The sequence below is a fragment of the Dama dama genome, chromosome 33 (assembly GCF_033118175.1).
Source record: "Dama dama isolate Ldn47 chromosome 33, ASM3311817v1, whole genome shotgun sequence".
In the NCBI taxonomy this organism is placed as follows: Eukaryota; Metazoa; Chordata; class Mammalia; order Artiodactyla; family Cervidae; genus Dama; species Dama dama.
In genome coordinates, this window is record NC_083713.1 from 27,651,216 (window position 1) to 27,782,699 (window position 131,484).

General features: G+C 37.9%; 1 protein-coding gene across 1 annotated transcript; it reads left to right on the forward strand.

Annotated features, from left to right (window-relative positions):
* The first annotated feature begins 23,463 nt into the window (after positions 1-23,463).
* Positions 23,464-120,064, forward strand: SLC25A12 (solute carrier family 25 member 12). The gene is made up of 18 exons (XM_061135726.1): positions 23,464-23,565; positions 24,512-24,559; positions 42,405-42,547; positions 57,978-58,093; positions 66,037-66,176; positions 76,450-76,596; positions 78,745-78,883; positions 79,554-79,647; positions 81,236-81,320; positions 93,014-93,095; positions 94,411-94,569; positions 97,583-97,635; positions 98,027-98,107; positions 112,606-112,746; positions 114,708-114,846; positions 117,239-117,397; positions 117,523-117,613; positions 118,948-120,064. Exons 1-18 carry the CDS (start codon positions 23,554-23,556, stop codon positions 119,144-119,146), a joined length of 2,028 nt encoding a protein of 675 aa, XP_060991709.1. The 5' UTR covers positions 23,464-23,553; the 3' UTR covers positions 119,147-120,064.
* The last annotated feature ends 11,420 nt before the right edge of the window (positions 120,065-131,484 follow it).

The window sequence follows — 131,484 nt, forward strand, 5'->3', positions numbered from 1 at the left end:
CCCTGTCCTTCACCATCTCCTGGAGCTTGCTCAAACTCATGTCTATTGAGTTAGTGATACCATCCAACCATCTCATCTTCTGTCATCCCCTTCTCCTCTTGCCTTCAATCTTGCCCAGCATCAGGGTCTTTTCTAAGGAGTTGGCTCTTTGCATCAGGTGGCCAAAGTATTGGAGCTTCAGCATCAGTCCTTCCAATGGATATTCAGGATTGATTTTCTTTAGGATCGAATGATTTGATCTCCTTGTTGTCCAAGGAACTCTCAAGAGTCTTCTCCAACACCATGGTTCAAAAGCATCAACTCTTCGGGTTCAGCCTTCTTTATGGCTGAAACATTCATCAAAACGACCTAGCTAATATGCACTGACTTAAGGAAATGCCTACCATATAATAGGTTAAAAAGTAAGTTATATAACATTATAATGCTATTTTACTTGTATAGTGCATAATGTTAGTTGTTCAGTCATGTCCAACTCTTTGCGACCCCAGAAAGTGTAGTCCAGGCTCCTCTGTTTATGGAATTCTCCAGGCAAGGATACTGGAGTGGGTTGCCATTTCCTTCTCCAGGGGCACTTCCCAACCCAGGGATCAAACCCAGGTCTCCTGCATTGCAGGCAGATTCTTTACCATCTGAGCCACCAGGGAAGCCCAATTTTACTTGTATAAAGAAGTGTATTTTGATATAAACAAAGAAAACATCTGGAAGCATAACCAACTAGTTTAACTGTGGCTACTTGTAAGAGACAGAATTTGGAGATGGGGATTAATCAGGGATTTAAAAAAAAGATTTATTCTTTTAATGAGGACATATTGGTTTCTTTTATAATTAAAAACATCAATCTTTTGGAAGTTTTTAGACATGGTGGCTAACTCTACACTCTTCTTTACATCTGGTAAATTATGATACACAGAATAAAGAGAAGCAACTTAGTTGGCACAAAGAACATTAGTTGAAAATTAATATTTCTGGTTTTGCATTCTGTCATTATTTATAAGCAAAGACTAGTCAGAAAGAGAAAAGAGGACTATAATTGCTTATTCTTGTTTACAAAGTGACCAGTCAGGGATGCCCAGTCTACTTTTTGAAACTGTAGTTTGTAAAAATTGCTTTAATTATGTACATCTACTTAGGGTGAGTAATATAACAATGCTTATGATAGTTCACATTTTATAATTAAGTTATTACTTCAAATGTTAATTCTTTTTTCAGGTTTAGCCAATAGAAAAATGACCATTATTCCTCTGTTTTAAACTTTTTTGCTGTTGTTTGTGTTGTACCTTAAGGTGGAAGAGTTTCGGGATAGGAGGAGGGTGAAGAAACTATCAAAGCCACTTTGTTATTAAACATGCTGTGCTTAGTTGCCCAGTCATCTCTGACTCTTTGCATCCCCATGGACTGTAGCCCGTCAGGCTCCTCTGTCCATGGGGATTCTTCAGGCAAGAATACTGGAGTGGGTTGCCATGCCCTCTCCAGGGGACCTTCCCAACCCAGGGATCAAACCCAGGTCTCCCACATTGCAGGCGGATTCTTTACTGTGTGAGCCACCAAAGGATATTACATAATTAAGAATAAACAGTGGTGAAAATTATGACTAGTAATATTCATTCTAAACTGATATATTGTTTCAATCATTGTCTTTTTTTTTTATTGTGGTGAGAAATACACAACATAAAATTGACAATCTTAATCATTGGTAAGCATACAGTTCAGTAGCACTAAGTATATTCACATTGTTGTGAAAGTGTCATTCTAGTGAACTGGTTTTCAGCCACCTCTTTTGTAACCTGTTTACCCATAACACTATGCAAAACAAGACTCTTTAACTTTCTATGATCTGGATATACAAAGTGAAGAGTTTTTATACCAGCTATATAATACTGTTAAGTGTTTAGTTCATAAAACTGTTCCTTAAAAGGATGATAAAATAAGACAGCTTCATAGTAATGTTTCTTCAAATCAGAATTTTGAGAAAATATATCAACATATAGTTGTTAACAAGCTAGAGCTACCAATCACTGTGCAAATTAGTAAAATTAATTACTTCTGAAAATGTTGCTAGAGGGAATCCAGAATTTAATGAGCAAAGAGGAAGAAACTCATGCTAACTGGCACCATATAATACAAAGAGAAACTGCTTCATCAGATAAAAAGGGTGTGTTGGTAGGGTTAGGACACATTTAACCAATAAATGGCTTTCTCTCACATATCTTTATAAAGTTAAATTTTGTTATATATGAGGCATTTTATGTTACTATAGATATGGTATTATTTTTTAATGTAGTTTAACAGCAATTAAGGTACTTTAAATAATATAGAATCAAGAATTTTAGAACAAAGTGATTTTAGAAATCAGGTAATCTAGTCGTTGTCATGGTTTTTTTTAATTTGGTATGCATGTGCATAAGAACTTTTGCTCATATCTCCTTTTAATTCCTGTATTAAATATTGCTATTATTAAGTTTTAATTTTTTAGACAAAAGAGAATATGAATGCTCATATTTTCTATCTTAGCTGTTCACCTGTGCCCCCCTGAAGATCCCTGACTTAAAACACCCTTTGCTTGAGGTTCTTCAGCAATTAACTAGCAAAGCTGATACTGTGACCTAAGTCTCTCAGTTTGGTCCTATGTTTTCCCTTTTTTTTTCTTTCCTTTCTTTCTATACAAAGGGGTATTTCCTTCATGAAATACTTTACTTTGCAAAGAAACTTACTGGGTCTAGCATGTGATTGATATCTAGTAAATATTTGTTAAATGACTTTGCAGTAACACCATCAAGAACACAATTAATCCCCAAAACATTTAAGCTTCCACTTTTGTTCAAGCATTCCATGGTTCCTGATATTGGAAACTGCTGTTTTCTTGTCATCCATGAGCATGTGATTAGAATCAAAGAGACTAAAAATTAACTTATCCATGTTTGGGTTTTTCTTTTAATATGTATTTTTATTTATTTATTTGGCTGTGCAGCATGTTGAATTTTTGATCTTCGATTCAACATGCATGATCTTTTGGTGGGTCATGTGAACTCTTTAGCTGTGGTGCTTGGGATCTAATTCCCCGACCAGAGATGGAAAATCCCATGGACGGAGGAGCCTGGTAGGCTGCAGTCCATGGGGTCGCTAGGAGCAACCTAGGAGCAACTTCACTTTCACTTTTCACTTTCGTGCATTGGAGAAGGAAATGGCAAGTCACTCATGTATTCTTGCCTGGAGACTCCCAGGGACGGGGGAGCCTGGTGGGCTGCCGTCTATGAGGTCGCACAGAGTTGGACATGACTGAAAGGACTTAGCAGCAGCAGCAGAGATGGAACCCAAAACCCTTACAGTGGGAATGCAGAGTCTTAGCCACTGGACCACCAGGGAAGTCCCTACTTTATCCATGTTAACCCATTACTACCAACATGTGTGTAACACAGGTGTTTTTCTTCTATTAAATTGTTCTCTGGATGTCATCAGGGAGTAGGGAGTGATCAATACATCAGGAGATGATCTTTTTTTTCTTGCTGTCTCTGTCTAAACCTGGCTGGTGAAATGAGACCCAGAATCAGCAAAGGAGTAATCCAGGCTGGCCTATCCCACGGTGGCCATGATAAAAACCCAATGGGTAGAAAGAACCAAATGTTGGGTAGGAAAGAAGCAAACAGATCTTTTCCCAGTGAGACAGCATTTTCCTCTGCTGCTGCTACTGCTAAGTCACTTCAGTTGTGTCCGACTCTGTGTGATCCCATAGAAGGCAGCCCACCAGGCTCCCCGGTCCCTGGGATTCTCCAGGCAAGAACACTGGAGTGGGTTGCCATTTCCTTCTCCAGTGCATGAAAGTGAAAAGTGAAAGTGAAGTCGCTCAGTCGGGTCCAACTCTTAGTGACCCCATGGACCGCAGCCTACCAGGCTCCTCCATCCATGGGATTTTCCAGGCAAGAGTACTGGACTGGGGTGCCATTGCCTTCTCCGAGGAGATGATCTTTTGCCAGAGTAAATTAATCCCCAGTACAATGGCTGAAAAGACAAGATTCCATGGGACACAGGTATTCTTATCAGTTCAGTTCAGTTCAGTCGCTCAGTCGTGTCCGACTCTTTGCGACCCCACGAATCACAGCATGCCAGGCCTCCCTGTTCATCACCAACTCCTGGAGTTTACTCAAACTCATGTCCATCGAGTCAGTGATGCCATTCAGCCATCTCATCCTCTGTCGTCCCCTTCTCATCCTGCCCCCAATCCCTCCCAGCATCAGGGTCTTTTCCAATGAGTCAACTCTTCGCATGAGGTGGCCAAAGTATTGGAGTTTCAGCTTCAGCATCAGCGCTTCCAATGAACACCCAGGACTGATCTCCTTTAGGATGGACTGGTTGGATCTCCTTGCAGTCCAAGGGACTCTCAAGAGTCTTCTCCAACACCACAGTTCAAAAGCATCAATTTTTCGGCGCTCAGCTTTCTTCACAGTCCAACTCTCACATCCATACATGACCATTGGAAAAACCATAGCCTTGACTAGACTGACCTTTGTTGGCAAAGTAATGTCTATGATATTTAATATTTATTCTTATAGACAAACCCAAATCATCAGCATCCTTGGCTTTCTCCAGAAAATTTTAACTCAGATTCAGTTCTGGCTTTCTTACACAGCTCTAAGCCTAGCTAGCCAGCTTCCTAATTGGGAGCTTACCCTCCTTCTCTGTACCTCTTACTCTCTCTCAATCAGCTCAGCACCCAAACATTTAGGCACTAAATGTAAACTGCCATCTCCCCAAACCCAGGCCCTGTTTGGAATCTACTTATAGAGTCCAAGAGAAGTGAGTGTTGAATAAGTGGTATAATGGATATAACAGTCTCTTCTTTCTTTTCTCCCTGGATTTCCCACAACAAACAGGGATGTGGTCATGCTGTAACCGGCGGCAGCCCCACACTTCACCCCAAGTGAGGCTTTTTATTCTCTCCCCTCACTTCTCTCTACTTGTCTTCACTGAGGCCTGTCATATCTGGGGTCTGCTGTGTTCACTCACCAAACTGAGCCTGCTTATCACAGAAGAATTGCCTCACTTTCCGATCTGTCCTCCTAGGGAATAATTGTGAATGATCACCTACTCCACTCTTAAACTTATTTACTTCTTATTGATATCTCCTCCAGAGGTGAAACTGTTTTGCCTTCATCCTCGAGTTCTTCCTTGAAGTGAGAACTATTTTTTTTTTTGAGAACAATTTTTTTTAAGTAACATTTACTAAAGATTTTTATTCAAATTAACTGTTGTATTGAATACATTAACATTTAAATGTGCCTATATCCTTTCTTCTTAGGCCCACTTTCATGTTTGTCTTCTTCCCCTTCTCTGTCTGGTCCTTAAGGTCTAGTCTTATATAAGTGAAATTATCTATTTACTGTAATACTGTCTTATATTCTCCATTTATGAAATCTTATCTAAAAGTCTGAATATTAACTTTGAAAAATATGTACTTTTCTCAATTAAGATTGAATACTTGGAGAAGTGAAAACTTCCCTTTTAAAAAAGTCATAGGAATAATGTCAAGGGATTCCTAAAATATTTAAAAATATTAACAAATAATTATAACATCTTATGTTATATAAGTTTTGTTAGACCAAGATCACAGGAAAAAGCAGGACAAAAATTTTCTCTTTCAGAAGTGTGACTGCACATCTACATGTGTAGAAGCCCTGTTAAGCTAAATTGTCTGTTTCTTTCATTTGGTAAAGATTCTTGCTTTTTTTTCCTTGTCAAGCAGACTTTCAAGTTATTTTATTCTCAGACCTTGAACTAAATGTTGTTCTTTTGAGTAAAATGCACAGAAGGACTGCATCAGGGAGATGACAAATGTCCAATTCATTTAAATAGTATTAGTATGATTTAATTATCTTAGGTTTTGCTTTGCTTTCTGTTAAATAAAATAGATTAGATAACATGTTTAAATGCTAAATGACAATTTTATTGATTATCAGGAGACTTAATTGTATATGAGCCCTTATCTAAGCACAAATGAAAGTTGCACAGTTAGGAATTTCTCAGGTGGTTCAGTGGCTAAGACTCCATGCTCCCAATGCAGAGGGCCTGGGTTTGATCCTGCTCAGGGGACTAGAACCTGCATGCCTCAGCTAAGACCTGGAGCAGCCAAATAAATTAAAATAAATATTAAAAACTCAAAACATGGATAACATATTATCCATTTATTAAAGGTAGATAAATACTTACCTAAATTGTCATTGTAACAGAATAATAGCTGTAATTTGAAAGGTCATTCTTCGGTGAGCCTTACTTTATTTTTATGCTATCTAGTTCACATATATTTCTCATTGGGGTCACAAGGGTTGAAATTTAAAAAAAGATAGCCATAAGCTTTTTATCTCTTACTAGGCTTGGGTTAAGAAGGGGTTAAAAGGCTTTACTACACATGGTATCAATATGCCACAGGAAATTCTTACCCTGCTCCAGTGTCCTAAAATATTCCAATGTGGGAGAAAGACTTCATATATTAGAGTACTTGTATAAATGTTACCAATGATGCCCTAGAAATTGGAATGAGAGATAGAATAAGTTATGGTAGATGATTTAACATCAGGTGGGCCTAAAGGAATCTTCACTAGAGGGCTCAAAGACATGTTTTGTGCAATATCTGCACTATTAACAATTATATATATGGACCCCCTGCAAACTGGAATGATTGCAGATAATGGAAAAAGTCAAGCATAATACTCAATTTTTAATGGAAAAGGGAGGAACTGGAAGATCACACTCTGTTTAGTCTTCTTTGAAATACCATGGTGTTAATCTTTGAAAAACAACAACCAAAGCAAAAAAAAAAAAAAAAAACCTGTAATTTATAAGTCCACAGAGGGTGGCCAAGTATCCATTGTCTAGTATGAGTTTGCGAAAAGCAATCTTACTTATTTTACTTCTTAAATAAATGGCAAAAAGAAGTGTGTATAATAGTATGGCAAAGTGGTAAAGAATCCGCCTGCAATACAGGAGAGACAGGTTCAATCCCTGGGTTGGGAAGATCCCTTGGAGTAGGAAAGAGCAACCCACTCCACTCTTCTTGCCTGGGAAATCCCATGGACAGAGGGGCCTGGTGAGCAACAGTCCATGGGATTGCAAAGAGTTGGACATGACTGAGAGACCGAACATAGATGCATGCATGTTTAATTAGATATATGATCATTGCTGATCCTACAAAATATTGTGCTTTAGAGAAAATTCAGTTATCTGCTCCTAGCCTTGTTTAATATATTCAGATTACTCATAGAATTGTATATGCTATATATGCATAGTTTCAAGTTCTGATTAATTCATTTAACATTATATCATAAACTGCATACTACTCTTATGTGACCAAGTTACTAAGAAATCTGAACTTGGTGGGGATATAAACACAAAATATTGTATTTTTCCTCTAGCCACTGCTCCCACTGTACTATGTTGAATAAACACCCTTTCTCCACAGGAAGATTCCATAGTTTTCTGCTCTTTTAAGATACTCAAAGTCCAGCCTGGCCTAGTTTCTAAAATTTTGGTGTCCTAAAACCCCCTCCAATGGGGCCAGACTTGTAGCCAAGGGGACGTGAAATGAGGAAGGGAGTATAACTAATTTTTCAGTCCTTCTCCCTCACTGGTCCCCTAAAGACTGGGCTGGGTGTCTGGTTCCAGGATTTTTTTCCCTCTTTCTTTTGCAAGGCTCATTCCTCTGGTATCGAGGGCTAGAAGTAGGAATAGAGGAGGAATGAATCTTGCTCTTTGTCTTGGTCATCTATGCTTCTCCAACTGGCACTGACTACCCTCAGTGTTCTAAACTGCCTCACCCATAGCACACATCAATTCCTTCAGGGAGCAGAAGGGACGTCAGTATCGTACCAACACCCTCACAAGGAAACTCTGGCACCTTTCTGTGTTATTTATTGGATTTATTTACTTGTGTTTTCCATGACATCGTATGGAAAAACCTGAACGAACTTTTTGGCCACTCCAACTCAATACTTTGTTAGTAGTCTTCCCTTTTGGTGGAAGACTGCAAAAACAATTCAAGCCCCAATATCTTCCTGGTGTCTCCTGACCTACAGGAAATCCACACGTTATTTCTTGTATACAGTCAATGTCCCCAATGCATTGGACACACACAGTCCTATCGGCTATCATATCTTCACAAGATAATTAAATTTAAAATGTTAGCCAATGCCAATGCTCTTCATATAAGGTGGGGATAGGGTGGGGAGTGAGAATAATGTAAAGTATAGCTACTACTTAACCCTGCCTTCTGTAGGTGGCCATAAGGCCTAAGTTGATACTCATAACTTCATTTTTCAACCCTTCATTTCACATCCCTTTATCCCTCTAAGCATCTTGACCTTTCATTCTTTATCTACTTCAGGCCTAAATCTTGATCTTAGCCAAAAGGCCGAGAAGCGATCAGGCCTAAATCTTAATTCCCAAATGATCTTGGTCCACTATGGACTTATTTTTGGACTTATATTGGCTATCTTCACTGAGTTGCCTCAGTTGGATTTCAAACATCATCTATGTCCCATGTATAGCAGCAACTGAATTTCCCTTTGATGACTGGGATTAATCACCACATGACTATGGTGTCCCTTTTCTGCCTTTAATTCTATAGCTCCAGGAGCTAAAGAGAGCCAGGGGAACTTTCAGCTTCCAACTCCTCTGAACCCTGATGGAAGCATTCCTCCCTTAGATATAAGATTTTAAAAAGCATGAGCCCAACGTTGTTGGGAAGAAAAGCAAAAATTTCTTCAGTGGCTTACTTGGTGTGATAGTGAGAGGTCCATTTTTACTTCCTCTTTTATTTAGTATATGGGTTAGTACTACAGGAGATCCTTTTTTAATCTCCAATGTTCTGGTATTTTATAATCTGCCTTGGTATTGAACCTTTTTCTTTCATTGTTCTGGGTACACAGAGGACACTTTGAAACTCAAAACTCATCTTTTGAATTTGAGAAATTCTCATTTTTTTCTTTGCTAATTTCTTCCCCATAATTTAAAATCTCTATTTTCTCTGGAGATCCTACTAGCCAAAAATTAGTTCCCCTGGTTTAACCCTTTGTATTTAAATATTTTTTTTCTTCGATTCTTTGTGTATTGTCCTCCTTTCTGAGATTTTTACAACAGTTTAATTACAATCCTTTTACTAACATTTTTACCACTCACTAGCTGTATAACATTGGGAAAGCTGTTTAATATCTCAGTTGCTTCCTCATCTTTGAAATGGAGATATTAGCAGGAGATAACCATACTTCACAGTGTTGGTTTTTTTGTTTTTTTTGTTTTAGGATAGAGTCATAAAAAGTGCTTAGAATATTTTGACACACACGAAGTACTCAATAATAAATATTAGTTAACATTAGCTATTCATCAGTATCTTGTGAACTTGGTTAGTGTAAGTGATCTTTGCGCCGTTTAGAAGATAATTTCTAATCAGATCCTGACCTTGGCCTCTTTTGAGAAGACCAAACAGTTGGCCTTTGGCAGTCATGCCTCTCTATCTCATTATGTTCTTCAAGTGCAGCAATTTTCAAAGTCCTTCTCCAGTTTTGCCTAAATCTGTACCTGTAGTTTATTGTTGTTGTTCAGTTGCTAAGTCATGTCCGACTCTTTTGCGGCCCCATGGACTGTAACCCCCCACTCTCCTCTGTCCATGGGGTTTCCCAGGAGTGGGTTGCCATTTCCTTCTCTAGGGGATCTTCCCAACCCAGGGACTGAACCCAGGTCTCCTGCATTGCAGGTGGATTCTTTACTGCTGCACCACCAGGGAAGCCCTGTATCTGTGCTTACATGTGTATATTTTGTAATGTAAAATTACATGTAATGTGTTGTAGGAAACTCTTATTCTTAAAAAGGGAAATGATAGAGGGAAAATGATGATTCATGAGAATGGTCTGCTCCAGGAGTGTGCATTTATCCTTTTATCAAGCATCTTTATTTAATACTGCTATGTGTTTAACCTCTGCTAATTGCTAAGGACAGAGATTTTGTTTATATCATCTTCTTAATTACTTTGAGCATCTACTATGCTTGAGAATCTATATAAGTTCACAATCTATGACTATTTTTAAAGTATGGGTCATGAAATCAATTCAGTATGTTGAAACTTGAGTTAAAAAAAAAGAAATAGAATAGTATAGAATAGTAAATACCAGGGTACATTGCATGTAATAAAGTTCAATGTTGCTTCATGGAATTTTTATTTCAGTGTATCCTGGGGTTGTGATTTAAAAAACATATTTTTTTACTACTTAAGTCTGGGTCAATGAAGTTTGAAAGTCACCAATGGAAAAGCCGATAAACAAGGAGGTATTTGCAACACCATGTGATAAATATTATGGTGAAAAGGCAAGTTAAGGATTATATTCTGGAGGAGGGATTCTTGATCTGTATTTTAAAGGCTAGACAAATTGTAATAAATGTGGAGTAATATATTTCCAATAAATGAAATAGCATAAAAGCTCAAAAATCCTTCTGACTAAAGGAACAAGTATAATAGTAATATATAAGTAAGAGGAAGGGGCCAGGTCAGGGAGCTTCTACTCTTCATCTGAGGAGCTTGGATTTTATATTGACATCTCTAGAGAGCTACTAGAGGATGGGGAAATGACAAAATTTAGTATCTGTTTTGTATTGAACACTCGATAGCACTGTGAAGAATGGATTGGAGGATAGTGACAGGAGGCAGAAAGTGGAGAACTGGAGGCATGGAGAGCAATTAGGAGACATAATAAAGGCCATTTGAATCAACAGAAGAGATTTTAAAAAGACTGATGGAGATGGAAAACACAGGACTGGGCATCTATTTGGATGTGTGGAGTAAGGAAGAGTCTGATACCCAGCTTTCTGGCTTGAGCCACTAAGGCAGTGGTAATGGTCTTTTTCTAGAAGGTTGCCTGTCTCCACTTCATTTCATTGTTTTTCTGGGGTTTTATCTTGCCCCTTCATCTGGGACATAACCTTCTGCTTTTTCATCCTGATTAACTTTCTGTAATGTGGCTTTTGTTTAGGTTGCTGTGGGACTGTGGTTCTTGCTTCTTCTGTGTGCCCTCTGATGGAGGAGGCTAAGAGGCTTGTGGGCAGTGGGAAAAACTGGGTCTTCCTCTGGTGGGCAGGGCCTTGTTCAGTAAAGCTTTAATTCAATTATCTGCTGATGTTATGGTGTTTTAGTCACTAAGTTGTGTCTGACTCTTGCGACCCCATGGACTGTAGCATGCCGGGCTTCTCTGTCCATGGGATTTTCCAGGCAAGAATACTGGAGTGGGTTGCCATTTCCTTCTCCAGGGGATCTTCCCAACCCAGAGATTGAACACAGGTCTCCTGCATTGCAGGCAGATTCTTTACCAACTGAGCTAAGAAGGAAGCTATCTGCTGATGGGTGGGGTTATACTCCCTCCCTGGTAGTTGTTTTGGCCTGAGGCCACCTAGGGTCTGCAGGCTCTATGATGGCGTTAATGGAGACCTCCAAGAGGGTTGCCATCAAGAGGGACCTTTCCAGACTGCTGCTGCCAGTGCCACCATCCCTGTGGTGAGCGCCTGTCTATCCACCACCCCCTACCTCCCACAGGAGACCCTCCAACACTAGCAGGTAGTTTTGGTTCAGTCTCCTGTGGGGTCACTGCTCCTTTCCTCTGGGTCTTGGTGCATGCAAACTTTTGTTTGTTGCTTCCAAGACTGGAGTCTCTGTTTCCCCCAGTCCTATGGAAGTCCTGTAATCAAATCCCACTGACCTTCAAGATCAGATTCCCTGGGGATTCCCAGTCCTTTTGTCAGATCGCCAAACTGGGAAGCCCGACATGGGGTTCAGAATCTTCATAACAGTAGGAGAACTTCTTTGGTATTATTGTTCTCCAGTTTTTGGGTCACCTGCACAGCGGGTATGGGGTTTTAATTTATTGTGATTGCACCCCTCCTACTGTCTTGCTGTGGCTTTTTTTTTGTCTTTGAATGTGAGGTATGTTTTTTTGGTGGGTTCCAGTGTTCTCTTGTCGATGGTTGTTCAACCACTAGTTGCAATTTTGGTGCTCTCGCAGGAGGAGATGGACATACATCCTTCTACTCTGACATCTTGAACCAGAAGCAGTGATAATGGTCTATACTTAGGAAATATTGATAACAGGACTAATAGCTTGTGGTCTTGACCAGTTAAGAATAATCAATAAACACTTAAGTGGTACCTATATAGTTAATGTCAAGCATTGAGAAAAGTGTTAAGGCCAAGAAGGAAGGATAGGATAATAAGATACGTCCTGGAAGAAATAGGAATCATGAATTCAAAAAGTTGCAAATCATAATTTCCATGAAACCTTCAGAATATTACTCAGCTTGAACTGATTTTTTCTTTTTCTGAAATATATTGCATATTTACCACAGTTAAGTATATGCATTATTTTTTAATATTTATTTTATTATTTGGCTGCATATCTTCTCTGGTGGTTGAGTCAGTAAAGAGTCTGCCTACAATGAGGGAGACCTGGGTTCAGTCTCTGGGCTGGGAAGATCCCTTGGAGAAGGAAATGGCAACCCACTCCAGTATTCTTGCATGGAGAACTCTATTGTCAGAGGAGCCTGGTGAGCTACAGTCTGTGGGGTCACAAAGAGTAGGACACGACTGAGTGACCAACACTTTCACACTCTGACACTACCAGGTCTTGGTTGTGGCATGTGGAATCTTTAGTTGCAACATTCAAACTCTTAGTTGCAGCATGTTCCCTGACCAGGGGTTGAACCCAGGCCCCCTACATTGGGAGCACAGAGTCTTAGCCACTGGACCACCAGGTGAGTCCCTTGCATTGTTAGTTAATGATATTACCTGTGTTTTTTCTTCTTAATACATTATGAGATTTTTATCAGTTCAGTTCAGTTGTTCAGTCATGTCCGACTCTTTGCGACCCAATGGACTGCAGCATGCCAGGCCTCCCTGTCCATCACCAACTCCTGGAGTTTACTCAAACTCATGTCCATTGTGTCGGTGATGCCATCCAGCCATCTCATCCTCTGTTGTCCCCTTCTCCTCCTGCCCCCAATCCCTCCCAGCATCAGGGTCTTTTCCAATGAGTCAACTCTTTGCATGAGGTGGCCAAACTATTGGAGTTTCAGCTTCAGCATCAGTGCTTCCAATGAACACCCAGGACTGATCTCCTTTAGGATGGACTGGTTGGATCTCCTTGCAGTCCAAGGGACTCTCAAGAGTCTTCTCCAACACCATGGTTCAAAAGCATCAATTCTTTGGTGCTCAGCTTTCTTTATAGTCCAACTCTCACATCCATACACGATGACTGGAAAAACCGTAGTCTTGACTAGACGGTCCTTTGTTGGCAAAGTAATGTCTCTGCTTTTTTTAATATGCTGTCTAGGTTGGTCATCACTTTCCTCCCAAGGAGTACGTGTCTTAATTTCATGACTGCAATCACCATCTGCAGTGATTTTGCAGCCCAAAAAAGTAAAGTTTGCCACTCTTTCCACTGTTTCTTCATCTATTTGCCTTGAAGTGATGGGACCAGATGCCATGATCTTTGTTTTCTGAATGTTGAGCTTTAAGCCAACTTTTTTCACTCTCCTCCTTCACTTTCCTCAAGAGGCTCTTTAGTTCTTCTTCAGTTTCTGCCATGATGGTGAGATCTTTGTAGAGAGGAATAATTATGTTCCCTTTATATTTCCTGGCTTATTATGGATACTGTGTCTAGGAGATGGAGTAGAACTTCATGGCCATTTAGAATTCCATATGATGAAATGCTCTATCATCTTTTTATGGTTCTCTAGTATGTTTGAACAAAGTGGGATTTATCTCAGCTACTACTGAGCAGTTTCTCTGTGATCCGTGTCCCCTCTTTACCACCCAGTTATGCCTTGGGTTTCACTCACTTGGCTGCTCTTCCCTACCTAGAACTCTGAACCTACTGTCTTTGATGATACGATGTTACTGCTGCCACATGGATCTCAGTGAAGGAGTGATACGAGGAAGGCTAGATTCAGCATTACTGCACCTTAATTTTTCTTCCATGCCATCAACACAAAACTAGTTTACATAAAATGCTTTACTGAAAGTTTGGAGATGATTAAGGGAAGTATAACTGCTGACTGTCTTATTCCCCATCCTCATCCTGTATTGTCCGGCTAAGCCCATCCATTCATCCATCCAGGCTGAGGAAAGAGCAGGATGAGCAAACAATGACTGTTTTCTGGGGCTTCTTATCAAGCCATAAAAATAAGAGATAATACAGACAAGACCATGTAGATCTGTAACTCTGATTTTTTCCCATGCTGACCAGAGTCAATGAAGAAGCTGCAGGTTAGGGTTACCCAGAAACTTCCTCAAAAGTGCAGAATATATTGACTCTCTCTCTCTCTCTTTTTTTTTTTTTTTGTTTTTTTTGGTATTTTTGCTGCATCACAAAACCTGCAGGATGATTCCCTGACCAGGGATCAAACCTGACCCTCTGCAGTCAAAGTGCTAAATTCTAACCACTAGGCCATCAGGGAATTCCCTAATTAATCCTTTTCATACATAAATTTATTCTTATCCATTGTGACATCTTTTGAAGTACAGAGACCTTATACCACAGTGAAGACTTCTTATAAGTATTTCATTGTCACGTTTTTATTATATTGTCATTACTTTGAAGTAAACTGAAATGTTAGTCACTCAGTCGTGTCCAACTCTTTGAGACCCAATGGACGATAGCCTGTCAGGCTCCTCTGTCCATGGAATTCTCCAGGCAAGAATGTTGGAGTCGATTGCCATTCCCTTATTCAGTGAATCGTCCCAATCCAGAGATTGAACACTGGCCTGTTTGCATTGCAGGCAGATTATTTACCATCTGAGCCACCAGGGAAGTCATTATCTTAAGGTGGTATATATCCTATGGTCAGGGCCACTGGGAATGGAGAATGCAGAATACTACTTTGAGACCTTTTAACAGTTCTTAGTCAAGTTCCTTCTGTGTTCTCAGCTTCTGACCTCTTCCAATCAAAAGAAAGCCAGTCATTCCACAATTCTGCCCACTTTTCCTCCTTGATTTGTGTCTTTCCACAAGGTCTAACTCTGCTCTAGGTCTAGCTCATTCATGATGTTTCTCCATAACTTTCTAACTTAAACTTTCAGATTATGTTTCTGGTCCCTACAATTTTATGCTGATCAATATTACATTATTCCTTTATAGTGATTCTTCAGAAGGAGTTTCTTCTTGGGCATACCCTAGTTCCTAGTTTCCTTCTCTTGAGAATTGTGGCCCTCTCTTCCTTTAATGAGTCCTTTCTTTAGTTCTCATGCTACAAATCTGCCCTTGGCTTTTGTGGAAACTCTCTACTCTCTGGGGTTGGTTTCAAACTAGGATGAGTTCTCCTTTCCCCAAACGGCAATCCAAGGACACAATGACCCATTGCAGGATATTTCCTATCAAAGTCTTGAGTTTCTTAGCCTAGATTTACACTCTAGGGGCATTTCAGCAGGGGAGTCCCAGGGCAGACTTCAGTCTCCAAGTCTGGTACTTTCCAAGGTTTCTGTCAATATGGTATGCAAATATACCTCGACATTCTTCCTCTAGTTTCCCTGTGGGTAACTTTTAGGCCAAACAGACACGTGGACACAAACACACAACTCCCAAGGACAAATAATTACTGTCTAAATCCATGATAAGGAAAATTTTTTTTTTCTCAGTGCAATATATCTTTCACAGATTTTGCTGCCCATACTAGAGATATACTATTTGTCAAGCAGCTTCAGTTTCTTTTCCCTACTCCAGCAATGGACAGAGGCATGTCAGTGTTTAACTAACAAGTTCCATTACAATTTCTAGCCAAATAACAGAATTACATAACTGGGTAACATTTTCAGCTTCAAAAGACCCGGCACAATTTCCTCCAGCATTTGATTATGAAAAATTTCAAAAGTATACAAAAGTTGAGAGACGTTTTGCAGTGAATTCCCAAATACCAACCCCCACCCCAGGGTGCCTCAGTTTCCTCAATAACAACTGAATTTTTATAGTATCTGAAAACTGAGGTGGTGGGGGGCGTTCCTGATGGCTAAGACAGTAAAGAATCCATCTGCAGTTCAGGAAACCTGGGTTTGATCCCTGGGTCAGGAAGATCTCCCAAAGAAGAGAATGGCTACCCACTCCACTACTCTTGCCTGAAGAATTCCATGGACAGAGGAGCCTGGTGGGCTACATACAGTCCATGGAGTTGCAAAGAGACGACACTAACACATACCCCAGTTGGGCATCACATTATCTATGTATCTACCCATTCATTCTTGTGTTTCTTTTATGGATTTCAAAGTAAATTTAATATACCAGTAGTCTTCTTACATACTTCATGTCATCACTTAGAGTTCAGTATTTATTTACAGATTTTTTTTTTTTTTGACCTGGACTGCCGGGGAAGTCCCCAGGTTTTTTTGTTTTTTTTTTTTTTTCCTTTTGAGGAAAAATTTACACACTATGAAATTTATAAACTTTATGTGTACATTCCTTAAATTTTGGAAAATACATACATGTGTGACCTAAACCCCTAGCATGACATAGACTATTACTATTGCTCCAGATTCCCTCATACCTCTTTCCAGTCAATTCCTCTCCCTAAACAACCATGATTCTGATTTTTTCTAGCATAGGTTAGTTTTGTTTGTTCTAATAGTTGTGAATACTCTTGACCAAGTCAAATCTTCTTAAGAAGACTTGGTCAAGAGTGTTGACCGTATTTTCATTTCTCTTGAGTAAATCCTGAAAACTAGAATTGCTGAGTCATAGTGTACTGTCTGTTTAGTTTTATAAGAACCTGCTTGATCCTTTCCCAAAGTAATTATACCATTTACACTTCCACTACAGTGCACGAGAGCTCTGGTTGCACCATATCCTTGCCAGAATCTGGTGTGTTCAGTCTTTTTAATTTTAGCCATCCTAGTGGGTGTGTAGTGCTATCTTTTTACTGTGACTTAATTTGCATTCCCTGATGATTAATGATATACAGTTTTTCATGTGCATATTGGCTACTAGTATATCATCTTTTGTGAAATGTTCACCTCTTTTGCCCATTTTCAAACTAGGCTGTTTATTTATCACTGAGTTCTATGAATTCTTTATATCCTGGATGTCAGTCCTTTGCTGTATATATATTTGCTAATTTTTCTCCCAGATGTGACTTGCCTATTTCTTTCCTTTTTTGTTTTTTTTTTTTCCTATTAATTTCTTTTTTTCCTCCTATGCTACTTTATTTTATATGTAAAAAAGTTTTTTTGACATGTATATACACCTATATTTATTTATTTATTTATTTTTGGCTGCGCTGGGTCTTCATTGCTGCTCTTGGACTTTCTCTAGTTGTAGAAAATGGGGGCCACTCTCTAGCCGTGGTACACAGGCTTCTCATTATGGTGGCTTCTCTTGTTGCAGAGTATAGGCCCTAGGCTTCAGTAGCTGCAACTTGCTGGCTCTTGGGTGAGTGGACTTCAGTAGTTGCAGCATAGGGGCTCATTAGTTGTGGCTCATGGGCTCTAGAGCTCAGACTCAGAAGTTGTAGAACATGGTCTTAGTTGCTTCACGACATGTAGAATCTTCCCGGACCAGGGATTGAACCCATGTCCCCTGCATTGGCAAGCAGATTCTTATCCACTGTGCCACCAGAGAAGTAATCCTATTAACTTTCTTAATGCTGTCTTTTGACAAGTAGACATTTTTGAGTTTAGTGAAATCTAATTTAGCAGTTTATTAATTTACGGTTATTGATTTTTCTGTTCTGACTAAAAAAACTTTACCTACCTCTGAGTCATGAAGATATTCTTTAATGTTTTCCACTAAAAGCTTTATGGTTTTAGCTTTTGCATTTAGGTCTATGATTCATCTCAAATTTATTTTAGTATATATTTAGAGGTAGAGATTGAAGTTTCTTTATTTTTCCACATAGATATGTATCTAGTCAAGTGTCATTTGTTGAAAAGTTTCCTTGCCCCCACTGGATTGCATTAGTATAATACTTTTGTTAGAAATCAAATGACTTTATAATTTTGTAACTATTTCTGGGCTCTCTATTCAGTTCCATTGATCTATTTATCAATCCTTTTGCCAGCCAGTACCATACTGAATTGATTTCTTTAGCTTTGTACTAGATATTGAAGCCAGGAAGTATAAATCCTTCAACTTTGTTCTTTTTCAAGTTTACTTTGGATATTCTGAGGCCTTTGCTTTTCTCTCAGCAGTTTTTAAAGTTCAATTTTTTTCCTTTACTTTGGATCAGATCCAAAGCTTCCCTCCTTACTGACCTCTAAGTAGGAGGGAGGCAAAAACCAGATCCAAGTAAATCTCCGGGGGTGGGGTTAGGGGTGGTTGGTTGAGGGACTAGGCAGGATGTTTGTTCTCCTAGTTATATACTTTTGATTGGAATGGGAATTTGTGACAAACCACAGAGTTTTAACTGCATTATTACCTAAAGCTGCCTTGACCTTTGGTATATGCAAAAGTTTTGGTATCATTCTTTCAGCTGTATTCATTGAAAAAATTAATGATAGTAATTGCTGCAGTAAAACATTCTCCACACTTTCAGAATCATGCTATCTGTTTTTTTTCATATTTTCTGTAGCTGCAAGAGCTAGTTTAGTGCCAACACAAGGCACTTAATAAATTTTGTTAACTAAAATTTGGGTTATTACAAATCATAATATCAGAGTGTTAAAAGAAGCATTAAAGCTCATCTAGTTCAATCCTCCATCTGATCATAAGGTTTCCCACTAAATACCAGCTTGTACTGACTTATATAGTAATAGAGTACTCACAGCCTTAAGCATCTACAACAGTTCATTCCATGAATTCCTTCCAAAATCCACTGGGAAAAACAAAACAAAACAAAAACCTGACTGTTACTGCTTCCATAAGGGCAAAAAGAAGACTGTGGTCCCAAACTAAGATCACTGTTATTCCCACTGCATAATTTATAGGACTTAGAGTCAGACTGTGAGGAAGAGCAGCTTAGGCAGATGCAATTGTAAGAGTACATCCATTTCATCTGATTCTGATATGCCACTCTTCCCTCTCCACGAAAATGAGAATTTATTTCAATTAGAGCAAATGTTTCTACAGGTAACATAATACTTGTACAGTATAGAGAGGTCCTAAAATGTGTCATTTATCTAGTGTCTATCTATGAGTGGCATAGGTTGAAATAGTCATTTCTGATTTATTGATTTCCAGGTCAGCCTTCCAGTTGGAACATAATTTGCTCACACTTGGGACACTTAACCCTTTACACTTCTCCCCTGTCTACCCTCTGCCATTTCCCCATAAAGACTCTTAGCAAGGAAAAAATTAAAAGCACAACTTATAAAATTTGTAAGTTTTGGAATATTTCAATAAAATATAAAGAACTACCTTGTAATTTTAGGTATAGGCCAAAATCAATATACACTTAAAATTTCCAGTTGTTCAAATTCCTTTGTGTCTGTGTCATTTATTTCATTATGCTATTTATTTTCTAAAAAGATTTATTCACTTATTTTTTGGTTGTGGTGGGTCTTCATTGCTCTCCTCAGACTTTCTTCTAGTTGCTGTGAGTTGGGCATACTCCGTTGCGATGCATGGGGTTCTTGTTGCGGTGGGCTTCTCCCTTGTGGAGCACAAGCTATAGGTGAACGGGCTTCAGTAGTTGTAGCTCATGGGCTCAGCAGTTGTGGTTCACGGGCTCTAGAGCACGTGCTCAGTAACTGTCACACACATGCTCAGTTGCTCTGCAGCATGTGGGAATGTCTCAGACCAGGGATCGAACTATGTCCTTTGCGGGATTCTTAATCACTGGACCACCAGGAAAGCCCCTATTCTAAATATTCTAAGTGAGCATCTTGATGTGGGAGAGGGATACAATCCAGCTTCTTCCTCATCATAGTGTCATAGTGATGACATAAGTACCTTTAGTCTAGGAGGAGACCCACTCCTGGTTTAATTAGTCACTGACATCCTAATGCTCTACTAGCGTTTGTAGATTTACTTCTTGAACGATGACATTCATCATACCTGTGTGGGATATGGAAACAGGAACAAAATGTATTCCTGTCAGTAGGGCTTCCCAGGTGGCGCTAGTGGTAAAGAATCCGCCTGCCAATGCAGGAAACGTGGGTTGGATCCCTGGGTCCGGAAGATCCCCTGAAGTAGGAAATGGCAACCCACTTCAGTATTCTTGCCTGAAGAATCCTATGGATAGAAGAGCCTGGCAGGCTACAGTCCATGGGGTCACAAAGAGTCAGACACAGCTGAGCACACACACACTGATGGCCCATGCAGGATCTCTCACCTCTCAAAATAATGAGAGGAAGCTAGAAAATAAACCCAAAGAATACGTTATTAAAGATAAAAGGAGGGCCAAAAGTTGAGGCAAAACAGGCTCATTGGAAATTGTCTCCTGTTTTAATAATTACATTTTGGTTTATTAGGGCACTAGGCATTAGCATAATTCTAACTTTCACCCACAAAGTTAATACAGTGTAAGCTGCCTGGAAGTTGGAGACATATTTCTGCGGATTGGTCTAGTAAACCCATACTTTGCTTTTGCATCTGGGGGTAATATTTTTTGAGCAAGGACTTCACAGGCAGATTTAAATTTCCAGCTCAGTCAAGCTACATATTAAATATTTTGTGAAACCAACACTAAAAAGTGACTATTGATGACAATACTTTTGCAGCTAGTCTCTTAGCCTTTAACTTCCAATTTTGCTTTCTGCAATGTTATTCTTTTCGACTCAATCTTCATGTTTTCAACTTATAGTTGTTGTGCCACAGTTTTAAAATTGCTTCTTGTTTATAAATATCACTTTGCAATCTAAAGAAAGAGTTATAAATTACTATATTGGGATTTTTATTTTTAAACATTGTAAAAAGTTTTGAATTATTTCTACCTCCTTTTCCCAAATATACTGTGAATCTTATTTGACAGGTTTGTCTTTTGCTATCCCATTAACTCATAAGTTTTCCCTCAACCCTGATCATCTACAATTGAGGAAAAAATAAGTTTTAATATCTAATAATACTGTTAGCCAATCAACATAATAGAAGGACAGCTTGCAAAATTTTTGAGGGCGGAGGCTCCAATTCACTTGCTTTTGTATTCCTTTCAATACTTAGTTCATCCCATGGTACCTACTTTTAATATCTTTATTCACTTTATTGTTTGTTGTATTTGGATAGATGAAAAATCCAGCAAAATTCACCTTTATTTAGGGTAGCTGAGTTTTTCTAACTTCTCATTATTTAGGGTAGCTGGCAGCCTTAGTTTTAAGTTGTTAATATCATCTCCATTGTGACTAGATTGGCACCAGTGAAACTCTTAAAACTTGCTTAAAAATCATCTATCTTTTATCCAGGAAAATTATTATGGCCTGGTGTTTATTCCTATGAATTATTGTGGGGAGTTCTGTCTAAATGTAGTGTTGTCTTCCTTTCTCCAAGTGTCCAGTTTGACCCTAAATTTCACTCCAACAGTATGGATTTGGCAAACAACAATATGTTCCGTTAGCAAATAATCCCTTCATTTAAATAAATGCCTTCCTTTCCCTTAAGTACTTTTATTCGAACTGAGGGACTTTGGGCTACAAACAGACATCCTTCCCTTGAAAAGTAACATACAATAAACATCTTGAGATTCCTACTTAGAGAAACTTCATACAATAAGAAAGCAGAGTGTCAGGGACATAAGGTGCTAGTAAAACAAATTATGAATTTGTAAATCTTGATCCACAGGGTCACAAAGAGTAGGACACGACTGAAGTGACTTAGTACGTATATCCAATTACATTGTTAAAAGAAGTTTGAACAGACTGAAGAAAGAGATGTGATGGTGGCAGACAGTTAAATCTACTGCAGAAGAAAAGCTCACTTTAGGAGTACTTCTAATACATTGTTCCTTATCCACAATTTCCATCTGCCGCTGCACTTTCCTCATTTCTTTGGATGTGTGTGCCGGGTGCTCAGTCATGTCTGACTCTTTGCAGCCTGATGGACTGTAGGCTTCCAGGCTTCTCTGTCCATGGAATTTTCCAGGCAAGAAAACTTTCCTGGAGAGGGGTTGCCATTTCCTCCTTCAGGATCTTCCTGACCCAGCAATCAAACCTACCGTCTCCTGCTTTGGCAGGCAGATTCTTCACCACTAGTGCCCCCTGGAAAGCCCATTAACTTGGATACTTAACAGAAATAAAACCATTAGTGAGACTTTAGAAAAGGGAAACCTCTTGTTAGATTCAACACTGGACATGAAAGAGGGTGGAGGAGGGATTATTGCACTAAATGAGATAAGCTAAAGCTTGGAGTGTTGGACTTTTTTTTTTTTTTAAATAGGGAGCATGCTTTTTGGGGCTATTCTGGTGCCTCAGATGGTAAAGAATCTGCCTGCAGTGCAGTAGACCTGGGTTCGATCCCTGGGTTGGGAGGTTCCCTACCCAATGGGAATGACTACCTACTCCCATATTCTTGTCTGGAGAACTCTATGAACAGAGGAGCCTGGTGGGCTACAGTCCATGGCGTTGCAAAGAGTTGGACAAGACTGAGCGACTAACACTTCACTTTCATGCTTCCTTTAAAGACACAAACAAACAAAATACACAGAGCTGGGATTGCAGGATGCACTGACCATCTCTAAGCTAGGCGTAGGGACTATATATTAATCTTTGTATTCTTTATACACAGGATTGTATCTGGCATACAATAGATGCCCAGCAAACAGTTGTTGAGTGACTCGATATTCGGCTCAATATAGTGGTAATGGCAAGACTCAGTTTGAGAGACATTATTTTGGTTCAAAGTAGAGCTACTTATTTTTGGATGGGGCTGGGAATGTTTTTGTAGAGGGAAGTTGGGCCAGGATTCAGTGCCAGCCCTGGCAGATGGATTTTTTTCCCCCTAAACATTTGTGTTCCACCTCAACCGGAAAGGGATCTGGGTGACTAGGAAAGTGGAGTCTACTAATAAAGCTTTATAACAGTACAGGAGACACTCTATTAAGTGTATTCATCCCATGCCAATTTAAGGGCATATTTCTCAAGTTACGTTTACCTAGGTTTGCCCCTGAATGAATGAGTCCCAGGCTGTTTTACTGTCAGTATTTCCCTCTCGTCAACGATTCAATTATTATCGTTGTTATTATTATTATTGAGACACGTTCTTTGATCCTTCGAAATCCTGCTCAATCTAGGCCTCAAGTGTTCCTGTAAGTCTCAAGGGAAAACGACTTTGGCTGAAGTCGGCGCGCAAAGCCACACCCTGCAAGAGGCCTTAAGAGACCTGGGGCTTTCCTGGCAGCTACCCAGCTGCTGGCAACCACGCGGCGCGTCGGAATCCCACAGTTTGGCACCGAGGTCGTCCCGTGGGAGGCCGGCCCGCCTCCTCGCGCCGCGGACCAGCCGCTTCTGGCCGGGACGCGGCCCTTCACGCCGCCCCGCCCGCCCCGGGCTCATTTGCATAGGGACGCGCGCGGCGCCGGCGAGCGGGAGGGCGGGCGCGGCCGGGGAGGCGGCGCGCGCGCGCCCTGACAGCTCGGCCCTGCTCGCTCACTCGCTCGTCCCCGGCTTCCGAGCACAGCATGGCGGTCAAGGTGACTCTAACTCTCTGCTGCTGCCTTTATTTCATAAGAGGCATTCCGGGGACCCTGCCTGCAGCCCCTCACGTCTTCCCATTGACTTTTTTGCCTGATTGTTAGAGGCGTGTCCTGGGGCTCCAGGAAGAACTGTGCGGGGCTTGGACCGGAGGGAGAGGATGCCCGGCGGGGGGAGGGGAAGGAGGCGGGATTGTGAGTTGGAGGGGCTTGTAAGGACCACTGGTCGGTGAAGGAGGAGGAGTATCCTGCCCTGGTACATGGGGTTGTGAGCCAGCAGTTGGAGGGCATGAGAAAGGGAGTGGGAGGAAGTGGCATGGATAGCCGGGGATACCCAAGGCATCCGTGTATTGTGGTGGGGGAGGGGGTGAGTGAGTATTTGGGGGCCTCTGGAGCCAGGGGCAGCGGTTGGCATTTGAGCTGCAGGTGGCAGGATGTCTAAAGTATTTAGAAACGTTGTAGCCGCTTTCATTATTTTAGGTTGGGTGGAGAAAGAAAGAGGCGTAGAGATAATTATATTCTGCATTGCTTTCCACGGGAAGAAAGGCCAGTAGGCCATGCGATTAATTTGGGTGTTTCAACTTTGCTGTTGTTTCTACTCTTGCTGGAGTCTTGGTTTGAAGGTGGGTGGATGCTCACTGTGTCGCTAGTGGATGTGGAATAAAGTAAGGGCTTGATTCTCATGGCCTTTCCTTTCCAGCCCAGGGGAAATCTATCTGATAAATTTTGCTGTTTCTTAGGCTCTTCACACCTGTCTTTCCACCTTGTGATCACACAGCTCCAATTTGACAGTTGTTATCAGTATTAGTGCTTTTAATTTGTTTTCAACTAAATGCACTTGTAAAAGATAAGAGCATTGATTGTTAGCATCTGTGAACTCTAATCTGCAGAGATTATGTGATCTCTAGTGAAGCATTAACTGGCTTTTTTTTTTTTTCCTTTACAGACAACCAAGCGAGGTGATCCTCAGGAGTTAAGAAACATATTCCTACAGGTAATGGCTTATGTGTTGTGCTTCTTCTTGGTAGGGCGGGGGTGAGGGGGAAGGTGTAAGTCTAGTACTTTTCAGGCCTTAGCTTTCAGGAATGTTTTATCAGTATTTTCATGTATTCTTCAGAACATGAGAATAAATAATATAGATTATAACTTATTAAGATTTGATAAAAAGATTTCCCTCAAATGATTATTTTTTTAAATGACTTAAGACATAAAAGAAAAATTTCAGTTTCCCTTAAGCATTGTGACCAAAATAAAATTTCAAAACATATTGACACACTTGTGTAATTGATAGGTATGATTCAAATTCTTTGTTCTTTGAAAATTATGTTTATAAAGTTTTCCTGCTTCTAAGCAACTCTCTGTGCAATTTGTTACAAAGATAAGAATATTATAGTTATTCTTAATTTGTGTGTGTCTTTTCTTCCTCTGTTTATTTTTATTATATCCATGGGCTTCCGGGGGTTGTGTTACAGAATGTTACTATCTGTGATTCTTGCAAGAATCCACCCTCACTTCTGCTGAGTTTTTATGATCAGTGACTTGGCTGTAGACTTTTAAAAAATTGGCTTAGTTTTTTGTTTTGCTTTCATTTCTTAATTTCAGAAGTTCTGCATGCAAGAAATTGTGCTTAAGTACATATAAAGGGAGACAAGCTTAGGTGTCCTACCAAATACTGTGTTTTTCTCTGAATTCTTTTGGGAATGTTTGAGAACGGGTATATTCTGGACCGGTTCTTGTATAGAAACTTTGACCTTGGGCAGGTCCCTGCTGGGTGTTAGTTTCCTCTGTAAAATGAGAGGTGATCTTCCAAGGTTCCTTCCAGCTCCAAAAGTCTATGATTCTATATTAGGAACAGATTCTAACATGCACATCAGCCTGGTGCAGATGACATTTTTATCTGAGAAATGTGATTGCTTAAGCTATTGTTGGGGAGGAGGCTGCATAGATGACCAGTTAGTGAAAATGAGAATCTTAAATTTTATAAACTCTGGTAAAGGGAAGCATCATTTCCAGAACAAAAGTAATTGTAATAGAGATGCTCTGTTTGTGGTTTGAAACCTTGATTTCTCACAAGAGTTCTTAAAAATAACCAAAAATATGTCAGTGTTAACCACGCCACGTACTCAGTTGTTTCATGAGGAATTCATGTGATATAGTTAATTTTGTTTTCTAAATGAAGTAGGCATAGGAAAAATCAGTGAAAATGCCTCATGAACTAATGAACAGAGCATTGACCAGGTGTTGGCGACACTTGGGTTCAATCGCCAGTCCTGCCCCTATCTTGTGGTTTTACCTGTGAGCTAATTATCTGACCTTCCTGGGCTTCATCTTCTCATGTAGTTCTCAATGGGCTATAAGGTAATGGGAATTGAAGTCCTTTCAGCTTTAAAAATCTTGTGGAAAAAAATCTGTGATTCTGTATGGATTTGATTTTGGAGAGGAGAGGGCTGGGACTGTGCCTCACTTTTTGAAAACTTTCAAATTTTGTCTTTTTACACATTATTTTGATGATGCCCTTACTTTTTATACTGAAAATTTGTGGAATTCATTAACTACATGTTTAGCAGTAACAGTAAAGCATTGACCCAAGAGTTATTGATAAGAGTCAGAACATAGATACTACCTTCTGGTAACTGAAACAGCTTGATATAGAATATAGTTAGTTGAATCAGTTTGAGGGCTATTAGCAAGTAACATAGATTTTGAATTTATATCTTAAATACTTCAAACTATAGTTACTTGAAGCTATAGGGCATTATTTAGAAACAGTTTTGTTTTAGATGCATTTGGTTTTTTAATATTTTAGAAACAATAGCAGGCAAAAATACATACTACTATGCATTTCTTTAGCAACTTAACATATTTATCAAAATATTCACTGGGAATTATTTACTGTGTGTCATGTATGTACTTGTATTTAGTTTAGTAGTAGACACTAACATGTTGAATAATTAAAGGGGAGAATTGAGCCAAGACTTGAATGGACAGGTAAACGTGACTAGTCCCTCTTTGAGACCTGTCCCATGTCCCACAACTTGTGGTTGAGGGAGTCAAGAACAATGAAGGTAAATATATAGCCTCTGGTACAATAGTCAAATTGGTTTGTCTAGATCCTTGTGGTCATGTAATAATAATGACAATGGCTATCATTTATTGATCATTCTGAAGTATGCTGGGCATTGGCCTAGTCTTTTAGGGTATTAATTTTTTTCTTTTTAAACTGACGTATAGTTAATTTACAGTATTTCAGGTAAGGATATTTTATTAATTTTCATAACAACCTTCCTGCATGCTTAGTCCCTCAGTCATGTCTGACTCTTTGTGACCCCATGGACTGTAGCCCACCAGGCTCCCTTGTCCATTGGATTCTCCAGTCAAGAATACTGGAGTGGGTTGCCATTTCCTTCTCCAGGGGATCTTTCTAATCCAGGGGTTGAACCTGGGTCTCCTGCATTTCAGGCAGATTCTTTAACAACCTTAGGAGATAGCATTATTGTCCCTGTTAAATCATGCTCAGTTGCTAAGTTATGTCTGACTTTATGACCCCATTGACTGTAGCCCACCAGGCTCCTCTGTCCATGAGATTTTTCTTGGCAAGAATACTGGAGTGGGTTGCCATTTCCTTCTGCAGGGGATTTTCCCAACCCAGGGATCAAACCTGTATCTCTTGATTCTGGATTCTGTCTGCATTGGCAGACAGATTCTTTACCACTGAGCCACCTGGGAAACCCCTCCTGTTAAATAGATGAAGTTAAATGAGTTGGTTATTGTCACTTAGCTCATAAATGGTAGAGACTGGATTCTAGTCAAACTCTAGAATCCGTATTCTTAACCCTTACGTGATACCACTTGTGGGTTCTTGAATGACTTTTGAAAGCTAGAGACATGTAAAAGTCTAACTGCAGCTGTGTTTCTTAAGAAATTAAAGAAAAAAACCTGGTTACTTAGGTGATGAAATAAAATACCTTTCCACTGTGACTATCTAGAACATTTGGCTAAGGACTTTGGATTTGAAACAGTAGGAAGGCACTCTGGGTTTCTCACTGGGCAAGTTGAAGTGGGTAAATTCTGGCAGCTCTTTGTGTATGTTGGATAAAGTGTGGAGAGGTTGAAAGTAGGTAGAGAGATCTGTTAAGAGGCCATTGAAATAATTCATGTGGGAGATAATGACCTGGAGTGGCTGATGGCTGGGGAAATGGAATGGAAGGTCGATACCAGGGACTTTGGAAGGGATGAAATCAATTGAATGTGGTATTAAATATGAAAGTAAAGGAAAGAGTAGTGAATCTAGCATTTTTATGATAGATGTTAATTTATAAGGCATCTATTTTAGGAGTTGGGTGAGAGGATTGTTAAACTTTGGTTCCTAAATAAATGTATCCCAATAAACTGAAGTCAGATACAAGTTTTGTATAGGTGGTTGATGAAATGTTGGATTAGGAGGATTAATTACAAAATAAACAAGACAGGGAATAAAGGACTGATTTATAAGTGATATTGTCAATTGAAATGGAAGGAGGAGGAGTGGAAGTGAAGGAGGGAGAATGGCCTCATGGGAGTTTAGAGTGTCACAGAAAAGGGTCCAGTCAAAGAGTAAAATCTAGATTATTCTGTTATTAATATAATTTTGTTTTGGTAGGATTTGAGGGGTCACTTGAATTCAGGGTCATTTGAGCTACTTAAAGACTACAGAGAAGATATAATTTTGAATTTTAGAATGCAATTGAAAAATTCTGAAAAATTTAGATCTGTGGCATTGACTGTCTAAATTCACAACTAGCTGGTGTGGCTCACAGTCATTTGTTTTGTAAACAGCAAAATATTCCTGTTTGAGAGTGATGTTATACCTATTCATGACACTTCATTTTATGTGCAAGTCCATTTATGTGCAAGTTGATAAGAGTAAGTAAGCATTTTGATTCTGAGTATAGAGAAATAGGTTTTTTTTATGTTCATCATTGCTCAAATTTTGATGAGCCGTGTTTTCTATTAGTTAAAAAAAAAAAGAACAATAGTATTCACTAGGATTCTTTTTCCTGCCCCCCCCCCCCCCGCCAAGTACATAAAATTGGAGCACAACAAATGAATTCTTATGTGTTAGACTGCTGTAATTTTACAACCAGCTGTCAAACTAATATTTTACTGTTAGTACCCTTGAAACTGTCAATCCTGGATTTGTGTCTTCTACCTCTCTCAGCCACACACTATCATTGACCCAAATCTGCTACATAGTAGCAAAAGGAGACAGTGGAAGCAGTGAAGAGGAAGGTGAGGTAAGGACAACAGGAATGTCATAGGCTGTTTGTTATAAACCTGGCAAATTTAAAAATGAAGAGTTAATCTGGTTTGGTCTGTGTTTTGTGGCAAAGTAGGTTTATCAAAAAGCTGTTTTAAGGGACTTCCCTGGTGGTCCTGTGATTAGGACTTGGCTCTTTCACTGCTGTGGCCCTGTGTTCGTTCCCTGGTTGGGGGAATTAAGATCCTGCAGGCCATACAGTGCTGCCCAAAAACGAAAAACTGTTTTAAGTGAATGATTTTTGAAGATCTCTTTTTTTTGTTTTTAAGTTGATAGATTTTTTTTTGTTCATTTACCAATGTATCCTATGATAAAAGCAATACATGTTGAGACTGTAGCATAACGTATGCTAGGCCCAAAATGTGTGGCAATGTAGAAATCAAATACTATTTTTATCCTTTTTTCTCATCACCAGTGTAACTAGAAGATCGTATCCCATATCAAATTATGAAAATCCATTTTTTCTGTCTTGTTTATTTTACATTAGAAAGTAAAGAGGATGCTGCTGCTAATGTAAACAGTGATTCTTCTGTAGAGTTTTTATGATAACAAATTTTTAATTGAAAGAAAGGTCCTTTATTCAATAAATATTTTTTTTACATATTATGTATTTATTTACTTTTGGCAATAGCCTGCAGCTGAAAAGGGAATTAGCTTTTAGCAGGAGACTCTTCTATTTTGTTGAAATATGAGTTAGGGCTATGTTTTCCAAAGTGTAGAAAGTGTATCACAATATTACAGTTATAATAAGAGAATCAGGTATTGAAAGATGACAACATCTACTGAGGCCAAATGTGGAGAAAAAAGGTGCTCTCATAGTGCATTTGTGGAAACAAAGACTCTTTGCAAAGCACTTGGCAATGGTTTAAAATAAAGATACCATTTAAAGAAGCAATCCTATTTTGGGGATGTTTATCCCAGAGAAATAAAAATACTCATAAGAATATACACCTACAAGATTGTTAGTTGCAGCGCTCAGTTGTTCCTCAAAACAAAAACAAAAAAGTTGGGGGGCACAAAATAAATGCTATCAAAGGGCAGTGGTAGAAAAATTTTGAAATAACAACCATGGAAAATTAAGCAGATACTAAAAAGAATGAGTTAGACTTACTCCAGCTAATTTAGAGGGATTTCAAATGTACTGTAAATGAGTCTGCCTGCAGTGTGGGAGACCCAGGTTTGACCCCTGGATCAGGAAGATCTCCTGGAGAAGGGAATGGCTACCCATTCCACTATTCTTGGGGCTTTCCTGATGGATCAGATGGTAAAGAATATGCCTGCAGTCAGAACACCCAGGTTCAATCAGGAAGATCCCCTGGAGAAGAGAATGGTTACCCACTCCAGTATTCTTGCCTGGAGAATTCCATGGACAGAGGAACCTGTCCTGCTATACTCCATGGGGTCACAAAGAATGGGATACAACTGAACGACTGATACTTTTTTTTTTGTTTATAAATGAGGAAAGACAGGTGTATATATAGAAGGATAGATAATGTTAACTTGGTTGAGGTAAGAATTCAGGGGAAATAAAAACAAACTCTCAATGTATATGTGTTAAATTTTGAGCAAGTGCATAATTTAAAAGTAAGAACTTAGTAATTGAAGTTAAAAGAGACTTCCCAGCATGAATTGGGTTGAAGAAACCAGTGAGAGAGACACAGAAAGGGATCTATAGTTTTCTTAGCCACCCTGATTAAGGATTTTCACCAGTTTTTCAGGCTATAGGAATTGAAGATAATAGCCTTTATCTTTAGTTTATAAAGTATTTGCCATGAACTATATAGAGTTCTTATTTTTAAAAAAGTATTAGGCATTAAGGGCATGCTAGCAATATAGTGAAAACTTTATCCTTGAATCAACTAGACAGATGAAAAAATAATTAGGAGTAAAACATTAGAGTTATTAAATGCTGTCTCTGTCCTACTACCTGTCAATACATTTTTAATTGCCTAACAGGCTAGGTGCTATGCGAGGTTTGTAGGTACGACAGAGGAGTTTGATGAAGGTATGACCTCACATTCTAGGTAGGGGTGAGACAGACAATAACAAAGACCACACATTAAAAAACAAATATCAACCACGGGATTGTGACAGTTCTGATAGGTAGAATGATGGAAAAGGTGATCATTTTTCAAGATGGTGGCCAGTGAAGGCCCCTAAGGAAGTGATATCAGGGCTGAGAACTGAAAGGTAAGTAGAGAGAATTCCACACGTGCAAAGGCCTGGATGTGGATAGGATTTGGTATGTTCAACAAACAAATATGAGGCCAGTGCTCCTGAAGCCTCAGTGAGTGAGGGGGTGAATGGCCAGTAAGAGATGAGGCTGAAGGAACCACAAGCAGGACCTTGTTTATAGGCCATGAAGAAGAGTTTGGATTCTTTTCTAAAAAATGTTGTGGAACCTGTTGGAGGTCTTTCACCTTGAAAGTGGAATGATTAAATTTATATGTTAAATAGATTGCATTTAAAGAGATCATACTGAAATGTAAGCTTTCTCATATATTTCTGTGCTTTCTCATGGATTTTCTACTCTACCTTGAGTAGACTGTGATTTTTCCAATTTAATTTCCTCCTGTCCATAGCATTCTTAGGATATCTTGATCTGGGCCTTGGTTGACTCCTTTTCATCCAGGAGGCAACAGAATGTAGCCAGAACCTTACATGGGCTTTGTAGTCTAACCAGAATCTGAATACTCTTTGATCCCTTTTGCTGAGTGACCTTAGGTGTTTACATTTCTGTGGGAGTCTGTCTTCTCATCTGTCTAAGAAAGGATAACTGCATCTAGCATATAGGGATGTTACAAAGATAAGATAATGTGTAAATAGTGCCTGGCACTCAGAGAACCTGGTAAAACTTAGTTCTTTGTCCCTTTCCTTTTCTTCTGAGCTGAGGATTTTTCTTTCCTGAAAAGGAGCTCAGTCCCTTGTGTTCCCCAGGTAACTGTGCTGGACCTAGAAAGTGACTAAGGATGCTAATAAGTATTTATGATCATGTTCATGTAATCAGTTAATTATTAATTACATTCTTGAGATATACATCTGAAGATCTTCACAAATTCCCATATTCAGAAATATCTCCACAAAAGATAATTTCTCTCTCAAGTCTAGAGATCCTGAGAAGGGGTAAAGCCATGATTAAAAACTGGGAGACTGTGAAAGTATGTGCAGAGTTTTCATTTAAACCTTCTGTTGCTCTCTCTTAACCAGAGGAGGAATAGTAGTCCAACCAAGAAATACCAAGATTCAGACCTGAAAGAGAGACTTATAAGTCAGTCTTTATGTGTGTAATTTGTGAAAAATCATCTCCCTGTTCTGGTCAGCTCTCTTTTACTTAGCACTGCTGAAATTTCTGAAACATGCCTCACTGAAACCAGTGCCATGGGTTCTAGGACTGTACTATTGTTTGTTAACTGTTATGTTGTAGGGACTATTTTAAGCTTTTTATACAAATCACTGTATGTAATCCCCAGGACAACTCTATAAGGTAGGTGCCATTAATATTCCCGTTTAATAGATGAGAAAACTGAGCACCAGAACGGTTAAGCGTCCTGCTCAAGGTTATATAGTAAATGGAGGAGACTTGCTTTATGTATGTTAATACAACTTGCCTTATTTACTTAATATTGTATGGCAATGCAGGCATGGCAGTACATATAGAATCATCTCATTTTTGGGGTAGCCTTTTTTATTATGAAAAATTTCAAACATATATGAATTTAAAGAAAATAGCATAATGAATTGCCATCTACCATCACTAATCTTTGACTATCATGGCCAATTTTGCTTCATTTATATTGCAGCTGCAGGGGATTATTTTGAAGCAGTTCTCAGACATCTTATCACTGCATCCATAAATACTTCAGTGTCTATCTCTAAAAGATGATGACTCTGGAAAACAAACAAACCACAATACTTTCTTGCACCTAAAATTTTTCCTTAACAAACGAATTTCAATTCAGAGTTGCAGTTTCCATGCTTGTTTCATTTTTTTTTTTTAAGTTACTTTATTAAAATCAGCATCCAAGTCAGTTTCCTACATTGCATTTTGTTGATCTGTCGCTGCTCCCTACCAGGATAAAAGGCCTTTTTTCCCTATGGCAAAAATCTTGCTATGTAATCAAGGTTTACCAACAGTAAAGCATTCGATACACCTGGGAGCTGCACCTTGATTATCAAACACATGATTTGTCCAGGCTTGTAAATATATATGCCCCTTGAATGTTCCCATGGTTACTTTGACCAGGAAATGGAAGTATTTATTTTAAGAACAATGCAAATTATTCAACTTAATCTGCTATGAAACATTCTAGTTCCAGTTACTGAATTCTCGGGTCATTATTTCCAAGGTTTTTGGCCATTTTTAGGAGTTAAATTGTTTTGAAAAACTTAGCTTACTATGGTAACTTCTGTTAATTTCAGTGATTAACTGAAGTCTTGCACTTCCTCACTTTGTTAAACATTGCATGGTAGCTGACAGTAGGCCTTGATGTAACAAATAGTAAAAATACACGTATTAACACAAAAAGAAGATAGTGTTTCATGAAACAATCTGAGAAAGGCAGGTTTCTAGAGAATTTTTTTTGCAGTATTAAATAGGTTTTGTTTACAGTGTAAGTGAAATATGCAACTGAAAATGCTAATTAGATGTATAAAACTACCTTTTCCTAAAAAATGCATGTGTAGATTTTAGTAAATACCAAAAAAATTTTGTGTCACTCATTAAAATCTGTTTTAAAAAATTAATATGGCTTCATAGAGTTGTTAAAATCGATGTGGCTGTATGTATTAAAAATTATTTTTTCTCATTAAAATATTATTTCTGCTCTTGAATTCCACTTTGCACTATTGTAACAGAATTTGTGTTGTTGGATCTGTTGTGGTCTTTGCTTGTTACATAGAGTGCTTGAGTAGTGAAAGGGCATGCATTCCGGACTAAATTTGGCTTGCATTAGGAGTAAGAGCAGTAATAGTGAAGGACAACAAGATTAGCTTCATGTGCTCAACTCTTGCCTTGGTACAAGTTTTTCTCTTCCTTTGCTCATGTAATTCTTTTTTCTGTATAGGAAATGCCCTGTGTAATATTTGTAGTTACCAAATTTTGTGACATTGTCCTTTGAGAGTTAGAAATCGCAAGGATGTTGCAATCTGAAAATGTCAGTTTATCTCAATTGGAACAAAGTCAGGGAGGAACAGTTTGTTTTGACTCATGTTACAGCCACATGTTGGATAAGCAGAGATGAAGGTGCCTAGACCAGTCAGGACTGACTTTCTGGTAAACCCAAGAACAGTAGAAGTATAGAAGTATAGTAGAAGGAAACCTTGGTTAGAGTAAGGGTGAAGAGTTAGAATAGTAACTCCTTCATGTTTGAGCAGAAGCAGAAAAATTCAGTATGCAAGGAGGGAAACTGGGATCTGCTGCTTTTCTGTATTTCTAAGCGTTTTAGAATAACTATGTCAATCTGCATTAGCTTTGCAATTTCCAAGTACTTTGATGTTCGAGATCTCACTTTTTTCCCTTACAGAAAGATCTACCTTTCTGTAATTTCTCGTTAAAGAGACTCTGAGAAGTGTGTGTTTGCTCCAGAAATCTCTACTATTTAACAACACAGGAGATTAGAACCTCTTTTCTGACCTTAGTTTCAGTGTCCATCATGCCATGGTCTCTGAGTGACCTGAGGGCAGGAACTATGTTTTCTTGATTCTGCATCCCTAGTGCCAGACCTAGTGCCCAGCACAAAGTTGGTACTTGATAAATGTTCTAAAATGAATGCAAAATAATCTGAAAGATTTAAGCAGATTTTCGGCTTAATAAGAAGTGCTTCTAGATATATTACCTTGGTTTTGGTGGGCGTACTGAAAAAGAAAATCCTTGATCTTGACACACTATAATTTTTAAAAAGTGACCAACTTTCTAGTCACAGCCTCTCAGAACTTTCCTTTATAATTTCTGGAAAATCTTTTAGAAATATAAAAATCGAAAACTTCTGTTTTTAAACTTTAACTATTTAAACAGCTAATTTATATCATTAAAACTATTTGGGTCTATTTACTCATTCATGTTCTTGAATTTTAAATTAACCTTTTTTTTCTTCCCTTACTCAGTGGAAATGTAGTGTGTAAACTTTGTAAAGTCTGCTTTATAATTAACCTGTGATGTTGGTTGCATATATTCTAAAGGTTACTTAAGGTTACATTTGGCAAAATTGCAAAGGAGTTATTAGTATCCAGTTAACTACAGTCAGGTGAGGTCTTGATGTGTTGATCTGTTGGCTTGATAGACAAAACATTTCTGGGTAACATGATCGTCTCTTTTGAAGCTAGAGGTAGTTTAGTGAAAGTATAACATAAATCTGTGTATGAAATCATACTTTTATCAGCAATGATTTTGATTAAATGTATAAAGATTTTAATCTTTCTTTAAGATCCATTTTCTTTCTCATGCTTCAGAATGTCAAGGCTTTTTCAAACACATATGAGCTATACTCAAATTCAAATATTTCTGGAAATGCCAAAGCTATGGGCACTTTCACATTAAAACACTTCAGTTAGGTTTTAAAAAATAGACCACCTATTTTTTTTCTGATACTGTCAGCTGCTGCTTGTCTACGTCTTTTATGTGTCCTTGACTTCTTGCCCAAGAAGGATTTATGACTGCTTAAGAAACATCTTTGAAATGGCAAATGATTAACTCTAAAGTTATTTGGAGTATGGATATAATATTTGGCTAATTTCATTTCAAGTCATTTTAGTTCAGCCTTTGAAATGATAGGAACAAAATAGAAACAGTATTGTGCAACTAAATTAATATATTAATTTTTTAGCATAAGTGTTAGCCTAGGAGATCCAAAAGTTTGTTTTAAATTGCTTTTTTTCATTTTTAGTGTAAACATGCAAGTCATTTTGGTTAGTAGAAAAAGTCTTAGTAAGCCTGGTTAACCTTTCTTTATTTCTAGCTGTGTTACTTTAGGCCATGTTTCCTTTTTTTGTTTGTTTAAGCGTTATTATCCAGTCAATTAAAATCAGCATTAAAAGTAATGAAGTTATTTAAAATAAATAGGTCATTCTTATTTTAAAAAATATTTTTAGTTTAAATGTATCACCCTTTTTGAGGTACCTGCTTTTCTTTGTTAAGGAAATGTTCTAGCCTTTTGGCTGACTGTGGGTCGATTCTAGTTTCAGTTCTGAATTCCCTCTTCTGTTTTGTCTGTTCAGGCAGCAGGCTCAGTGACATTGCCAAGTAATTGTCTCTAATTTAATGAGTTAATTAGTTAACTGTCTCCTGCAGAAGTCAAGTACTGACTCCTTGTGGCTGAGAAGACTTGTGTTTTTTTCCTCTGAGCTATGCACTTTATCTTTCAGTTAAAATAGACTAGGAGAGTTGGGAGAAACACTAGCAAAATACCTCAGGGTAAGTGATTCTCTGGCATCATTTATAACCCCAGATATTAGCAAAGCCTGTTCCAGTATGTGTCAACAAAAGCAATTGTTTTCCTTGTTGGCTACTGTGTCCTTGGTGGTTTGTGCTAAGGCTGCTCCATTTCCTGATAGTTTTAAAGTTAAGAATGTCGGAATTTCTCTCTGTGTGTATGTAATCTGTGTATATAGTGGTGATAGTCCTGGCAATAAGATTCAGGTATTAGATATCAGACACCTTTGTGACAAAAAGAAATGGACACTTCAGTCAGTTCAGTTACTCAGTCGTGTCCGACTCTCTTTGCGACTCCAATGGACTGCAACATGCCAGGCCTCCCTGTCCATCACCATCTCCCGGAGTTTACTCAAACTCATGTCCATTGAGTCAATGATGCCATCCAACTATCTCTCATCCTCTGTCATCCCCTTCTCCTCCTGCCTCCAATCTTTCCCAGCATCAGGGTCTTTTCACATGAGTCAGCTCTTCACATCAGGTGGCCAGAGTATTGGAGTTTCAGCTTCAGTATCAGTCCTTCCAGTGAATATTCAGGATTGATTTCCTTTAGGATGGACTCGTTGGATCTCCTTGCAGTCCAAGGGACTCTCAAGAGTCTTCTCTAACACCATAGTTCAAAAACATCAAATGGACACTTAGTTGCTTTATTTTGTTAATACTAACTGAAAAGTTTTCATATTGTCCCTTTTGAAAATTAATATCTGAAAAAAAAAAAAAGAAAATATCTGCTAATTAAAGAAAGCAACTCAATTGTGAAGTGAGAGAACAAAGATCACCATAACCCATCTCTTACGTTTTCTTGTTTTATATTTAGTTCCTAATTATTTTAAATTTCTCATAGAAATTGGCCGAGGAGTCTTTATCAATGAATATGAGCATTTTTATCCTTCTTTATGGGCTTCCCTTGTGTCTCAGCTGGTAAAGAATCCGCCTGCAATGCAGGAGACCTGGGTTCAGTCCCTGGGTTGGGAAGATCCCCTGGAGAAGGGAAAGGCTACCCACTCCAGTATTCTGGCCTGGAGAATTCCATGGAGTGTATAGTCCATGGGGTCGCAAATTGATGCTTTTGAACTGTGGTGTTGGAGAAGACTCTTGAGAGTCCCTTGGACTGCAAGGAGATCCAACCAGTCCATCCTAAAGGAGATCAATCCTGAACGTTCATTGGAAGAACTGATGCTGAAGCTGAAACTCCCAATACTTTGGCTACTTTGATGCAAAGAACTGACTCATTTGAAAAGACCCTGATTCTGGGAAAGATTGAAGGCAGGAAGAGAAGGGAATGACAGAGGATGAGATGGTTGGATGGCATCACCGATTCGATGGACATGAGTTTGAGTAAGCTCTGGGAGTTGGTGATGGACAGGGAAGTCTGGCGTGCTGCAGTCCATGGGGTTGCAGAGTCAGACATGACTGAGTGACTGAACTGACTGACTGATAGTTCTTTATATATTATATATATATATATATACACACACACACACATATATTTGTGGGTATGTATATATTGCTAAATTACTTTTTTTTGTTTAATTTTTTTTAATTGGAGGATAATTTCTTTACAGTATTGTCTTGGTATTTGCTGTATATCTGAATCACTTTTTTAAAGGACTGAATGTGAAAAAGCAAGATGGATAGAACAGTGTGAATAGTATGTTATCATTTGTGTTAAAAAGACATGAATAAGAATAATCATACACATTTGTATGTATATATTGGCATATATGGGGCTTCTCAGGTGGTGCTGATGGAGATATAAGAGACATAAAAAATGTGGGTTCATTCCATGGGTTGGGAAGATCTTCTGGATAAGGGCATGACAACCCACTCCAGTATTCTTGCCTGGAGAATCCCCATGGGCAGAGAAGCCTGACGGACTACAGCCCTTAGGATCGCCAAGAGTCAGACCAACTGAAGCAACTTACTGTGCATGAATGCATATTGGTGTCTATATATATATATATATCTTATATATAAAATTTACTTGTTTATGCACAAAAAAATATCTGAAAGTGTGTGTGAGAAATTGATTGCCTCTGGAGTGAGGAACTGAGTGACTGGAAAGAGGCGGGAGGAAGACTTTTTTCATTGTATATTCTTATTTTGAATGGTGTGAATTGACAATATTAAAATCATAAATAAAATGAAAAGCCTCTAGCAGTGGGTGAAAATCCCCATTGTTTTTTCATTTTCACTCCTACTGCTTTGGTGCAGGCCTCAATCTCTTTCCCCTGGATCTTTGCAGTAGCCACTACTTGGTCTCCCTGCCCCCAGGCAGCTTATCTTTTCTCCAGTCCATCTTTCACATTGCTGCCGGGGAAAGCACATGTCAGATCATGTCTCTCACTTCCTAAAATTTTAAGTGGTATCCCATGGCCCGTAAGATAAAGTTCCAACTCTTTGTTTTAGCATTCCAAGTCTTCCACTATCTGGTCTCAAATTGTCTTTTCAGTGTCACTTCTACACATCTTTGTGTACCCTCTCTTTGTTACCTTTCTCCAGACAGCAACCCCCTCCCCCCAAAAAGAAATAAATTCATTTAAAATTTTTCTGGTTTTTTTTCTTTTTTTAAGCCTGAAATACCCTTTCTCTCAATTTGCAGTTAAAACTGAATTTTGCTTTCAAGGCCTGTTCCGAACATTATTTTCTTTTTCCTCTCACCAACTCCCTGCCATCTATCCTCAAAATGAATCATTTATTTTTGGTTCCCATTGTATGTGTCTCATACCTTTGGCACTCATTCTAGTTAATTGCTCACTTATCAGTTGCATAAGTTCTATTTTTAGACTTCCTTGTATTGATCCCTCTTTCCAGTTCCAGTAGCCTTGCCAACATTGTGCCTTTCTCCACTCCTGCCTGTCTTTAACCCTGGTGGTTTTCATATCTTGGTAAATGTGTCAGGTTATGTTATACATTGAAGAATTTTGAGGAGAAGCAGCAATTGATTAGAATTAGTAGAATCCACTTAGTATCATACAGTTTATTTTTTCTTTCTCCTGTTTGCATGCCTGTTTTGAAATGTCAAAGATTATTTAGTTTTCATTTTATAGATATGTGATATATATCTAGGGGCCTGGGAGGAGAATGTCCTTGTTGAAGGACTCACAGTGAATAAGTTTAGAGCCAGGGTGTAAACACAGGCACCTTTCAGGTATGACTTTTATAGCATGTGGAGAGAACATGACTTTATTTTGGGGTTATACTAGTTAGGTGATTTTGGTAGTACCAGCTAGTAAGAATGTGTCCACCTTTGGGCTGCTTATGTTGACTGATAGAGCATTTGCTGTGATAACCTCAATGATATTTTTCAGAATACAACAAAGGAAACAATTTAAAATTTAATTCTGTCCTTATTGAGGGAGCTAGCGGCTTGGTTTAGTCAGATTCCCAAATGAAGACATTTGAAATGCTTAACCAAAAGCAAACCAACAGTCCTTTGATCTTTTGATCCTTGTCTTTCCTAGAAGCAACCTCTTGTAAGTTTTCTAGCTGTTATTCATTTTTCATGAATAGAAGTATTTCTATACTTTGCTTTTCATAAAGGGTAGAAATACTTCATATGTTTGTACTGCTTCTTCTAGACACTATTGACTTTCTCTTATAGCAGCTGAGGTATTTGACTTCCTCTCCCATTCTTCTCCCTCCATGCTTATCATTATATTCATAATTGTTGTTAAATTAATATTTAGTATCTACATTATTATAACTCTAAATTGTTTATTTTCTGCCAAATCATGTAATGTTTTCTGTTTTTATATGACAAAAATACTTGTTCATAATTTACTTTTTTATAGAGTTAAAAATTGCTTAACTTTTCATTTACTTAGTGATTTCTGTACCTGTTACTGATCCCTTAACAAATATTTACGGAGTGCCTACCATGTATCAGCTATTATTCTTGGTGCTTGGGATACATCAGTGAACATGCTCGGCAAAAATTCCTTCTTTTGTGATATTTACATGCCACTTGCGAGATAGACAGCAAACATAATAAGTAAAATACATAGTATGGTAGTTGATAGGTGCCAAGGGGGAAAGCAGAACACCATAGGGGATTTGGGAATATAAATACAAGTCTGGGTGGGTAAGTCTCATTGAGAAGCTGACATTTGTGTAAAGATTTAGGCTCCTCCCAGGGTTATTTTCCACAAAGCCAAATGCCTCGAATAATCTGACATTGCAGTTTCCCTAGCGGCTTGCTCTCTTGGAGCCCTCCCTCTGCCAGCCAGGACTGGCACTCCAGAGCCCTGCAGTACAAATGTTGTCCCAGGATTTCCCTTGGCCACTACACTGGGCTGGATCATCCGGTTTCCTGGAACCTCCGTCTTTCTATTACTTGGTTCATGCTGTCTTTTTGATGGGGCAGATTATCCCATAGCTTCCTGAGAAAGGGTACATTAAAGGGAAGGAAAGCATATTGAGAATATGGATATTCCAGAGTACTTTTAACCTGCCCTTACAGGTGATTGAAAGTTTGGCTCAGTTTAGAATTCTTGGTTAGAAATCATTTCTCTTAGAATTTTCAGTGCCTTACTGCATTGTCTTCAAGCTTTCAAAGTTTCTGTTGGGAAGCATTGAGGCCCATGATTCATAATTGTTTATACATGACCTATTTTTTCTCTCTGAAAACATTTAAGATTTTCTGTTTATTCTGATGTTCTTTAATTTTACGATGATGAGTCAAGCCTTGGTGTGGGTCTTTGTTGTGTTTTAATTGACTGTGCTTGGCACTTAGTGGCCCCTTGTATTCTTCAATTCTGGGAAATGTTCTGATGTTACTACTTTGATAGTTGACTGAAGTAGCTAAGTTAATCAACTGCAACCCATAGAGGAAGGCTTTGGCTGTTCATGTTTGGTCACCAGTTTAGTCAGTTCAGTTCAGTCATGTCTGACTCTTGGCAACCCCATGAACTGCAGCACACCAGACTTCCCTGTCTATCACCAACACCCGGAGCTTGCTCGAACTCATGTCTATCAAGTCGGTGATGCCATCCAACCATCTCATCCTCTGTCATTCCCTTCTCCTCCGGCCTTCAGTCTTTCCCAGCATCAGAGTCTTTTCCAGTGAGTCAGTTCTTCACATCAAGTGGCCAAAGTATTGGGAGTTTCAGCTGCAGCATCAGTCCTTCCAATGAATATTTAGGACTGATCTCCTTTAGGATTGACTGGTTTGATCTCCTTGCAGCCTAAGGGACTCTCAAGAGTCTTTTCCAACACCACAGTTCAAAAGCGTCAATTTTTTGGTGCTGAGCTTTCTTTACCATAGTACATAAGACCCTTACTATATATTGAGTTGTTTATTTAATAAGCAGGTATTATTATTATTTTATTCTCTAAAATTATTGACATAAAAGGCAGAATTTTTTTGTTTCTTTTTTCCAGCTCCTGGTACTTAGAAGGAATACCTGTGTTGGAAGGTCTGGTTTGTTATGCTGTCGTTGGTCATTGCCTTTTTAAGGTTTGGCAGGTGTGTCCCCACCCCCACTCTTGCTGTCAGGAAGCCTGCAGAGGCTTTGAGGCTTTCTTACCTTGGTTGCCCTTTCACCTTTCTTTATCTTTCTCATATTTCTTCATGTGTGTATAAACACACCCCCCCCCCCCCCATAAAATTCACCATTTTAAAGTGTCCAAGTCAGTGTTGTGTTTTGTTTTGTTTTTTTTTCAGGTTATTTACAATGTTGTGTGACTTTACCACTGTCTTAATTCCAGAGCATTTTTATCACCCCCAAGGAAACTCCCCCTATGTAAAGTGGTTAACTCCATTCCCCGCTCCTTCCAGTTCCTGGCAACTACTACTGTACTTTTCTGATGCTGTGAATTTGCCTATTATGGACACTTCATATAAATGAGGTCATGAGTTATGTGGTCTTTTGTGTGGTTTCTTTAAGTTAAAGTGTTTTCAAGGTTCATCCATATTGTAGCATGTATCAATACTTTGCTAATGTTCTGAACCCAGGCTCTGGGTGTCTGTTTTTGGACTATCCAGAAAAAACTTCTGCATTTATTGTTACCTTGATTATGATACTGACATTTAATTTACTTTTTCAGGAAACTTTTGTTGGGTACAAAAAGATACTGAACAATTTTAATTTTAAGTATACATTATTTACTTTTTAGTATGCCAGTACTGAGGTTGATGGAGAACATTACATGACCCCGGAAGACTTTGTCCAGCGCTATCTTGGACTGTATAATGATCCAAATAGCAATCCGAAGATTGTGCAGCTCTTGGCAGGAGTAGCCGATCAAACCAAGGATGGGTAAGAACTTGTATGCTCTTCTTGAAAGCTAATGTTATTCAATATTGTACTAAAAAAATGGGAAAACCATAAATTTACCCATGACCATTTAGAATTTTAATGTTAATAAACCATATCTTTTCTTAGAAGTTTAAAAAAATTGTTATTTACTGCCATTATCAAGTATACTTTCCTTTCTTTCTTTTTTTGAAAAAAAAAATACATGCAAAGCCATATTTTATGTTGAATAATCTGACCAGAATGGTTTTCGGATAGCTAAGTTATCTTTTATTCATTCATTCAGTAAATATTGAGTACTTATTATGTTTTAGGCACTTTCTATGTACTAGAATTCCGTCAGTGAATAAACCACAGAAAAATAATAAACAAAGTTTAAAAGTAAACTATAATGTTAGGTGGTTATAACTGCTATAAGGAATAATAAGGAAGCATTTAGAGTGATATTTATTCATCTATCTGTCCCTTTATCTGTCAGGTATTTATGAGATAGCCATCATTTGCCAGGCACTATTGAACATTAGAAATATAAATAAAAAGAGGTTCATGACCTTGAGAAGAAACTCATGGCTTAGTGAGAAAGAATGAGTAAACAAAGGGAAAAAGTAATACTTTGGGAATAAGGTGCTGTAATAGAACCATAAGAAATAACAAAGTACACCTAAGACAGTATAACTAACTCTGTTTTGGGTGTTCAGGAGAGCATCTTAGAAGAAGCGATGCTTGAGTGAATCTGGCAAGACAAAAAGAGTTTGCTGGTTGCTGGACAAAGAAGGAGAATTCCAAGAATGGGAACAATTGGCATGAAACATCAAGGGGCAGGGACACGCAGTTTTGAGGGCACCTCACTGTGTCCCCTTTGCCTAGCAAAGCAATAAAGCTATTCTTTTCTACTTCACCTTCCCCCACAAAACCCATCAAGGGGCACCTGCGTGTCCGTGTTGCCTCCCCAGTGGGCAGGTTGTCAGAGTAATGGTCGGGGCACAGCTGGGGACCTTGTGTGCTAAGCTTTGACTGTATCCTATAGGCTTGTGACTCTCAGACTTGCAGGTATTTTTAGCCTGGCATTGTAGGCATGTGTGTAGTCACAGTAATTACAAAGTGCATCTTACTTAAGTGTCAGTTTACTCAAATCAAAGGGAAAAGGCATTTTTATATTAAAATCTAATAGTACTGTATTATGGAGGGAATGGAATATTTGTATTCTTTGCTTTGTGAGTTCCAAGCTAGAGCCTCAGGACTCCAAGGGCCCAGTTTCTTTTTCTTGCCTGTAGAGGGACTTGTGTGAAAAACTAGGCAAAATTAGCTTTAACTCTTTAAAATGTTTAGAAGGCTGTCGTAATACGGTGGAAGTGTTGGTTTCTAAGTTCTTTGAATCCAGGGTTATTGTATTCATTTGTATTTTCTCACAGAATTTAGCACAGTGCATGAAATTTACTATGACTATTTTATTTCTTGGAAAGATTTTATGTAATTCATCACTGACAGATATTGAGGAACTTGTATACATTTTGTGCCTAGTCTCTGGAAAAAGTGAAATTGGCTGCTAGGTTACTGTGGCCCATTCAGTCATTGAGTATCTCAATAGTGATTAGACAGTGAGGCATATAAAAATTAATCATATTTAATCAGAATTCCTTCTTCAAATTTAGAAATTTTAATTATTATCATTAACTTGGTCTGAGACTTGTCAGAATATCTTTTCAGATGCTTCCTCCATATCTTTTCAGATGCTTCCTTTTGTGACCATGTGTTCTGATCCATTCCACTGGTGTATCTTATTTCTTATTTGAAGCTTCATGTGGTTCTGTCAGAAGCAGTTGTGTTGTTAAAGTGTGGTCAAGTGGAATTGAGTGTTTAAGTTGCCAGAGTAGAATTGATCAAAAATGGGTTTTGGCTAGTAAAGAATCTAATAATGTTGAATACTGTTTACTTAAAAAAAGCAAACTGTCTCTCTTTTGAAAAGGTATATCTGTTCTATTTAAAATTTTAAAAACTGCTTAAACTTCCTTTTTTCCCTCCCTCCTTAGAATAAGTCAGATTGAGATTGGGTAGGAAATTTGATTCATAGAGTTAGGTCATAAAAATTATAAACATATACATTATTTCTAAAAGAGAAAGGTGGAATTTTCTAGAAATCTCCCATTCATGGTCGGTCTTCATAGTTTCCTGAACTTACTGAAATACAATGCAAAAATGAATGATTTTGTATTTTCATTTTTCTGGGGAGAAATCACAGGTTTTTCAAAGGGTTTATGACTTCAGAAGGGTTTAAATATCATTGTTAAAGTTGTTTTTCTTTTTAAATATTTTAATTTAAGAAAATTAAAAGTGTTGATGATGTTTAAACTTATTCCAAGTAGTCAGCCCTTCCTCATTTCACATTTAAGGAAAATGAACTCCAGAGAGATTGATTGACTTGTCCAATAACACAAGATTAATTCTCTTAATTTTTAGCTCATCTTCTTGTAATCATTTAAAAAAGCTATCTTTTCTCTATTTTTCTGTTTCCTGCTCCTTTAAGCAGGGCGGTGATGAAAGTTAGGATAGTTTAGTTGGTTTATCTTTTTTCCAACTCCAAGAAGTATTCCTTGATTCTATTATAGTCTTTTTAGGACAAGTCCTGTAGGTAAGTATATGGGCTTCGTGGGTGGCGCAGTGATAAAGAATCTGCCTGCCAATGCAGGAGACGCAAGAGACACGGATTAGATCCCTGGGTTAGAATGATCCCCTGGAGTAGGAAATGGCAACCCACTCCAGAATTCTTGCCTGGAAAATTCTGTGGACAGTGGACTACAGTTCATGGCGTTGCAAAGAGTCGGACATGAGTGAGCATAGCATGGCCTATAGGTGTGTAACTTGACAAGAATCACGTAATAATGTTTATAATTACTCCAGACCAAATCTGAATTAATAAAACTAGCATGAACAAGTTTGAGTGATTTAGTTTGGTGTATGAGAAAAGCAGATTTAGGGGTGGTCAGTACTATGTCTCTTTTGTGTTCTATCCTTGGCTGCCCTCCCTTGTTTTCTTAGCACGTTAACTGCTCCCTTTCTCTTCTCCTGGCTCCCTTTCTTCTAATAAATGGTAAAGTAAGCAAGAGTGTTTTGATACAGGTGCTTGCTATTGACAGCCGTGTATTTCTTTTTTGGTTTGTTTTTTGTTTTTTTAAATATTTCGTTTGGCTCTGCCACATGGCATATGAGATCTTAGTTCTCTGAACAGGGATCAAACCCGGGCCCCTCACATTGGAAGCTTGGAGTCTTAACCACTGGACTGCCAGGGAAGTCCCTGGAGAGCCACGAGAAACAACACTGTATAAATAGCATAATTGGTTGTCTAAAAATAAAAGCCATTCAGTTCAGTTCAGTCACTTAGTCGTGTCCGACTCTTCCCGACCCTGTGGACCACAGCACGCCAGGTCTCCCTGTCCATCACCAACTCCAGGAGTTTACTCAAACTCATCTCCACTGAGTCGGTGATGCCATCCAACCATCTCATCCTCTGTTGTCCCCTTCTCCTCCTGCTCTCAATCTTTCCCAGCATCAGGGTCTTTTCAAATGAATCAGCTCTTCACAACAGGTGGCCAAAATATTGGAGTTTCAGCTTCAATGTCAGTCCTTCCAGTGACCACTCAGGACTGATCTCCTTTAGGATGGACTGGTTGGATCTCCTTGCAGTCCAAGGGATTCTCAAGAGTCTTCTCCAATGCCATAGTTCAAAAGCATCAATTCTTTGGCATTCAGCTTTCTTTGTAGTCCAACTCTAACATCCATACATGACTACTGGAAAAACCATAGCCTTGACTAGATGGACCTTTGTTGACAAAGTGATGTCTCTGCTTTCTAATATGCTGTCTAGGTTGGTCATAACTTTCCTTCCAAGGAGTAAGCATCTTTTAATTTCATGGCTGCATTCACCATCTGCAGTGATTTTGGAGCCCCCCCAAATGAAGTCTGTCACTGTTTCCACTGTTTCCCCATCTATTTGCCATGAAGTGATGGGACCAGATGCCATGAAGTGATGGGACCAGATGCCATGATCTTAGTTTTCTGAATGTTGAGCTTTGAGCCAACTTTTTCACTTTACTCTTTCACTTTTATCAAGAGGCTCTTTAGTTCTTCTTCACTTTCTGCCATATGGGTGGTGTCATTTGCATATCTGAGGTTATGGATATTTCTCCCGGCAATCTTGATTCCGGCTTGTGCGTCATCCAGCCCAGCATTACTCATGATGTACTCTGCATATAAGTTAAATAGCAGGGTGACAATATACAGCCTTGATGTATTCCTTTTCCTATTTGGAACCAGTCTGTTGTTCCATGTCCAGTTCTAACTGTTGCTTCCTGACCTGCATACAGATTTCTGAAGAGGCGGGTCTGGTGGTCTGGTATTCCCATCCCATGAAGAATTTTCCACAGTTTATTGTGATGCACATAGTCAAAGGCTTTGGCATAGTCAATAAAGCAGAAATAGATGTTTTTCTGGAACTCTCTTGCTTTTTGATGATCCATCAGATGTTGGCAATTTGATCTCTGGTTCCTCTGCCTTTTCTAAATCCAGCTTGAACATCTGGAAGTTCATGGTTCATGTACTGTTGAAGCCTGGCTTAGAGAATTTTGAGCATTACTTTACTAGCCTGTGAGATGAGTGCAATTGTGTGGTAGTTTGAGTGTTCTTTGGCATTGCTTTTCTTTGGGATTGGAATAAAAACTGACCTTTTCTAGTCCTGTGGCCACTGCTGAGTTTTCCAAAATGTCCATCAACAGAGGAATAGATAAAGAAAATGTGGTACATTAATGCAGTAGAATATTACTCAGCTGTTAAAGAGAATGAATGCTATTGCAGCACCATGTCCGAACCTAGAGATTGTCATCCTGAGTCAACTAAGTCAGACAGAGGAGGAGAAATATTGTATGACATTTCTTATATGTGGAATCTAAAAAGAAATGATACTAATGAACTTATAAAACAGAAAGAATGGATACATGTATATGCATTTGAAGTGTGCAGCCTGTGGGAACTCCAAAATTAAAACTCATTGCTGAACAACTGTCAACAGGAGAATGTGGGATCCCACCAAAAAAATATACCCCACATCCAAGGGCAAAGGAGAGGCTGCAGCAAGTCAGTAGGAGGGATGAAATCACGTTTAGAATCAAACCCTATACCTGCCAGAGACATTTGGAGGGCTCAAACAAAGCCTGTATGCAGCAGGAGACTCCACAGAGAGTGACAGACCTGCCTTTGAGTGTTTGAGTGTCTCCTGTGGAGGTGCAGGTCAGCAGTGGCTTGCTGCAGGGGCTCTGGGTGCAGCAGACCTGGGTATGGCATAAGCCCTCTTGGAGGAGGTCACCATTAACCCCATCATAGAGCCACCAGAACTTACACAGGACTGGGGAAACAGACTCTTGGAGGGCACAAACAAAAACTTGTGCGTACCAGGAGAAAGGAGCAGTGACCCCACAAGAGACTGACCCAGACTTCCCATGAGTGTCCAGGAGTCTCTGTGGGTTGATGGTGGCCTTGTGCAGGGTCGGGGGCACTGAGTGTGACAGTGCGTGCATGGGCCCTTTTAAAGGAGATTGCCATTATCTTCATTACATATACAGTTACAGTTCAGTCTCTCAGTCGGGTCTGACCCTTTGTGACCCCATGGACTGCAGCACACCAGGCCTCCCTGTCCATCACCAACTCCCCGAGTTTACTCAAACTCATGTCCATTGAGTTGGTGATGCCATCCAGCCAGCTCATCCTCTGTCATCTCCTTCTCCTCCCACCTTCAGTCTTTCCCAGAATCAGGGTCTTTTCCAGTGAGTCAGTTCTTCACATCAGGTGGCCAAAGTATTGGAGCTTCAGTATTAGTCCTTCCAATGAATATTCAGGACTCATTTCCTTTAAGATTGACTGGTTGGATCTCCTTGGTGTCCAAGGGACTCTCAAGAGTCTTCTCCAACATCACAGTTCAAAAGCATCAGTTCTTCAGTGCTCACCTTTCTTTATAGTCCAACTCTCACATCCATACATGACTACTGGAAAAACCATAGCTTTGACTAGATGGATCTTTGTTGGCAAAGTAATGTCTCTGCTTTTTAATATGTTGTCTAGTTTGGTCACATGGACTACAGCCTTGTCTAATTCAATGAAACCATGAGCCATGTGATGTAGGGCCCCCCAAGGTCATGGTGGAGAGTTCTGACAAAAAGTGGTCCACTGGAGAAGGGAATGGCAAACCACTTCAGTGTTCTTGCCTTGAGAACCCCATGAACAGTATGAAAAGACAAAAAGATAGGACACTGAAAGATGAACTCCCCAGGTCGGTAGGTTATTTCTGGAGAAATAACTCCAGAAAGAATGAAGAAATGGAGTCAAAGCAAAAACAACACACAGTTGTGGACATGACTGGTGATGAAGAAAAGTCCAATGCTGTAAAGAGCAATATTGCATAGGAACCTGGAATGTTAGGTCCATGAATCAAGGTAAATTGGAAGTGTCAAACAGGAGATGGCAAGAGTGAACATCGACATTCTAGGAATCAGTGAACTAAAATGGACTGGAATGGGTGAATTTAACTCAGATGACCATTATATCTACTACTGTGGGCAACAATCACTTAGAATAAATGGAGTAGCCCTCATAGAAAACAAAAGAGTCCAAAATGCAGTACTTGGATGCAGTCTCAAAAACGACAGAATGATCTCTGTTTGTTTCCAAGGCAAACCATTCACTGTCACAGTAATCCAAGTCACTGTCCCAACCAGTAATGCTGAAGAAGCTGACCAGTTCTATGAAGACCTACAAGATCTTCTAGAACTAACACCCAAAAAAGATGTCCTTTTCATTATGGGGGACTGGAATGCAATAGTAGGAAGTCAAGAGATACCTGGAGTAACAGGCAGATTTGCCCTTGGAGGACAGAATGAAGCAGGGCAATGGCTAACAGAGTTTTGTCAAGAGAATACACTGGTCATAGCAAACACCCTCTTCCAACAACACAAGAGAAGACTCTACACATGGACATCACCAGATGGTCAACACCGAAATCAGATTGATTATATTCTTTGCAGCCAAAGATGGAGAAGCTCTGTACAGTCAGCATAAACAAGACCGGGAGCTGAGTGTGGCTCAGATCATGAACTCCTGATTGCCAAATTCAGACTTAAACTGAAGAAAGTAGGGAAAACCACTAGACCATTCAGGTATGACCTAAATCAAATCCCTTACGATTATACAGTGGAAGTGAGAAATAGATTCAAGGGACTAGATCTGATAGAGTGCCTGAAGAACTACGGATGGAGGTTCATGACATTGTATAGGAGGCAGTGATCAAGACCATCCCCAAGAAAAAGAAATGCAAAAAGGCAAAATGGTTGTCTGAGGAGCGCTTACAAATAGCTGAGAAGAGAAAAAATGCAAAAGGCAAAGGAGAAAAGGAAAGATATACCCATTTGAATGCAGAATTCCAAATAGCAAGAAGAGATAAGAAAGCCTTCCTTAGTGATCAATGCAAAGAAATAGAGGAAAACAGTAGAATGGGAAAGTCTAGAGATCTCGTCAAGAAAATTAGAGATACCAAGGGAACATTTCATGCAAAGATGGGCTCAATAAAGGACAGAAATGGTATGGACCTAACAGAAGCAGAAGATAAGAAGAGGTGGGAAGAAAACACAGTTAAGAACTGTATAAAAAAGATCTTCACGACCCAGATAATCACAATGGTGTGATCACTCATCTAGAGCCAGACATCCTGGAATGTGAGGTCAAGTGGGCCTTAGGAAGCATCACTACAAACAAAGCTAGTGGAGGTGATGGAATTCCAGTTGAGCTATTTCAACTCCTAAAAGATGATGCTGTGAAAGTGCTGCGCTCAATATGTCAGCAAATTTGGAAAACTCAGCAGTGGCCACAGGACTGGAAAAGGTCGGTTTTCATTCCAGTCCCAAAGAGAGGCAATGCCAGAGAATGTTCAAACTACTGCACAATTGCACTCATCTCACATGCTAGTAAAGTAATGCTCAAAATTCTCCAAGCCAGGCTTCAACAGTACATGAACCATGACTTTCCAGATGTTCAAGCTGGGTTTACAAAAGGCAGAAGAACCAGAGATCAAATTGCAAACATCCGTTGGCTCATAGAAAAAGCAAGAGTGTTCCGAAAAAACATCTCTTCTGCTTTATTGACTATGCGAAAGCCTTTGACTGTGTGGATCATGACAAACCTTGGAAAATTCTTCAAGGGATGGGAATACCAGACCACCTTACCTGCCTCTTAGAAATCTGTATGCAGGTCAAGAAGCAATAGTTAGAACTGAAAATGGAACAACTGATTTGGTTCCAAATCGGGAAAGGAGTCCTTCAAGACTGTATATTGTCACCCTGCTTATTTAACATAATAAGAAATGCTGGGCTGGATGAAGTAGAAGCTGGAATCAAGATTGCTGGGAGTAATATCCATAACCGCAGATATGCAGATGACACCACCCTTATGGTAGAAAGTAAAGAAGAACTAAAGAGCCTCTTGGTGAAAGTGAAAGAGGAGAGTGAAAATGTTGGCTTAAAGCTCAACATTCAGAAAACTAAGATCATGGCATCTGGTCCCATCACTTCATGGCAAATAGCTGGGGAAACAATGGAAACAGTGAGAGACTGTATTTTTGGGGGGTTCCAAAATCACTGCAAATGGTGACTCCAGCCATGAAATTAAAAGACACTTGCTCCTTGGAAGAAAAGCTATGATCAATCTAGACAGTGTGTTAAAAAGCAGAAATGTTAAAAAAAAAAAAAAAAAGCAGAAATGTTACTTTGCCAGCAAACGTCCATCTAGTAAAGCTATGGTTTTTCCAGTAGTCATGTATGGATGTGAGAATTGGACTACAAAGAAAGCTGAGTGCCGAAGAATTCATGCTTTTGAACTGTGGTGTTGGAGAAGACTCTTGAGAGTCCCTTGGACTACAAGGAGATCCAACCAGTCCATCCTAAAGGAAATGAGTCCTGAATATTCATTGAAAGGACTGATGCTGAAGCTCCAATACTTTGGCCACCTGATGTGAAGAGCTGACTCATTTGAAAAGACCCTGATGCTGGGAAAGGTTGAAGGTGGGAGGAGAAGGGGACGACAGAGGATGAGATGGTCCATCACTGTCTCAATGGACATGAGTTTGAGTAAGCTCCAGGAGTTGGGGACGGACAGGGAAGCCTGGCATGCTGTAGTTCATGGAGTCACAAAAGTCGTACATGACTGAGTGACTAAACTGAACTGAAGCACATTCACATCACCACTATTCAGCTTCAGAACTTTTTCGTTTTCCTATACTTAAACTCCACCCTCATTGAACAAGTCCCCATTCTCCCCCAATACCCAGTTCTAGGTAACCACTATTCTGTTTCCTGTCTTTATGGATTTGTTCTAAGTACTTCATATCAGTGAAATAATATTTGTCCTCTTGCATCTGGCTTATTTCACTTAGCATGGTGCTTTAAAGATTGATTCATGTTATAGCATGTATCAGAATTTCATTCCTTTTTAAGACTGAATAGTACAAAGTGACTTATTTTGAAGTTGCTGATGCTTTGTGTTTCTTAATTGACTTTCTTCAATAAATCACCCTGTATAACAAAGGTAACTGAGTATTAAGGTTTGGCTCAGTATCCCCCAGATGCCTTCTTATAATAATATTCTACTTGCTAGAGATACCAGATATCCTTTCTATTTTTCAGCTATAACTTTAAATTTGGGGTTGGGGGACAGGATGGTGTACACTGAATTGATTGAAGGTAGAAGTTGAGTCTTCACCTTGGCTTACTGAGTTGCTGAATGTCTTTGTACAAATCACTTCTTTAAATTTTCTAAGGGTCCTTCTGACTCTAAATTGCATAAATATATGATTTGCCTTCCTGAGTATACTAGTAGATAAAAATGTAGATATTTAATAAAGTTCATAGAATGTGTATATATTTTTTCTGCCTCTGCTTTTTTGTTTTATTAATTTACCTATTTTATTTTTTAACTTGTATTTTACTTTGGAGTATATAATTGATCAACAATGTTGTGTTAGTTTCAAGTGTATAGCAAAGTGATTCACTTATGCATATATATGCATCTGTTCTTTTTCAAATTCTTTTTCTGTTTAGATTATTATAGAACTTATTTTTTTAATTGAAGTATAGTTGGTTTATAATGTTGTGCCAATCTCTGCCGTACAGCAGAATGACTCACTTATATACATATGTACATTCTTTTTTTCAATTTTCGTTTCCTTTATGGTTTATTACAGAATATAGCTCCTGTGCTATACATGAGGTCCTTGTCATTTGTCCATTCTAAATGTAATAGTTTGCCTCTACCAACCCCAGACTCCCAGTTCATCCCTTTCCCTCCCCACCTCCCCTTTGGCAACCGCAAGTCTGTTCTCTGTGTCTGTGAGTCTTTTCTGTTTTGTAGATATGTTCATTTGTGACATACTTTAGATTCCACATGCAAGCGATACCAACGTGACTATCCACACACTCCCAAAAAGCAAATGATTGGTTTGCCAGCCAACCATTTATGACCTTTGCTAGTTAAGGAGAAAACCTCTGACTGCTTCTCATAAATACAGAAAGTTTTACTACTGAACATGAAATATGTTTAAAATCTAATATTCTGTATTTCAGGGTAACTGTATTTTTATGTCTAATTCCTGAGACTTGGCCTGTTTTGGAAAAATCAAGATGCTGTGCGTTGTTCTTCCCTCCTATAATCAGCCTAGCAACTTTTAATTTTTATTTTAAAAGTTAATGTTATGAGCAGAAGAAATAATGCTAATTCTTCATTATAAATATAGAAATTTCAAATGTTTCTAAATTACATAATGTAGAAAGTGACAACCTACTCTCACTGGTTCCCTAGATCACTATTGTATTTGTGCTGTATATTCTCATTGATCTTGAGTTTTGTTCAGAACTTAAAACCACAAATTGCTCATTGCTTTTTTAGGAGTATGCAGATATAGTCATGATGATACCACTGTTTTTACTACCCTAAAATTTGTGTACTGATAATCATACTTTACAGAGTTTTACTGCATTTTTTAGTAATGCATAAGATGTGTTATATGACACGTGGCTTGGTAAACAGTTTTGATTGGCTTGTTCCTCCCAGGATTCTCTAGCTTGAGCACAGGGAGGGCATAGTCTCCAGTGCCCTGAGTACTACTGCCACAAAGCCATTCTTTTCCCTCAGTAAAGGGCAAAGGCATAGAGTATATTGGGCTTCCCAGGTGGTTCAGTGGTAAAGAATCTGCCTGTCAAGCAGGAGACTCAGATTTGATCCCTCTGTTGGGAAGATCCCCTGGAGGAGGAAATGGCAACCCACTCCTGTATTCTTGCCTAGAGTATCCCATGGACAGGGGAGCCTGGCAGGCTATAGTCCATGTGGTCCAAAAGAGTTGGACGTAACTTAGCAACGAAATAGCAGCAGCATTGCCTTTGGATATAATGTAATTTGTGTAATTTAAACATACTTCAAAATGTTTTAAGTAATAAAAATGTAACTTTGAATGTGTAATATGACTTAGATGAGTGAGGGCATAAAATGAAATGTGAAATGTAGTCATTTTCTTAATAATGTGTTGGAAAACATGTCTCTAAAAAGTCATATATCCTAAATTGAGTTTATTCAAGAATATTTGAGTTCCTGCCCTGAATCAAGCCTGTGCTCTGACAAGCCTACTTTCTGGCAGGGAATTAGATTTGAAATAGTGAGTTACGTAATTACTTTAACAGGGATTTTGTGAGGGGCACTGAACAAATGCTGTAAGGATGTGAAGTAGTCTGTGGACTTTAAGATGATTCTCTTGAGGAAATGATATTTGAAATGAGCTATGTAAAGATTGTGTGTGTGATTGTGTGTGTTTAGTCGACTTTTTGCAACCCCAAAGACTGTAGCCCACCACGCTCCTCTCTCCAGGATTTCCCAGGCAAAAATACTGCAGTGGGTTGCCATTGCCTTCTCCAGGGGATCTTCCCAACCTAGGAATTGAACCTGCATTAGCAGGCAGATTTGTTTTTGTTTTTGTTTTTTTTAACTGATGAGCCACAAGGGAAGCCCAAATGCTCCATGAAATCACTGAAGGCTCTTTCCCACTTTTTGATTGGGTTGTTTGTTTTTCTGGCATTGAGTTGTATGAACTGCTTATATATTTTGGAAATTAATCCTTTGTTAGTTGTTTTATTCTATTATTTTCTCCCATTCTGAGGATTGTCTTTTCACCTCGCTTCTAGTTTCCTTTGCTGTGCAAAAGCTTTTAAGTTTAATCAGGTCCCACTTGTTTACTTTCCTTTTTATTTCCGTTACCTTAGGAGGTGGGTCATAGACGATCTTGCTTTGATTTACTTCATCGACTGTTCTGCCTATATTTTTCTCTAAGAATTTTATAATTTCTGGTCTTACATTTAGGTCTTTAATCCATTTTGAGTTTATTTTTGTGTATGGTGTTAGGAAGTGTTCTAATTTCATTCTTTTACATGTAGCTGTCCAGTTTTCCCAGCACCATTTATTGAAGAGGCTGTCTTTGCTGCATTGTATATTCTTGCCTCCTTTGTCAAAAATAAGGTATCCATAGGTGCATGGGTTCATTTCTGGGCTTATCTTGTTCCATTGGTCTATGTTTCTGTTTTTGTGCCAGTACCATACTGTCTTGATGACTGTAGCTTTGTAATATAACCCACAGTCAGGAAGGTGATTCCTCCAGCTCAATTCTTCTTTCTCAGGACTGCTGTGGCTATTGGGGGTCTTTTGTGTTTCCATATGAATTGTGAAATTTTTTGTGCTAGTTCTGTGAAAAATGCCATTGGTAGTTTGATAGGGATTGAATTGAATCTGTAGATTGCATTTGGTAGTATAGTCATTTTCCCAGTCAAAAAGTAGGAAAAAGACTTAAACAGACATTTCTCCAAAGAAGACATACAGATGGCTAACAAACACATGAAAAGATGCTCAAACATTGCTCATTATTAGAGAAATGCAAATCAAAACTACAATGAGATATCACCTCATGCCGGTCAGAATGGCCGTCATCAAAAAGTCTACAAACAATAAATTCTGGAGAGGGTGTGGAGAAAAGGGAATGTTCTTGCACTGTTGATGGGAATGTAAATTGAGACAGCCACTATGGAAGACAGTATGGAGATTCCTTAAAAAAACTAGGAATAAAACCACCATATGACCCAGCAATCCCACTCCTAGGCATATACCCTCAGGAAACCAAAATTGGAAAAGACACGTTTCCCATTGTTTATTGCAGTACTATTTACAAAGCTAGAACATGGAAGCAACGTAGATGCCATTGACAGATGAATGGATAAAGAAGTTGTGGTATATATACACAATGGAATATTATTGAGCCATAAAAAGGGATGCATTTGAGTCAGTTCTGATGAGGTGGATGAACCTAGAACCTATTATAAAGTGAAGTGAGTCAGAAAGAGAAAGGTAAATATTGTATTCTAACACATATATACGCAATCTAGAAAAATGGTACTGAAGAATTTATTTACAGGCCAGCAATGGAGAAACAGACATAGAGAATAGACTTGTGGACATGGGGAGAGGGGAGGAGAGGGTGAGCTGTATGGAAAGAGTTTCATGGAAACATATTACCGTATGTAAAATAGATAGCCAACAGGAATTTGCTGTCTGGCTCAGGAAACTCAGACAGGGGCTCTGTATCAAGGTAGAGGGTGGGATGGGGAGGGAGATGGGAGGGAGGTTCAGAAGGGAGGGGATATATGTGTACCTCTGGCTGATTCATATTGAGGTTTGACAGAAAACAGCAAAATTCTGTAAAGCAATTATCCTTCAATTAAAAAATAAATTAGAAAAAAATCCATTGAAGGCTATTTCAATGTAGTTTTGGCCACTGGCTAGTTTCACAGCCTTTAGTATTATAGGATGAATAAGCTTTGGTTTTCCTTTTTGTTTTGAATTTTCCTTTAAAGTTTTTATTAGTGACATTTCAAATATATAAAACAAAGAGTAGTGTAATAAATTCAATATATTCATCACCCACTTTTTTTTGAGGTTCATTTGTGCTTTTATTTGCCAGTATAGTTTAACCACACACACACACACACATATATATATATGTAAAAGTGAAACAAAACTTTGTCAAAATTATCCACCTTGAGTATTAATTCTTTTTTAAGACTTTTTTTTTTAAACCAAGGATGAACTGCACTGATGCATGTAATCACCCCAGTTCATGTTAGAGTTCACTTTAATAAAGTGTGACTACACCTTTTTTTAAAAATACACCTACTTTTAATAATTGTGAGGATAATTACTAAATTTGTTTCACTTATATCTCCACCCATTCCTCCATCCTCTGGATTATTTTGAAGTAAATTCCAGGTGACGTATTTTATCTGTAAATATCTCAATGTGTATTTCTATAAGATAAGAAAAATTACCAAAGACAAATCTCAAAGATGTTGATGTGTCAGTGTTATCAAGCATTTGTGTTATATCAGTATTTTCATTTCCTGATTTTCTTATAAACTAAAAAAAATTTATTTTTACTTTGTTTTAATCAGAATCCAAATAAGATCTGTATCTTTGTAATTAATTGCTGTATCTTTTAGGTCTTTAATGTGGTTCTTTTCCATATCTTCTTAAAAATTTTTTTTTCCAACTCCGGAATGTTTATTTCTAGTTTCCCACAGTCTACATTTTTGCTGATTGTGTTTCTGTCATAATGTTTAATTTAACATGTTTCTTTGTCCTTTATATTTTTCTGCAAATTGTTGATTACATCTAAAACATTGGTTTTCAACGTGCTGAGTGGTGTTGGCGTCTAGCGGGTAGAGGTCAGTGATGTTGCTAAACATGATACAATGCATAGGAGGCCCCCCACAGCAGAGTTACCCAGCTTCAAATGTCACTGTTGAGTGCGGAGGTTTGGAAACTCTGATCTAGAGACTTGGTCAGATTCAGTTTCAATTATTTTTCATCCAGTCTCTTTCTTTCTGTGATATTTAGGGACTGTTGATTATTGCTTAGGTCCATCAATGTGTTTACAAAAGAGTAATATTCTATCATGGGCTCCCTTGGTGGTTCAGTGGTAAAGAATCCACCCGCCAGAGCAGGAGATGCAGGTTCAGTCCCTGAGTCAGCAAGACTCTCTGGAGAAGGAAATGGCTACCCATTCCAATATGCTTACCTGAAAAATTCTATGGACAGAGGAGCCTGGTGGGCTATAATCCACTGAGTCACAAGAGTTGGACATGACTTAGCGACTACACCACCAACAACCAATATTCTATCATTCCTTCTTTCTTAATTATCTGGAATACCACTATAGAGAAACTTCCCTTCATCAGTTATTTGGTTACCCTGAGCTATAGTTCGTACTGTAAAGGCAGGTTACCAGCTGATGGTATTTTATATTTTATTCCAGGTTGATCTCCTATCAAGAGTTTTTGGCATTTGAATCTGTATTATGTGCTCCAGATTCCATGTTCATAGTGGCTTTCCAATTATTTGACAAGAGTGGAAATGGAGAGGTGACATTTGGTAAGAAAAAAAAAAGATTATATAGTTAAGTGAAGTTAGTGAGGCTGGTTCAATCTTTAATTGCTAAATTTAGTAACTGCATACAGATTGCTGCTTATTTAAGAGCTAGTCAGAAGATGAAGTTTTAATTTCCTAAAAGAATTTATGTAGATAAAATTAAAATGGTTTTATTTTCTTTAAAGCATTAGATTATTGCAAAAAAAAATTAAGGAACATAGGAATGTTGTTGCTTCAACTCATTGCCTCTCTGACACTTTCATATTTCTAAAGTTGGTGGTATAAAATTACCTTGTTCTGGGCCAGCCTGGGATAGATTTTTTCTGAAACAGACTGAACAACATGGAGTAATCATCTCATTCTTTAAGGGGTTTCAGGGTAGAGAATTCAGAGCTTCTTTGGAGCCTCTTTGGAAAATTGCTACTGTGTCATTTTAATGCCCAAGAATGGAACTGAAGGAAGGAGTTAAGGCAGGAATAGTTAGCATTCTCTGAAGCCCCATTTAAAATTTTTGATTTTAGAAAAGAAGGCTAGAATATTAAAGTTGCCTTCTGAATTGGGTGTAGAAATCCATTTAAATCATTTGGTAGGCACATCATTGAGCACACTGTGGATGTCTCAAAAGTGTACAAACTAGGATTTCTGTATATAGCTATATGTTAGTTTTTTAAAAGAGGCTTACTTCCAGAAATTAGTATGTGTTTAGTAAAAGTATCAGCTAATTTTTCCTGCAATAGGCTTTTCAATTAAAAAGTAGTGTTTTCAAGGACCTAGAGCACTCCTCCCTTTTTTTAATATTTGAATTTTTTTTCATTGTGGTAAATAGTACCTAACATTAGCCTTAGCATCTTAACCATTTGTAAGCATACAGTTCGGTAGTGTTGAGTATATTCACATTGTCATGAAACACATCTCCAGAACTTTTTCATCTTGTAAAACTGAACTTGAGCCCTTTTAGTGGTGTGCACTGTGAATTGGCATCAGTTTGTGGTAGAGAGACTCCTGAAAATCCAGCTTCCCCTGAGCCATGGTGCTCAATATTTATTCACAGTAGTGTTTGTTAAAAAACAAATATCCTCTTGTTAAACCCAAAGGAAGACGTGTCACTGCTGTGGTAAGAATGGTGAGAAAGTACAGGCATTGGAAAGGACTAGTGTTGCTTTTGCTGTCATCTTCTTGGGCATATGTTCTAGCATGGCATTAATTGATTTCTTCTGCCCACTGACCCATTGTCTTCTGTGTAAGAACATTTTCCCAAATAAATACCTACGCAGAGCTCTTTAGGTTTCTGTGTTTATCTCGGCATTCTCTCTTTGGAGCAAGCCCTGGCCTTTTCTGCCTCCTAAAGAATATTGACTTTCCTCAGAAAAGCCTAGATTTTATAGTTTAAAACATAAAGGCTTTATCATCTCATCATTCAGCATTAACTTTGTACTTCTAAGAATGCTGCATTTTCTATATTCAATAGTTACCACATATGTTCGTATGCCTTCTAAAAATGGTGCACAAATGCTTGGGAAATAACTTGATATAAATATCTGTATTAGTGACAGTATACCCATACTTCTGTCATGTGTCCTTGATTAAAAATTAGATTTCCCGAAGCCAAATTCTAACTTACTTTGCCCCTTTTACCTTGGTATTATGATTCTTTGATTGCTTTTTCCAATTTCTATTTTAAAAAATAAGTCACTCGTCAGTTTATTCAACAGACTAACAATAGAGATTCATACCATTGTTGATTAGTGGATTAAAATGTGTAGGAAGTAGCTGAATGGTTTATACACACCATATTATTTCATGCAAATGAAAGCTTATAGTTATTAGACTCCAGCTCTAGCTTTTTATAGATCTTTTGTTTTTCCCCTCATACTGATTTATGAGTTAAGACCTCAAGAAAATACAAATAGAATTAAAAGCACAATGAATCAGTTTTTATAGCACCTGGTATAAACAGAACATGGAATTCCTCCAGAATCCTTCATTCTACTGCTCCATATTAGAGTTGGGAAAATTCTTACAGAATAAGATGAATTTGAACTCCCTTTTGATGTTGTTCCTGTGATCCCTGGCCAACTGGATGGTTCTCTTGATGGTGTTCACCTAAATCCTGGGGACCTGGACCATTCCCTTCCCTAATGTTGAGGATTGATTTTTAGACAAACCTTCTTAACTATAATGAATCATAATGAAGGAGAGAAAAAAGCAATGAAACTGTTACAAATGCCATTTAACAAGATTTCTAAGGCCCACTCATTTCAGGCTGTATTCGACTACAGAATTTCAGCATAAGGAAATAATTAACCTGGAGTTAATTTTAATAGAATTTTGGATCTGTGATAAAGGTCAGTTTTAATGTTTGTACTCACTTAATAAAAAGAATTATGCTTATATCTATATAGATGTATGTTTAGGTAGAAAGAAAATTTAGATCCATTCTAACTCAATCCTTTTCACCTGATGGACTTATGTTTTCTAGTTTAGAGCTTATTTAAAGTATAGTTTTTTCTTGTGCACATCAGGAGAGAAAGCCAGGAGAGAATATTGGATGCAAAATAAAATGGAATAGGGAAAGACTATTATGCCATCAGTATTATCTCTATCTCATGGACTCTGATGATTTATGTGTACGTCTGTATATATTGTTCTCATCTTTGCTTTTGTTTTTTAGATATGGCTTTTATACACATCAAATTGTGTACTTAAATTGTGTACCTCTTTGCAAGTATTTATATATATAGCAGTATTGAATAACATTTACTTGAATGCTGGACAAGCTTTTTTTTAAAGATGCCTTTGCTGTAGGGGAGAGGACTTAGATCAAGACGTTGATAATCCATTTCAGAATGTACAAGCTCAGGAGAGGGTTCTGAAGTTTTTAAAAGAATGAATAGCATGATTAGTTGTTTCTTCTTTGGTGTTCTTTTAGTGAAACTTCTAATGCATGCTGTGGATGATTACTTAATGGCTTGTATATCTGTTTCTGCCTGGTGGCATGAGCCTTCTACGGGCCATTGCATGACTGGTGTGTGCTAGATATAGTGTAAACTTGCCTTGCTTTCACTATCATCCACTAGTGTACTGGGTGTTCTGCTCAATAGAATTGGATTGAGGTAACCAAGATAACCAGCTATTCTACACTGCGTTGTCAATAGTTGCCATACCTTTGTCCTAAGTTTAAAAAAAAAAAAAAAAAAGAAACCTGTTGCTTTAACAAGGATTCCAAAAAACCCAACAATACTCTTACCTATTAACTAATAAATTAATATAAAACATGTTATGTATTTTAAATTTCCTATTAAAAAGCTCATCAATATTGTGTTCTAAAAGTGTTTGCCTAGAAATGGGAACTGTTGTAAGGAAACTTTTCCAGGGGCATATCTTTATCCCCTGACTGTAGAACTCTCAAGAAATAGGGTTTGCTTTTAATTTTATGCTGTTTGACCACCAATGTGTATAGCAAATAAATACGTGTTCCATTTGTGCCTCTAAAATACTCTTTTTCCATAAAGGGAATAATAATCAGATTGGAGTGTTTTAGGCATGACTGCTGCTATGGTAAAAAGGTTTAGGAGATGGAAGTCTAGATATGAAAAATGTCATATCCTCTGTCAGTGGAAACAAAGCTATAGACATGGTATAATATGAAATTCTAATGGTAATAAATACCTAGTTTAACTTGGTAAGAATGAGAGCTTCACTTGGGTGTTCAAATTAAATCAGTAAGAACTTTTGAGACTCAGATATTATAGAGAAGGTCACATTAATACTCAAGACTGCTAGAGTAGCTTAGAGTTTGAGGTAAAAAAAGGACATGGTATCACTTGCTTTTATGCCATTTGGTGGTAGATTGTTGAAGCATCTACCTTCTATAGTAATAGATGCTCTTTAAATGTAAACTCATTTTTCCTGAGAAATGGACCTTTATGTATATTTGGCAGCAGGACTACTGTGTGGACTGATTGTACAGTAGTCCCTTTTGGAGGTAGGTAAAGGGGTTAATAGAAATACTTTTCCCTCAGTAAAACAGAGGAGGTCACCCAGAAATTAAGCCACCTGAAGTAGGACTTAGAAGTCTGGCTTGACATGCTGTGTTGGCTGGGACTTCTACAAGCTCCTGTTGTTGATCTTTTTATTGTTGTTGTTTGTTTTCCTTTGTTTTCTTTTTCAGTCTCTTAGTTGTTCCTCTTCTTTCCCCTCAAGTTTTCTTTCTCTGAGAAGCTCTTCCACAAGTCTTGCCATTGTTTTTGTTCAGTTATACACAAGGATATTCATTGTTCATGGTGGGAGTCCTTTTAAAAGCCTCTCTGACTTCACTTTAAGAATTGTGCAGGTGAAACTCAGCTGTTGAGGACTCTCTTTTTTCCCCTCTGACAATAAAAATGTTTGCTCTCAAGCCTATAAGCTGGAAGCAGTGGCTCCTGCTGGGCTGGAATCCTTGGAATCAGGATGTCGTTGGGCTGATGGTAGGTGGGCTGTGTCACAGGGCTGATGGCTTGTATACCTACAGGAGGAGTTCTCTGGCCACACCGTTGGTACAGCAGCTCCTTCCAGGCTCATTCATGGAACAGGCATGGTGGCAGTCTTGGAGAAGAGTGCCAGCCCCGGTCAGAGGTAATTTTGTACTGCAGAAAGGTGAACAAGACCAGTAGGAAGCTCCCATAAGGACCAGGGGAGGGATGAGGGTGGATAAGATGGGGAGACACAGTGTGGGCTGCTGGGGAAGTTAAAACCTCTGTTAAGACATATTTCCATAATATATATGCTTCAGTGTATTTCATTTAGTCCAATCATCATAAGTGACTGATACAGCTAAACTGACTAATGTTATAGGTCTGTGAACATTTTTACTTAATCACAGTTGTCACCATTTACCTGCCCTCCTGACAGATCATTGTGCTCCTCTCCTTTAAGCAAAGAGAACATGACAGGCTACTATTGTATCTGACCCCATTTCCCTTTTCAAAGGAATTATAAACCATCTCTTTATAAGCCCATGCTCCGCAGGAAGTGAAAAAGTGGTCTTTTGTTTTCTGTATGTCAGAAAACAAATGGATTCCTATTTCCCTTAGCAATGCCAACCTGATATAAAACACTCAGTCATGATCCTGTTGCCAATAAGATGTGACTCTCATCACTTTCATCCAAGCCAGAACTATGGCCACTGAAATAGCACTGCTTAGAGAGCTAAAGACCTTTGTTTGCCACTGGAAAGACGGGATTCTCTCTGGGGAGAAACTTACTATGTAGCTTCAGTTGGATACATTGGGTGTTTCTGAGATTATTGGTGCCCCCTTTCATGTCATACAGAGCCTGATAAAACTGGATAAGAGGAGATCATTAGCGCTTTGGGCTATTCCCTCAGTATTAAGCTCTCCAGTTCTGGAGCTTTTGTACAACCTTTTTTTTTTTTTTGGATAAGCATATCCTGGTAAAAGTAAAGTGGTAATTATGAATTTGACTTTAAAGCAGTAGTTGTACTAATTATTTCTCTACGCTTCCTGATTTAGCCTTAGGAAGTTGGTAGTGGAAACAATGACAGAAAGGAAGTGGGATACATCAAGAGATGCCAGAGTAGGTTTGAAAGTCTGCAACCTGTGACATGGCTAAAATAATTAAAAGTGTCTGCGGGTACTTAATAAACCATAGCACATAATAATGGTCATAATAAAACCATGTACAAAACTGTCAGCTGACCACTTTGGGAGAAGTGGGAAATGTTTAAACAAATATTCATGGAAAATGACATTTCTATGTTTGGAGAAATTAATATGAGTAATTTAAACCATCACTTTAATTGTTTCAAAGGTATTGTAAGATCTTATTTAAAGGTTGCTAAGAAGTTTACTAAATAGGATTTTAGTTAAAAGTTTTTATTATAGTGCTATTTTTTTCTGAATGTAAATTACACATTGTAATTTTGGTTTATACATGTCCTTTTTGTGATAGAAAAAGCAATTTTTATGGTTCATTAAATTTTCATAAGTTTGAAAGATTTTGAGTCTGGTTTTATTTGATATAGTTTCACATGAGATTCTGGTATTTTCCAATCATACAAAGGGAATTCAGTTTTATTCTGCTATTGTATAAAACTTACTTAGGTAGCAGTAAGTATATTTCTTATCAAGCAGTTGAGTTTGGAGAGTTGTGACCTTTAAATAAAGGTTATAAAATAACTTATTCCCTTTAATAATTTATCTTATGTAATTAAGTTATCCTAATATGCTTTCCATCAATTTCTTCATATTCCCTTAGTTTAATACTTAAAATAAGAAACCAAATTAATTTGGAAAGAGAAGCAGGTAGGAGGATCCTAAAAAAAAAATCTTTGCTAAACTGCCATAGTATTTTTAGCTCAAAAGAGTTTTCTGCCATCCTTGTTATTTTAATAATTTCATAAACTAACATACTTTACAACTTGTTGAAGTCTCACGTAGAGTTGAGGGTAATCCTCTGTGTTGCTTAGGATCCCATAACTTGCTACTGCATTAATTCTTTGCTTTCAGAAACTAAAGCTCATATCTTTGATTTGTGTTTATGGAAGATGAAAATAATTGACATGATTTGAAAACTCTGAAATACTGTTGCTATTTAGGCCAGAAATAGATGCTACATTCCATTTGAAAGAAAAGATGAGAATCCCATCTCCCCAGTGACATCCAATGCCGCCTTCCAACTGACCGATCGCTGTGACCTATTCAGAGCTGTCGTGTTGAGTCCAAACTGGTAGGATTTCCAGTTCAGGATTCTTACACTTCTCCCACTTCCCCACCATAGCAATGCTTTTATAAAAAAAAAGTATATTAAATCTAAAGGGAATCCATTAAACCATTTACAATGTGAGATTTATATCTGTTTAGAGAATTTTCAGAAATTAGATAAAATAGCATAGTTGGAGATTATAAAACATTAAGCTTATACTTACTAATTCTTAATATAATTGATAGCTATAGATAGTGAAACCCTTTCACTAATATAATTGGCTTAAATTTGAAAATAATTTTGTTCTTAAGACATCAGTAAAAATGGCTTCCTGCTTTCTTAACTTTGTTAATGATTTTTTTTTTTTTGGCATGAGCTTCTAAATTAGTCTATCCAGTCTATGCTTGTTAAAGTACCAGTCATTTGTGAACTGACTTTTCTAGTAAGTGCAGAACTGTGTAAGAAGGTGAATGCCATTGTCAGTGCATGAAGACAAGCTGTCAGAGGGTTTTGGTTGTATATTACATGGTGTGACTGGTTCCTATCTAAAAGTTAGTATACTGTGTTTAGTCCTTCTTTATTTAAAAGTGAATCACTAATTTCACTTATCTTAAAATATTTTAATAGCTGAGACTAATAATCATGGTTTTACGGGGATTTTGAAGCTTTGTGTCAAGACCATATTTTTGACAATATCAGAAGCTTTTAATAAGGTGCTTGCTGCTGAGCTAATGATATGCTTTGGGTAGTATTTCTTATACCTATCTTCAATAGATATATTCAGGCTAGTGTGAATGTAATAATCAAGCCTCAATCAAGCCATACTTAGTATGACAAATATTGCATTATACCGTAATTTAGGTATTCATGCTTCTGATAAAGGGCTTAATTCGACTCCTTGAGGAACCGGGAAAACACTATTGATTTTATACTGGAATGCAAAGTAGCAGCCATTTATAGTGCAAGATATAAATCACTTCCTAATTAAAATTAAATCAAGAGAAATTAAGAATCTCATGGCCTTATATGTAATGGTACACAATCTTAACTGTAAAATTATATTTTGTATCAATTGTGTTCCTGTGCATGGGTTTCTGGGCACAAAAAATTTTGCAGCTAATCTTAATAGAAGCAGATAATATTGACTTTTAAAATTTCTCTTAATTTCTTTCTGTAGGAACATTGCAGTGGACTAAACTACTTATTCCAGATATAATTTATTTATTTTTATTTTCCTTTTCAAGAAAATGTCAAAGAAATTTTTGGACAGACTACTATTCATCATCATATCCCTTTTAATTGGGACTGTGAATTTATCCGGCTACACTTTGGGCATAATCGGAAGAAGCACCTTAACTACACAGAATTCACACAGTTTCTTCAGGTGAGCTTAGTTTTTCATAACCAGTGTAAATATATAACATTCCATATCCTTCCCTTTTAGTTTTATTAGGTTTATTAAAAAAAAATAGCAATTCTCTGTGGAATTTTAACCTCATTTTTCATTTCCCACTCCCAGAGGCAACTTATTTAAATTCTTACAGTTGTTTCTTTCCTTCAGTGTTTACTTTCATAGCTTTAAATAATAAACATTATTTAAATGTTTTGAAGTGCTGATACTTCAATTTTTAATTTTTCACTCTTAGATATTTTTTAAATTTAATTTGAACCGTTGAAGATTAGCAACTAGCTCTTTCACCTTTCCCTCTCAGACATTTTCTATTTCCACCCTCCATATAATCATGTCATGATTCTGCTTAGATTATCATATTTGAATCACCACAATTTTGTAAACACTGTGCATGACTAAAATGATTACTTTTCTTAGAGACTCTAATTTTTATTGGTTCATTTTCTGTGTGTTAATGCTAATTCATTCTCAGACTCTGCCTCAGTTATTAAACTCTCATTTTTAATATGTTTAAAACAGAATAAGTGTTTGATCAGTTTTGTTCTCTTGGAGCAATCCAGGAGCTTTCTTTTTTAAAAAAATTTGAGGTAAAATTCACTTAACATTAAATTAGCCATGTGAAAGTGCATAATTTAGTGGCATTTAGTACATTAACCAGCTCTGATTCCAAAACCTTTTCATTACCCCAAAAGAAAGCCCTATAGCAAAGAAGCAGTCACACTCCATTCTTGCCTCTCCTCAGCTAGTGAAGCCACCAGTTTACTTTCTGTCTCTATGGAGTTACTTATTCTGGATATTTCATATAAATGGAATTATACAATGTGAATTCTTGTGTCTGGCTTTATCTTAGCATAGTGTTTTCAAGGATTACCTGTGTGCAGCGTATATTAGTACTTCATACTTCATTCTTTCTGTGGCTGAATAATATTCCATTGTATGGGTATATCATATCTTGTCCATCCATTAGTTGATGGGCGCTTACTTGGGTTCTCGCCTTTCGGCTGTTATGAATAGTGCCGCTGTGAACATTGGTGTGCATGTATTTGTTTGAATACCTGTTTTCGAATCTTTTGAGTGTATCTCTAAGATGTGGGATTATTGGATCACTTGATAATTTTAACTTTTTGAGGAACTACCAGACAGTTTTCCACAGCCCCTGCACCACTTTTCTGGAACTTTCTGATACCTGACTTTGTACTTATTACATAGCTATCAGCTTGTGATCTCCCTTCACCTTCATACTGGGGAGTCCATTTGCCTTTCTGTTATGTTGAACCTTCCATTTGCTGGATTTCATCTCTTCATTTACTATGATTTTTTTCCCCTCTTTTTGGTAGAATACTTACTGCAAGGGCTTCCTAAGGAAAGTAAAAGAATTCTTTTGTGAGACTTTTTACGTCTGAAAACCTCTGCTCTATCATTACATTTAGCTTGGCCGGGTATAGAATTTTAGTAGGAATTTATTTTCCACCTAATTTGAAAGTAAATCCCTCTTTTTTCCCCCCTAACATCCAGTATTGCCACTGAGCAGTTAATTACCATTCTTTTTTGGTTCTCTTTTGACATTTTTTTTTTTACCCCACTCTAGAGGGTTTTAAGATTTTTTTGTTTTCAGTGTTTTGAAATTTCATGATGCTGTACCTTGATGTGAGTTTATTTTTATTCATTGTGTCGGACATTCAGGGGCTCTTTTAATTTGAAAGCTTGTGTACTTCAATTCTTGAAAATATTCTTCTATTTTTTTTTCTTGCCTTGAACTAGTAAATATAATAACTGTATGATCCTTTAGTTCTCTTTTCTCTCCTGAATCTTCTATTAAGTTGTTTTTATTATATTTCTAATTTTCAGGAGTTCTTTTTGGTTTCCTAATATTCCTTTTAAAATACTATATTGTTCTTCTTTCATGAATGTACTATTTTCTCTCACTTCTCCAAAAATATTATAGACAGGTGTTTTGTTTTTACATTTTCTTCTTGCAATCTGCCTTTTTCCTTCAAGTTACTTTATTTCTTTTTGTTTGGATCTCCGTTTTTCCTGTTAGTAGCTCTTCTTCCAAGTCTAATGATTCAGGGTCCTCTGCTCATATTAAAATAGGATTGGGAGCTTTGGGTTCATGTACCTTACTGTAAAGTTCTCTGGGTGGGTGGTCTTATTGGGGACCCTCTAGTTCAGGTCTTTTATTTTGGATAGGGGAATCAGAAGAATCATTTGGCTTCCCATCTGAATGAAGTATTAGACCTGGCTTTTGATATTTTGGTTGCTGAGTAAGACAAGAGGGTTACAGGTCTCAGTATTCAGTATGGAGGTGGTATGTGTGCTCAGTCATGTCCGACTTTTTGCAACCTTATGGACTGTAGCCTGCCAAACTCCTCTGTTCATGAATTTTCCAGATAAGAATACTGGAGTGGGTTGCCCTTTCCTCCTCCAGTGGAAGTGGACTCTCGTTTATTTTCCTCCTTTCATCTGTGACTTGTCTCTCTTAGTCTGGGAATCCTCTCTTAAAACTCACCTAGTTGTCTGCCAGGGATGGGAGCAGGCCAGAGGCCCGGCTCTGGTGGAGTATGGCAGGCAACTAACTGCTTTATAAACAAACTTCCATCTAAGCTTCCTGTTCTCATTGCCACCTTCACCATCACTCTAGGGGTACTGGTACCACCAATTCATGAGACTTTAGCAGATTCTGTTACGTACATTGGATTGCTTTTTTTGCTTTTCTAGTTTTCTTGGGCCTTCTAAGCCAGTTATCATTTGCCTCTTTGCACTCTAACCTTAAAAATGTAGTTGCTGTCGTCTTTTTTGGTTTTCTTTGTCTTTGAGTGTCTGTTTTGTTTTTCATTCTTTACTGGGATTTTTGGTGAGGAATAGAATTTTGAAAGACAGAGCTAAATGTATAAGTTCAGTCTCATTCAAAGCCATGGTATTTCTGAAGCTCTGCTATTTTATCTCATAGTTAGATGAGATGCATTTCTAAGAACACAAGATCTTTAGCTTTAGTATAACTTCCTTTATTTACTCTTTTCCCCAGTTCCTTTTCCTGCCCTTTCAATCTGGAAGCAGATTTATTTTCTTTTATTTATTAGAATGTTTTTATCTCTTTAGAATATCTTTATTTTATCTTTTATAAGTCCAGAATATTTTTTTTTTCATTAGGGTGCTCACATTGTCTCTTCTACCCAATGTTTTAATTATACTACATAAATGGAGAGCTTATGTGCAGAACTTTCTTCCTTTAGTTGCTTCTTTTTGAAGGCCTTAATTTAAATTTTTTAACTTTTTATTTTGAAAGATGTCTATATTAAAAAAAAAAACAACCCATGTACCCATCAACCAGCTTCAACAATTATATATTGACCAGTTATTTATTTATTTTTTTACCTATACTTTCCACTCTGTTCCCTACTCGAGAATTTGGAAGGCAATTCCATTTAATCTATAGTTGCATATGTGATACTTCAAATACATATATCTTTGAAAGATACAAAAGAGTCCTTCAACTGTTGACCTGATAGAAAATAGAAAATCTGTTCTTCTGACATTAGTCTTGCAGTGAGGATTCTGCTTTGTCTTTAACATAAAGGTGCACATTTTCTTCAGTACTAAGTGTTATTAATAAGGCTTAATCATGCCCATGGTTGCCACTGGATATTTCTGAGAGGTTAAGATACATGCATGGAGAAGACAAAGATATAACAAAGGCATAAATCGGGAGGAAAATAAGCAGGAGTGCGGAAGAGAAAGCCTATATAAGATGGAGTAGATGTGTGTCTGCTTCTGATGTTGCTCAGGAATATCCTTTCCTTGGGGAATGCTCTCAACCATATTTTAAGGCTGAAATAGAGATTTTAAATGCCTGCTTCATTTGAAGGATGATGTGGTTGGAACTGAGGTGATAAAAATATGAAGTGGGTTAGGGAGAAGGACTAAAGTAGAAGAGGAAAAAATTTTCAAATTGGAGATTAAACAACATGCTCGTAAATAATGGTTCATAGACAGAATCAAAAGAAAAGTAAAAAAATATCTTGAGACAAATGAAAATGGAAGCACAGCATACCAAAGCATTCATTCTTTGGTGCTTAGCAAAAGCAGTTCTAAGAGGGAAGGTTATAGTGATAAACACCTACATTACAAAAAAAATTAAAAATCTCAGTCTACCTTTGTACTTCAAGGAACTGGAAAGAGAATAAGCTCAAAGTCAGAAGGAATTAACAAAGATCAAAGCAGAAATAAATGAAATAGAGACTAGAAAGAAAATAGGAAAGATCAATGAAACCAAGAATGGGTTTTTTAAACAAGTAAAATTGACAAACATTTAGCTACACTAAGAAAAAAGGAAGACTCAAAATCAGGAGACTGATTACAACTGATAAAGATCATAAGAAGCTACTATAGACAGTTATACACCAACAAATGATAACCTAGGAGAAATGGATAAATTCCTAGAAACATACAACCTACTTCCATTTCATGAAGAAATGGAAAATCTAAACAGACCATTTACTAGCAAGGAGATTGAATTAGTAAATAAAAACCTCTCAGTAGAGAAAAGTCCAGGACCAGACGGCTTCACTGTTGTCCAGTTGCTCAGTTGTGTTCGACTCTTGGTGACCCCGTGGACTGCAACACACCAGGCTTCTCTGTCCTCCACCGTCTCCCGGAGTTTGCCCAAATTCATGTCCATTGAGTTGATGATGCCATCCAACCATCTCATCCTCTGTTGCCACCTTCTCCTCCTGCCCTCAATCTTTCCCAGAATCATAGTCTTTTCCAGTGAATTGGCCCTTCACATCAGGTGGCCAAAATATTGGAGCTTCAGCTTTAGCATCAGTCCTTCCAGTGAATGTTCAGGGTTGATCTCCTTTAGGGTTGACTGATTTGATCTCCTTGCTGTCCAAAGGACCCTCAAGAGTCTCCTCTAGCACCACTAGAGGAAATCATTAATTCTTTGGTGCTTAACCTTCCTTATGGCCCAACTCTCACATTTGTACATGCCTACTGGAAAAACCATAGCTTTGACTATAGGGTCCTTTGTTGGCAAACTGTTGTCTCTGCTTTTTAATATACTATCTAGGTTTGTCATAGTTTTTCTCCCAAGGAGCAATCGTCTTTTAATTCCATGGCTGCAGTCACAATCTGCAGTGATTTTGGCTTCACTGATGAATACTGCCAAACATTTTAAGAAGAATTAATACCAGTCCTTCTCAAACTCTTCCAAAAAGCAGAGGAGAGTGCACTTCTTCCAAATTCATTGTACAAGATCAATATTACCTTAATAGCAAAGCCAGACAAGGGCACTATAGGAAAAGAAAAGAACAGGTCAGTATCCCTGATAAAGATTGATGGACATATTCTCAACAAAATATTAACAAACTGAATTCAGTAGTAGACTAAAAGGATCATAATCAAGTGGAACTTACTCCTGAGATGTAAGGATGGTTCAAGATATGCTAATCGTTAAATATGATAGACCATATTAACAAAATGAAGGATAAAAATCACGATCATTTCAGTATAGATGGAGAAAAAGCATTTGACAAAATTCAAGATCCTTTCATGATAAAAACTCAAATTAGATGTAGATGGAATATACTGACATAATAAAGGCCGTAGATGACAAGTCTACAGCTAACGTCACACTCAGTAGTTAAAAGCTGAAAGCTTTTCTTCTAAAATCAGGAACAAGTCAAGGATGTCCATTATTATCACTCTTATTCAAAAGGTAATGGAAGGACTTCCCTGGTGATCCAGTGGTAAAGAATCTGCTTACCAGTGCAGGGGGCATGGGTTTGGGGACATGGACATGATTCTTGGTCCGGGAAGATTCCACCTGCCACCAGGCAGCTAAGCCCACAACTGCTGAAAGCGACATGCCCTAGAGCTGTGCTCCATGACGAGAGAAGCCGCCACAGTGAGAAGCCCAGAGACGCAACCAGAGGGTCGCTCCCACTCCCTGCAACTAGAGAAAGCCCGTGCATGGCGATGAAGACCCAGTGTAGCCAGCAATAAATTTTAAAAAACTTTAAATTAAAAACAAGGGAATGGAAGTCCTAACCAGAGCAATCAGACAAGGAAAAGAAATAAAAGGCATCCAAGTTAGAAAGGAGAAATTTAAGTTGTCCTTGCTTGCAGAGGACGTAATATATGTAGACTACCCTGAAGATTTTATGCGTACACAAAATACTGTTAGAACTAATAAATAATTTCAGGAAAATTGTCAGACATAAAATTAGTATACAAAACTGAGTAACATTTCTGTATACCAGCAACAAACTATTGAAAAGGTAAATTAAGAAGATAGTTTCATAATAATATGAAAAAGAAGGAAACCAGAATAAATTTAACTAAGTGAAAGATCTGGAAACTATAAGATGTTGATGAAAGAAATTGAAGACATAAATGAAAAGATTTTGTGTTTATGGATTGAGAAATTAGTATTGTTAAAATATCCATAGTACTCAAAAAAAGATTTATGGATCCAGTGCAATCCCTGTCAAAATTCCAGCAGTGTTTTTCACAGAAATGGAAAAAAACAATCCTCAAATTTGTATGGAACTACACACACACAGAAAAACAAAACCCAAATATCCAAATCTATCTTGAGAAAGAACAAAGCTGCAGGGATGACACTTCCTAAATTCAAACTATGTTGTGGAGGGATAGCATTCAAAACAGTATGATATTGTCATGAAACAGACCCATGGATCAATGGAGCAGAATAAAGAGCCCAGAAATAAACCCATGTATATATGGAGAAAGGGTAGTCTCTTTAATAAATGGTGTTGGGGAAACAGGATTCCTATCTTAAACCATACACAAAAGCCAACTCAAAATGGATTAAAAACTTGAATGTAAGACCTGAAACTTTAACCCCCTAGAAGAAAACAGAGAGAGTAAGCTCCTTGACATCCATCTTGGCAATGATCTTTTTGAATTTGACACCACAAGCAAAGGCAACAAAAGGGAAAATAAACAAGTAGGACTGCCTCAAACTGAAAAGCGGCACAGCAAAGAAAACCAACAGCAAAATGAAAAGTTAAGCTATGGAATGGGAGAAAATATTTTCAAACTATATATCTGATAAAGGATTCATATCCAAAAAATGCAAGGAACTCATTCAGCTCAGTAGCAGAACAAAGTGAACATCCTCAAATGCAATTGCAAAATGGACAAGGGGCCAGAATAAATGTTTTTCCAAAGAGGACATACAGATCGCCAACCGATACATGAAAACTTGCTCAGCATTGCTAATCAGGGAAGTGTGAATCAAAACCACAATGAAATACCACCTCACACTTACTGCGTTGTCTGTTGTTAAAAAGACCAGAGACGACAAATATTGTCAAGGATGTGGAGGAAAGGGAACCTGTGTACACTGTTGATGGGAAAGTAAACTGGTACAGCCACCATGGAAAACAATACGGGAGTTTCTCAAGAAGTTAAAGGAGCTTCTGTGATCCAGCAATCCTACTTCTAAGTATGTATCCAAAGGAAACAAAATCCTCATCTCAGATAGACTGTATTCTTGTTTATTGCAGCATTATCATAGTAGCCAAGGTATAGAAACAAGTGTCCATTGACAAAGGAATGGTTAAAGAAAATGTGGCATGTGTATGTGTACACACACACACACACACACACACACACACCATTCCACATTTATGCAAGGGAATACTATTCAACAACAACAGAAAAGGAAATCCTGTCATTTGCAACTGCATGGATGAACTTGGAGGGCATTATACTAAGTGACATAAGCTAGACACAGAAAGACAAATACTTCCTGGTATCACTTAAAAAATAAAACATTGTGTGTGTAGAAACAGTAAAATAATGATTATGATTGGAGGGGGTAGGAGAAATAAGAGGCTGGAAAAAGGGCATAAATTTTATTATAAGATGAATAAAATCTGAAGATCTAATGTATAACATGGTGATGATAATACTGTGTTGTATAATTGAAATTTGCTAAGAGTATCACTTAAGTGTTCTTATCAAAAAAAAAAGTATGTGAAGTGATGGATGTGTTAATTAACTCAGTGGTGGGAATCCTTGCACAATGTATACATGTATCAAATCATAACGTTGTACACATTTTAAATATACTACAATTTGATTTGTCAATTATACTTTAATAAGTTGGAATTTTAAAAGTAGAAGGGGTGGAAAAGAAAACTACTTGGTCAAATCATTTGTGTGCTTAGTCGCTCAGTTGTGCCCGACTGTCTACAGCCCCATGGACTATAACCTGCCAGGCTCCTCTGTCCATGGAATTTTCCAGGCAAGAATACTGTAGTGGGTTGCCATTTCCTGCTTCAGGGGATTGTCCTGCCCTGGGGATCAAACCCGCATCTCTTGTCTCCAGGATTGGCTGGTGGATTTTTTTTTTACCACTAGTGCCACCTGGAAGTCCTTGTTAAATCATGCTTGTTGTTTATTTTGTACTCTATCTTTCATATATCTTTACCAGTTGATTTTTAGTTTCTCTACTTCTGTTGGTCTTTTCAAGAAAATCCAAATATGTGTGATGGTATTATTAAATTTTTTAAAAGTTAAGATTATTGATAGACTTATCTCTAGCTTATCAACCTGCTAAGAAAATACTTAAAAATTTGTTTTATTGTTAAATATCATACAACTATGGACATATTTATATGTGTGTTTTATACAAATTTAAAACAAATTTACAGTTTAATGAATTACGAGTGAAACAAATTTTAATCTCTTTCAACCACTGTTGAGATACAAAAAAAATATAATTAGTAAAATGGCGAAACTTCTATCAAAAGCTATTTTAAATGTCAGAAAAGGGTAAAGCAACATTGATTTGTAGGCTTTTATAAATGAATGATAATGCTAATTGCAATGTTTAATATATATTCTGTGAATAATATTTATATATTTAGATAGGAATATTGTTTCCAAGGCCTTCCCTGGTGGCTCAGACTGAAATCCATAGAGAAGATACCCTGGAAAAGGAACTGGCGACCCACTCTAGTATTCTTGCCTGGAGAATTTCATGGACAGAGGACCTGAAGCACTACAGTCCATGGGGTTGAAGAGTCGGACACAGCTGACTCACTTTCATTATTTTCAGAGTTGCAGATAGTGTAAAAATGGCATCTAATAGCACTATTATGATGTTGTGATAACAGATTTATTTGGATTATGTCACATGTCCTAGGAAAGAAATGCTCTAATTTTGACTTTTAAGTAGTCCTTAGGGTATTGTGAAAGTGAAGTCACTCAGTCGTATCCGACTCTTTGCAACCCCGTGGACTGTAGCCCACCAGGCTCCTCCGTCCATTGCATTCTCCAGGCAAGAATACTGGAGTGGGTTGCCATTTCCTTCTCCAGGGGATCTTCCCCTTAGGGTATTACTTGCACTTTAAAAATTTAATTAATTAATTATTTTGGCTGTGCAGGGGCTTTCTCTAGTTGCGACAAGCAGGGGCTTCTCTTGTTGGAGAGCATGGTATCTCTTGTTGGAGAGCATGGTATCTGGGGTGTGTGGGCTCAGTAGTTATGGCACACAGGCTTAGTTGCCCCACAGCATATGGGATCTTCCCAGATCAGGTATCAAACCTGCATACCCTGATTTTGGCAGGTGGATTGTTAACCACTGGACCACCAGGGAAGCCCACTTTTTTTTTTTTTAATTGATGTCACCTACTACAAAGTTTGGCTGCCCAATAGTTGAAAAGTTCCTAGATCTTCTGGATTGTTCTACAGTTTGTGGAAGCCACATAGAGTGATAGATGAACAGTGTTTTTGCAGTTTGTTATTCATAACTTTCATATTAGAATTTGAGCTGTGGTTGGTTGACTCTAAGGACATGAAACCCTCGGATACGGAGAGCCACTTGTAATCTAGAAAGTGCTCTGGGATGACAATAACTTCTTCAAGCAGGAGAGTTACTACATATTTTAAAAGCAGAACTTAAAGCACTAAAAAGATACTCTGTTTTCAGTAATGAAAACTTTTCAAGTAAACAAAGGTGTTTTTTTTTTTCCCCTCCTTTTTTATTGACATTCTGTGAGTCACTTTTCTTCCTGAGGAATAACATGTAATAAGTATATTTTCAGGAAAATGTGCTTTTTGAAAAGAAGAGTTTTGCTGTACATTCAGAAATGTGTATTATTCATTTTTAAAGTAAATGCATGTAGAGGAAGGATGTCCATGCTTTTCTAAAACACATATTTGGGGTATGCTTCAGTCAGCCTCAGGCCCTGTTTCTGACTTCTCCCCCCAGGAACTACAATTGGAACATGCAAGGCAAGCCTTTGCTCTCAAAGACAAAAGCAAAAGTGGCCTGATTTCTGGTCTGGATTTCAGTGACATCATGGTTACCATCCGGTCTCACATGCTTACTCCCTTCGTGGAGGAGAACTTAGTCTCAGTAAGTGAAAAGCAATGACTTCAACTTTCTGTTTCCTTAAGCCTTTGAAACCCTTGTCCTGGCTTGCGTCCCTCGGCGTGTCTGCCTCTCATCTGTTGTAACTTTACTCTTGGTTGGTAGGAGGTAGTCAGATGTGTGTAAGGGAGGTATGTGTGTGTGGGGGGTGGTGATAGTGAATAGTTTCCCCCCAGATCAGCACCACAGTCTTGCTCTCATATTTCCAAATTGTTTATTTCCATTTACAGATTCCACCTAAAGAAAACAGGGGAGTGTGTAGACAAGGGTGTGCAATTACTTTTTCCCGAGGGCAGTACTTCTCACAGACACTACTGCCTTCACCTTTGGCCTCTTTCCATCCCACCAGGCTCCCAAAGCCTTGCTATAAGGATGGCTCCTTCCTTTGTTGCCTGCAGGGTGCTGTTTGCTAGAGGGATCATCACTGACCTCTACACTGTTTTAATAACCATGGCTGTGGCAGAAGGTATGGAGGAAATATGTGGGCATCAGCCTCTGTGGCTCACTCCTCTCTCTGCCCCTTCACCTGTGCATTCAGTCTGCATGGACCAGACAGTTTTTTGTTCTCTAAACTGCTAAACTCTGTAAAGTAAGCATCCGGGCCAATAGCAAACTGATGTCATCCACTTCCTCACAAAGAATGGTGAAACTGTCCTCACTTACCAGTTTTCTTGTTCCTGTATTGTACTTATGTGTAAGTTTTTGATTGCTGCTTGTTTTAAATGGAGGGAAGCCAATGAGCGCTTTTGTTGTCTCAGCTGAAGATCATTATCCCTGATTTAGACCAGGGTATAAGGATCAACTTCTGTTCTTTTTCTTCAGTGAATTTGAACATGGAGCATGTCACTTTCTCCTACACATTTCACCTCCTTGACACCCATCTCCCACTCCCCTACCCTCACCTCATACCCTAGCCAAAAACATGAAAGGAGGAAGAAAAGAAAGTAAGGGAGAGAGAGAGGAGAGAAGAAAAGAAAATCCTAGAGAGAAGGACTCAGTACCTTGGGGTGAGGGGACCCCTTTAATCTTTTCCAGTTGAGTTAGATAGACCTGTTATAGCCTCAGTTTACCAAATGCCATCTCAGTTTCTGGAGGAACATGTTAAATAATTTGAATCTGGCTTTTTGGGTCACTGGTATCCAAATTCAGGCTAATACAAGTATCACATATATTTGGGTTAAGGCTTGTGTGTGAGGGATGGGGGTGGGAACATATGCCCATCATTACCTATGCTGTCCTTAATATAGATCTTTATGATTAAGGTCATCACACTGTTATTTCCATAAGTATTTGAGTTTTTAATAGAGAATGTTTTTAATCATCTGGATTCCTCTGACTCGGCTTAGAAATTAAACGTTTGCAAGCTATGAAAAATATTCTCTTTTGAGTTTATGTCCAACTGTTGGATAGAGGGAGAAGTTACTTCCTACCCTGCAGAGTAGGGTAGGCTGTATTGTCCCCATTCCTCCCCAGGCATGAGAGAGCCTCTTTAGCACTATTCCACTAAAGACGAATTTACAGCAAGTAAATCCTCCCTAGATTTTCTCTACATCTTTTTGGAGTTTTTTGGTAGTTTTACATTTTGTCATAGAGATCCAGAGCTCAGTACAGACCATTCTATATGTTAATTATAACAAGGAGCTTAAAAAAGAAAAGATTAGTAAAGTTGATAAAGTGAAATAGTCTTAAAATTTAAAGTTACCACTGGTTTTTGTATATGGGTATGAAAAAAAAAGCAAGTTTAAAAAATGTTTCTTATATTGTATGTTGAGGTTTGGATTATCCAGAAATAGCAGGAGTTTCGTAGTTGAAGGTCTTGGAAATCCTGTTTAAATAATCATTGGTTTTGATCTGTGATAATTATATTTGTTGTTTTTGACCTTATAGGTAGATGAACCATGAAGTCCAACTTCCAGATGTTGCTTTTCTTCCTTAACACCTAAATTACGTAGACTTTCCTGAGGGCTTGAAATGCACTGAGAGTGTTTCAGCATGATACCTTCTTGTGTTTATCGACTGGTTGTTTATCATTTTAGTAACAAAGACACCTTTGGTTCTTCTCTGAGAAAGTTCAGTGTCCATAAATGTGTTTTTGTTGTTGTTTGTTTAACTTTCTGTGTTGTCATTTCCTAGGCAGCCGGAGGAAGTATCTCACACCAGGTTAGCTTCTCATACTTCAATGCATTTAACTCCTTACTGAATAACATGGAGCTTGTTCGTAAGATATATAGCACTCTAGCTGGCACAAGGAAAGATGTTGAAGTCACAAAGGGTAAGATTTTTAAAATACATATTGATTTGAATCTCAGCATTTTCACTTTTCTTTACCTAGGGCGAAAGGTTGATCTGGGTTTCCTACTGTGAAGCCACATCTAGAAAGTATGTTACCAATGTGTGTATATTTCACTTGGACCATCATGGTCTCCAAAAATCCAGTTGGATTTAATGGGATGCTGAGGTCAGGAGTGGAAAAGTGGCTTTGACAGTTTTAAAAAGAACCTTGGCCCAGTCTGTCAAACAGGTCAGTGGCAACGGCTTCTTTGTATGAGGAAGGAGTGGTCACAGAAAGATGGGCAGGACTACTCCTTTTGCTGAATTGTAGTGGGATGTTTTAAGTGACTGGAGAAGAGCCAGTTCTTTTATCTTGTAGCTCTGGAGACCAAAGCAAATAAACAAGATGAGGTTAGAGGAATCTAAAGAGATTGTTTTACTTCTGAAATTACTTTACCTGCTTTACTGTTTCATCATCTTAACATTTTATCTTCTGCCAGTTTTCATATTTTGGTAGTTATGTCTATGTAGCTGAACTTAGATATTGAAATTCAGTTTTAGATTTAAAAAATAATACCAAAATGCTTTTAGCTTTCAGATAATAGTTAAGGTAGAAGTTTTTTTATGTTAAGAGTCTTTGAAGATTTTAAAGTATTTTCTTTTTCTTCCAGAGGAATTTGCCCAGAGTGCCATACGCTATGGACAAGTCACCCCACTAGAAATTGACATCCTGTACCAGCTTTCAGACTTATATAATGCTACAGGGTAACTATTTCAGTAATTCCTCATGATAATTTTTAGGACAGTTACTTTAATGTGAAGCAGTGGTATTCTTTTAGTTCATTTAAACAATAGTTTGCTCAGTATATAAATTTCAAGAAAAAGACACAGGCAGATATGAGGAACAGGGGAGGAGGATGAGACAGGTGAAGACAGACTGAAGTTAGGGGGAAATGGAGGAAGGGAAAGGGAAAGCAAGAAGGGGAGGGGAAGAGAAAGGAAGGGAAGAAATGGAGAGAGAGGTAAAGAAGGCAGTAAGGGTTGTTGAAGAGTATGAGAGAGGGAAATGGGGAAGGAAGAATGATATAGGAGGGGGAGAGTGAAATGAGAAGTAAGTGAGGGACAGAAAAATTGATTTAATCTGGACTCTGTAGAGGTGGTTAGAAATTTTTAGAGATTTGTGGCTATTTGCCTAAATTTATAAAATAAATTGAAGTACATGCTCAGGAATCTTACAACCTTTTTTGATTCATTGTGAGTGGACATTTTCCTAAACAGTATATACCATTTTGTGTTGGAGGGTATCATTTTCTTGAAATATGCCTGTGACATTATTATCATGGTTCTCATCATAATTAAGCTCAGATGTTTTATGTCTCTTTTATAGATTGAAAAAACCCAAAGCACATAGAGAGTATTTCATTTGTGAAGTCTTACACAAATCCAGATGAAAAAGCTTTGTCTGTGGGTATCCAGTAAGACCTTGGGATAGGGGACTCATGATCTACTAAGTGATCAGATTTTCTTAGTCAGCTTTAGCAGTTATGTAAGTGTAGGCATATCTGAAAAATAGGTCTTAACCCTAGAACTGAAGACTAGTAGAAGTTGAGTGTACATAGATAATTTATTGCCTTCATGTTACATAATAAATTGTCAAGCTGGAGTTGATACTGAATAAACCAGCCAGTCTTTGATGATTGACATGAAATATCAGGCCATACCTCATCCATCTAGAATTTACATTTGTAGTAAAGGTATTGAACATCCTTCATGATAATAAAAGCTTGCAAAGAGTGCTTCTCAAAACTGGATCTGAAGTGACCTACTGCCTGGTTCATGGAATACACTTATTTTAAAACAGAAGTTCATTCAGTCGGTTCAAAACTCAAAGAGTTTAAAAGAGCCCACTGTAAAAACATCTCCCATTCACCCCTTCTCCCTTCTACCCTTAAAAGCAACCAGTATCTATCACTTTTGTGTTTATCCCTCTCAAGATACTTTGCACTTAAGCATTAAAGATGTATGCTAAAGAAATATATTCAATGTGTATGAACTGAACAGTGTTTATACTTTGCTTCTGAGAAGAATTATTTCTTTAGTTTTTTTAATCTATCTTGAGAGTCATTAAATTTGTGTACTCTCTATTATTTCTTTAGAGTCTTTTGCTTTTTGTGTGGCAAGCAAAGTCTGGAGTTTTTTTTTCCATCTTACTAAAATGATCTGTGTGAATAGGAAAATACTACTTTTAAACCATAGTTCTTTTTCACCGTTTTCTTTCTGAAGAAAGGTGATCTTAGTATGAGGTGTCTGTCGGTGTCTAATAGTTCTTTCTTTCCCATATTTTTGCCTGAAGACGCTTGACTTTGGCAGATATTGAGAGAATAGCCCCACTGGCTGAAGGAGCCTTACCTTACAACCTGGCAGAACTTCAGAGACAGGTAGGAGGCATCTCATAAACAGAATCATCTTGAAAAATGCTAAAGTAGTATGGACATGACAGCCTGAACTTTCTAAATCTATGGAAATGAAGACATGATTTACAGAAAGACTTTACTTAACTCAAAGATGACCTTTATAGAACTGTTACCCTCACCCTTATTGAGTATTCTTATGGGGCAGCTAGATTTATGTTTGTGTTTTGTTTTTTTTTTTTTTCTTTTAGCTTTTTAAGATGAGGAAGATAAAAGTGTAGACATATATGGGCTTGGCTTCCCTCCCCCAGAGTAGCAGTCTTTTCCTTTCATTTGTCTAGTGACATTTAAAGATTAGTGTGAAGTTCACTTTGTATTATCAAACTGGTATTTATAGGGTTTTTAAAATACAAGACATTCCTCTACTGAAATGAATCTTTGACTGAGAATCTTTCACTGTAGTGTCTTATAGATTACAACAATAACACAGGAAAACTATGTAAATAATGAACCAGAAAGAAAACCTTGATTATTATTACATTTTTGATAATACTAGTTTTTGTTTATGTTAAGAGTGATAAAAACAATAACTTCTGAGTCCTGTAAAGTTAATGCAGCCTTATTTCTGGTTTCAAAAATACTGTCTTAGTAGGAAAATAAACTCCATGATATTACCTTGAAGAGTAGAATTGAGCAGATTTTTTAAAAATCTTGTTTTAAACTGAAACCCTATTTTTGAGGCATTTGGAAGAAGCCTCAGTTGCAGTGGTGGTCACATAGTTTTGGGGGTGGGGATGAAGGTTATAGGAGGGCTAGTCCTTGTCTAACAGACATGAGACCTGTGTCCCTCATGATTCTTTAGAAGACTGTGATACACTGTGAGGCTAGGAGATGTGGGGAGGGTGAGGGGAGATGGAGGGGAAGAAGACAGGAGTCGAGGGAGAAGAGAGAGAGAGAAAAGCTACATTGGCGTACCATGGAAAAGGCCCATGTCTATGTTGCTGCTACCATGTTGGTGAGTAACCAGATGTGCTAGCAAAAGATCAAGGTATCTGAGTGTCGTTCACTGTGGGAAGTTTTAGTAGCAAAACTTTCTTCTGTTTGAGCTCCATGGAATGATGATTCTGCCTCTGAAACAAATTAGAATTTTCAGTTTTACTCTGTGTAATAATCAGGAACTTCATAGGTATTATAAGATCTTATTTAAAGGTTGCTAAGAAATTTACAAAATAGGATTTTAGTTAAAAGTCTTTATAATAGTGCTATAGTCAGGTAAGTAAATTGAAAATGGAAACTAATTGCTTTTATATCTACATTTTATGTTAATACTTTGCTTGGGGTGTAGTAAAGCTTCCTGTAAATTAAAATATATCAGTAACCCACTGAGATTTAGCCTCTTTAGTAGTAAAAAACTCTTATTTGCTGCCTTCAAAGTTCATTTTTGTTATAAGTTCTCAGATCCTTTAAAAAAAATAGGTGGATTTATTCCGATTCATTGATTTATAGTAAAATTTAATAAAATTATTTAAAATTTGGAGATGTGTTAAAATATTTAAAGAGTTCTTACTGAATATAATTTTATCTTTTATAGTACACATTTTATAAATAAGCATTTTTTTCTTGAAGTTTGAAAAATTTCATTTCAAAAGGAGTTTTTTTTTTTTTTTTTTTTTAGTGTTACATGTCTATGAATAAAGCTTTCCTTGGGGTGTCCTTAATAATTGTTAACAGGGGAATATCTCATTTAGCTTATTAAAAACAGTGTAATGAATTAAAAAACCCAACTCATTTCCTCCTCTTTCAACCTTTCTGGCGCTCTTCTTATTTTACTGGCTTTTCTCGCCCCTAGCTATTTTGCTGGAGGCCATCAGTGAAGCTTGCTTTTGTAATCTTTGGTGCCCTAAGTCTGCGTTGCTCATAGTTCTGATTCCTTAGGAAGGTGTTGTAACTCTGCTACTGTTGGAAATTTTCTTGAAGACAGATTAGAAGATGATTTGCCTGCCTTCAGTGGCAGCACTGATGCCCAAAGCTCTTGTCAGTTGCTTAGAAAATGGGCAGTGATAGAGACCACCATTATCTCTCACTGTGTTTCTGACTGCCATCTAGGGTGGTGGTAGAGTGCCTTCTCTTCCTTTTCCCTAACTGGTTGAATGGCATGGGGACCTGCAGTCTCCAGAGAACAGGTAGACATCCTGGGTATACTCATATTGGTCCCAAAGGAGGAAGCTCAGAGCCTGTATTGTTTATTTTTCCTTTCACATATCAGTTAGATTGGGTAGTCTTATTACTGAGGGGTTGGGCTTCCCAGGTGGCACAGGTGAAGAATCCACTTGCCAATGCAGGAGATGTAAGAGATGTGGGTTTGGTCCTTGGGTCGGAAAAATCCCCTGGAGGAGGAAATGGTACCCCACTCCAGTATTATTGCCTGGAAAATTCCATGGACAAAGGAACTAGAAGGCTACAGTCCATGGGCTTGCACAGAGTTGGACATGACTGAACGATTGAACACACACACATTGCTGAGAGTTTGGAATAAAGAAATAAAAATGAAGATTTAAAATCTTTTTTTTTTTCCTGTAAATAATTGTAAAAACAACACGTGGAAAAAATAAAACTCAAGTCATAAATAATTTTTAGAATTTCATGGAAATAGATATATGAATATTATTTAAGAGGGATTCAAATTAATATCCCTAGTTACAGCCATTGTAAAATCTGATCTTTACTGTCTTTGGGACCTGGTATAAGTTTCTGTGGACCTCGGTTTCTCATTTAGTAAAATGAGTACCTGTAGATCTTTCTAAGAATCCTTCAAGTTCCTGCATCCTGTAAAAATTATGTGAAGCAATGGATTTTTTTCTTTTTCAAAAATTTTAATGTATCTCCCTTTTTCCTTGTAACATTAAAGGCTTTATAAGGAATATAGGCTAGGACCTAAGTAGAATAATATAAAAATATGCCTAAGTTCTTACAGCAAACAAAGCAATACACTTTCTGCAGTTTTCAGTCTAGAAAAAGCTTTTCTTAGTTAAATTATTTTAAGCTTATTAATATGAAGCATTCTAAGGTAGCCATATAGACTGCAATTTTAGTGACTTGTTTTTAAAACTTCTCTAGACCACAGAATCACAGTAGTGCTAACCATAACTATGTCCATGTTACTTCCAGAAGACACTTTTGATTCTCTTGTAATTTTTCCTATGTTATCAAACTAGGAGTACATAATTATTTACATTTTGTATGTAGAGTATTCCCCTATAGGAATTTTCTTGAAACTAGACAAAAAATAAGAAGAATGGCATATTGTGTTATCTCAACCTGTGAAAGTTAAGAAAACACGTGTGCATGATGGAGGATCTCCAAGCTTAGAAATAAAAGTTATGAGAGAGACACAGTTTAAGAACTTGGGCACCGATTAGGTAACATCTTTCCTGTGTCAGTCTCATCATTTATTAAATAGAGAGCGTAGTATCCATCTCACAGAATTATTGTAAGAATTACATGAGATCATGCACTTACACCTACTAAGTATGCAATGCATGTTAACTGCTATTATTGTGGTGGTGGTGGTGGTTAAATATGAGAAGGCTATCTGAGCAAACTCCAAGTCAAACGCACATATAGATATGACACAACTCCTTCATTCACCCTCATCTACTTTCCTTAGAAGAATGGCAAGTGAGGAAGAATTATATCTTGTGTCTTCTCCTTTATGGCCTGAAATGTTTCACTTTTTAAATTTTTGGGCTGGCTGAAATTCTATATTTTTTAAAAAATTTTGATTGATGGATATCATATACAAAAAAATTCCCGCCCCACAGCATACCCCAAAATCTATTCCTCCTGGGGTGTTCTAAACTTGAAAAATAAAAGCTTAGAGAAGATAACATAGGAGATTATATTCATAATCAAATGATAAATATAGAGATTTTTACAAACAGGGCATAAAATACTTGTCATTAAAAAAAAAAAAAGTCAAACTTCATTAAATTTAAGAACCTTTGTTCATTAAAACATATCACTGAAAGGGTGAGAAGACAGGCTACACAGAAGAGAAAGAGGATATCCAAATGGGGGAAGGAAGCAGGGAGTGAAGAAAGAAAGAGGGGAAAGAAAATTCCGAATCATTAGTAAACAGAAAAAAATACATATTAAAACTACAATTAGATGCCATTTTATACTATCCAGATTGGCCAGAATTACATCTGACAATGGCAAGTGTTGTTTAGGAGGAGGAGGAGTGAGAACTGTCGTATACTGCTGGCATCTCAACTTTGAAAATTATTTGGGTGTATCAGCTACAGTTGAAGAGACCTGTGACCTGACAGTTCCTCTCCTGGGTGTAGTCCTTCACAGGAATAAGTATGTTGATTAAAAGGAACATGAAACAATGTGTGTAGCAACATTATTTGCAATGTGTTATCAGTAGTAGAATGGGTAGATATGTTGTGGTATAGAGATGACCAATGAGAAAAATGGAAATTTTCATTTGATTAAAATGAGTTAAATAAAAGAAGGTGGGTTGCAGAGGGAAGAGAATGTGACATTTTTGGACCATGAAGTGCTTTGGAGATTAAAGACTGATTCTAGTCCAATATGAGAATAGGTAGACAACTTTATTTTTTCTTTACTGTATATCACGTAATTACTTTTTCAACTATATGGGGTAAATTTTATCTACGATGGACCTGCTTGGGAATATACATACTTTTTCAAAGTATTGTTCCTATGGGAAATTATATTTAAGCTGCAGCCCACTCGCACAAGAAACTTTTGGAATGTAAGATGGCTTGGGTTCTGTCAGAGCATTATTGGAATGATTTTTCCCTCTGTTTCATGTATAGCGTTTCTTAGACATAAGAGTGTGTATTTTTCATTCTAATAGACCTTCTTTAAAACTTTGAATAGCTGCTGAGTAAATAGAAGCATTATAATTCAGTTACTGATTCCTCTTTTTTTTTTTTTTTTGAACTTTTAACACCTGTCATCTGTGATAATATTACTATAAATTGAAGTCTGTTCTCAGAAGAGATTGACTTTCTATACTAGATTTGTTTATTTATTAACCATTTACCTCATTTAAAATGTTAGAATTAAAGACTTATTACAGTTTTTAACACAATTTAACCTCACTTCTTAGTCAGAAAGAAGTATATATTGTTTAGCATTAGGGAGAAATATATATGCAAATGTGGGCTTCCCTGCTGGCTCAGTGGTGAAAAATCTCCCTACAGTGTAAGAGACGTGGGTTGGAGACAGCGGTTCAATCCCTGAGTGGGACAGATCCCCGAGAGAAGGAAATGGCAACCCATTCTAGTACTCTTGCCTGGGAATCCCATGGACAGAGGAGTCTGGCAGGTTACAGTCCATGGGATTGCAAGAGTCAGACACGACTTAGTGATTATACCACCACATGTATATATGTGTGTGTGTATATGTATGTATATATATAATTTTTTTTCCTTCCATCTCATAGACTGTCACAGCTTTGGATTATAATCTTGTTTTGTGAGCTCAAATTCAGGTGTGTTAAATTTGTAGATGTGATTTGCAGACAAAAGAACTTTGTTTTATTTTCCCTAACCTTTTAGGGGGCTTCCCAGGTTGCCCTAGTGGTAAAGAACCCTCCCGCCAATGCAAGAGACATAAGAAATGTGGGTTTGATCCCTGGGTTGGAAAGATCCCCTGGAGGAGGGCATGGCAACCCATGCCGGTATTCTTGCCTGGAGAAGCCCATGGACAAAGGAGCCTGGCAGGCATAATATAGTCCATAGGATCGCAAAGAGAAGGACTGAAGTGATTTAGCACAGCACGTTTTGCCATTACAGTCATGCATTTTAGTTGGTATAAAGTCTAGTCTTCCCCTCCTGCCCCAACCCATGCTCAGTATAAAAAACTTTAGCCCTTCCTTCTTTTTTTTTCTGTTCATCAATAGTGTACTATTTGGAAGAGGCACTTCTGTTTATTGGGTTGGCATACTACGTGAAGTAGCTTGGTTTGGGCAGGGTGCTTGACTTGTTAACTGACATGATCTTGCCTTATCTAATTCTCATTTATAGGATGAGTTATGGTTAACAACAGAGTAAAAGAACTTTCTCTTCTGCAAATGAGATCTTGAACCATTTCCTCATTTTCTATCATCCACATAGCTTTTAGAGAGCAGGTTAAAAATCGTTTAAGATTTTCAGCTCTTATTGTGCTTTGAAAAACAATTAATCTTGTTAAATATCACCTTCATGATCATAATCATAACCTTAAGGAAAAGAGTGCCTCTTTCCTTTGGCCCATTTGTTCACGGTGGGTGATCTTCTTAGTGCTGAGATTTTCTTTCAGCCTAAATGCTAAAAATTCAGTATACAGTCATTAATAGAGATGACAGCTACAGTAGCATTGTACTTATGAATATTCATGAAGTGAAATCCATAGCATTAATTACATTAATTTACATACCTGAATATAAGTGAACCATAAGTGATAGCTAAGCCTAAAAAAAAGAAACAAAAAAAACCCTTAGTAGCCGTATATTGTATGCTTTTAAAAAAAATAAATGCTATTTAATAAGGGTGGAGATGACATTTCTTTCAAAACGCATTTGGGTATTTACAGTTAAAGATGTTTTTAGTTAAGGATTAAATCACAGTATAATCCTACAGTGTTCATAGGATTTTGTAGGGCTTAAAAATGTTCTTTAAAGGACGAGCATGTAAAGAAAATATATGATTTGAACACAGGAGAAACCTTTTATATGAATGAGGGAATTAGTGGTTACTTGATTCCTTCTTTAATTGAGGTATAGTTGACTTACAACATTACATTAACTTCAGGTATATAACAGTGGTTCAGTATTTTTATAGATTATATTCCATTTAAAGTTATTACAAAATGATGACTGTATTTCCCTGTATGATATATGCTTTTTGCTTCTTTATTTTATACATAGTAATTTGTCTCTTAATCACATACTCCCCCTTTAGTTTTAGTTTTTAAAAAAATTTTACTGTATAGTTGATTTATAATGTGTTTAATTTCTACTGTATAGCAAAGTGACTCAGTTATACACGTATACATTCACTGTTTTTCATAGTCTTTTCTGTTATGGTTCAAGATAGTGAATATAATTCCTTCTGCTATACAGTAGGACCTTTTTGTTTATCCATCCAATATGTAATAGTTTGCATCTGCTAATCCCAAACTCCCAATTCTTCCCTCTCCTGCCCACTTGGCAACCACAGTTCTGTTCTCTATATCTGTGTGTCTGTTTCATAGATAGTTCCTTTTTGTCATATTTTAGGTTCCACTTATCAGGATACCATTTGGCCTACACCCTTATCTTGCCCCTCCCTATTACTTGATTCTTATTTGGGATCATAGCTGTTTTAGTCAGTGAGTTTTAAATTTAACATATTCTTTTGAAAGGAGTCATGATTGGAAATAATTCATATTCTATGAGAATGAGATTTATTTTCACCCAGTTTTGTGATTGAGAAACTCCAATTTCAGAAAAGTTTCATGTGTGCGTGATTAGAAATTAAAAGCATATGTGCCATAGAGGTAGTATAACAGCTATAGTGGTTATGAAAGATTTTAAAATCTAAGCCAAAATGCCATAACTTGAATTTCTTTAAAATATTTGATGTTGAACATCATCTTTGCCTCAGATACAGATTATGTTTGTTTTCAAATGAATTGTCCTTGAAAAAGCATATCTGAATTAACTGGTTAGCCTCATTATATTCAATCAATATTTGAAAAACTGACTGAAGCATTTTCAGTTAATATAATACTTTAAAGTGACACCAAGAAGGGTTTTGCATTAATAAATGCAAAATAAAATTTAAATTATTTTGTTTCATTTCAGTTCAGTTCAATCGCTCAGTTGTGTCTGACTCTTTGCAACCCCATGAACCGCAGCATGCCAGGCCTCCTTGTCTATTACCAGCTCCTGAAGCTTACCCAAACTCATGTCCATTGAGTCATGATGCCATCCAACCATCTCATCCTCTGTCGTCCCCTTCTCCTCCTGCCCTCAATCTTTCCCAGCATCAGGGTCTTTTCCAGTGAGTCAGCTCTTCACATCAGGTGGCCAAAGTATTGGAGTTTCAGCTTCAACATCAGTCCTTCCAATGAACACCCAGGATTGATCTCCTTTAGGATGGACTGGTTGGATCTTCTTGCAGTCCAGGGGCCTCTCAAGAGTCTTCTCCAACACCACAGTTCAAAAGCATCAATTCTTTGGCGCTCAGCTTTCTTTATAGTCCAACTCTCACATCCATACATGACCACTGGAAAAACCATAGCCTTGACTAGATGGACCTTTGTTGGCAAAGTAATGTCTCTGCTCTTTAATATGCTCTCTAGGTTGGTCATAACTTTCCTTCCAAGGACTAAGTGTCTTTTAATTTCATGGCTGCAGTCTCCATCTGCAGTGATTTTGGAGCCCAAAAAAATAAAGTCAGCCACTGTTTCCCCATCTATTTGCCATGAAGTAATGGGACCGGATGCCATGATCTTAGTTTTCTGAATGTTGAACTTTAAGCCAACTTTTTCACTCTCATTCTTGTATAATTTCATCTCATTCTTGTATATTTTCTATTTTTTGTATGTTTAGAATATATATTGTATGTAATTTAATAATATGTTATTTAGATTTTATGCATATAAAATATATATGCACATATAACTTATATATGAAATCATATAGTATCTGGCAGGAGTGTTCAGTCAGAAATAGTTGTTGGAGACTGTTGACTTAAAGAATGATGGAGAAGACAGTGGGGTGACATAGGCCATCGCTCTGCTTACTCCCCATTTCACAGTAAGACCTTCGGCAAGTCACCTGTCCTGTCCACAGTGTGGCCATCTTACCTGTGTATGTATAGTGGACTGACTGACAAATTAGTACAGTGTGGTCTCAACTGTGGGTAGAAGTTGCTGAGAGCAAGCACCCTTCTGATGGTCTCACAGGGGAATTTATTTCTAGAAGACTGAAAAACATGGATCCCCAGGAACTACCACAACATTGTAAAGCAATTTTATTCCCATAAAAAACAAGAAAGAAAGAAAAACACTGGGCCCCTTGAGGGCTACATTTGGTCACCAATCCTGAGTCCTTGGTAAAGTGCTTTCATCTTTTGGGGGCAGCAAATCTCTAAATAAAATTAATAGTAGTATTATAGTAATAAATGGAACAAAAAGTAATTATCTTTTTGGATGGCATATTTTTTTTTTACTGTTCTCTGAATGAATCAAAATTAGACTATACACAAGGTTTTGTTAAAATATTCTCTTTCCCAAAATAAAATAAAATAAAATATTCTCTTTCCCTTTTTAAAGTTCAAATAAAATATCAGTATTAAATGATTAATTGCTCACTTTTATTACAGCATATAAATCAAACATAATGGATGGCTATGTAGTTGCTTGGGCTAACTTACTAGGAAATAAATATATCCCCTACAAAATCATAATTATGTCCTATGTGCAATTTTTCACCTTTTTATTTTATTTAAGATTTATTTATTGATTTATTTTTGGCTGTGCTGGGGCTTTCTCCAGTTGTGAAGAGCAGGGAACTACTCTTTGTTGGGCTTTCTCTAGTTGCAGAGCACAGAATCTAGGCATGTGTGAGGACTCAGTAGTTGTGGCTCAAGAACTTAGCTGCCCTATGGCACGTGGGATCCTCCCCATCAGGTATCGAACTGTGTCCCCTGCATTAGCAGGCAGATTCTTAACCCCTAGAGCACCAGAGAAGCCCTCACCTTTTAAATAATGGTTTCTTCTACATATTAAATTCCGTTTTAGATGTAATAGATATATACTTTCAGCTAATTGTATGTGCTTCCCTGGTGGCTCAGATGGTAAAGAATCAACCTGCAGTGCGGGAGACTGGGTTCGATTCCTGGGTTGGGAAGAGCCCCTGGACGAGGGCATGGCAACCCACTCCAGTATTCTTGCCTGGAGAATCCCCATGGACAGAGGAGCCTGGTGAGCTACAGTCCATGGGGTCACAAAGAGTCAACACAACTGAGTGATTAAGCACGCAAATTTGGTATATTGGGACAGTTGACATTTATACAATAGTGATTTTATTTGAAGTAATGATATTTGACTAATTGCCAGATTTTCCAAGGGTTTCATATTGACTTTTCATCAAACATTACTGATTTTCCTTCTTACTATGGAATTTATTGAACCACAACACTGTGGCAAGCATAATGAGGTTTTAAAGATCTCTGCCTACAGAGATCACATTCAGGTAGTAAATATTAGTATTTAGATATCAGATGCTTTTGTTAAAAGAAATGCTCACTGTGGTGCAAAACAAGAACACAAAACCTTTCTATAGGCTGCCCCCCAAATTGTTAATAAATATCTGGTTTTGTCATTTTTAGCTTGCTTCATTGAACTTTGAAGAGATTGTACAAATGAAAGCAAAGTAGATTAGCTTACTTTTTTCTTTCCTTTAGATTTTAGGCATGGAGTCCCTTTCCATTAAATTATTCTAGTGAGAGTAACTGAACTTTTTTATTATGCTAGTGTTTTAAAAGCTCATTCAAGTTGATATTTTTCAAGTTTTCTTATGATAAAACCGTATTTCATTCAGACTGTTATCATTTGTAGCCGCTATTTTTCATAATCAAAATATTAAAGAAGACTGACACATTAATATAGACAAATTATGTCAGGTCATTAATGCTGTGGATACCAATGAAATACCATTCTGAATCATAATAGGATTTTCCCATTTGCTTTATTTTCAACACAGATTTTGTATTAGAACTACAAATATGATGAGGACAGTGGCTCTCAGCCTAACTATACAGCAGGATGATTTGAAGCCTTTTAAAAATTTACAAGCCCCAGACCTCAAGGATATCTTTAAGTCTTTCAGATGTTCTCTTTGCATAGGCAGAATTGAGGAATACATAGGTATAGGAGAGCAGATGCTCGGTAGCATAGGTGAGAAGTATTATAATTATCTAGTGGTAACCTCAGTGGTTAAGCTTCAGAGCCAGAAGTAAGGGGGCAAATGCTCTGAACTCTCGAAATATAGCAGCTATTAAAGTTTTTCACGTTAGCCCAAAAAGACGTCTTTGACCCTGCTTATGTCTAATCCTGATAGTTCTAGTTAAGTGATTTCTTCAGCCTTGATAGATGGGAGGGAAGCATCAAAATCAAACTAGGAGGCTGTTGGTAAAAGAAGTTACAGCTGTCAAAAATGGGAAGATAGCACAAACAGCTGCCTTAGATCCTGGTCGTATGAATGGTCATACGATAGTCGCATGAATATGTTGACCTTCTGTCTAATGTTGATCTTCATCTAATCTACCAGAGATGGTAAATTATGATCAGTATTCTCTGATTGAGGAAACAAGATAGTTTTTGTACATTTTAGAAAGATTTTTCAATTTTAAGTTGATTAAAGCAAAGAAGGTGTAAAGATTTTATACCTAAAATATTTATTTACCTGAAAGATTCACTTCTGTAGAATGATAGTGTGTTCCCCAATAGTAGCAGATAAATGAGGCATTAGGCTTGTGGAAATGAGAGGGGAAAGCTGCTGTATCTATTTGGCCAGATACAGTTTTCAAATGTCGATAGTAGAAGTATCTATTTCAGAATCTTAAATTAACATAGCCAAATTATAGCTTTTTTCATTTGCTGTATGCTTTTCCAATTTTTTTTTTTTTTTTTTTTTAATATTTTCTTCTCCCCCACAGCAATCTCATGGTTTAGGCAGGCCTATCTGGCTCCAGATTGCCGAGTCTGCTTACCGATTCACTCTGGGCTCAGTTGCTGGAGGTGAGTGACATGTTTGTGTGCTGTTTCAAGCTTGTGTTCATGTAATATTATCTCACTAGACTAGGAGAGATCAGCAAGGTGCAGTTCATTGTTCACAAGGGTCATGAGTTCAGGGCTTTCTGAAGTGTTCTTTATTTTTACCTATGATCAGAGGACTTGTCATAGCACAGCCATGGCCCCTCTGGCTCCAGTCTGTCTTCAGGACAAAAACCTCTGGAATCATGTGAACGTCTTGTATGCGTGCTGCATTCCGCTAGTTATTATGGTTAAAGCCAGTATGAAGAAATGGAGACTAAGACTGTTTTTTGGTGTTAGGAGTGAGGGGAGGTGGGAAATCAAGATTTGGGGTACAAATCCCAGACACTTAAGAAATAAAAGAACATCTTAAAGTGATTCACTTTTGCTTTTCTGCTTGTGTTTGGTGTCTTGCCTTTTTTCTCCCCTTTCATCTTTTGTTGGTTGAAGAATATCTAGACTTGTTAGTGATTTGCTAAAATGAACCTCCCTTCTCTGCTCTTGGGCAAAATTTAAGAGGCTTTTTTTTTTCTTTCTGGCTTAAATCGCTCCATAGAATATGTGTAAAACCTGAAGTTGCTTTGTTGAGAAGAACCTAGTAGATGTGATTAAAATACTTATGATTTTTCAAAACAAGCCTGAACTGATGAAGCTATTATTTTTTCTTTTCAGTCTCAGTTTTAGAAGTTGCAAAGCATGTTTTCGTTTTCAACAGTTGAAAAAGTTAATACTCTAATTCATGTTATAAATTTTTTAGTGCCTGAGATATTCTGAAGCCTGGCCTTTTTTAAAAAAACAAAACAAAACAAAACTGGGTTCCGTAAGTAGGGGGAGGGTCATGTTGAGATTTGGTTCCAATATTATAGCTGTAACTAAGGTCAATTTACCAAAGTGCTGTAGTAAACTAAATTGTAAATTTATAGCCACTTCTATGTACATATGTAGTTATTTTAAGGGGTAACTGGTATAATATATGGACACTTACTGGAACATATAAAGAACTATGTTATATATAATAGTTTAATGTTAAAGAAAATTGAGTGTTGACTATCTAATGTTGGTGACAACTTGAAAATTTGCTACAGTTGTTCTCTGTAGCAGCTGTATTTATGGATCCCAGTGGTTGCTAGCCTCTGATCCTTCATCTGTGTATGAAAGAAAGAAAAACTACCTAAAGTCTCTTATGTGAGAATAGATACTGTGTTCTATTTCCTAGTTTTCTGAGATGAGATTTGTTGTCCTTACAGATTCTCCATTTAATTGTGCTCTCTTTTAAGCCTAAAAATTGTTTTATTTGTAGCTGTGGGAGCCACCGCAGTATATCCTATAGATCTGGTGAAGACCCGCATGCAAAACCAGCGTGGCACCGGCTCTGTTGTGGGAGAGCTGATGTACAAAAACAGCTTTGACTGTTTTAAGAAAGTCTTGCGTTATGAGGGCTTCTTTGGACTCTACCGGGGTGAGTAAGTGAATCTCAGCTGCTGAAGTTAAGTGAGTTTATCTCACCACAGCAGACTTGGCCTCACTCATTATGAAAATCGGTGCGTAGCCTGTTCAGTCAGACCAGGATTGTTTTTCGTCTTATTGTCTCCTTGTTCATTTCCCCTTTTTACATTCTTGCTGGTAACTAGCTATATTAGTCTGCAAACAAGGTCTTTATTTCTTATTTCTGCCCTCCAAAGCCTGCATTTGTCCCAACATGGGTTTGTAGTCACTGTGCTCTTACAAACTGAAGCACAGGTCTGCAGGTAGAATACGAGGATGACAGGTAAGAAATAGAGAGCTCCTTTTCTCAGTGAATTGTAAAGGAGAAATAACACCTCTTCTCTTTGAAAGAGAAGCCAACTTGCGCTTTGGAGGTGAGTTTACTTGCTATTCACTTGTTTCAGCTGAAAGAAATAGCAAATAATTTTGTCTCTTCCAAGGGGACCATTCATAAGTCTTTGCCAGTGAGTCATCTGAAGTTTAAAAAACAACAGAAAAGGAAAGCTTTTTGCTCCCAGTCCCATTCTTGCTCCACTCCTCCTCTTCGCTTGGAGGCACTGAGTGGAAGCAGGCTGTCTTCTGCAGGGAATGTGATCACCAGCTGTAAGCTGAGCACAGTGCTGTCGGCGTCAGAGGCAGCCGCCATGCAGGATTCTCCCCAGCACCGTCGACTTTGTAGGAACTTGTTCTCTTGGGAGAGGGAGACTTTCATGTACGTGTTTTCACATTAGAATTTAGAGTTTCCTTTGGGAGGGAGATTAATTTTTTAATCCCTTTGGGCGCCACTTGGAATTCTTTGAAAAACTCTCTACATGCTCAGGTCCAGGGCATTTATGTAATTTACTGTACTTGTTTGTTTGCACACACAGTCTCATTAATCCTGAGCTCATTCTGAGCCTGAACAAAGACTGGGCCTGAACAAAGCTTTATGCTCATGGACAGGAGGAGAAACACCTCTGATTGGTAATATGTGCAGATACTCAAGTGAAAAGGTAGTTCTGATATACTTGAAGGAGAGGGTCACAAGGATGTTCGTTTTTGGCATTTTATTTAGAACAAGAGAGTGGTTCTGGAATCAAATTAGGCTCAAATACCCTGCCCTTGAGAAGAAATGTGATGAATTTTCTTAAGATATTCAGAACTCTAGCCTGTCTTAAATTCTAACCGTACAACAGAATTCTAGCCGTACAACATGCGCAGAGGTGTACATTATCTAGAATGCGGGTCTGTGCATGTCAGTCTTGTTTGAGACTTTATTAATCACTGCATATCTGAATTCTGTTTTTATGAAACCTGATGGTTAAGTGGTGCTAAATGGCTTTTTCTTTGACATCTCCAATCTTTCTTTGTTGAATAAGACTCTTTCTCCCTGTTTGGTATACTTTAAAAGAGAAGGAACCTAGATATACATACTGCAGTTTACCTTCTCAATAGATGGATGCTTACAGAGATTTTATTTGAGAGAGATGTCATATTATTTGGATTCAATATAGCAAGTTGGGGGTAGGGGGTAAAGAAATTATTAGCTTGCTTTAAGATGTGAGCTGATAAAATCAGTCCTTTAAATGAGAAACTCTTATATTGGGGGGAAGATATAGGAGTCCTGTATGTGAACACTATGTTGAGATTGTCATATATTGTTTGGAGCTGGTCCATTATTTTGTCAGATGATTGACAAAACTGTTGACAGAGTAGCCTAAATTTCTTTGTAGGCAGCAATGATAAAATGACATAAACCATCAGTACTATATTAAAATTCTATGAGCCTCACTGAGGCAAGGTTGTAAAACAAATACTCATGCTGATATGGTTGTATGGGAATCAGATTAAAAGTAATAAGGCCTGATAATCATGAGAGAAAGTTAAGACTGCCATCTGCTGATTTATTCTTTTAAATCAGCTGCTACCCATTAAAGGTGTGTGCAGATTTGTGTTTGTCATTGATAATTCAGTGTGACTGACAGTAGCCTGTATATATGATTACTTGCTGGCTCTCAGCTTGTAGAAAATCACTCAGCAATATCCTCAAAGTAGGCTTAAGATCAACAGTGAGCATGCAAACACATACATAATTTCCCCTTGCCTGGGTGATTTAAAGGCTATAATATGTTTATTGTTAGCATCTTTAAAAACTGTATGCAAAAATGTATTTTAACGATTTGGATAATCTGTGTGCTTTAGAAAGTTGAGCCTTGTGAATAGCTACAGATGTTGAATTGTTTATATATTTTTTTCTTTTGCCGCCAGCCTGGAAAATTTAACCTTCTAAGAATAATGGTTTCCTTTATTTTAGGAGAATTCTTTTGAAATGACTTACGTTTGACATATATTAGTACATAGGCTAACAGTGGGCTGTGTTTTCCTTGTAGAGCATACCCATTAATTGGTACTTTAAGCTGCATTTTTCTTTATAGTTTTGGCTTTCTTTTAAATAAATGAGCACTAAATTCTGTGTTTCTCTAAAGAGAAAATTATGGGAGTTGATTTTCTGTACTAGCCAAGGCACTGTGTGCTATTACACAGGTAGCATCATTTGTGGCAGAACCTGGGTCTACTTAACAGGATGCTTTCCAGAGCTTTTCTAGGCATACATCATTGGCTTCTCTAAAATGTCTATGTAAGTTAGTATGTTGTTGGTGGTAAAGAGAGGGAATGTGGTTCTATTGTCATTGGTAGTGTTCTGGGAGTAGAGAAGATCCATGGGCTCCCTTTTTTCCTCATAGTTTTTGAGAGGTGTTAGATAACTAGACTTTAAAGGAAGCCTGCCTAAGAAAAGGATTTATAGCAACAGACGGTATAACATTGTATTTAACATAAATAATTATTATATACATATGCATAGTTTTTAGGATAATCCATTTTTTCCCATTTTCATGAAAATCCTAAGATGTTTGATGGGTAAATAATGTGGGGGAAAACGCCTTATTGGGCTTGTGTGTTCATGTCGAGTACATCTATGTTGCTTACAATTCTCTTTGTTTACCTAGGTCTGATACCGCAACTTATAGGGGTTGCTCCAGAGAAGGCCATTAAACTGACTGTAAGTTGCTAACTCATTGAATTTATGTCATTTGTTTAGATTATCACTAAGCCAAAAATTAAAACTGCTGCTGGGACTTCCCTGCTGGTCCAGTGGTTGAACCCCACACTTTCATTGCAGGGGCCACAGGTTCAGTCCCTGGTTGGGGAACTAAGATCCCTCATGCTATGCGGCATGGCAAAAAAATTAAAAACAAACAAACAAACCAAAACTGACGCTGCTAAAACTAGCACACGGTCGAGGCATTTGTAAAATTTTGAATTTAATGTAGATATCTGCTAATTTTAAATTTTATATGAGACAAGTATTTTGCTGACTTGGAAAACTAATAATGTACCACTAAAGGCAGTGATTGGGAGTTCTGGTTAATTAATGTTGTCTTTCTAATTAGGTTAATGATTTTGTCCGGGACAAATTTACCAGGAGAGATGGCTCCATTCCACTTTTAGCAGAAATCCTCGCTGGAGGTTGTGTAAGTATTAATACTGTGATTTCTCATGACAAATATGTTTCTTTAGCCTTTTTGCACACCAGATATAATACCTGAGTGACATCCCCTCAAGCTCAAGGAATTCTAGGCAGTTTTCTCAGATCGTATGATTTTTTAAAATATTTTATTGCATAATCTTAACTGGTTTTGAGGCAGAAAAGAGTATTTTTGTCAGCTCAGTCTGTTAGAAGCTCCTGAAACATCACCTTTGACACTTTTTGAAGTTCTAATTCTGTTTCTTTTTAAACACCACAGAAAACAGAATAGTGGGTAGAGTTACCATTTATTTTTATTGACTGGAATAAGTGTGAGGTGGCTGATTAATTGGGCCCTTTTATTTTAGGTGTAGGGTTGAGTAAATCATTGTAGTATCATTACAATTTCCCTTCTTTTAAGGACCAGAGCAAGCAACCATAAATATGTTGAAGCTGTTGACAATTTTGAACCCAGAGACTTTATCTTTAAAGTGTAAGCATGACATTGGATTTTGTCCAATTCTCAAATCTAAGTTTGCAGCTCAGCTAATTTGTGGTGTTCCTTTCACATTTAGTAGTACCTAATTTGTTTAATCCATTTTGTCCCTGAAACCCTTAATGACTTCCAGTTGACTTGGCTAACAGTCTTGGCTCAATCCTCTTCAGTTGTTTGTGAAACTGAGGTGATGAGGTCAGTGACCTTTGCAGCTTTTAATTCCAAGAAGATGCCCTGAGGGTCAGAGAGAGAGGTCGCTCTGGATTCTCCTTCATGATGTTTGTCAGCCTGGCACATACCTAGGTCCTTACCTTTCTGCAACCAAAGCTCTTATGGAAGAGGCAGCTGGGTGCACTCCCTTGTGTGATTATGTGTTTGCCTCTACACCTTCACGTATGCCCACGTGCATTCTTAGAAAGAAGACTCATGTCTTTGGCTATCTCTTTTTTTCATGAATGACAAATAAGAAACATAGAATAAGACCTTTGCTAGCTCTTACTAGAGTTTCTCTTCGTCTTTACTCCAATTAGATGCTACAGTTTTTCTCTTCAAATTAAAGACCCATCGCAAATCATATTCTTTTTCTCAGTGGTTTTAGTTTTAATTTGGTTAAGAAATTTCCTAACTCAGTTTTGCCACAACACATGTTATACATTTGTCAGAAATCTCTCAAGTAATGTTCTCTTGTTCCATATAGATAATTATTTGTTTCCATTTGTAACATCCAGAGGTTTTTGCCCATGGAATTGACTAGTTCCCCCATGTCTGACCTGTGACCTAAGTAGTTACATTATGATCAGGTATTTGGTTCCTTTGTTCTTCCTAGGTAAAGACCCTGTTTCTAGGTTTGAACTCTGGGAATTTCTGTTGAAGTCTGGAGTACCTCGAGGGTTGTACTGACACTCTACATTTCTTCCTTAATCATGACTCATTTCTGGAGGCTTTGATGGATTGTCTAGCTAGAAACTGACAGCGTGAAAAATAGTTAGGTTGGGCTCTAGGCAGAATGATTTCATTGTCTGCAATTCTTCAGCACAAACACTTCTGCTTCCCTCTTCCCTCCGAATCTCTTCATTCAGGGATGAAAGGAAATGTACAATTATCAAGTTTCCACTGATAAATTCAATCACACTACAGTGTAAGTGATTGGTGAAGCACAATCTGCTACTTCTCCCAAAAGTCTGCTTATTTCAGTGGAGAATAAAGCCCTAAAAGGTCTCTGTTGATAGACTATCAGGCATTGTGGAATATAGGAATAGTCTTTTTGCTGAATGAAATCTGGTAAGCAGTCACCAGGTAAAGAGTGGCTACCCAAGAGGTAGATAGGTAGGGGTGTGTGTGTGTGTGTTGCTTAGTCATGTCTGATTCTTTGCAACTCCATGGACTGTAGCCTGCCAAGCTCCCAGTCCCTGTGTGTGTGTTGCTTAGTCATGTCCAACTCTGCAGCTTTGTGGACTATGGCCCACCAACCTCCTCTGTCCATGGAATTCTCCAGGTAAGAATACTGAAGTGGGTAACCATTCCCTTCTCCAGGGGATCTTCCCAACCCAGGGAATGAACCTGGGTCTCCTGCATTGCAGGCAGATTCTTTACAGTCTGAGTCGCCAGGGAAGCCTGATCATAAAAACCGTAGGATCCTGGGTATGGGCAGTGATAGAATGTGGAGTGCCCTATGGGTGTTTGGCTAAAAGCTGTCAGTGCCACCAGGCAACAGGAGTGTGGTCACTCAGTTTTAAAGATGTACTTAATGTGTTAGCCTAATGCAAGTTGATTCAGAAGAAATGGTATTGACTTTATAGATTTTTTCCTTACCAGAAGGATCAGCTGGGACCAGGGCCTCAGTTTCCCTACGTGTGCAAGGGAAAGTTTACTGCTCTGAAAATGACTGTGCTGTCCTTTAGGCAAAATGATGTGTACTGACTGGATCATATGGTAACCAAGAAATGAAACTGTCTGGTCCTTAAGCATTATGTATTTTCTTGTTTTTTGTTTTGTGATCTATTTTAAAAAGTATGTCATATTAGATACATGCAAAAGAGAATATATTATGTAGATTAAAAGTTAAAATGAGCATCCATAAACCTACCACTCCAACTAAATATTACTATTATCATTGATGCTAATCTGCTTGAATGCTAATGAGCAGTAGGGACTTTCCTTATTGGGTTGAACATTTTATAGGCATGGTCTCATTCTTTCCAGTTGGAGTTGAAAAAAAAAAAACCTGAGAAAAGACATAGCACTTAGTGAATGACAAAATTGACAGTCAAACCACTTTTGTCTCTAAATCTCTGTTAGTACACATTTGGTATGTTTTCATTCTCTCTTTCTTTCATTTACTCATTCTCATTCAACAATCTGTCAAGGCTGAGAATGATTTAGAGTTTCCTCCTGTGCAAGGAACCAGACTTAAGATATGTTTATATCTCATAGAAAAAGGGTAGTTCTGACCATTCTTACCAGATTTAAGTCTAATCATATTCCACTTTGGTAATTTGAAAGTAGAATTTCTTATTGTGATTTACTTCATTTCTACATGTCACCAAAGAAAATACATGCTTATGATTATAATTCATCATAATAGCTACCATTTCTTGAGCATCTTGTACTAGACTGAACACTTTATAGGCATTATCTCTTTGTTATTCCCAGCTATTAATAGAGTGAAGAAACTAAAAGCTTAGTGAAATCAAGCACTTAATAAATGGAAAAACTGAGATTCAAACTACTCTGTCTGTAAATCTGTATTCTTTCATATTTGGTGTATGTTTCTATTCATTCAGTCTTTCATTCATTCTCTCATTCGTTGAATGATTGCTATGTTTAAGGAAAAGTTTTGAAATAACAGCTTTATTGAGATAGAATTCATATATCATGTAATTCCCCACACATGAAGTAAACAGTTCAGTAGCTTTTAGTATATTCATAGAGCTGTGTAATTATCACTATAGTCAATTTTAGAACATTCTTATCCCCCAAAGAAACCTACTACCCTGTCTCTAATGATTCACCATTTCTGGACATTTCTTATAAATGGAATCAAACATGTGGCCTTTTGTTTCTGGCTCCTTGGACTCAGAGTAGTGTTTTCAAGGTACATTCATGTTGTGGTATGTATCAATATTTCAAGCGTTTTTATTGCTGAATAATATTTCAGCATAATTATATATAGGTAATACCATATTTTGTTTATTCATTCATCAGTTGTTAAACATTTGGGTTTTTTCCGCCTTTTAGCTTTATGATTAAGTGCTGCTATGAACATTCATGTAAAGAGTTTTGTGGACATATATTTTCATTTCTCTTGTATATATACTTAGGTGTAGAATTGGTAGGTCATATGGTAACTCTAATTAGTATTTTGAGGACCTGTGAGACCATTTTCCAAAGTAGCTGCACCATTTTGCAGTCCTCCCAGCAATGTATGAGGGTTCCTATTTTTCCACACTCTTGCCAATACTTACTATCTGTCCTTTATAGCCATCCCAGTTGGTATGTAGTGGTATCTTACTGTGATCTAATGACTGACATTGTTGAGCATTTTTTCGTGCATGTACTGGCATTTATATATCTTTGGAGAGCAATCTATTCAGAATATTTGGTCATTTTTAGTTGGGTTGTTTGTCTTATTATTGAACTGTAGGAGTTCTTTATATATTTAATGTACCTTATCAGATATATAATTTCCAGATATTTTTCACTTTCTTGACTGTGTCCTTTTGCAGAATTGAACTTTGATTTTGATGAAGTCCAACTTACCTTATTTGTTGTTGTTTGTGCTTTTCATGTCATATCTAAGAAGTCATTGCCTAATCCAAGATCATAAAGATTTATACCTCTATTTTCTCCAAGGGTTTTATAGTTTTAGATCTTACATTTAGCTCTTTGATCTTTCACATGAATTTTTAACCTTATTTTGCAGTATTTTGCTTTGAGCAGAGATATTACCAAATGAAGGTTTTATTTTTTATTGTCAACATCTCATTATATTTTCTCTTAATGTTTTTATATACATGATCGTATGCATGTACACAGACACATGCTTGCACAATATTTTTTAAACCAGGTCCAAGTTTTGTTAACTCTGACTTCCTGTTTGGAAATGCAGGCAGCTCTCACTGCTTTTAAGGGCAGCAGAAAATCACAGTGGAGCTTCTCACTTTGGAAATAGATACGATCTTTGGGAAAAAAATTATAAACAGTGTGCATTTTCATATTTTAAATTTTCATCATGAACATGAACCAAACTTACTTTATATATTAAAGTCTTCTCAAGAAACACTTACTAGTTCAGAATTTATGACTTAGGTGTGGTTGCTTATTTTTTGTTGTTGTTATTTCTATAACTTGAATTTTAGATTTAATAATTTCTCCACCCTTTTTTAGGTGGAGATGGGATAAGAGTGTATACATGTGGGTACAGTTACTCAGTAAATATCTGTTATGGGTGCATATGAGTAATGTATATGTAACAATAGACTTCAAATAATTTTTCTCAGTGTTCTCATAGGTAAGCCATCTGTATCAGGCTGTATGTTTTAATTTTTCTATAAGAAAGTCTCTCTTTATATATGTATAAGTATATACATATTTGTATATACACACATTACATGTCCATATCAGACATAAATATAATTGTTTAATTATGATATCTGTTGCGTGCAGAATAATACTATGTCAACTCAGAATTTTTCAAAGTACTTTCACATGCACTATTATCATCTCCTATAAAGTGGGTAGATGAAGAACAGAAGCTCAGAGTCTACCTCTCACCTCAGATCACGGCAGTTTTCATGTATTCCCAAGTATTTTGATTTTAAGATCAACTCCTTTTGTTCTGTAATACTATCTTAGGAAATCAAATCAAGGCCTTGTCCATTTATCAAAATAAATCTAGATGAGTCCATTCAACTTTGTAGTGGCTTTTCTTTCTTGAAAAATATTATATGGATGTATATTATAATAATTTAACATATATCTGAATATGTATGCTATTTAGGTATAAAATACATTAAAAAATCTTAGATATCAGCTTAATGAGTTTTAACAATTGTATACACCCATGAAATCAGCACTCAAGAGTGAGATGAAGAACATTTCGCTCCAGGAAATAAATTCATGCCTCTTTCCAGTCAGTCATGCTTCCCCTCCCCCAAGCAGCCACTGTTCTGATTTCTGTCAACAGTTTTGTTTCTTCTTGGATTTCATATCAACAGACTCATACAAAATGCTTTCTTTTATGGTTGGCCTCTTTTGCTTAATAAAGTGTTTTCAAGAGTCATCCTTGTGTGGGTATCAGTATTGGTTTTTTTGTTCAGTTTTACTGAGCATTATTCCATGGTATGAATTAACTACGATTTGCTTTCCATTCTTCTGTTGAAGGACATTTTGGGTTGTTTTCAGTTTTTATCTATTATAAATAAGGTTGTTATAAACATTATTTAGTACCTAAGAGTAGTCTAAGGTAGATGTATATTCAGTTTATTATAAAAGACATTGCCAGTTGGTTCTTTGACATATCATTTTACAGTCTCATCAGCAGTGTACAAATATTCTAGTTACTCCTTATCCTCAAAATGTTTGATATTTTTAGTCTGTTTTAGTTATTCTGATTGGTCTGAAATTATATCTTGTTGTGGTTTTAATTTGCATTTCTCTGATGCCTAAAGATATTGAGCATCCTTTCATATGTTTATTGGCTATTTATCTTTTTTGGTGAATTATCTGTTCTAGTCTTCTACCTATTTAATTAGGTTACTCACTGTTACTGTTGATTTGTAGGAGTTCTGTATACATCATGGATACAGTCTGTTGTCAGATATATGTGTTATGAATATTCTTCCCAATCTGTGACTTGCCTAGTCATTATCTTAATGGTTTCTTGTAGTGGTTTTATGAAAGAAAAGGATTATGTGAATTTCTTACACATGTCCATAAACCTAAGTGGGAAAAAATTTAGTGTCTTTCTGAGTCAACAGAGAAGTCCCTTGAGAAGTCTAAAGGGACTGACCTATATGTATTTTCTAATGATCTCTCTGGTTAAGTATCTGTTTTTATGTTGTTAAACTCTAGCCAGAGCACTTAGGAGCTTCCCTGGTAGCTCAGCTGATAAAGAATCTGTCTGCAATGCAGAAGACACCAGATCGATTCCTGGATCAGGAAGATCCCCTGGAGATTGGACAGGCTACCACCTCCAGTATTCTTGGGCTTCCCTGGTGGCTCAGACAGGAAAGAATCTGCCTGCAATGCGAGAGACCTGGGTTTGATCCCTGGTTTGGGAAGATCTCCTGGAGGAGGGCATGGCAACCCACTTCAGTATTCTTGCCTGAAGAATCCCCATGGACAGAGGAGCCTGGCGGCCTGCGGTCCATGGAGTCACGGAGTCAGACACGACTGAGCAACTAGGCACAGCACAGAGCACTTACCTATCTGATCACATTTACCTACTTCTAAAAGGATAAGGTTCCAAATGGGAAAAGGAGTACATCAGGGCTGTATATTGTCACCCTGCTTATTGAACTTATATGCAGAGTACATCATGAGAAACGCTGGGCTGGAAGAAGCACAAGCTGGAATCAAGATTGCTGGGAGAAATATCAATAACCTCAGATATGCAGATGACACCACCCATATGGCAGAAAGTGAAGAGGAACTAAAGAGCCTCTTGATGAAAGTGAAGAAGGAGAGTGAAAAAGTTGGCTTAAAGCTCAACATTCAGAAAACTAAGATGATGGCATCTGGTCCCATCACTTCATGGGAAATAGATGGGGAAACAGTGCAAACAGTGTCAGACTTTATTCTTTTGGGCTCCGAAATAACTGCAGATGGTGACTGCAGCCATGAAATTAAAAGACGCTTACTCCTTGGAAGGAAAGTTATGACTAACCTAGATAGCATATTAAAAAGCAGAGACATCACTTTGACAACAAAGGTCTGTCTAGATCAAGACTATGGTTTTTCCAGTGGTCATGTATGGATGTGAGAGTTGGACGGTGAAGAAAGCTGAGCACCGAAGAATTGATGCTTTTGAACTGTGGTGTTGGAGAAGACTCTTGAGAGTCCCTTGGACTGCAAGGAGATCCAACCAGTCCATCCTAAAGGAGATCAGTCCTGGATGTTCATTGGAAGGACTGATGTTGAAGCTGAAGCTCCAATACTTCGGCCACCTCATGCAAAGAGTTGACTCATCAGAAAAGACCCTGATGCTGGGAGGGATTGGGGGCAGGAGGAGAAGGGGACAACAGAGGGTGAGACGGCTGGATGGCATCACAGACTTAATGGACATGAGTTTGGGTAGACTCCGGGAGTTGGTGATGAACAGGGAGGCCTGGTGTGCTGCGATTCATGCGGTCGCAAAGAGTTGGACACGACTGAGTGACTGAACTGAACTGAAAAGGATAAAAGTCATAAAATTCAAAATGTACATATTGCTCAACAAAGGACTGATGGCCCCATTATGCTGCAGGTGTTTTCATAGCCCCGTATGAACATACGTCCTGGAGAACACATCCCTTCCCTTGTATCTTGCTTCCAGTCGGTGTGGTGCTCTCACCTTAGTTACCACACAGGAGCTATGTGAGGTAGATAAGGTAGATGATGGAATCTCTATTGTCATATTAGGAAACCAAGGAGTGAAAAGCTTATGACCTATCTCGGTTACAAAGCTAACAACCATATAGGTCGACAGCTTTCCAAACCCGAAATCTTTCTGTTCTTTTTCTCCCTTTGGCCTATGTGTGCACATGTGCTCACACACACCACCATATCCGTGCCCATATAGGTGTAGCAAGGGGCCCACTTGTTAGTTGGAGCATTTACTAATCCCGGGAGCCCAAAGTGGTAGCTTGCCAGCTCCCTAAGCCATATCTTTCTCAGCAAGCTGAGCTTGCAGGTCTCTATAAAGAGCTGTTTGGAAATGGTCTCTTCAGCTCCCATCCCCAGGAACCAGTGTGGTCTCAACTATGCTTGCATACTTACATGGACACACATACATATGCACACATATTAAAAGTCCACATATATTATGTCAGTACGTGTAATTTAATCTCTTCATATCTCTGAACACCCTGGCATTTATCATCACTCCTTTTAAACTATGACTGTCTTGGACTATTTTAGAGCGAACCATAGTGTTTTCCTGTTGCTGTTTACAATAAGGATGCTTGGTTGATGGCATTGTGAGCCAGAGCCACTGTCTCTTTTCATCCTGCTTGAGTCAAAGTGACAACTAATTCTATGACTTTTATTTGTTTTTCTGGCTGTTTTAAATGTGTATATTTGGTACATCTGTTCAAGGAGCTGATATGGCCCTAAATTGAAGTTAGATTTTCATTTGTCTCTGCAAGGGAAGACTTTATAAAATGAATTGTTTAGATTGGACATTTGTCAGTTGGAAAATAGTTTCAAACTATAAGAGACAACAGATCAAAGAGGAAAGTAAACAGGGGACTTGGTGCTGGGGGTGGAGGGGGGTGGGGCGGCGGGACATGCAGCCGGTGGCTGGATCCCCAGCCTCTTTGTGGTCTTTGCCCCTGGGTAGGATTATGCGGGCAGGTCGAACAGGCCCAGTCCTGTGTGCAGCCCCTTGGTCTCAGGCACATCAAAGGTGAGTGGTGACATCTCAGTATTACATCCTTTTCTCCTAACTTTTGCTGTCAGCTTTGTCTGTTATTTGCTCAGTGATGTCCAACTCTTTGCGACCCCATGGACTGTGGCCTGCCAGGCTCATCTGTCTATGGGATTCTCCAGACCAAAATACTGGAGTGGGTTGCCATTCCTTTCTCCAGGTGATCTTCCTTACCCAGGGATCGAACCTGGGTTTCCTGCATTACAGGCAGATTCTTTACTGTCTGAGCCACCAGGGAAGTCACTAAAGCTTTAATAACTAAAGCTGTCAGCTTTCGTTGGTTTATTTTCTCATTAAAAAATTATGCAACACAAGATGATATGGAGGTTTTTCCATTCTATTTTCTATTGGGTGTGGGTAAGCCTCATTCAAAATGAGATTTGTTCTGTCTCATTGTGTCATTTGTAATTCAGTTCTGAAACAAAGAAATGACAACTTAATACTGAAAAATGGAAGCATCTAAGTCAGTTTTAATATTAATGCTCACATCCCTTTAAAACAATAAACAAGTTTGAGAGGGAAGTTTAACAGTTAGAGGTTAGAAATTAATTTTGTTGATTTGGTGAGTGAAAAAATTCACCAAAGGTATTATTGTATGAATTGGTATGCTAGTTAACACAAGTGCAAGGTAGGAAGACATCAAATTACACAGTGTTCATTTAAGACTACATAGCTATGTATCATCATGTTTTAACCTGCAGTTTTATTTATCAGTGTCTGTTATTTCAGATCACTAGCTTTACTTAGTTTGATTTTTTTTGATGTCCATATATGCTTAGGTAGATAAGCCTATTGAAAATTTTGGATCCATAGATAACTAGGGCTAACTAGTTTTTTCAAATGCATTTAAAGTATATGATTTCCCAAGTTTCCCATGGGGAAGCATGTATGAGAGAGGACCTGGTATGTAAAAAGAGCCGTTGTTTCTAAGACCAGTTCTGTTTGTTATTTCTGGTGGTGGGGGTAGGGGTTGTTTTTTGTTTTTGAGTAGTTAGTACATTCGATTCAGAATTTAAAAGATATAATGGCATATACTTTGCAAATTCTTTCTCCTAGCTATTTACTTCTCCTCCCCGGGGGTGCAACCAATGTTTTCATCTCTAAGCTCTTCTGTTTTTTTATAAACTTAACTAAATTTTGACATATTTGTGATAAATAGGTGCCTAATGTTTTATGTTCTGTTTATGTCACTTAGCATGATTTTATTATCTAATATTATAGACTGAATAAGAGCATAGAATTATTTGTGCTTAAATATTTACTTATTGGTCATTTAAATTTTTTTGTTTAATTTTGCTTTAAAAAATAGCAAATGTCAGCCTATTTGTAAAAATACAGATACTTTTTAAATTAAAAAATTAACTATATTTTTATTTCACACTTTAACACATCTGAAATTCTGTATATTCAGTGATTATATTTACTGTAAGTAGTGTTTTTTCCCTGTGAATATCTGTTATTAAATTCATGATATCAGAATCAGTAGAGTCTTAAAATAGAGGAGAAATGATATTTTCTGGTGTGTTTGTTTCTCAGAGGGGAAACAGTTAAGGATGTGATAACATCATAATCTTGTTCTTTGTCACTAGATTTCTTATCAGAGTAATTGAATTAGTTGCAAATTTTATTCCCCCTTCTCCCTGTTCCCAGTTTAATATGTATGAGAGTAGTTAACCTCAGAGCTTAAAAAAGGACAGTGCATATTTGCCTGGTGTGTTTTCCTTAAAGTGTTACAACGTACCCAAGGTTTTAGACAAATTAGATAGCAATCTTTATTATTCAGTGTTTCTGTGTTATTGAACTCAGGCTTGGCTGCTTGCATATTGAAAGCCAGTACTTGAGAAGTAAGTGTTGGTTAGAAAAGGAAAGGTTGCTTTATTCAGGAGGCTAGCAATCTGGGCAGAAGGCAGACTCGCGTCCAAAAACCAACTTCAAAGATTCTGCTCAATCGTGAAAGTTTTTAAAGGGAGAATCATTTGGGGAGGGGGATCTGTCTTCATTATCTTCCACTGTGTACAGTCAGTGATGAGGTAGCGTGGCAGTGCTCCCGCAATCTTGTATTAAGCCTGAAGTCACCGTACTCCACCTGCATGGGGGCCTTAGTTCCTATAGCAGTCAAAGGTAATTTGTTATGTATATTTCTTGGGGAGGAACCAGAACCCTGCCTCCCGGCTGCATTGTTGTTACTTGACTGCTCCTGCTTTGTCTCTGGGCTTCTGCTCCCTCCCTTTCCTGAAAAGCAACTCTTTGAATTTGTCCTTTGGAACTCAGGGAAGGTCAGGGAGGCTGAAGGAAGCCTATTTACTACAAACTAGAAACAGGAGACAGAAAGGATCCCACAGGGTCTTGCTCCATTTCATCTGGATATTGTCTATATATTCCTAGGTCTGTCATAAAGTTCTTAAAAATGATTATTTTTAAAGAATGTATAGATCATGAAATTGGTAGAAATTTTCTCCTTCAATCATAGTAGAGTACACACATAGGTGTGAAACACACACACAGGTGTATGCCTTGCTTATAGTGTCATTTCATTGTTTACACATTCACTTGTTATATTTCATGTATTTTACATATATATGGACGTAAATATATATATGTACATATATATGTTTAGCTTTGTGATTGTGTCCAATGTGTTGATGGGACTTAGTGTATGTTGTTATTATTGTTCAGTTGCTCGGTAGTGTCTAACTTTGTAACCCCATGGACTGCAGCCAGGCTTCCCCGTCCTTCACTATCTCCCTGAGTTTGTTCAGACTCATGTTCTTTGAGTTGGTGATGCCATCCAACCATCTCATCCTCTGTAGCCCCCTTTTCCTCCTGCTTTCAATTTTTTCCAACATCAGGATCTTTTCCAGTGAGTCATGTCTTCGCATCAGGCGGTCAAAGTATTAGAGCTTCAGCTTGAGCATCAGTCCTTCCAATGAATATTCCTTTAGGATTGACTGGTTTGATCTCCTTGCTGTCCAAGGGACTCTCAAATCTCCAGCACCACAGTTCGAAATTATCAATTCTTTCTAACTGATGAAAGACAGCTGAAAGAAAAGCCTCTTTCATGGTCCGACTCTCACATCTGTACAAGACTACTGGAAAAACCATAGCTTTGACTGTATGGCCCTTTTTGTATATGTAGTACAGGTGCTGGGTAACAGATCTTAAAGGCGTGTAATGGTTAATGTGTTCGTGTTTTCCTTCTTTTATTTGTACTGTTTTAATTGAAAGCCTATTACATGCACATGTAGAAAGAAATTTGGAGAGTTGTTAAATACAAACTTCACTAAACTGACAGTTATTTCCAGAAGGGTCTGTGAGAGACAGAAGAGGAGGGAACTGTGTCTGTGTGGTTGGGGGTGCAGTGCTGTTTGGAGTATTTCTACTCTGCAGGATATTATAATTTACTAATGATTAAAAACATGAAAGAACTTTGTATTTATTTAAACATAATGTCCATATTTAATGAGTAGAACCCAGGGGTTGACATCATCTGGTGGTGGCGAATTTGGGGGATTATAATAAAAATTTATGCTTTTTTTTTTTAATCTGCTTTAGTTTAGAACATAAAGCGCATTTTCCCAGAGATAGTCTTTTCAACCATTATTTAAACAAGAGGTTTCAAGGAAGTAGTAAACTTTTGTAATTGGTTTGGTCTTTAATACTAGAGCTACAGGAGCAATTACTTGGATTATCATTTTAACATAATTTTTCACCCAGCAATCCTTTTCAAAGTATTGTTTCCTTAGATTGAAACACTGAAATACTTTCTCCTGCCTGCAGTGCAACAGATTAAGAGACAGAAGCAGGGGCAAATCAACATGTAAAATTGGGTCAGGCGTCATTCAGGAATCTTTGTGCCAGTGGTCTGGGTTGTATAGATTTGGGAAATCCAGAGAGAGACAGCAAATTGCTGCATCCTCAGTACTTGGTGGACAAAAAGAGGATTAGGGCCCTGAGGAATCCAGGGCAATCAACTTCGCACCAAGAGGAAAGGAATCTTGTGTCAGTGTTGGCAGTTGTGGATGTTGATAGGAATGAGGGATCAGGGTGAAGTGTTCTGTTGGTTTATGGCCCCTGGTCAGTTAGGAGAATGGTCTGGGACTTTTTGCTGCCCCTTGGAAAGGGGGTCTGGAGGGCTAGGGGTTTTAGAAAAATGAACAGGAATATGGGTGAAGGTAGAGTATTGAAGTGGCATTGAATGTTGCTTGTGGGTTTTATGGGTGTTGTTTATAGTCTTTCTATACCTGTGGGATTCCAGTACCCAATGAGGCACCTGTTTCCTGTTTCACATGTGACATGCTATTACAGTGAAGTTATGATTATGTAATGTAATTATGGTTATAAAGTGTGGTTCTGATTATATAATATAAACAGCTACACTTAAGATGACAATGTGCAAATGAGATTTTTTTCACTTCATGAATGGAAATGTATATATATTTATGTTTTTAAATTTTTATTTATTTTTATGTATCCATATGTGTACACATACACACATTTTTTTTTCTCCCTATGGAAACCAAAAAAGGAGTTGGTAGCAGTTTTGTTAAACATTCTCTCTCCTCCCCCCAACAGACTTCCAGTGCAGATACACTTTCATTATCTAAATTTAAGTATCTATGGTCGCTCACCACGGGTGAGTGTGGAGTGTGGCTTTGGTTTGCCTTCTCTTGTACTTGTGATAACTAGATGCTCCATTTCCCACCTCTGTCTTGAACAGTATTTCTAGTTTGGTCTTGAAATGATACTGCAATTGTCCTTCCAAATTATCTTCTTTTGTGTGGATGTGGTTGCAGAGTTTTGTTCAGGATAATACATTTTAGAATTTGAACCAGAGGAGACTTTCTACCTTTGGCTAGTGTGGGGTAAAAACACCTCTGTGTTAATTGCTCTGCAGTCCAAGAAAGTGGCAGCAAGTGGTTGAGCTAAGGAGACTGCTTGTTTTTAAGAAGAGGAAAGAAGCTATGTAGATCTGAATTTTAGCTCCAGCTTGGTAGAAGATACCAGTCAATCTCCTACCATCTCTTTCCCTTTCTTTGGAGCACCAGCTGCCACATCTGGCTTCACTTTTGTTTTCCAAATGAGTTTATTAGTTTTGCCATTTTGGATATGGGTGGGTTGACCCAGGGAAGACTGATCTGGGAAACACTCCTGACATTTCAAATAGAAGCAAAACTAGACATAAGTTGATTTGAGACAGAGTTTGGGGCCATCCCTGTGAGCCCTTCCAGCATCGGCCAAAGCATCGGACTCTCATTCCCCTCCCTGCAAAGGGGGAGGAGTAAAGAGGGACAGTGTGGAGGTCTACAGATTTTTTTTTGGCTGTATTCCGGGTCGGTCGGGGCTCTGATATGGAAATCTGCTCTGTCTCCTCTCTTGCCTGCAGGCTGGCGGCTCTCAGGTCATCTTTACTAACCCTCTGGAGATAGTAAAGATTCGCCTACAGGTAGCTGGAGAGATCACCACAGGACCTAGGGTCAGTGCCCTGAATGTGCTCCGGGACCTGGGACTCTTTGGTCTGTATAAGGTGGGTAGATTCCCTTGGGTTTTCTCAATAGAGAGGTTGTAGTGTACTCCATAGAAATGTGAAAAAATGTCAAAATCAGACTACTTCCCCATAAATGGAAAAGCAATCTTGTCCAGCAGGGTAGTTCCAATAGTAGAAAATCAAAACAAAAAGAAAAAATCAGGACACTTCTATTAGAGGCAGTGGGATGTACAACCACGCTGTCCTGTTGTCATCTTCAGGCTTTTATGAAGCTGCCAGCAGGGAGGCCAGCACCACAGACCCGCTGGCTTCAGGCTCACAGCCTTTTATTTACTGGTGGATATGGGAAAAGTTTCTTTGGTGTTCTTTTGGGGCTGGTTTAGGACTGACTTCAAAATAGTCTTATGTTTATTTTGAGTCTGAGCTATCTCTATTGTTATCTTCCCAGTAGGAGCTTGTCTTTGTCTTAATAATTTGACCACAGTGAAACAGTAGTAGAGTTTGGTAGGATTCAGGTCTTTAAGAAGTTAAGTGGTGGGATTTGTCAATAATGAATTGCATTTAAAAAAGCAAAACAAAAGCAAACCAGAGTGTACTGTACTTTAGCAAAATGCCAGTCAACTGATTCCTTCCCTGCAGGTATGCTTACTCCCATCATTACAGATCAGATGTAATGGAGCAGAAGCTATTATTTTTCTTAAACAAGGAAGAGTATTTCTTTCTCTTCTTTTGCCTGGTGTAAGGGGAGGGATACGAAAATTTAGCTTTTATAGACAACTATGTTTCCACAGTGTCTGATTTATTTATAGATCCATCACTGTAGAAATGTGTAAATTGGCTTCTGTAGCTGCAAATTGGAAATTAGAAATTCTCTCGATTAGAATCACACAGCTACAAAGCTCTTAGGAGACCAGTAAACCAATGATGCCTGTCCTGAGAGTTTTGTACATGCTCTCTCCCTTATACCCCCAACTGCTATCCTTTTTAGAATTCCCTTTGAAAACTGACTTTATTAAAATTGTTTCTCTCTGTAGTATCTCTCAGAGAGTCCCAGGAATTTTTTTTTTCTTTAATGTTTGAGTTTGTCTTTTAAAAACAGAGCCAACCGGAAAACAAGTACCAAAGATGGAGTGTTTGCCTGGCCGGCTAAAGCCTCAGCAGTAGGCTAGTGTGGGCTTAGGAAGGGGCAGTGTCAGTCACCAAGACAAGCTGTCTGACTAGATTTCTACTCTCAGGGAAACTTCCTGATAAAATATTTTGTCTGGGTTTCCCTGTCCTCTGCCATTTAGGACATGGGAAGTGAGGAGGGAAGTTTGGTGGTTTCTTTTTCCCTTTCCCTAGAATGCGTTAGTCGTTCAGTTGTGTCCGACTCCTTGAGATCTCATGGACTGTAGCCCACCAGGCTCCTCTGTTCATGGGATTCTTCAGGCAATACTGGAGTGGGTAGCCATTCCCTTCTCCAGGGCATCTTCCCGACCCAGGGATCAAACCCACGTCTCCTGCAACAGGGGCAGATTCTTTACCATCTGAGCCACCAGGGGCTCTATGCTGAGGTGGACCGAGTTGGTAATTTGTTAGTTTGAGGAGCTGCCTTCGTTGGTTGCTTTGAAATCGAGCTCTCAATACTGGGTTTCTAAGTCTGTTCCCAGCCACACCCCATCCCCTGGCTCTCACCAAGGCGAACCAGAACAAGCGGCCTAGAGGCTTGAACATTGAATTTTTATTAACCTTAAAATCTAATCCATACTGGAAATGCCAGAAGATTCTTAGTTGTCAGAATACCATTGTTAACTAACTCTAGGACCCCCAGATCCACCAGACTCTCTCAAACTTTGAGCCCCTTCTCGATTTCCCTGTGCCTGACTTGTTATCCTGTTTCTTTTCCACGTCAGTCTCAATGCTGTCTGAGGGACACCTCTGGCTTGTCACCCTGGATCCCTCGTGGTCATTCACACCTTGTTTATACAACTGTTTTGCACTGTTTCCTCACTCTCTGACAGGGTGCCAAAGCGTGTTTCCTCCGAGACATTCCCTTCTCTGCAATTTATTTTCCTGTTTATGCTCACTGCAAACTACTTCTGGCTGATGAAGACGGACACGTGGGAGGTATAAATCTCCTTGCAGCTGGAGCCATGGCAGGTAACCATTTTTTTTTCTTTTAAGCCAAAAGAGTCCCTACCCACCCCACCCCCATTCTCTAAGTACAGAATCTCTGTGCTCCTCTTCTTTATTTCTGGAAAGGTGATTGTTTGTATCTGACTTAGTTTAAATACGACCGCTTTTTCTCCTTTGTGGGGTATGCTATAATTCTGATGAGCGTTAATTACATTTGCATAATGTGGATAAACAGCTTAATGCAGCTTAGGAACTCGCAGCCAAATTAGCTCTGCCCATCTCAATTGGGCTTTCATCAATACCGTGTTTCTTAGCCGCCTCTGCCCCTGAAACCTTGGGTGCAGTCAAGCTGAGCATTAATGTAGAAAAGTTCATCACATCAGTTGCTTTGTTGCACCTCATCCTGATGCACAGGTCTAGCATCCCCTCACTTTCTTATTCTGTATATTGGAATCAACATGATTTGGCTCCAACTTGAGTTTGAACTGTCCGTGTTCCTTCTACCATCATCCTCATCAGACCAAACAAAGCCATACTTCCTCAGCACCACTCCGCGGTGGCATCTCTTTTCAGTTCTTAACATGCTCCGTTTTTTACTGATGATTGTTTACGTAAATCCTGCCCTCTCTCCTGGGCCGGGAGCCCCTTGAAGGCAGGGGTTTCAAATGTAAGAAGGTACTGAGAAGCTTCCTCTCAATCCCATGCTCCAGCCTTTCTCTTGTGTTGCGAGGGAGCTGATTCCAGATAGAAGGGGAGGACCAGGTTGTCCTTGACTGCAGCAATCCTCAGACTTGGCAGAAGAAGGAAAGGGTGTGTGTTTACTTGCCATCACCGCTGCTTAGGGAGACAGACGGGCGAGGTGAATGAACGCAAGCCCAGTGCTGTCCCTGGGTGCTCAGGTGGCTGACCACCCAGGCTCCTGCAGTGCGTGGCTGTCACTGGGTGCCTTCTCCTCTGGTCTGCTGGCTCAGCAGAGCAGGACAGCCTGGGCACCCCTGGGGGTGTGGTATGTAGCAGGAACCCTGGAGTCCAGGGCTGCTGGGTGGACATGTTATTCTTCTCATCCATGATGACAGGGAATGACTCGTGATGGTTAAGAAGCTCTCCCAGGGAGCCTTGAGCCCTTATTTGGGGCAGTCACTTGCAGTTATAATTCAAAAGCCAGTAAAGCTACCAGCTCAGTCTTGGCACTGAGCGTTCATCCAGCTCCTTTCAGGTATTCACCAAAGCCGCCCCAGTTGAAGGGAGGGCCAGCACATCTTTCCTCATCTTTGCTCTCTGCTATTCAGACAGCAGCAAAGAACACTCTAATCATGGACAGGCATTTTGCCAGTGGCTGATGGAACCATGTAAACATTTTCATGGAGCTGTCAGCACCAGCTTCTTGCCCACAGACATTTGCTGTCAGTTTTTGGAATTAGGAATGAATTTTTCTAATTTTTACCTGTAAAGCTTTGCTGGCAGGCACTGAGAACATTCAGGATTCAGAACATTCCAAAGGCAGCAATTTACCTAGTTTCACGTGAATGAGGTATAGGGCTTGGCGGGAGGATATTTGCATCGTCTCTAACAGAGCACTCCCCGCCGCCCGCCCCAACTCCCTACCCTGAGTGGCCAGCTTCATCTGCCTAGTGATGATTCAGTGAAATTCAGACCAAATTGAATTTCTTCCCCCTGAGGAAGATTATCTTGCTCCTTTGTTCCCTGTTTTGTTTTATAAGTGAAAGGTGTGGTTGTGAAATCCATCTTGTGTCCTGCCGCTGATGAGTCTCAGCGTGGCCCCAGGGAGCTGGGGCCCAGGGAATGGCTGACAAGGCCTTTTGATGATCAGTTCCCCCACTGTTCCCTAACTGGTTGCCTGGCCGCCTCTGCTTCAGTTGTAATGACTTCTGTCAGTCACAGTCAACTCTCAAGTTGGCCCCTCAAAGAGTGAGTGGATATGAGTATTGATATACACCTCATACAGTAAGGTGACAGGAATCAGCAAAAAAAAAACACTACAGTTTGCTATCAGATATATTTAGCAGCTCATTAAATTGATATTATCCTCATTCTTTATTATACATGAAAATACTGTCTTATTTAAGGAAAGGAAAGAGGTAATAAAATAATTGAAACCCAAAGGGGAACACTGGGAATTGTCCTAGTAATATTGCTTCATTTATTCCTCTCACTGTTCTTTGGGATCATGCAACATAGAGTGATTTTCCTAATTCAGAGCGAATAAAAGAGGTTTACCCTGACTCCACTAAAGCAGCTAGTGGGATTTTATATCCTTTTTCCGTTATTGCCCAAGGTATCTATCTAAGAAGCATTGAGTTAAAGCAGTCAAGGTTGCTAATGGTACTGTTAGTTGTTAGCAGTCTATCCTTTGTAAGGTATCTGGGATGAATTAAACGTGCCTTTCTCCTGGAAGGGGTGCCTGCTGCTTCTCTGGTGACCCCTGCTGATGTCATCAAGACAAGGCTGCAGGTGGCTGCCCGCGCTGGCCAGACGACATACAGTGGTGTCATCGACTGTTTCAGGAAGATACTCCGGGAAGAAGGGCCCTCGGCATTTTGGAAAGGAACTGCAGGTAGGGGCTGGAGCCGTGTGGAAAGGCTGGTTGGCACTGGGGTCCTGCTCCCATTACTCGCGTGTGGTCTTTGCTGTAGCCATCCTGCTGTTAACTGCCCCCCTCCCCCTTTCTCTCTCTTTTAGCTCGAGTGTTTCGATCCTCTCCCCAGTTTGGTGTTACTTTGGTCACCTATGAACTTCTCCAGCGGTGGTTTTACATTGATTTTGGAGGCCTGTAAGTGCAACTTTTCAAACTCCCTTATAAAGAAAGCACCAAAACGCCAGACAGGTGTTTGTTCGGCCTATAAAGGCATTTTGGGGATAGCAACTGACAGGACAGAGGACCCTGCAGGAGCAATATTCTTAAAACAAACCATGGGCCTGAGACTCTTTACTGTTAGAGGAGAAAGACTTGGACAGGGTGACCCCATACACAGCATTAAGCAACTGCTTGCACAAAGTTTAGAGAGGAAGCAAATTAAAATGTAATATGAATAGTTCCTTTTTAGTGTAAGCAGATACTGAGCTTCATGGATGTAGATCCTTATTTGGCCTTTTTACCAGAAGTAATATAAATTTGTGTTAGTTACACTTTTGTAAACTTCTGAAAACTCAGTCAAGCCCTTTCACACCCTCATGATTTCATTATTCACCATAATTTATTATTAGATAGGTTTCGAAGTTCTTAGAACTAATTCTCTGCAAAAAAAAAAAAAAAAGGTTAAAAGAAAGGTTATGCCCATGGATGTAATCACTGGTGAGATTTAGGCCAGAAATTGGGCCTTTTGACGGTTAGTACTTGAAGCTTTCACCGTGGATAAGAGGAATCACTTGAATTTGCTGGGAGGGGAAGGTTGTACCCAAAGCAAGCAATTACCAGCTTTTCAACAGAAGATCAAATTCTGTATCTGAGTCTTTACTGCATAAACCTATGAACTCTTTTCCTGCTCAGAAGCCAGGTAGGGAGTTAGCTGTTGAACCAAGTAGTTGAGGGACTTACACAAAGAAAGTAAGCACAATCTCAAAGTTTCAGGCTTTTCAGTACTTTTGCATTCTGGATAAGTAAGAATTATGTTTACTTCTCTTTAAATAATTTTAGTAATAACCTTCATGAGCTTATTACTTAAGTTAGCTTTTAAAATTATGTCAAAATAAAAGAAAATGTAAATTTTCTGCAATTAATTTATGCTTAGTGTAAAAAATTGGGAAAATAGAAAAATCATTCATAATCCTACTTCCCAGAGTGGTAATATATGAGTGTATTTCTTTCCGGTCTCTCTTTCTGTGGATCCATTTATGTGTATGAAATGGAGGCCACTTCTCTTCTAAAACAAATATGTGAATGTGTTGCTTTCAATGCCGCTATAAATCATGAATAGTGCAGCATAATTGACAAGGACAATTGGACACTCTTCTTGGTGGCACATGGGTCAGACTGAAAGTGTTCAGTTGTGTGTCACCGTCTTCAGTGTTTCGGTTTGTTTTTTTGGAGTATAGTTGCTCACAGTGCCGTGTATCTGCTGTTCCTCAATCGTGAACACACTGACCATTGACTTTTCCTACCAACAGCAAACCCTCTGGCTCAGAACCAACACCTAAGTCCCGCATCGCAGACCTTCCTCCTGCCAATCCTGATCACATCGGTGGATACAGACTCGCCACCGCCACTTTTGCTGGCATTGAGAACAAGTTTGGCCTTTATCTCCCCAAGTTTAAGCCTCCTAGTGTTGCTGCGGTTCAGCCAAAGGTGGCGGCAGCAGCTCAGTGATGAGACAACCATTCGGTCTGGCAGAATGGCGCCCTGGAAGGAGAAGCCTAGGAGAGCAGCCTTGCGATGATGTATCCAGTCAGCTGCATGGTGCTGACTGAGCTGAAGAATCAAATTATTCTTTCTATATGACATATACATATATTTGTTTATAAACTAATCATTTGCCCAGGAAAAAAAAAATTACAATGCAGTTTGAAGCTTTAGTTTTATGTGTTGAAATGTTTTCTAAGCCTTGGCATGAATTAGTGTTCTAGACTGCTTTGCACAGCTTGCACTTACAGCGACTGTACATATTGTACATCTTTGTACAGAGACATCTTGGCACCTCATCCCAACAAATCTCATTTATAGAATGTAATGCAGTTCTGAGTGGCTTGAAATGTACAGAATGTTTTGAAAGTGTTTTATTAAGAATCACACGAAAATAAATGTATTAAAATTAAATTCATTCTTTTATTGGTGACTTATGGAAATAATGCATCAATATTGGATGTATTTAATTCCTAGCTTGTTTTCCATTCTGGAGTGGAAAGGTATTTGCTGATAAGAGGCATAATGAGACCAAGTGCTGACACCACTGAATAAGAGACCCTTTGGAACAGATGCATGCCAGCGGATGCCGGAGGACCAGGCTAATGACTTGCGTGTGCTGATGTGTTTCCATTTGTATTTCACGTGTGTATAGATTCTCCTCTGTTCATCAACCGAAAGGCATTTCCTAGACAGCTCCTCGCCTGTCAGTGTGCATATGGAAGCAGGGATGTCTCCAGCATTACCAGCTCAGTTTCCGCCTTCCTCTGACGCAGCAAGGCAAGGCAGAGCTGGCATAGCTTTCAAAAGAGTAAAGAATACTTCAGCAGTTTTCATTCGTATGGATATGATTCCAATCGAAAATAAAATGCACACCAAAATGTATGCATGGAGTTGGATTTTCCTTCATAAATGTACTGATAGCGCTTTTGATTTTGATTCACTACCAGTTGCCTGTGACTAGTGATCAGGTTTCCCTCTTTCCCACTTTTACAGGAAATCATTTGACTTGGAAAGGGCTGTGGTGGAGTAACTGGAGAAGATGTAGTGGGCTCTAGCTTCTTCCTTGTGAATCTAAATACAAACTGCTAATTCCAAAAGTCACTCACCAAGGGTGTGATTGCTAATTTAGATCTAAACATACATCTTGACAGCCACATCCACACTGCTGTAGTTGTGATTTGATGTGTAGCATCCGAGTTTATTTACTTTAGCAAAGTGCTTTGGGAAAAACATTATTGTCGTTGCCAATGAGCTGGGATAGGAGAATGTATGCAAATATTTTCAAGGGGTGAGCCTGGAGATGGACCAAGTCACTTAATATCCTGCACATGGTTCATCGTTGATGGCTGACAGCCCTGTAACACACGACAGGCTCTCTTGAGGCCTTCCAGGAACAAAAGAATTAGCTTTGAAAGCAAGTTATTTCCAAATGTATTCAGTTGTTCTCATTGGAATGGAATAAATAGCAATACAGTTGTTTTGCTATTACCACCTGTTAAAAATGAACAAGTAGTCTGGATGTGTTCTTAAAAAAATTCAGAAATATAGTGTAAGATGTAAAAGTACCCTCTTTACCCTACTTCTCCCTTCCCCTCCCTGCCCCAAAGGTAATCACTGCTCACAGGTTAGAATATAAAATTTTAGTCTGTTTTCATACATATATATATATATATATAAATTCATATACATTTTTATATTTTAAAAATAGAGTTATGCTGTGTATATGTTCTGTGACTTGCTTTTGTTCATTTGTTCACTTTTGAGATCTTTGCATGTCAGTTCATAAAGATTTATCTTAATTTTTAATAGCTGCATAGTATTCCAGTGTATGGGTTATGATACTTTTCATAAATATTCCCTTATTGACACTCATTTTTTTAACTATTGCAGGCAATGCTGTAGTGAACAGTAAACACCTTTCTACACGTATTTTGTACATGTGCTAGTATTTCCTTAGGATGGATATTAGAATTGGTACTTCATGAGATATATGGGTTTTACATTTTTATATATATTGTCACATTGCTTCAAAAAGGCTTTACGAATTTACTTTCCTTCTGACAGTATAAGGAGAAGTCTTATTTCTTTGCAACTTCAGCAAAAATGGATATTGTCAATCTTACATTTTAGGCAAATCGTGATAGATAATCAATGCTGTTTTAGTTTTTCATTTTAGTAATTACTAGTGAGGTCAAATGTCTTTTTGCATTTACTGACCATTTGTGTATCTTTTTATTATTGTAGAGTATGCAGAAAGTCTATGAAAACATCTTCATGTGTATGTATACACAGATATATACACATAGATTATTTTTTTAAGGAGATGGTCATAAACACCTATGTAACTATCCAGATGAAGAAAGAGAATATTTCTAACACCTCAGAAGTTCCTTCAGAGGATCCTTTTATCACAACTCCTGTTGTCCTCTTTAGCACCATCCTGGCTCTTCATTTCTTCTCATTTCTTTCTTTATAGTTTTACCACCCACATATACATTCTTAAACACACTTTTTGGTTCCTATTTTTGAAGTTTTTTTGAATCAAATTATACTGTACACTTTTAAGACTTGTTCCCTTTTCTAAACATTATAAGATTCATTCCTGTAATTTGCTATATAAGCTATAGTTTGCTTATTCCATTGTTTGAATATAATAATTCATTTTGCTGTTTTACTCTGAACATCTGCATCTGGGTTGTCTCTAATTTAGGGATATTACAAATGGTGTTGCTCTGGATATTTTGTATGTGTGTTTTGGAGTATTTTTTTCTTTTTTTTTTCAAGTTTGGAGTATGCATTTTGAAAGGTTTCCCAGCTGGCTCAATGGTAAAGAAGCAGCATGCCAGGCAGGAGACCTGGGTTGGATCCCTGGGTTGGGAAGAGCTCCTGGAGAAGGAAATGGCAACCTAATACAGTATTCTTGCCTGGGAAATCCCATGGACAGAGGAGCTTGTTGGGATACAGTCCATGGGGTTGCACAAAGTCAGATATGACTTAGTGACTAAAAAGCAACTTCTGCATGCGTTTTTAAAAGGAAATATACCTAAGAGCACAGCCCCAGGGGTACTGGGTTTATTACAGTCAACTTAGCTAGATCATGCCAAACTATTTCCCAGAGATGTTCAGACTGATTTTCATCCCATCAAGAATGTATTGACACTTTTAAGTTTTACTAATCTGTTGAGTGTATAATGTTATCTTGTGGTTTTAATTAGCATTTTCCTTACATCAAATGAGGCTGAACACATTTCATCTGTTCATATATATTATCACATTGTTTTTCAGAAAAGACTTTACTAATTTACTTTCTGACTGATAGCATGGGAAAATGCCTCTAAGTTTATTGACTATTTGGATTTCATCTTTGGTGAGTGAAATATGTGTTCAAGTTTTTTGTCCATTTTTCTTAAGAATTTACAGAGGGTTCTTTATATATTCTGGATACTACTCCTTTATGAGTGGTATTGCAGAATCTCTTGTCAATTTGTGGCTTGTCTTTTTATACTGTTTTGATTAACATTTTCATATGTTCAAATATATTAATTTTTGCTTATGGGTAGCATGTTTTATATTTCACTTAAAAACTAATTCTCTCTCCAGATTGTGAATATGCCTGATATTTTCTTCCTAAATGGTTTATAGTTTTGCCCCTTTCATTGAGGTTTCATCCTACTTGAAACTGTCTTTGACATGTGGTAGTTTTTTTTTTTTTTTGTATCTTTATGTGGTTAATCTGTTGTCCTAGTACCATTTGTTGAAAAAATCTTCCTTTTTCCTACTGCTTTGAAGTGCCTTTTCAGTTATATATTAAGGGTTGATATATGCAAAGATTTATTTCTGGACTCTTAATTTTGTTTTATTGATTTCTCCTGTGTTGTATACACTCTCTTCAATACTCTTGTCTTTTAAAAAAAGTTTTAATATATAGTATAGCAAATCCTTTCACCTTGCTGTTGTTCTTCAAGAGCTTGTGGCTCTTCTTGGTCAGTTGTTCTTCCATGTCCATTTTAAAAACAGATTGTCAGTTTCCTCCCCAAAACTAAAAAAAACAAACAGGGTGGGCCTGATTTGATCATGATTCTGTGGACCATTTGGAGAGAAATAGTGTCATTATATTGGGCCTTCTAATCCATGAACATGTTATATGTCTTAGTCTAAGTCCTTTTAATATCTTAATAAAATTTTATAATCACCAAAGAGATCCTGAACATTGTATGTATAAATATATATATTCATTCCTATGTAAGTCATATATTTAGATGCTATATATATACACACACACACATGTATACAGGCATATACACACATATATATAATTCTTAATGTCATTCTAAGTATGCCTGAATGAGGTTTTGCCACTTTTTTTTTTGTTTGTTTGTTTTTTGCCACTTTTTATTTAAAAAAAATTTTAAGCCTACAGAAAAGTTTGAAGAGGTAAAATGAATTTTTTTAATACCTTTCAACCAGGTTCACTTCTCTATTTGTTTTATCTTTATAAATACACATTTATTTTTGCTGAACCATTTTAAAGTATGTTGCAGACATGGTACTTCATCCCTAAATATCATCCCTAAATATTTCAGCATCTATATACTAAGAGGACATACTGCAACTGAACAATACCATTATCATGCATAAAAATTGACCAATAATTTCATAATATCATCTAAAATTCAGTCAAAATTCAGACTTCCCCATCAACTCCAGAAATGTCTTTTGCTTTTCCAGTGCAGAATCTAATCGAGATTTATGCTTTATTCTAGGTTGCTGTGTACCTTTAGTCTTTAATTCTGCAGTCATCCCCGGCTTGTTTGTCCTTAACATTGTAAATTGTTTCTTATAGAATGTCCCACATTTTATACCTGATTCTTTCCTCATGGTGTTGTCTAACTTGTTCCAGTGTGTAAACAGGAAGTTAGTTTAGTGGTGAAATTTTCTTTTAGTAGCTCTACTAAGGTATTCTTTACAGAGCTGTGTAACTAATGTGTTTCCATCACCTCCCCCAGGGAAAATACTACTTTAATTTAAAAAATATCTACTTCACACATTCTCACCAACAATTTATTACTGTCTATCTTACAGTTATTCAATGGGTGTGAAGTGATACTACATTTTGGTTTTCATTTGCATTTCCCCAAGGACTGAAGATGTTGGGCATCTTCTCATGTGCTTGTAGATATTTGTGTTTAAGTCTTTAATCTCTTTTTAAGATGGGATTTGCCCTTCTATTATTGAGTTGTAAGAGTTCTTTATACATATTTATAGGATATGAGTCCTGTATAAGATTTGCAATTATTTTCTCCCAGTCTGTTTTCTTAATAGTCTTTTGAAACACACGAGTTTTACATTTTAGGTCCAATTTATTAATTTTTAAATTTTATGGATCATGTTTTTGGTATCATCTAAAAATTCTGTCTAAATCAAGACCATCAAGATTTTCTCTTGTTTTTTTTTTTTTTTTTTTTACTTTACCTTTTGTTGTTGTTCAGTCGCAAAGTCATCTCCAACTCTGCAACCCCTTGGACTGCAGCACTCCAGACCTCCCTGTCTTTCCCCATCTCCTGGAGTTTGTCCAAGTTCATGTCCACTGAATCAGTGATGCCATTCAACCATCTCATCCTCTTGTCGCCACCTTCTCCTTATGCTTTCAATCTTTCCCAGCATCAGGGTCTTTTCCAGCGAGTTGGCTGTTTGCATCAGGTAGCCAAAGTATTGGAGCTTCAGCTTCAGCATCAGTCCTTCCAATGAGTATTTATTTCTTACATTTAGACCTGTGACATATTTGGAGCTAATTTTTATGTATGGTGTCAAGGATCTAAATTTATCTTTTTGCATTTGGCTATCTAATTTTCAGCATCATTTGTTGGAGAGACTGTCCTTTCTCCAGTGAATTGTTTTGGGTGCTTTTGTCAAAAATGAATTGACTGTGCATATAAGGGTTCATTTCTGGATTCTCTGGTATCTTTACCTTCCTTCTAGTGGAAAGCTGTTCCTCTTCTATCTTAATAAGGAAGCTTCCTGTTTCTCACCATTTAGTATGATATTAGTGTATGTTTTTTGTAGATTTTTTTTTTCTATCATGGTGAGGAAGTTCCCCTCTCTTCCTAGTTTACTGAGAGTTTTTATCATGAATGTGTGATTTTGTTTAATGCTTTTTCTTTATCATTGTGATCATATGATTTTTCTTTTTTAGCTTATTGATGTGGATTACATTGATTTTCAAATGTAATGTTGAACTAGTATTGCCTTGGATAAATCCCAATCTGTTGTGTTATATAATTCTTTTTATACATCATTAAATTTGATTTCCTAACATTTTATTGAGGATTTTTGCATCTGTACGTAGGAGAGATACTGTTCTATAGTTTTCTTGTAGTGCTTTGTCTGGCCTAGTATTAGGTTATGCTGTCCTCAGAGAAGGAGTTAGGAAACTCCTTCTTGTATCCTCTGAAAGAGATTGTAGATAATTAGTAAAATTTCTTCCTTAAATGTTTGGTGGAATTTGCCAGTGAACCCTTCTGGGTGTGCTGCTTTCTTTTTTTGAGGGTTAATTATTATTGATTCAATTTCTTTGATATAATCCTATTCAGATGACCTGTCTCTTCTTTTGTGAGTTTTGGCAAATTGTGTCTTTTGGGAATTAGTCTGTTTCATCTAGGTGTTATCATTAAGTATGTGGGCAGAATTTTTCACATTATTTGCTTATTGTCCTTTTAATGTCCTTGGAATCTGTACTGATATTCCTTCTTTCATCTCTGTTATTGGTAATTAATAGTCTCTTTCTTTCATAGCCTGGCTAGAAACTTGTCAATTTTATTGACCTTTATAAAGAAACAGTTAAAAAAATTTTTTTTAATTTTTTCCTATTAATTTCCTACTTTTAATTAATTCTGCTCCAGTTTTTGTAATTTCTTTTTTGATGCTTGCTTCAGATTTAATTTGCTCTTTTTCTAGTTTTCTAAGATAGAAACCTAAATGATTATTTTTAGATCTTTTTCCTTTCTAATATGTTCACTCAATGCTATAAATTGCCCTCTGAACACTGCTTTGTTGCATCCCACAAATTTTGATAATTCAAAATATTTAAAAAATTTCTCTTGAGACCTCCTCTTTGGCCCTTAATGTTACTTCAAGTATGTTAATTTCCACATATGGGATTTTCAGTTGCCTTTCTGTTATTGATTTCTAGTTTAATTACATCATGGTCTTAGAGGAGGCATTGTTGTTGTTCAGTTGCCCAGTCGTGGTCCCACCCTTTGCAACCCTATGGTTGCAGCACACCTGGCTCCTCTGGCCACCACTGTGTCCTGGAGTTTGCTCAAATTCATGTCCATTGAGTCAGTGTTGCTATCTAACCATCTGCTGCCCCCTTCTCGTTTTGCCTTCAGTCTTTCCCAGCATCAGGGTCTTTTCCAATGAGTCGGCTGTTCGTATCAGGTGGCCAAAGTATTGGAGCTTCAGCTTTAGTCTTTCCAATGAATATTCAGGGTTTATTTCCTTTAGGATTGACTGGTTTGATCTCCTTGCTGTCCAAGGGACTCTCAAGAGTCTTCTCCAGCACCACAACATGATTTCTGTTGGTTAAAATTTATTTATATATCATAGCCCAGATGATATACGGTCTATATTGGTGTGGTCTATCTTGGTGAATGCTCATTGTGAGCTTGAGAACAATGTCTATTCTGTTGCTGTTGGATGAAGGAATCTATGGGCTTCCCTGCTGACGCAGTGGTAAAGACTTTGCCTACTAATGCAGGAGACACAGGAGACATGGACGGGTTTGATCCGTGGATCAGGAAGATCTCCTGGAGTAGGAAATGGCAACCTGCTCCAGTATTCTTGCTTAGAAAATTCCATGGACAGACGAGCCTGGTGCACTACCATCCATGGGGTCACAAAGTGTTGGACACAACTGAGTGAGTGATCATTCATGTTGAATTTTGTCAAAAGCTTTTTATATACATCTGTTGAGATGATTGTTCTTGTTGTGATGTATCATATTGATTGATTTGCAGATACTGAACTGTCCCTGAATCTCTGGGATAAATCCCACTTGATCATGGGGTCTGATCCTTTTAGTGTATTGTTGGATTCAGTTTGCTATTTTGTTGCAGATTTTGCATCTATGTACATGAGTGATATTGGCCTGTAATTTTCCTTTTTCTTTTTTTGTGGTATTTTTGTCTGGTTTTGGTATTAGGGGGATGCTGGACTCAGAATGAGTTCATAAGTGTTCTTCCTCAGCAGTTTTTTGAGCATCATTTGAGGATAGGTGTTAACTCTTCTCTAAATGTTTGGTATTATTCACCTGTGGATGTTTGGTATTATTTACCTGTGAAGCAGATCTGGTCCTTGACTTTTTAAAAATATTATTTATTTGGCTGCACCAGGTCTTAGTTGCGACATGAGGGATCTCTAGTTGTGGCATGTGGAATATAGTTCCCTGACCAGGAATCAAACCAGGGTCCCCCGCACTGTGAGCGCAGTCTCAGCCACTAGACCACCAGGGAAGCCCCTGGTCCTCAACTTCTGTTTGTTGGGAGTTTTTTTGTTGTTGTTTAATTACTGATTCAAATTCATTACTAGTAATTGATCTCTTCATATTTTCTTCTTGCTTCAGTCTTGAGAGATTGTACATTTCTAGGTTGTCCACTTTATTGGCTTTTAATTGTTCATAGTAATTTCTTATCTTTTGTATTATATGGTGTTGGTTGTAACATCTCCTTTTTTATATCTTATTTTTTGTTTGTTTGTTTTGCCCCTGTCTCTTTTTTTCTTGAGGGGTCTGGCTGAAGTTTTATCAGTTTTATCTTTTCAAAGATACCAGCTCTACTTTCATTGGTCTTTATTTTTTAAATCTCTTATTTCTTTAATATCTGCCCTGATCTTTATGATTTCCTTCCATTAATTTTGGGTTTTGTTCTTCTTTTTTTGGTTCCTGTGAGTGTAAGGTTAGGTTGTTTATTTAAGATAAGCTTATATTGCTGTAAACTTTCCTCTTAGAACTGTATTTGTTGTGTCCCTTAGGTTTTGGATCATTGTGTTTTCTTTTTCATTTGTCTTCAAGTATTTTTTAATTTCTTGTTTGATTTCCTTAGTGATCCATTGGTTGGTTAGTTGCATATTGTTTAGCTTCCAGATGTTTGTGTTTTTAGCAGTGTTTTGTCCTCATAGTTTTCTAGTCTCATAGCATTGTGTTTGGAAAAGATGCTTAATATGATTTCAATTTTTTTAAGTTTACTGAGGCTTGTTTTATGGCCTAGCATGGAATCAATCTATTCTGGAGAATATTCCGTGAGCACTTTAACATGTAGTTTGTTGCTTTGGGATGGAATGTTCCCTCTCCCTACATACATATAATCTATTAAGTCCATCTAGTCTAATATATCATTTAAGGCCAGTGTTTCTGTTATTGATTTTCTGTCTGGATTATCTGTCCATTGATGTAAGTGGAGCATTAAATTCCCTACTATTATTCTATTACTATCAGTTTCTCCCGTTATGTCTGGTTAAGTGTAAAGTGAAGTTGCTCAGTCGTCTCCAACTCTTTGCGACCTCGTGGACTGTAGCCTACCAGGCTTCTCCGTCCATGGGATTCTCGGGCAAGAATACTGGAGTGGGTTGCCGTTTCCTTCTCCAGGGGATCTTCCCAACCCAGGGATCAAACCTGTGTCTCCTGCATTGCAGGCAGACGCTTTACCCTCTGAGCCACCAGGCAATGTTTGCTTTAGGTGATCCTATTTTGGTTGCATATATATTTATAATTGTTATGTATTCTTCTTGGATTGATCCCTTGATCTGTGTCCCCAGGGTAAGCTTCAGTTGCCACCTTCCTCTTCAAGACTCTCCAAGATCAACAGGTAGGTCTGAACCAGGCTCCTTTCATATGACTGCTTCTGCCCTGTATTCTGGTGTGTGTGAGATTATGTGCATGCCCTTTAAGAATGGAGTGTATTTCCACAGCCTTATGGTTCTCCTGAAAGTAAAGCCCCCCTAGCCTTCAAAACCAAGTGTTCTAGACTTTTGTCTTCCTGATGCAGACCCCGTGGGCTGGGGGATTTCATGTGGGGCTCAGATCCTTGCTGAGGAAGAATTCTGTAATTGGAATTCTCCTGTTTCTGGGTCACCCACCTGGGAGTATGTGTCCTGGGTATACCACAACTCTACCCTTCCTGTCTTGTAGTTCCTTCTTTTTAGTTGTAGATCTTTTCTTGTAGGTTCTGGCCTTTTTCACTGACGGTTGTTCTATAAATTGTTGTAATTTTGGTGTGAACCATGAAAGGAGGTGAGCTCAGAGTCTTTCTATTTCAACATTTTGAAACTCCTTCTCCCTTAACTTTTGAAGGATAATTTCACAGGCAATAGAATTCTAGGTTGGTGGGTTCTTTTTTCTGTCAACACTTTAAATATTTGATTCATCTCCCCTCTTGCTTTCATGGTTTCTGCAGATAAATTGAATTTTATTTCCTCTGGCTTCTTTCAGGATTTTTTTTTAATCTTTGATCTGTAGTTTCAATACTGTGTACCTCAGTGTAGGTTTTTTTGTTTTTGTTTTTGTTTAGCATTTATCTCTAAGCTTACTAGATTTGTGGTTTTGGTGTCTGACATAAATTCTCATTGTTTCAAATATTTGTTTTGTCCCTTTCTTTTCCTTCTGGTATTCCTGTTACACATATGTTACACCTTCTGCAGTTGTCCTGCAGTTCTTAGATATTCTGGGGGTTTTGTTTGTTTACAGTCTTTTTTCTCTTGGTTTTTCGGTTTTAGAGATTTCTAATGAGATACCCTCAAGATCAGAGATTCTTTTCTCAGCCATGTCTAGTCTACTCATAAGTCCATCAAAGGCATTCTTCATTTGTTGCAGTGTTTTTATCTCTAGCATTTCCTTTGATTCTTAGAATTCCTGTCTCTGCTAAGTTGTCCACTTGTTCTTCCATGCTGCCTCAATAGAATCCTTAACATTTCATAGTTTTATCTCAGCCTGATAATTCCAACATCCCTCCACATCTGCCATATGACACATGTGCCATATTACATAATTTTGATATTGCTGTCTCTTCCAACTGTGTGTCTTAAGTTTCAGTATGCATGTAATTTTTTCCTGACAAATGAGCATGACGAACCAAGTAAAAGGAATTAATGTAAATAGGCCTTTGGTGATGTGGTGAGGTGTGAGGGGAGACGTGTATATGCCTGTGATTAGAGCTCAGCCTTTCAGTGAGCCTTGCCTCTGGGTGGGCTTCCCTGGTAACTCAGATGGTAAAGAATCCACTTGCAATGCAGGAGACCTAGGTCCAATCCCTGGGTTGGGAAGATCCCCTAGTGTTGAAGACTCTTGAGAGTCCCTTGGTCAGCAAGGAGATCAAACCAGTCAATCCTAAAGGAAATCAGTTCTGAATATTCATTGGAAGGACTGATGCTGAAGCTGAAGCTCAAATACTTTGGCCACCTGATGTGAAGAACTGACTCATTGGAAAAGACCCTGATGCTGGGAAAGATTGAAGGCAGGAGAACGGGATGTCAAGAGGATGAGATGGTTGGATGGCATCACTGACTTGATGGACAGGGAGTTTGAGCCAACCTCCAGGAGTTGGTAATGGACAGGGAAGCCTGGCATGCTGCAGTCCATGGAGTCGCAAACAGTCTTAGTGATGCCTCTGGACTGTGAAGTAGATGTGTTTCTCAGTTCCCCAGTCCACCACACTTAGGTGGGACACGATGGCTAGAGTGGGAGTTGGGTACTTCTGTCCTCCCAGGTCAGTTTGGCTTTGTTCAAATAGTTTATCCAAGGGTAGACTTTTAAGCAAAATGCTCTCGTGTATTTCAGAATAGTTCCTTTCCTCTTCCTGGAAACATACTGGAATTATTCTCATATATTCGCTTTGAGGAACTGGTAGACACTGAGGAGGTAAAACACAAGTGTCCCCATCCTACCTGCTGCATGATTGGGTTCCCCTGGTGTTTTAACTTAGAGTTATCCACACTGACCCTCCAGTGATTTGTCTATTATGGTTCAGGTTTCCTTACTCTGGCATTCGTTTCTAAAGAGGTTACTGCTGTAGTATGTTGTGATCTTCTGTATGTGCCTGTCAGTCTAATTCTGGAGACAGTGCTTTGCCCTGTGACCTTACTTCCCTGACAGATCTAGGAGGAGTTATTTTCAGTTAGCTTTTAACCTCCTTTTATGAGGGACTAGCGGTGTATCAGCTGCTCACATGCAGGACTGGAAACCGGAAGTCTAGGATTCTTGGTTCAAAGTAAGTTCCTTTCTCGTACATTATTGTCAAAGAGAAGCCTGAAGA

Excerpts from the sequence above, each read along its gene's own strand:
- SLC25A12 (XM_061135726.1), top strand. Across the intron at positions 93,096-94,410 it reads TCTGGGCTCAGTTGCTGGAG|CTGTGGGAGCCACCGCAGTA; the intron begins GTGAGTGACATG and ends TTTTATTTGTAG. Across the intron at positions 98,108-112,605 it reads AAATCCTCGCTGGAGGTTGT|GCTGGCGGCTCTCAGGTCAT; the intron begins GTAAGTATTAAT and ends TCTTGCCTGCAG.